The 144,179-nt window shown below is 44.4% G+C and overlaps 1 protein-coding gene across 2 annotated transcripts; it reads right to left on the bottom strand.

Moving 5' to 3' along the window:
• Window positions 1-52,167: 52,167 nt before the first annotated feature.
• Window positions 52,168-100,018, bottom strand: Wdr11 (WD repeat domain 11). 2 transcript variants are annotated; one of them, XM_036194866.1, is made up of 29 exons: window positions 99,821-100,018; window positions 98,844-98,955; window positions 96,639-96,792; window positions 93,551-93,724; window positions 90,389-90,575; window positions 88,880-89,045; window positions 88,130-88,244; window positions 87,156-87,357; window positions 86,755-86,858; window positions 83,458-83,634; window positions 82,456-82,540; window positions 77,010-77,116; window positions 74,026-74,101; window positions 70,921-71,029; window positions 69,519-69,643; window positions 68,932-69,079; window positions 64,826-64,932; window positions 64,365-64,479; window positions 63,827-63,998; window positions 60,421-60,529; window positions 59,517-59,579; window positions 58,449-58,514; window positions 57,624-57,801; window positions 57,048-57,143; window positions 56,443-56,608; window positions 55,869-55,966; window positions 54,939-55,084; window positions 54,187-54,266; window positions 52,168-53,067 (listed from the first exon to the last, which is right to left on the bottom strand). In XM_036194866.1, the coding sequence occupies exons 1-29, from the start codon at window positions 99,904-99,906 to the stop codon at window positions 52,910-52,912; spliced, it is 3,681 nt and encodes a 1,226-aa protein (XP_036050759.1). In that variant the 5' UTR covers window positions 99,907-100,018; the 3' UTR covers window positions 52,168-52,909. The 2 variants fall into 2 exon arrangements, with proteins under 2 accessions (XP_036050759.1, XP_036050768.1); XM_036194875.1 differs by lacking the exons at window positions 52,168-53,067; window positions 54,187-54,266; window positions 54,939-55,084; window positions 55,869-55,966; window positions 56,443-56,608 and adding an exon at window positions 56,617-56,835.
• Between the last annotated feature and the right edge of the window lie 44,161 nt (window positions 100,019-144,179).

The raw sequence follows: 144,179 nt of genomic DNA, 5'->3' as shown, positions 1-144,179 counted from the left end.
AAGTGTGGCTTCCAGAAGAGGTGACCTTAGGTTATGGTGGCCAAGGAACCATGGTGCCAACTTCTCTTGTGTGTCCCTCACCCCCAGCAAGGTGATGGGACCCACCCCGAGCCACAGGAACTATGGTGCTCCTCCAGCTTCCCCGAATAAAGGCCACCCTTACGCTCCTATTCTGCATGCTTGGTCTGGGGTGCATTCACTTTGCTCATTATGGCCGGAATTGTGCCCCCTCCTCCTGAAATCTGTTTGTTGAAGCCCTCAGACCTCAGAAGGTGGCTGTATTTGCAGATAAAGTCTGAAAAGAGCTCATGAAGTTCCCAGTTCTTTAAGGTGGTCCTCAGTCCAATGTAATTCACATCCTTATAAAAAGAGAGAACCCAGACACACGGTGGGACAACAGAGTCACACACAGACACCCATGTGAAGCCACCCAAGAGAAGAGACCTCAAGAGACAAGACCACTCACACCTTGAACTCGGACTTCAGAACTCTGAGACAGCAAACCTCTGAAGTTCAAGCCACTTGATCCATGGTATAGTATTATAGAATCTTGTAAAACTGATATTTTACTCTATTTTTTCCCTAGTCTTTGAGACAGGACCTCACTAAGTAGCCAAGGTTGTCCTCAAACTCAAAATCCTCCAGCCTCAACCTCTTGGGTGCCAGGGTTATAGCTACATACCTCCATGCCTAGCTTACATTGTTCTAGTCTTTTTTAAAAATATTTTTTTATCATGTTTTGTTTGTTTTTTGTTTTGGAGACAGGGTCTCACTCCATAGCCTTGGTTGTCCTGGAATTTGATTGCTCCACAGGCAATTGCTACATGGACCAAGCAGGCCTCAAACTTGTGGCCCTCCAATGTCCAGCTTCCAAGTTCTGGGATTACAGGCATGTGCCCTCATCATTCTCTGCAACCTAATCTTATAAATAAATCCGCATGCTTCTACTGGAATGTTAACAAGAAAAATTAAAGGACAAATGCAAATCCTAAGTGCTGGAATGGCGCAGAGTTTCTGGAACTCTCTTGCCTTCCCAATGGGAAGAAAAACAGTTTGAAAGTTTGTCATGTGGTAATTTGTAGCTGATTGAGGCCTCACCAATTGCACTGAGACGTTTAAATGAAACACATTCACTCAAGGTTCTGCACAAATACAATTATAGCTTTATTCAAAAAGACTTCAAACTGAAAATAATCCATATCTCCTTCAACCAGCGAGAATCTGGGAACTAAAGTGGGAACAATAAATAGACATTACTCAGCAGTAAAGTGGAACCACTCCTGACCTACGCAGCAAGCTGGCTGGATCTCAGATGTGTGGCACTAAGTGAAAGAAATCAGTCTTAGCAGGCTGTCACCTACAACAGTCCACTTACTGGGCACCCTGGAAAAGGTGAAATCCAAGGACTAGATCAGTGTTTGCAGGGACAGGGCTGGCATCGAGCAGGAGCTTGAAGGAACAAAATAGGCAGAGCTGTACGGCTGCTCTGGGTTTTGAGGGCACCTCTGGTCATACAAATGAATACCTAAAACATCCCACAAAGAGTGGATTTAACTACATGGAAAAGAAGACCACAATTTCAAAAACAAACTGCAAGCCAGTCGTGACCTGATGAGCTGCTGAAAGTCCCTCCTAGCTCCTCCCAGCCCCTTCCTCTCTCTAACAGTCTGCCAGGCTGTCCTCTGCATTATCCCCTATCTCTGTGTGTGTATGCTCTTGTATGTGTGTGCCTGTGCATACATGTGCATGCCTATATATATAGGCCTATGTATATAGGCCCATGTGCAAACAGGTGGTTTTAGGCCACTTTAGACTTTGGCAGAAACTAAGCCACTAGCTCCACTCAAATGGCTGGTATGATATGAGGGGACATGTCACCAATCATCAGCTTCAGTCCAGCTACTCAGCCTGTCTGTGCCACAGAAGTTGCTGCTGGGCCCATCATGGTGGCAGAGCAGAGCTGACTTCATGCTGGCCCTTGGGATTCACTAGCTAGAATGGACAGTGATCAGGGAGGAGACAGTACAGGAGCCTTTCTTGTGATTTCTAAGGGAGGCAGTGGGCCTGCTGGGCTAAGCTGGGGCAAGATGGGAAAGTAGGAAATCATTTTCCTGGCTCTGGGTATATAGTTTGCCTTACTGGTATGTTCAGTCCCCCGGCTCTGAAGTGAAAGGGGCAGGAGAATGGTAGCCTGAAGGCAGAAGAGCTCCATAAAGAGGCTTTGAACTGGTGGCTCAGTTAATGAAAGGCTGCAAGCACACAGGGTACTTTCTGTCTTTGGGACTTGGTCCCTCTGCCATCAGTGACTCCCCAAATTGTCAAGAGTGTAGACTAAAAGGACATGTGAAACAGGACAAGCACTGAACTGTTCCCTTCCCCCTGAGGTTCTGGACATTGAAGCCAGACCTGCACATAAACCTGGTTTATGGAGTACTGGGGATTGAACCCAGGGCTTCGTGCATGCTAGGCGAACATTCTTCTTGCTCGTTGAGCTATATCCCCAGCTGGAGTGAGGTTTTAATCTGCTTTTTCATAACTAGCTGCTTCGCCTTCTGTAAGTTACTTAATGTCCCTAAACTCTGGTATCCTCGTTTCCAAAACAAGGCTTATTGTCAAGATTAAATGAAGCCTGGAGATGTACTCCGTGGCAGAGTTCTTGCCTGGCACTCATGAGACTTTGGATTCCATTCCCAGCACTGTAAAAACAGGAAGAGCGAAAAGATGAAATGAAATAACTATATGACATATTGAACACCATACCCAGCACATAGCAGGTCCCTAGAATGGTAATGCTCATCAAACCAGCCAACCAAATAAACAAATAAATATTGGTCTCTGTGAGTGCTGGATAACTCCTCACTGAAATTGGGGAAAGATGTCTGCTGTCAGCATCTGAACAAGAACCCCTGCAAAGTTTATTAGACTTGTGGGAATGAGTAGGCCTGACCCTTGTAGCCTTGGCAGCCAACAAGGATTTAAGTTTGAGCCATATGGTTTTATGGCAGCTCTTGAAAAACTACTCAAGCTGGGCACAACCTATAGTGTGGGTCCTCTTGTTTAGGGAACATAGTGAGGCCAAGGATTAGCATGAGTGGTGATGAGGTTTTGGATTTGGAGGAGAAAGGCCTTAGCAGCCTGGTGTCCCAACCAGCAAGAATTCCCAAGACTGAGCCGCCCCACTCATTTGCAGAGTCCCAGGTCTGTCTACTTTAGCACTCAGAAGAAAGGGAATGCTTTGTCTCGGTGCAGGTTTCCATATTACCATTAACAATATTGCTGTTAGCATTATTAGGAAAGTCATGAATACAGTTTCTAATAAATGCATCACTAATTAGAGTGAGGCAGAAAATAACAAGAGCAGAACAGGATCTAGCAATTCAAGTGGGGTGACCAACTGTCCCATTTTGAGACAAGGAGTTTTTTTTTTTTCAAGACAGGATTTCTCTGTGTAGCTTTGCGCCTTTCCTGGAACTCACTTGGTAGCCCAGGCTGGCCTCAAACTCACAGAGATCCACCTGGCTCTGCCTCCCGAGTGCTGGGATTAAAGGCGTGCACCACCACCGCCCGGCGACAAGGAGTGTTTTATATAAAGTAAAATGTCGTATTTGACCATTGACCAGTCTGGATTAAAGACAAGAAACCCTTTGCCTAGCATTTGTAATGTGTAAGGCCTTTGTTTTACACACGCATACACACAGAGGTGTGGGGCAGGAAGCCCAAATGTTTCCTATAGATTGTTTGGAATTTAATAAGACCATGTTTTAAGTAACACGAATGTCAACTCATGTTTGTAAGTTAGGGAAGTCACAGAATAGAATAGAATAGCTCTTTCAGGAGCTGTGAGTCAGGCTTCTTGAGGGGCAGGAATGACACAAACACACACACACACACACACACACACACACACACACTCACTGTCATTTGTTAGAACACTGATTTCGGCCTCTAGTGAGGGTGCTGAGAAGGGCCTATGGAAGAGTCTGGCAGACTGCATCAGAAACAAACCCTTGCATGGTGCCTCCTGCTTGGGTGGTGCCTGACACCCTAGGGCAGCCAGACTCACTCTGGTTGGTTTGGTTGTTGTGTGTGTTGTTTTTTGTCTTCTGTCATAAGAAAAGCTGAGCTAGAACAGGCAAGCAACTGAGCTCAAGGTAGAGGTTCCCTGGCCTGCCTTTTTGTAATGCAACAGCTCTCCCACCACCCTGTGCCCTGCAAGAGCAGGTGCACCACCAGGGCCACTCTGCAGAGATGGGGAATTAAGGGGGCAATAGGACCATAAAAGTAATATCCGAACTGTGAAGAGACAGTGGCTATCAAGAGAGAACATAGCTTTCTTTCCTACCTCCCAAGAGTGGACCATCCCATGAAGGGTGGTCAGATCTCTCAAGAGTCATTCAGCACCTGCACACTGAAAGCACTCTGAAGGTAAACACCTACTACCTACAGCTGCTTGGGTCTGTCCCGGGAGAGAAAGGGGGGGAATGGATACTCCTTGAGCCCAAGGCAGGAGCTCAAGTTCCTCCCAGATATCCTTTGCCTCCTGCCCCCTGGGATCCCAGATGGGTGCTAGCACCAGGAGGATCTTGTCTCAGCAGACTTTGCAGAAACTCCAAAGAGCCCCCAATAGGCTGCCTGGGTTTCCTCTACCCTGCTCCCAGGACCCTTATAAGACCCTAGCAACCTGATCTTATCTCCTGCTGTGGAATTTTCCCACAGGGAGCCAGAAAAGGTCAACCTTGTGTTCTGGGCACCCTGGGGCAGGCCCACTCCCTTCTGCTATTGGAGTGTCTTTGTGGCTCTCACACCTGCTCAGATCCTACTTTCTAAACATACCAAGTGATGGATGCCACCATGACTTGGCCTGCAAGATTACTGAAAATCAAGGTGTACTTGGAGGTTTGGCTAGGCTTCCAGTTGAGCAGCTGCTCCAAGCTGGAGATGGGTGTAGCTTTGGGTACCCCGTCACCTTGAACTGGTTGGTTAGTCTGAGAGACCACACCTTTGTGATTTGTGTGGACCATCCTCACGACTTTTGCCCAGGTGTGTTCTACCAGGACAGTTGTACGATTTCTAAAACCATTTGTTTTATTAATAACTTGAAAGGGGTATTGATAAAGATGCACAGAAAAAAAAAACCATATCTGTGTATTTTACATAGAAAGTGACCACAAACAAGAGTACAATGTGTATTCTACAACAATAGGAACAAGTAATCAACTCCACACAGTGACATGGGTGAATCACACGAGGTCAGCTGATGGGGGAGGGGAAGACTGGCACCTCCTAATTCTATTGAAATTGGCAATGCATTAATAAGGTAAAGCCTGTCTCTTCAGCTCAGAGTCCGGAGGGCCTTCTACGGAGGGGGAACAGAGCAGGACAGACAAAGGATATTGTTTTCTAAATTGAAAATGGCCTTTAGATCAGGTGCAGGCTTCCCAGGTTGCTCAGACTGTAATAAACTCATTTTAGTGTCCAGTTAACAGTAGCTATGGTGATAAGCTACAATAACACACACACACACACACACACACACACACGCAGAAACAAATATTATTGCACTATTCATTTCCACCCAGATCCCCTGGTTAAGACCTAAGCCTGTGGCCCCCGGACAGCAGAAGGTGCACAGGGCTTGAAGCTTGCTTGCCCAGCTCCCAGCTCCTCCTGGTCAGATGGCCTGGAGGACTGCAGAGGAGGTGGATTTCTCCACAGGTACTGCTGGCTGTCTTTGTCCAGACACCTGGGAAAATACATCAGGAGGCACCTTCTCCCTGGGCTGGACTGCCATTCTTGGGATAGCTGTGGGGCAGAGGAAGCACAGAGTGGAGCATCTCCCTGCTGGGGATAAGTCTGGTGACATGTCCTGTCACAGTGGCTGTGGCACAGGTGAGGACCTGGCTTTGGGGACTTTGCGAGGGGCTTCCCGTCATACCACTAGGTGCACACTAGGCTTTGGGCTATCTATCTACCCTTTGGGACTTCATGTCTAGTCTAGAAAGTGAACAGGTGCTGTTACCATCACAGGACAAAGAGAGCTAGGTAACACAGCTTGGTGTCACTTAGGTGAAGCCCACCCATCCCCTCAGGCTTGAGCAGAAAGCCTCCTGCCCAGGGCCTTAGTTGATCCCACTGGACCCTCAGGACATCCCCAGCACCAAAGGGCTGAGCAGGGAGCCCACTGCTGCCTTTTAAGTGCTTTAGCATTAAGCATTAATGATTAAATGGGGTTCTTCCATTAACCCCAAGTGCAGGCCTTTCTCTTCTGGCCAAGGAGGAGGCTCCTGCTTTGAAATGCCACATAAAAATGATAAATGCCCTTTTTCCTCCCTCCCAAGGTCACCAGGTCCCAGTATTCCTTTAAAGTTTGCAAGGGCAATACAGGCTCTGCCTTGTTTAAACCCAAAAGCACTAGGCCAGTCCAGGCAGGGCAGTCAGGCCAGGGTTGTACCCCTGGGAGTGCATGGCAGCTACAGGGACTGGGAGACAGCCAAGGGAACTCAGTCGCCACTGCAGCATGCGGGCTCAGAGCATTTGAACATCCAGTGGCATATACCTTCCCATGGAACGATTAAAGCCTAAAGCTGTAAAACTCCACTGTGAGAAGACCGAGGAAGAAAACACGGCTGAGGGGCAGTGGGGGGACACCGTCTGTCAGTTCTGGAGAGCTCTGCACATTGGATGGTCCCAGTACCCCAGCATCGTGTCTTTCCTGGGCTCCAGAAATGCATAGCCCCACCACCTACAGTTCCAGTTGCTGGGGAAGTTGAGGCAGAAGGATCAAAGTTCAAGGCCCACCTGAGCTACAGAGTGAGTTCAAGGCCTGGGCGCTTAGTGAGACCGATTGAGGGTAGAGGGGTGATGTTTATGTATCTTGGTGGTACACGAGGTGTCTAGCATGCTTGAGGTGTAGGTTCAGTCCCCAATGAAGGAAGGATGGGGAAGGAAAGAGAATGTGAAGGAAGAAAAAGAGAAAGGGAGAAAAGGAAAATGGTGTGTGTGTGGAGGGGGGCAGACAGACAGGTGAGTGCACACACATACACACACACATACACACACACACACACACACACACGTGCACACATGCACACACACACGGGGTGGGGAGTGGGGAAGATTAGTATGTAACTGCTAATTTAATTCTTACAGCATGCCATTTTGCAGATGAGAGGGTTCAAGCCCAGAGGAGCCTGATGACTTTTCAGAGGTCTGGGGATTTTGGAAGCCCAGGATGGAAGAGACACACACACAGGCATCCACACAACCCTTTCTAGTGTAGAGCCTTGGAAAAACCAGAGCCAGGACCCTGAAGGCCTGCACCAGCCTAACTGAGATGGACCAGTGGGAAGCCCTCCTTGGCCAGAGAACATCTGCTACCACGCCCTCCCACTCCAGTCTCCTCCCACTCCAGTTGTCTCCTCCAACTCCAGTCTCCTCCCACTCCACTCGTCTCCTCCCACTCCAGGCTCCTCCCACTCCAGTCGTCTCCTCCCACCCAGGCTCCTCCCACTCCAGTCATCTCCTCCCACTCCAGCTCCAGGAAGAAGGGCAGGGATGAAGGTCCGGCAACACCATTAGAGTCCACAACCCTTAAGTCCTCTATGGCACCAGGAAAGGGTTAACATAGGGTTCTGTCACTGCATAAATCCGTATTTATCTGCCGCAAAGTAAGCTATTTAGGTTTCTGATTTACAGTCCTCGGTTTTCATAAAAGTCAGTCATTCCCAGTAAAAGAATGTGGGTTAGATTTATAGGCTCTGCCTTAGTCTTTAAAGCCCAAAGCTGCTCTATGACTCACCCTCCATAATGTTTCTGCTCTGGTTCAGAGATATTCGTGTGCAAAGAGAAAGATTCAGATCTCCGCCCTGAAAAATAAGACTTTGGGGGGGAACTAATTATAATGGCGTCAATTGTACTACGCTTGTAAACTTGCCGTCAGCAGGCCCCCCTGGAGCCTGTTTTCCAAGGGTTTTATTCCACAATAAAATGTGCTCTGGTTTGTAGCTCGGCATATAAGACCTCCACTGGTATGAGCGAATGTTTTTTTCCTACCAAATTATTAGAAATAAACAGCCCAATAGTGAAAGGCAAAAAAAAAAAAAAAAAAAAATTATAAGCGAAGAAAATAAATCTTGGAATGTTTGCATTTAGTGATGTTAATAGAGTCTGTGACTTAGCTGCACAGCCCAGCTAGCTACATGGAGCCAGCCTGGTATTTTTATTTTAATTTCAGTTTGTGTTTTGCTAGTGTGAAATGGGGTCAAGGCAAGACAGCATGGAAAAAAAAGACTTTGATGTCCCTTTGAAAAAAGTTTGTCCTGTGACTTCATGGTATTTAGTGTCCTTCTCCCGGTCCTGTCCCCAGCCTCTAGCTTGATGAACTGCCTGTCAGAGCCATGACCATCACACATAATAAAATATAGCCATCATCAACAAACCTCTTTCCAACTTCCTCCCCTCCCCACAAGGACTACCTCAGACTTGGAGGCAGAAGGGTTCACAATGTACAGTGAAAATGCCGATCAAGATAACTGAACTAGATAAGGGACAACAGCCTTGTAAACTTTCTCCAGAGCAAAGCTGAAAAAGAGGGGCCCAAGAGCAAGAGGCGGAGTAGGGGCCGGGGTCATATGGATTGGGCTGCTGGCCAGTCCAAATAGGGGGTTAGGAGGGGAAGATTGCCAGGGGGCTGAGAAATAGAACAATGTAGCAGCCAGGTCAAGAAGAGTAGCACATAGTGCTGGTCCCAGAATAAATTTAAGTTTCCCTTCCCCTGTTCCAGAATGCTTTCATTCAGACTTTCTGTGGGTGAGGGGGGAAATGTAGGTGGACAGGGACGGAAGTGTTGGCTACAGACCGACAGTGAGTGGGTCAGGTGAATGTGACTTGGCCGAGACAGGTCGGGAGGTGGCAGAACACAGATCCAAGTCTGCCACATCTGGCCTGTGTGTGTTTCAGTGTGACTGGGACAGAAGAGCCCACTGGGCAACTTCCTCAATTTGTCTCACTCTTACCTTCACGGGCGGGCTTGTGGTAGGTCTCTCTCAGCGATGGACAAACCCTGTGTCCATATCAGTGGGACAAAGAACATGCACACAGTCTACTCCAGCACACCATCTAGAAAGTGTGAGAGCAAGAGAGAGACAGGTTTGAGGGAGGAGGTGGGATTTCCACAGTTCTGAAGACTCAGTAGGGGTTTGACGGGAAAGGAGTAAGGATTAGCTGAGCAAGAAAGAATGAATGAATATTTAGAAGCATGCTGTTGGCCTGTTCTGGAAGAGGAAAAAACAGGCCAGGCTGGGACGATGGTTGGGGACAGATAAGAGTGCAAAGTAACTGAGAATTCTAGACTTAATTTGCCAGTATCGGGACCTTCCTTGGCCCTCAGAACAGAATGGGGCCCCTTGCTGAGGGCCCCAGGCTTTGTCCCCTTCCTCTCTCATATGTGGCACTTCTTACCCTAGAGCACAATGTCATACAGTCTTCCCTATGGGACATGAGTCCCCGAGAGTCTCCTTCACTAATCTAACACACTAAGTCCAGAGTACAGTGGGTCTTCAAGGAAGAGTAGGTGGGGGGGGGGGGATGAATGGAGTTCTTAACATTTCTTTGGCAACAAGCCAAAGATCTACAATGGCAGAGGACAGAAGGTTTGGAGCCAGAGCTTGGCCTTTAGGTCTGAAGGCCAGGTGGGGAGGACAAAGAAGCCATGATCCATTGGCAATGGCCGGCATCGAGGGCTGGTTTTTGTTGGATGTGACTACTAAAGAATGAGGAGGAGGGTTCAAGGCTGGGGGGTGGAAGGGGCGAGTTGTGACAGTGCTCTGGATAGGGATGCCAGGGACCCAAATAGTTCAGGGACAACAGTGACAAGAGGCTCCCAGAGAAGGGGCAAGGGAACTTGACCTGAGTTTGCTGCGTGCACAGGCTGTGACTGCCCCGCCAGATCTGGAATAGAAATCTAGCCCAGAACTACACGCATTGAGCAGACAGTGCACACAGAAAGATAAGGTCAGAGCTGGGAGGTGGCCTGTTTGGGAAAGAGGGAACATCAGATCCTAAATCTAAACCCCTTTCCTGTAATCTCCATCTTCATTACCTATCTCAATAGAAATGTCTTTAGACTCACAATGCAGCAGTCAATGCTCCCCCGACCCTGTTCCTAAAGCATCATAAATCAGGGGAGCATTGGGGATGTCAAAGTTACCCTTTCCAAGTACATTGGGAAATAGCTCCATCAATAGAAACCTTGAGCTTTGTGTCCCTTTGTGATAAATGCCCTGGACAGTGAACAGCTCATCCTTCTGTGGCTCCACCAGTAAGCTCCTTTGCAGTAACACTCACTGTCCAGTGTGAAAGTGTAACATCAAGTGTTTTCTGTGTGCAGGTTTTCTTGCTTGCAAGGACCCATGGGAAATGGAGCAGAGGAGTCGACCCTCATAGCTTTAGAGAGAGCAGGGAAAAAGAAGATGACAGTCAGATGAGACTCAGAGAGGGCCTGGGAGAGAGAGAAGGGCAGAAGCCAGAAATCATGAAGCAGGAGAAGTTGGTCTCAACTTGAGCCTCAGAGGAGACCAAGTGTAGTCACCATGAAGTGGGGTCGAAGCCCTGCTTGGGGCACATCAGGCGATTTTCAGGCCTTTCACCTGGAGATCTAGCCAAGAAAAGCCTGGTATCCTTGAGGGGTTGGTGGAGAGGGAATGAAGGTCTTGGATAAGGTGCCCCGAATAACTTGGAAGGCAAGATGAAGCTCTGGCTACCAGATGCCTTCAAACCTTCTGCCTAGCTACCTCTCCAGAAAACAGTCTTTCCCTGGGGAGAATGCCTGAGTGGTTTAGGGAGCAGTGAGACCCATTTGGACGTGTGACATAAAAAAGTGTAAGGTAACACATGGCTCGGGGTCTTTGACATGGCAGTCACAGAATACTTATGCAAAAAGAACAGTGGGGGCTTCCTGGGACTGGGACTGGGGTTACCAGTGTTTAGTTTCTCTGGGGAAAAATGTCCTGGGTTCTTGGTTTGGCTTTTGAGAAGGAAGGCTCCATAACTGTTCTTCCTGATGGCACCTCACAGGCTCAAGCCACGAAGCAATATCCATCTGGGTGGTGGAAAGTGCAAGAATTCTTTAGAAAGTGGGTCATATACAGTACCAGAAGGAAGTTACCTCTATTCTTGAGCCTGAAGTTAATTTAGTGTGGCCAGATAAGCTGGGAGGTGGGGTTGGATGACAGTTGAATGCCAATGGAGAGCTAAGATGAGCTGGGATCCACAAGGACTAGTGGGAGCAGGGGCGGGGACCCCACCCCACACTGAGAGTATGAGTGACACGCTGAAGAAACATGCTCTTTGCGGTGTCCACCGTCGATCAGGAGAAGCTGAAGACCGCACCCTGCTCCAAGTGTACCTCACATCCTAGGCTGACAAGAGGCAACAGTGGAGCACAGGTCATATCCGTGAGCTGCTAGGGCGCCTGGACAGCTGCGAGCCCACAAAATAGTGGTCAAGCTACTCATGTATTCCAACCGCCCTACAGGTACCTCCTGCGCTGACTCTCAACCAGGACCATACAGGAAAGGAAATTCTGGGAATCACAATTGCGCCTATGATTTCTAGCTCAGTGGTATGTCGGGGATGGGGTGGGGGGGGTGACCTTTGTTAATGCCTCCTATGTGTCAGCAACTCTGGCTTCAGTCACTTGGATTGCCTTGTCAATTACACACAAGGACATTGAAGCTCATAGGGGTTAAATGCTTTCTTAAGCCATGTAAACACCAGAGAAAGACATACAGGCTACTGACTACAGGAGACGCTTGGTGTCAAGATTCATTAAAGACGTATAAATCAATCAAAACCACACACACACACACACAAAATAGCTCTTCACATCCACTCTGTGATTTAAAAACCAAAAAAAGAAAGAAAGAAAGAAAGAAAGAAAGAAAGAAAGAAAGAAAGAAAGCAAGAAAGAAAGAAGCAGTTATTGCTAAGGATGCAGGGAAGTTCTCATCTCTACACACTACTGGGGGCAACAGGAAGTGGTACTCTCCCTCCAGAAAACAACCTATTGGTTTCTTAAAATGCCATTGGTAGATTTATCACAGAACCTGGCAGCTCTGTGTACAGGCATATACCCAAGAGAAATAAAAGCAAGACTCCATACAAAACACCATGTGCAGATACTTAGAGTGGCCTTACTCATAATAGCCCCATAGTAGAAATAACCCAAATGTCCAATCAGCTAATGGGTTCATTAAAAAGAGGGTCCATCCATTCAGTGTAATGTGATTCAACAACTAGAATAAATGAAGCACTGATCTATACCAACACATAAGCATTGAAAACACTGTACCATGTGGAAGAAGCCAGGCACAGATGACCACGTACTGCATGATTCAGTTGACATGGGAATGTCTAGACTAGGCAAAGCCATAGGGACAGAAGGACCAGTGGTTGCTTAGAGCTGGGAGGCAGCATTATGAGTGTATCAGAGAGTATGGTGGTTAATATAGATTGTCACTAACAGGATCTAAACTCACCAAGAGACAAAGCTCTGGGCATCTCTATCAGTTTCTAGTGGGTAACAGAGGTGGGAAGACCTCAATATGGATAGCATGTTTCTTGGGCTAGGGCCCCAGACTACATAAAAGGGAGAAAGAGCTGAGCACCAGCCCTGTCTGTTTCCTAAGTGTGGATGCAATGCAACCAGCTGTCTTGTACTTCCTGGCCACCACAATGTGTGGTACCCTCAAGCTGAGCCAAAGCAAACCCCCACTCCCCTTAAGTTGCTCCTTGTTAGATATCTTCTCATAACAAGAAAGGAAGCTAATGCAGTGTTTCTTTGCCATGGTAAAAAGTTTACTACTCTGACTGTAGAGATCTTGCCCAGCTCTGTGAATGAACTAGAAACCTGGCACTTGTACACAGTACAAGAATGAATTTAACACTGGGTGTTGTCTTTCAAGAAAGCTGTGTTTAAAAGCATTGTAACCTAGAGACCAAAAAACACGATTCAGCAAGATTTTTTTTCAACTCCAAATTTATGCCATATGTCTCTGTCATATCAGACCCACAATGTCAAAAGGCAGGAGCCCCACCTGGGAGTGTGTAAAACATAGAGATCAGTAGAGGTAAGCGGGATTCAAGATTTAGGTGATTATCCAGCTCCCCAGATGTGCAGAAAAGAGGTAGTCTGAGGCACAGGTAAAAAAAAAAAAAAACAAAACATGGCTGCTTTGCCCAGCTCTTGGACATCTCAGAGTCCCAAACTGGACATCCATGAGACTAGAGGAAGTAGCTGCTTTGGAGGCCAAATGGTCTCTATAGGGCATTTTATACTCTTTTTCAAAGTATGTGTACAGCAATGGTTCTCAACCTACCTAATGCTGCAATCCTTTAACACAGTTCTCCATGTTGTGGTGACCCCCAACCATACAATTATTTCCATTGCTATTTCATTAACTAATTTTGCTATTGTTATGAATCGTAATATAAATATTTGTATTTTCCAATGGTTTTAGGTGACCCCTGTGAAAGGGTCATCTGACCCCCCCCCCAAAGGGGGTCAAGACCCACAGGTTGAGAACCGCTGGTATAGAGGCAAAGAAGGGAAGGACTTAAGAGTGAGGCGGTGGGAGTAGATTGCATTGGGGGGTGCTATGGTGGAAAGCGGGCTAGAGACCATCTGAGGGAGAGTACGGTGAGGAGAAGAATGCAAAAGCTCTGCGGAAACTTCTCAGAAGAGAGAAAACACTCCCACCGTCCACCTGCGCAGGGTTTCCGGGGTACCTTCCCTCATTGTCAAGTGTAATCCTTGAGAGAAAGAGTACACCAGTGACCCTGAGGTAACACGGGCTCTCTAGGGTTTCTTTAATCTCAACGAGCTTGGAATTCGCCCAGCACTGGAGGCTAAGTTTCAGCCTTCGTGCCGTTACATCTTTGTTCCCTTTACCTTCTCCTTGAAGTGGAAATGATTGATGCTTAAGTAACTTGGACTGTTGAGTAATATTTATTCAGACTGCAGGAGAACAAGATAGGGCTTAAAACTGAGGTGGAAGTTTTCCCTTTGAATGGCACAGGTTGAGCCTTTGAAAGTCAAGTGTATTCCCAGTTGCGCAGTATAATAAAGATGGAGGAGCCAGCAGGCGAAAGGTCTCCCGCAGATGATCAATGTACACTGGTTAAGTGGGGGCTCAAACAGTCTCATGAAGCCACCTGAGCTGAAGCCCCTGGCTATAAATATTGACCGAGTCCTGGATTGTTCTGAGAATATCTCATGGTTTTTGCTGAGCCTTTCAAGCCGGGAACTGGAGGGCTTGGTAAACAAGCTTCTAAAGCCCCAAGAAAAGGCTCTCAGATTCTAAATTCTCTCTAGATAACACCAGACCTCCTTCATCAGAGGAAAGTGAAAACTGTCCAGGACAATGAAGTCCCCTCAACACCAATGATGATGTGATTGTTTCCTCATACATGTGTGGGATTATCAGCTCAGGTTGCCTAGGTACTAGCAGCCTAGACCCAAACCACAAATTTAGCACCAGGACAGCATCATTACATTTCCTGGTCTGTGTTTTTGCAGAAGTACACGCAGGTGTTTGAGTGTTGGGGAGGTAGAGGACAACTTGGATGTCATCTGTCACCATCTACTCTTTATTTCCTTCTTTTTTCTCTCTCTCTTTTTGAGGCAAGGTTTCTCATTAGCCCAGAGTCCACTGGTTAAGCTGGACTGGCTGACCAGTGAGCCCCTGAGATCCACCTATATCTACCACCCCCACACTAGGATAGTCATGGTCATGCAACCACAACCAGCTGTTTAAGATGGATTCTGGGACCACACTCGTATCCTAATGCTTGCAAGGCAAGCGCTTCATGGAGCCATCTTGCCCAGCTGATCTTAAGCTCTCCAGGCTCATGCACGATGCCAGGGTGGAGTAGTTACCATTTTCTCCATTTTGCTAAGACACCCCAACAGTTGTTTTGGTGATCAGTGGAACTGAAGGCTGAAGATGGGGTGCAGGAGGGAAGTAGAGGAGTTAGGGTTTCCTGCTATCTTGGCTGCTGGGCTATCACCAAGCATTTGTCCTGTGGAGAGGCAGCCCTCTCCTTTGATGGAGTATGCAGTGTGGAAGGAAGATATGAGAATCTTCATGTGTGTCTCAACCATTCCTTCACCCATGCCTCTTTCCCTGACCTGAAGGGGAAGAAAAGACCACCTATACTGAAAGGACCACCCACCCTTTGCCATCCATTTTACTGGGCTCTGGCCATCTGTGGTCTGGCCCAGCACAAAAGAGAAGGGAGAAAGAAGGTGGGAAATTTTGTGCAGAGCTTCCAAATGAAGCCTTCAGCACTTGGTGCTCGAAATAGTGCTAAATGGAAGGACTTGGGGCCTACGAGCACAAGATACACTTTGCAGACAACTTCTGTCCTCTTGTACATGTGCAGTGGTTTCCCCCAATACATTCCTCTTTCTTGATCCTTGAAAAAAGTCCCAACCATTTCCCTGCAGCTAAGCAATAAGAATTTTTCTCTTTCCTTGGGCACAGGGCATCCACAGAAGGGACAAGACATTTATTAGAAGATCAAAGCAAGGTAAAGATGGCCATGTCCTTCCACAAATCATCAGTTCCTGGCTGCTCACCCCCCAACAACCCTCAGATAGGTTTTCTTTAATAGAGAGGTATGGTTCACTTGGTAGACAATCTACACTAATGTGTACATTTCGTAAGGTAGTCAGCTGTATATCGAAACAATTGTGCAACCATTTCTGCTATCTAACTTCAAACACTTCCATCACCCTCAGAGGAAGTTCAGGCCCATTAGCCTTTGCTCCACAGCCTCTCCACACTCTCTAGCCTCCCGGCATTTCAGCTCTCCACAAATCTGCTCCCTGTCTCTCTGGGCTGGCATATTTGAGGTATTCCATACAACTAGAATCATGCAGTATGAGCCATTTTTTACTGAATTCTTGCACTCATATTTTCAAGATTCCTTCGTGGTGTATCAATATATCACTTACATTATTTAATGGTAGAATAATAATTCATTCATTGGTTGATAGACATGTGCCTTTTCCACTTTTAGGGATGATTATAAATATTATTACTATTAAACCTGTGTACAGCTTTCTGAGATTTTTTTATTATAGAATTTTCACTCTTTTCCTTAAAAGTTCAGAGCATACAAGATATAAAAATGTACATCTCAAAGTTTAATATGCTCAAGAGCTGCAGAGATACAGCTCAGTCAGTAAAGTGGTTGCTATGAAGGCATGAGGACCCGAGTTTGATTCCCAGCACCCACATAAGAAGCAAAGTGAGTGGCATCCACTAGTAATCCTAGAGACGAGGAAGTGGCCAGGCAGATCCCTAGGGCTCACTGACCAACCTGCCTAGCTTAATCAGCAAGCTGCAAATCCCAGTGAAGGACCATGTCTTAAGAGACAAGCGAGGCCAGTGAGATGGCTCAGCAGATGAAGATGCTTTCTGCTAAGGCTGAGAACCTGAAGGCAATCCCCAGGATTCACACGGTGTAAGGAGAAAACCAGCTTCTGCAAGTTGTCCTCCAGGCTCCACATGTACACATGGCAGGCATGCACCTGCACACATACATACATACAACTACAAATAAGTAAATACAATAAAATAAAGAAGTCTTCCCCTTTGAAGAAATGATTATTTTCTTCAAGAGAGAGACAGAGACAGAGACAGAGACAGAGACAGACAGAGAGAGAAAGAGACAGAGAGAGACAGAGAGAGAGAGATTGGGGAGAAGGCTCAATGGCTAAGAGCATGTACTCTTCTTGTAGAGGTCTCAAATTTAGTTCCTAGCACCCACATCAGGAAGCTCACAATTGCCTGTAGTTTCAGCTCCAGGGGGATACAATGCCTCCTGCACCCACAGGTACCTGCATTCAAGGGCACATAACCACACACAGACACATAAATAAACATATTTCAAGTGAAATAATAATGTTAAAAAAGATCCCACATCTTGCAGGTGGCAGGGCCAGGGTCCTATCTGGAACCCTGTCTCCATTTGGGAGGAAGGAAACTGAATGTGCCCTGAAATGTCTGGCAATGATTTCTGTATTGGTCAGAACTTGCAAAGTTATGGTGCAGTAACAAAAATCTCCAGTTTTATTTATTTTTTATTTTTTACAAAAACAGTTTCAATTTTGTTTTCATTCAAAAGTGACTACATCCCTTTTGTCCTCTCCCTCTGTAGCACGAATCTTAAAAGTTCTTATTAATAAAATCAAATATGGAGCGTATTGGGGTGAATGCTGGAAGATCAGAGAAGCAGAACAAGCCACAGCCACCTCACCTTGCCAGTTCCTTAGCTGATCCTGTTTCCTCAGACTGAAAGCCTCGGAGTCCTTATCCAAATGGATCTCAGCTGAACTGCTTCTCGAAAGCCTGAAGCTTAGCCAGCCCAGTTCCTGGTCATCACACCTTATATACCTTTCTGCTTTCTGCCCTCACTTTCTGGAATTAAAAGCGTGAGTCACCATGCCTGGTTATTTCCAGTGTGGCTTTAAACTCACAGAGATCCAGTTGGATCTCTGCCTCTGGAATGCCAGGATTAAAGGCATGTGTGCCACCATTTTCTGGCCTCTATATCTAGTGGCTGTTCTGTTCTCTGACCCCAGATAAGTTTATTAGGGTACACAATATTTTGGGGGACACATTATCACCACATCCCTCTGAGACACGTGTTGAGAAGTTGCCTTGTGTTTTCCTCAGGGGGTGGGGAGGGGGGAGGAAATAAGAAGTGGAGCCCACATGTAACTACTTTCAGAACTGCTCAGACTTGGCTTCTGCTATATCCATTCTCATTCCATTGGCCTAAGAAAGTCACGTGACCAAGCACCAACAGGACAAAGAAAGATGGCTGTCACCCCGTCTCAGTGAATGGGGATGTGTGAAAGGAAATTGGTGCATGCATTAATGCATTCAGCCACAGCATCAAGAATCTACGAGCCTTGGGTTTCTGTGAGGCCTTTTCTGTTGCAAAATCCTCCAAACACTACAGACACCCTGCAACGCCCTGGTGAGGAGACATGAGCATGCCTGCGGCCTCATGGAGCTGAGAAGGAAAGACTAAGATTAACGGCCAAAGAACACTCATGATGATAACACTAAGACAAATTGCACAGGGAAGAAAAATCTGCTCCTCATTGGGAATGTGAGGGACAGGATCTATTCAGGGACACTGGAGAAGCCCGAGCATCACAGGCACCAATGTAGAGAGCAGAATGTGCCTGGCCTTCCTTCCTGGGCCCATTACAATGCCTGATTGTGATTCTATGTGAGCCGCTGGGTTCTCATGCCGCTGTCCAACATAAGTGTGTAAAATAACCACCCTTGGGTGGGCAGGAGTCAGTCATCTGGAGCTTCGTGGAGGGGGGGGGGGGAGAAGTCAATGAGTGCAAGAGATGGTGTCAGATACAGGATGATGGGGGCGGGGGTATACAGGGTTACAACACTGCTGCTCAGGACCTGCCAGCCTCCAGCTAGGCCACTGTGTTCTCATGTGTCAAATGGGTGCAGTGCTGCATAATAGCTCTCCTGACTCTTGTAATGGTGTAGTGGGTGAGAGAATGCCTTCCAAAGATCTCTACACAGAATTCTCACAAGCTGTGAATGTGACCTTCCATAGCAAGAGGGACTTAGCAGATGGGATTAAAGCTCTTATTCTGGAAAGATCTGCTGATGGGCACCATGTCATCATAGGAACTCCAGAAGAAGACATAAGACAGATGCAGAGGTCAGAGTGATAGAGGAAAGAACTGTGAGCCAAGGGAGTCAGCCAGTCTTTCAATACTGGAGACGAAAAGGGAATAGACACCCCCAGAACATAAATGTGCTAGCTCCCCTGCCCTCTCTCCCATCCTGAAGCAATGCAGACCTGGCTACAATTTGACGTCAACACTTGTGACCTCCAGAACCACCAGACAGTAAACTACTGCTATCTTGGAAGCATGATGCTTGCTGGGATTTGTATTACATCAGCAACAGAAACCTAATACACAGCTTGACATGCAGTCAGGTCAATGCAGAATGCTAGAGAAAGGCAAGTTGCTGCCAATGGAAATGAAGCATTGACCGGGCTCGGAGGCCAGTGGGGAAGGCAAGTGTGTCAGAGCACAGCCCATAAGGTCCATGGATGCAGCTCCCTATCCATCCCAGGCCCTCAAAGGTCAGTGAAATTCACAGCAGTTGATTGCTAAGAGTCACTGTTCTGGCCTGCAGTCTATGTAGTGGTCCTCAGCACAGTATACCACAACATTCTTCCCATCTCCTCCACCTCTAAGCCTTTGGCTGTGCCTGGCTGTTTTCAAGTCAGGGATCACATGAAGCTCACCCAGCAAACCTTTCACGTTTTCCTAGGAGTGGCTCCATCCCTAGAGAGTCAGCCTGGTCTGCGCTGTAGCCCAGGTTCTAGCATCTTCCAGCACCCTGCCAGAAGCATTCAAGTATCCCAGAAGCTTCCCAGGGCTGGGTCCACCAGCATGAGAGCCCCAAGGTCACACTGGTCTGTGGGAGAGGTCTCTCCTCACTGACGGCTCTGCTGGGGTCTCCTTTCTTCCAGCCTCTGCAGCCCAACTGGCATCTGCCCTGCCCACTAAGTCAGGTCCTCCCAGACAGGCAGACTCAGCCATCAATTTTAACTCAAAGGTTTTTTTCCCTTTTTATTATTTTCAAATGTTCATGAATGTGAGGAAAAGTTGTTCTTACATTGTGACATGCACAAAGCTAAGAGATGAAAGCTTTATTCTGTGTCCTCATTCTGGGGACACTATACCCACAGCAGCAGGCTGGGACTGTCCCTCCCCTACACATGCATGTGCTGGCACACCCACTATGGCAGCATTCAGTATTCTTTGCCTCTGTGGATACTGTTCTATCCAAATTCAAGGCCGGTGACTTTGCTCTGCCGAACTCTTTGTGCGACTGCTCCTTTCTGGGACTTAATGGAAAGAAAATCCAGATAATCTCAGGTTATGTAGGTATGGGCAGGTACAGGCATGTGACTCACCGGTATGGGCCACTTCCTCGGAGGAACCCACACAGCTTGCCACAGCATGAATTGCTCACCTGGACTCCGGACTGTCCCGTTTTTTTACCTGCTGCCATGTGCCTGAGAGCCTGCGAGGCTGGCTTTCTACCCGGAATGTTAAGAAGGCCCAAGCTGAGGGCTTGCTCAGAACCCAGGGTGGATTGGTTTGGTTCCTCTGGGATCCTCCCAGGCCTGAGCTTGAGAGCAGAAGCTCCCCCACACACACACACAGTGCTGCCTTGGCAGTCCAGGAAACCCCATGACATGATATCTTCCATGGCTCCTGCTTCAGTGGCCTGGCCACCAGGCCTGTGACCACATTTGTGATAAATGTCTTTGTGCTGCTTAGTGTCACCAGATCTTGAACTGTATCTTGAGTAACCAGGCCTGTGAGTTTCCAGCTGGCCTCAGACCTCGGGTCAAAGCCAGCTGGGGTCTTTATGAGAATAGCCTCTAGCATTGGGACGGGACAACTACAGAGGCTCTCTGGGCCAAAGGACACCCCGTGGCTGTGACTGGGAAGTGGGGATGACATGGCAGAAGCCATCACCAGAGAAGGCTTCCTTTGCTCTTCCAGCCATTTCCTGCTCTAAGCAGAAACCACAAACTCCACTTGCAGGCTTGCCCTGTGGCTCCCAGATTTAACAAGGCATTCTCCCCTTTTCTCGGGGTGGCCTTCACGGTCACAGTCCAGCTCTGAGCTTCTGCCCCCACCCCAGTCCCTTCCTCCTCTTCCAGGCAGGACCCAGGGAGCACTGTGTCATTACAGAGACTCAGCTGGGCAGTGAACCCCTATGCAGCCCTCCATCTTTAGCTAGAATCAGTAGTAGTGTTTCTTGTGGGGTTTGGGTCTGTGTTAAGTGCGTCGTGGGCCTTGGATACTTATTTTTGGCAAGCCCAGTCTTTGTTCTACCGAATGGATTAAAATGCATTTCAGGATCAACAAGTTGGCTTGGCAGGTAAAGGCACCTGCCGCCAAGGCAGACACGTGGAGTTCAATCCCCAGGACCCACATGGTTGGGGAAGGAGAGAACCGAGTCCCACCAACTGTCCTCTGACCTTCAACACACATGCTGTGGCACATTCATGCACACACACATGCACACACACTAAATATGTAATACAAATTCAAAGTACATTCCAGCTAATACTGGAACACTTTTTTTCCTCAGCTGACCTCAAACTTCCCATGTAGCCAAGGATGACCTTGAACTCCTGATCATCTTGCCTACACCTCCTTCAAATGCTGGGATCACAGGCATGCAGTACCACACCTGGCTTGGCACTTTCACAACATAGATGAAGTATGTGGCTTGACCTCTGGGGCAGAATACTGTAGGCAAAGACATAGAATTCAACATGAATTCCATGCAGTTAGGGGTTTTCACTACTTGTCTTTGAGAAAGATGCACATAGGGCCTGGAACCCCACCTCAGCTTCTGCTCACGCAGCTGGCTGTGGAGGAGTGGGTCCTCACAGGGAAGAAGCTCTTCTGTTGGCTCCTAGTACAGCCTTGGTTAAGTCAGTGGTGTAGCCGGCTTACTGCCTCTCTTTCCTGCTTTACAGGTAAGCAGGGAATGGGTTCACTTTGGGGTAGTCATTCTCTGACCATGCTTTAAGCCACCAGGAGGTCACAAGGTCTCAGAACTCAACTCAGGGATTTGTTCCTTTCTTAGAGAGGGACCCTAGGTGTGATTGTGCAATTTTGTCTCTAATATTGCATAAGTCCAAAGCCCTTTCTAGAGGTCTGTAGGAGCCCTTCTCTCTTTGAATAATCCTCCTGTCTACTGCTACTGGCTATGGATAAGACAGTCTAGTCCAGGTGCTTCCCATGCTGCTCCCTCCCCCATCCTGCTGAGCACCCCTGGAAATGCACCTGCAGCCCTCAGCCTTCTGATCTGGGCTGTCCAGCAGGTGCTGCAGCCTCTGGCCCCTAGCACTGCTCCACAGCATTCCTGGGCACCTCATCTCCTGGCTAGCCCAGACAGGCAGCTCCCTGAGCTGGCTCTGTGTTAGCAGAAGCAAGGCCAGCCAGCGAGCTCAAGCCTCTCCTCCCGGGCTGGGCTTATTTGCAGCCTCACGTGACAGTCAGGAAAACCATGCAGCGTGTTATCAAGTACAACTGGCTGCTTCTCTGGATTCTTTGGTAGTCGGGCCCCTGGTGCCCAGTGAGCATGAGGCAGAGGCATTGAGACAGGGCAAGAGGAGGATCTAATTAAGCTGTAAGCATCCCAGAGCCCCAGCTGGGTTGTAGTGGTGCTCTCTGATCCCAGCATTGCCTTAAGAACTGAGAGAAAGGAGGGGCAAGAGGAGGAGAGGATTGAGAACTTGATCATGGCGTCCCCAGTGAATTTCCACGGAACTTACATGTACACCATGTTGGAGAATCAGCCCCCCTTGAACTCTGCTTAATTCTGCCCTGTGATCCTAGGAGCTCCAGTGTCCCCCCCCATCCCAAAGGAAGCTGACTTTTCCCTTAGTGCCTCAAGGGATGCCAAATGTGATTGGGGAAATCGTCCTGCCTCTGTGCATGGACATGCATTCCTCCCTAGCCACACTCATTGATGTTGCAATGTAGCGGTCCTCCAGTCCCCTTTCTCGAGTGTCAAAACATTCCAAGTGTGGGCTTTGCCATCAAAGAGAGTGGAAAGGGCTATACTCTCATGTCCAACCTGGAACCTCAATGCTATGCCATGACGTGTGTGTGTGTGTGTGTGTGTGTGTGTGTGTGTGTGTGTGTGTGTGTTTGCAGGTGCATGACTATGCATAGGTGTGTGTACATATGAACACGTGTCTGTGGAGGCCAGAGGACAACCTCAACTGTAGTTCCTCATAAACCATGCTGCTTTGTGAGACAGGATCTCTCACTTTTTCCTGGAACTCACCAATTTGGCTAAGCTGGCTGGCCAGTGATCCCGAGGGATCCACTATCTGTGCCTTTCTAGGGCACCACCACGCTCAAGTGCTTTTCTAACATAGGAACTGGGCATTCAACATGTGAACCATCCCCCAGGCCCAGGACATGCACTCTTTAAGCCAATAGATCTTAACTTTCAGATCCAGCCTTCCAATGGAGACTCACAGAAAGGATCGATGCTGAAGCCAGTCACGAAGGCAGCTGTGGCCCAGTAGACCCCACATCCACAGCCTATACCTTCCATGCCAGGCAGTATAAATTTCAAAGAGTAGCATAGAAGGAAAAAGCCAAACAATCAAAGGCTTGTCAAGCCTCATACTGCAGAGGCTGAGACCAGGGAATAATGCTATTGGGAAAGAAGTGGAGCTTGAACTCCATTCCCATGAACACCTTCGGCCATTGTTCTTCAGTTTTGCTATGAATTATGAGAAAACACAGGTTGAGTATACAACACTGCACTGCTCCAGAGCAAAACTACAAGCTGCAAGTCTCCCGCTTATGAGCCGACATCTGCTAAATTCATCCCACACAACCTTGGGCCCTGCTGACCACAGACTAGGCTCTGGGCAAAGTACATGCTCTCCCCAAGACCACACTCCCCAGACAGCCACATCACCAAAGAGCAGCCATGAGTTTTTTGCTCGGGCGCTGAAGAAAACCAGATAATATTAGGCTCAACCCGGCTTAGACAGAGGCTTATTTCTTTGAAAAACAGAGAAGGAGACAAACAAAATTCCTGCTCGGATCTGTTAGCCGTGGCCTTGTGGCCAAATCCCAGGAATCCTGCCCTGGCTGGGAAGACCAAGACCTCAGCACTTCTGAGCAAGGGGGATTGGGGCCAGAGACTCCACCTCACATTCCTGGTCCCAGAATGGCAGCAAGATGTGTCAGAGGGAACTGGCCCTCCAGGGCATTCTGAGTCTATGGAAAGAAGCTAAAGATCTGGAGGGTTTTTTTTTTATTATTATTAAATAGGGTTTTAATAATTCAGTAGTTGGGCTGGGGATGTAGGGATATGAACTTGCAGAGTTTGATGCCAATGAAAGACCCCATCTCAAAGAAATGTGGATGGTGCCTAGGGAAAGACACAGAGATTGTCCTGTGACCTACACACACACATGTACACACACACAAGTTAGACTAGTACCTGGCATATAGTGAGCATCCTGAAAATACTCATAAAAATAACATTTCTCTAGTTATAAAAGGGGCTCTGACTGGAAACAAACTTTGAAAACACTAATGAATAAAGAGGATTCGGCTGAATTAATCTGCCATTGCAATTTGTAGACACGATACCTTATTAAAATATGTCCAGGATCTTCCTATCCATGAACCAAGTGTGTCTGTATCACCTATCCTAAATAAGATCTTTTTTATTCACAAGGAAGTGGAACTGTGTTCTAATTTGCATATAATCCTCACAACTCTTCCATATACTACAAATTATCTCTATATTGCTTATGATGACTAATGCAATATGAATGCTAGGGAGATATCACATTGTATTGTTTAGAGAATACCAAGAAAATGATAGGTGCATATGTTCAATACAGATGCAAGGGTTTTGTTTCAAAATTTTTATGTGCGCATGACATGTGTGAGCATGTTGGCATGTGTGCCACAGTGCATGTGTGGAGGACAGAGGGCAATCTCAGGGGTGTGTGTGTGTGTGTGTGTGTGTGTGTGTGTGTGTGTGTGCATGTCACACAGTATACATATGGAGGTCAGAGGACAACCTGTGGAAGCTGGTTCTCTCCTTCCACCATGTGGGTTCCAGGGATCAAATTCAGGTCACAACACTTGGCATCTAGCAGCTCTACCCACTGAGTCATCTCACCAGCCCAAGGACTTCTTGACTGTTCCCTGCTACATACGCCAGGCTCAAGAGCTTCCAGGGATCTCTGTCTCCACACCCTGTCTTACTATGGTTTTACAAATGCATGCTACTGTACCCAGCTTCACGTGGAGTCTAGGGATTCGATCACTCAGGTCCTCAGACTTGTGGGGAAATCCTCTACCTGCTGAGCCATCTCCCCAGCCCTCAGATACTTCTGATCTGGAGTAGTTGAATACACAGGTTCAGGGCCAGTGGGTGGACAATATTTTCATTTCACAAATTATTAAATATCCATCAATTCATTCCTCTCATGGTTACACTAGTGTTTCATTGTACTATAAGTAGCTCCTCAGTGTGTGTTCTTCTCTGTAATTATTAACTCACTTAGGAGCAATTCACCTACCTCCTCTCCAGAAAGGAGGGGCAGATGAGGTCTCTTCTGGTTGCCCAAATACCTATGTGGTCGATCCTCGCTGTTTGTAGAGTCCATGTTTGCAAATTCATTTACTCCCTATAATTAATTTGCAACCTTAACACCAAGACTTCTTCATGCTCAATAGCACTCAAGTGCAAAGCAATGAAAACTCTGGGCTACCAACACGTCCAGAGCCAGCACAGGCCGAGTGAGGCGACACCCGGCTGGTGACACACTTTCGCTGCCACTTTTGTACTGTCCGCAGGAATCCTTTCACATTCTAGCCAGAGGTATACTTCCCCTGACAAATCCACTGCTGAGAATGCCTGCCCCCCACCCCTTCCTGCACTGCTGAAGGCCTTTCTAATGTTCCCAGGTGCAACAAGGCTCTGATGTGACTTACAGAAAGCCATGTGTGTTCCATAAGCTTCGTCCAGGCACAGGTTATAGCTCTGCTGGCCTTGAGTTCAGCGTCAATGAAACACTATGTACTAAGTAAGGTGCCTTTCAACAGAGGTGTGCACAAGGCAAACCTGTGTATTCATCAGTACACAAACGTGCTGAGAGCAGAGGCGCCTGGGATCCCTGGGCCCCACACTTCTGCTAGGAGCACGGGGTCCAGCTAACAGCTCTCAGGGGTACTCTCTTCAACACAACTGCACCATCATGGGAGTTGTTTCCAGGGCCGAGACCATCTCTACAAGCCTTCTTTGCTCCCAAGTTCGGGTCAGTGAGATGGTCAGAGAATGAGCCCTTCACTTTCTCTCTTCTTAACTCACCCAAAGTCATACACCCCAACCAAGATTCTCCACCAGCCAGCTAGAGTTCAAAGCCCTGTAACAACTACTCATTACTGCCCAATCTCAATATAGGACTGGCTTTCTCTGGGGAGATTTCCTGGCTTCCTTCCTTTACGGCTTATACAAGTGATATGGTTTAATACTGGTTTTCTGAGTAGAGCCATGAGTGAATAACTACAAAATGCAGCAGACAAAAACCTTGCTTCTTGCCGGGTGGTGGTGGTGCACGCCTTTAATCCCAGCACTTGGGAGGCAGAGCCAGGTGGATCTCTGAGAGTTCAAGGTCAGCCTGGTCTACAGATCGAGATCCAGGACAGACACCAAAACTACACAGAGAAACCCTGTCTCGAAAAACCAAAAGAGAAAAGAAAAGAAAAAAAAAATCCTTGTTTCTTTAATTTTTCCTTGCTCTGAACTTATAGATGGGTACACTCATACACTGATGGTTACAGATTCCTCTCAGGATAAATGCCAAGTGACTGCTTAGCTCATAGACACTCTATGCATGATCATGATCTTGAAATCACCAATAGACCCCAAAATAAACAATAATTACAAATATCAAGTATCTATTGTGTCCAAAGGAAACACCCTTCATTGGCCACCGAGGGTCTATTTAGACTTAGGAGTCTATTTTCCCTAAAGCAGAAGAAAAGAGGAAATGCCTTCTTCCAGTGAGGCAATGTCACACAGCCAGGCCACACAAATGATGTCCTGCAAAGATGGGACACCAGCCTGCCTGTGAGAAAACACAGCCATCTCCAGCCCATGGCCAAGGACCTCCTTAACAATCAGGCTAGACAGGGCTAACTTCAGAAATGAACAACCCTCTGGACCTCAGCATACCAAAGGCTTATTCTATATCCATGGTAAGTTAGTCAGGGCTGCAGGGCAGGCTATGCTCTATAAACTACACAGTCACTTATGGATAGATGGAGGATAGCAGCAGCTCCTGCATCTTAGAACTGAATTCTCTGGAATGTATGGTTCCCAGGATTACCATGAAAGGGAAGGAGAGCATTTGGGTATCCCATCCCAATCTGAAGTTATGCTTCAACCTGTAAGATTGATTAGATTTATTACTTCCTCTCAGAGCTAATTGTCAGCCCTAGTCAAAATGGCTGCATCCATCTCCCAAGAGCCAGGAAATATAGGGATATCAAACATGATATTGGTAAACAAGAAACATCTCCTCAACCACATGTCAACATCTGTTGTAAAATATTGTTTTAAGATGTGTTACATTTGTTTATGCTGTGAAACATTTATTTAATAATGCAGAGATGTGTTGCATTCTTTTATGTTGCATTTGTTTAACTCTGTGAAGCTGTGTTACTGTGCCTGTTTAAAACACCTGATTGGTCTAATAAAGAGCTGAACATCCAATAGCAAGACAGGGGAAATGATAGGTGAGGCTGGAAGGCAGAGAGAATAAATAGAAGGAGAAAGAGAGAAAAAAAAAGGATGTAGGATTGAGAGAAGGAGGAGGACTCCAGGGGCCAGATACCCAGCTACACAGAAAGACACGGAGTAAGAAGTAAAGAAAGATATACAGAAATAGAGAAAGGTAAACGCCCAGAGGCAAAAGATAGATGAGGTAATTTAGGTTAAGAAAACTGGCTAGAAACAAGCCAAGCTAAGGCCGGGTATTCATAAGTAAGAATAAGACTCTGTGTGTATTTATTTGGGAGCTGGGTGGTGGGCCCCCCAAAGAGCCAAAGAGCAAGGAGGAAAAGGGTCAAAATAATACCAGCTATGAACATCAATATGTCTACAGTAGTGAGTCCTCCTGAAAAATACCCTCAGTCTTTGGTGTGGACACCTGATTTTTGAGGATTCAATTAGTAAGAAGACACAGATATATACACACTTCTGTGTGCATCTCTGTCCTAGTAACAAAATAGGTTAGGATCTTCAGAAATAGTTGATGGATTTTGGCAATTAGTCAAGGACACCTTGGAGTTAAGAGGGTGATCAGTGGTCAAAACTGAAATAAGCCCATTGGTCCACTTGTACTGGTTAGAGGTCATAAAGGGCTCTGGAGCTGCCCCTGTGGTCCCCACTTACCCCTTGATGCTCCATGACTTCCACCAACAGGACACGAACAAGCAGGTGCAAAGACTTAAGAAGTTTGAACAAGATAAGCACAAAAGCACATATTAACAGAAAGACACACTTTCATTTAGACACCAAGTCCTCTACTCCACTTGAAACACATTGGAATTTTGTTAAGCGGTTTTGAAGAGATGGGTTGACTTTTTTAATGGTGGGCTAAAAAGTCACATTCCTCAGCAGTGTGCCCACTTGTACATCGATCTTGCTCAGGCAAATAACCTCTCACCCATGCTCATTCAGGCAACCCTAATCAAGTTCAGTGGGTCACCCCAAAACAGAGGTCCAGGAGAGGATAATGGGGGAGGGGAGCTCGGATCAAAGAGCAGTACACATATGTATGACGTCATGAAAGAAGGACATTGCTGTCAGCATCAACTCCCACCAGCAATGGATAAGAATGGGTATTTTTGCAGAGATCTGATGGGTGAATTGAATGTTCATTTATACTTTCAGTATGAGTCCAATGTGTCTATGTGTGTGTCTTGAGACAGGGTCTTGCTGTGTACCCAGGATGCCCTTGACCTCTCCATCTTCCTGGCTCAGCCTCCCAATGGTGAGTACAAGCATGAATTCTACCACACCTGGCTTTGATTTATAATTTTAATTAACAAATTTAATAGGTTTTTACATATTCCTTCCAAGTTTATATTTTTGTTATCACTCAGGTTTTCCCCCATTACTCTGGTACCAGCTCTTTCCTTGTTTTGTAATAACCTTTCAAATAAAAATAAGATTACTTACAGTATTTCTAAATTAAAATAATTATTGGTGTGCAAGTGTGGAGGAGGAGAGCATCCCACTACGTGTGTGCATAGGTCAGAGCACAACTTTGTGGAGTTAGTTCTCCCTTCCAACCTCACATCTATTTCAGGGATCAAACTCAGGTTGGTGGCCTTGCATGGCAGATGTCTTTACCCACTGAGCCACCTGGCCAGCTCTCTTTTTTTTTTGGCATTTATCACAGATGTCTTCCTAGTATGACTGATGCCTCAAAGTGTCAGTATTTCTCTAGGCAAACCCCAAAATCTTTTGGTTTTAGACCCATTTCTAAGCATGTCTGTCTGGAAAGCCCTTGCCTCAGAGCTGAGGCTTACCTGATGTAAAATGCATGTGGAGTTTATTCTGATATATAGGGGAGCTGCGGATTATCTCTAATTTTTCCCACATGGCTGGTCCTCACATCGCTTATTGCCTAATCTCCCTTTCTCTATGGATCTTTCTCACGTACTAGCTTCTTATCTCCATCATCTCCGTGAGGACCTGTGTTGGAGACACTCGGTTCTACCAGCCCATCTGTTTGTGGTTTCTTTCAGTATCAAAACTTTATGATATCGCTTATTTCCCTTTTACCCCCTGTGATAGAATACTTTAAATGTACTCTGCAAATATTCTGGGCTGGATCGAGCTACCAGAATTTTCTTAAAAGGAACATTCCAGGCTACTGCAGGCATACTTGGCATAGAATTCTTGTTGACCCAAGACAGCCGACCCATCTTACCATGATAATAGGGTTACAGCGTGCCTTCCAAAAAACTAATCCTTTGATTTCTGTCTCTGTTCACCCTGGCCTGGTGCTTTAAGATGGAGGGGGCACCCAGAGCAGCATAAGGGAAGAAGCCCAACCTTGCAAGGCCCCCTTGGTCCAAAATTAATTTGCGCAGTCACTCTCCTTTTAGAAAGCAGACCCTTTGGTACTGGCCTGAAAGTGCCGATTCTCATGTAGTCTTCTTCACGGTGGCTAGGCACAGAAATGCCTATATATGAGGCTAGTCACTGCTCATTAAAGACCTGTCAGGCACCTAGGAACGGGTTCTAGTCACTGCTTTCCCAGTGAGTTGTCTTGAGTGTGCTGCTGGCATGCCTTCTGCAGAATGGACCGTCTGTCCTGGCGCCTTCCGGCTCTAAAGCAGGTTGCGGGCAGCTCCATCTGAATCTCGAGGCAAAACTCCTCCCAGCTGCCCTTCGTTTCCCTTCCAGGAGCCTTTGTCAGAGTGCTTTAACTGCACCAGGTCCAGACACCTCTGCGTTTGTGGAGCTTCCTTGCTTTGTGAAGAAGCCCTTTCAAGATGGGGATAAAAGAGTCCCCAAAGCATGAAGCAGATTAAAGGCAATGTCTGTACAAGGCAAGAAGAAAGTTGGGGATTTCTTTTCTCCCTTCCTCTCATTAGTTTAACTTCAACTAATTTAAACATTTGCTACACTTTCCCTGGAAAATGAAGGGTTTGATTTGGAACGCCGTCGCCGGGAGAAAATTCTGCTGAGTCTGTGAGGAGAAAACATGGCTGCTGAGGCTGACCTCACAGACGTAAGAGGAACTACAAACTTTGGGAGAGAGTGAGCAATTCTAGAGTGTTTCCAGTTGCCCTAAATCCAGCTTGTTTTGGTTCCTTGGACTCCATGGTGGCTCAGAAAGTTCCCTCACAGAAGCACAGAAAACATTCCTCCACACAATCTATGTTCCGACCTAGAACAAATGGGTGGGAACAACAAATTTCCTAGATCAACTCTGGAAAGTTCATGGTGACAGCAACTCTTGGTTCTTTCCTGTAGGAGAAAAAAGAAAAAGAAATCGACCAAATCAAGCCACAGAGAACAGCCCTCCCCCACCCCCATCCCCCCACCCCGCCCAAATTCTCCTCTTTTATTCGAATAATAACAATAACCTCTGAGGTCTTGGTGGTTGCATTGTGCTTGTCTGTGTCTCTGGTGCCTTTTGGGATAGCCCAGGAAAGACTACAGAATTTCCTTGGTCCTCATTAGAAATTCCAATTTTACAGCATCAATTGGCATTTTTCAAACACTAAGAGTCCAGCTTGAAGTCTACAACTAAAAACAGGCCCAGATGCTGTGCTTTCACTGGCATGCATTTAACACTTCGTAAGCAGTTCATTAAACTGATAACACTTTAAACAGTAACACCGGCTCTCTCAGAGCCCCTCAGCAGGCAATTGTCTCCAGACACCCAGGGAATTCTGCCTGGGTTGAGAACCTCAAGAATCTACCTTCATGGCGAGTGTCTTAATTATGGGCACCCTGGCCCCTGGCCATCTCACAGGGCCTGCCTGAGGCCTTCACACCCCAGTGAGCAGGGAGCCTAGCACAAGTAAGGCCAGAAAGCAGGTGCACCAGAGACATGATAAGAGATCCAGGCTTACATTCAGGCTGGGGACGGGAGGTAGGGTGTGTGTGTGTGTGTGTGTGTGTGTGTGTGTGTGTGTGTGTGTGTGTGTGTGTGTGTCAGGGGTGAGGGGTAGAGGGGGCGGTGAGACTGCCTCTGTCTCTGTGCTCTCTGCAAGCGGGAAGCGTGTCCGGGAGCAGTCTCAGCTTGAGAATCCAGGTTTTGCCTTACCAAGGGTCAGTTTGTCATTTTAACAGAATTAAGGGTGAAATGTTCAACCACCCTCCAAGGAATGACTCTCCCCTGCTCAGGTTTCATCTAAAACACGAAAGACTCGGGCACTGCATGGGCCCCTCCCCCTGCCATAATCCTCTGAGACCCGGGAAGGGGACGGACGCATTAGAACAGTAGGAGGAGGCTGGGGGTGGGGTCGGGGTAGCGGGTGGGGGCAAGTTGTTAAACTGCCCACTCCAGTCCCTGTACGGGAGAAGCTGTACCAGCGTTGACCTGCATTTGATCATTTGCACAGTGCCAAGCTGGGAACAGAAATGTGTGGGCGTTCATTCCACAACAATCCGACGAACAAGGGTGGGGTGGGGGGTGAACATTGTCCTCTCCAGGTGACGGGCTGGCATTGCGGAAATCAACACCACAGACGTCAGTAAGACATGGGTGAATTAGAACTTGAGTCTATCTGGTGGTCATCATCTGGCACACTGAGCTCCAATCTGAGGAAATGAGACATGTGTGGATGTTGAATTCGCGACTCAAAAGGGGAATCCTGGGGCTTCACCCCAAACGTTCTCTAACCTCCGCTCTGGAGATGATGGGTAACTGATGGGTAGCCGATGGATAATTGATGGATAACCGGCCAACTGCTGATTAACCGTAGTGGGGCTGCAGTGAGGCCCGAGGCCATGACCCCAGGGGCCACAGAGATGGAAACTGAACACTATCTCACTGGAGCTTGAAGTCCGAAGCCAGGTTCCCAGAGATGCAGCTCTCTTGGCTGGGGACTGCCAAGGCCTCGCCGAGCACACGGCGCCATCGCGTGGCCAGAATGGGCAGCGCAGTAGGGCCGCGCCTCCAGTCTTCCCAGGGGACCCGGTGAGCCTGGTATCACCAAGGCAGCGGGTAGAGAACGCCCCCAGTCTGTAGCAAGAGGAGCTGGAAGCCGGGGTGGCCACATCAGTCAAGGAAATGGGCCAATTAGGTCTTGCTTAGCAGACAGCTTCGATCAGGCCTGGGCTCGTGGGCTGGCTGGTGCTTCTCTACTGTGCACCCTGAACCCAACAGGTCGTAAAGCTGCTGAGAATCTGCTGCTTCTGCGAAGATTCGCGGTCCCCTGACCCTGAACTAGCCTCCATTCATTTATTCAGTCAACAAACTATTGAGCACCTACCATGCGTCAGGTCAGGAGGTTGTGCGCTGATGTCAGGAAAAAGAACAACTGATAACTTGCTGTTAGATGAGCCCCCTTGCCAATCTGGTAAGCCCCGAGGTTACTCAGAATGTTTGCAAAAACAGCATTTTAAGGACAGGAGGGATGCAAAGCACACCCACGATACTCAGTACAGTTTTCAAATGTTTCTAAATTGTGAAATTGTCATATATGTTCTTTTTTAGAATATGAGTTAACGAGATCTGAAGACGCGTCTGTTAACTCCAGTCATCTCAAAACAGTGATGAGTCCAGATGATGTTTTGAGATAAATGCTCAACTGTAATCTGACAGGAAAGTAGCTGTGATTTCGGCTGGAGGAATCAAACATCTCGGGCGCTGCTAATACTCCAGGGCACTCTGCCTAGATTTGTAATTGAATCAATGCTAAACTTCAGTTAGAGGTGAGGGGAAATAACGAGGTTGTGTTTTTCTGTTCAAGTTCACAGAGCCTCCTCCCTTTCTCTGTCTCTGCAACCCTCCTTGGTTAAGAAGCCTGGTGGAACCAGGCTTGGTGGTACAGGCTTGAAATTCCAACCCTTTGAGAGGCAGAGGCAGGAGGATTGAAAATTTGGGTAATCTAGTGACTCTGCCACAAAATCCAAGTACAAAGGGGCCACAGGTTGTATCTCAGTGACAGAATGGGGACCTAATGCAGGAGGCCCTAGAGTCAAGTCCCAGGACTGCAGAGGATAGGGGAGGAAAAGGAGAGAAAGAAGAGGTTTAAAAAAAAAAAAAGGAGGGGAGGAAGAGAGCAGTGGAGGAGGGGAGAGGAGGAGAGGGGGAGAGAGGAGGACGCTCTGATGCTGCCACTAGCTGGTAAATGAGCAGACAGGCACATGAGGTAGGGGTGGTGCCATGTGCTTGAGGGACGTCAAGTTAGACAGTGGCAATGGCACCAACAGGGAGGGCTTGTGTCACTGCCTTTGACTTTAAGAAGTCCCCTGCAGGGTACCACATGGCCAACCCAGGGCCCCATTCATCATAGGAGCCCTACAGTCTTTGTGCTAACCTAAGCCCTGAGTTAGAGGCCCTAAACTTACACAGTGATCAGTATCCCCCAACCAGGGAAGCTTGGGTCAGCCTCATTGACATCCCAACACCCTTAAAGGCACCATGTTGCCGCTCTACCACCCAGATTTTCCAGGGCTTCTGCTGGGGCAACTCAGTGAAGTCCAGAGCAATGTGCTTTGTACCTCACGGTTCTGCCTACCCACCAAGTCTAACCCTGCCGACAGGCCAGCACCTTGCTCCTCATGGGGACCAGGCTCCTTCCAGTATGCAGGGCCCCTTACCTTCCTGGTCTCTGATGAGCTTTCCTATCAGCTGTGACCCCTCTAAGTCAGAGGCTGGGGAAGGTCCCTCTTGCCTCCTCCCCAGAGGAGTTCCAGCCCAGACACAGTGCCACACCGCCATACCCCAGGCCACACTGAGGTGGTTGGTGAGAGCAGGGAGCACCAAGAGGCAGCCTTTGTAACTGGATAGAAACCGGTGTGACAAGCTTGCAGGATGATGTCAGGGCTGGCACCAGCAAAGAACAACTCTGTTGACAAGAAGATTAATTAGACAAACGCAGTGCCAGCCAGCCAGCCTCTGCCGCCATCTCCTCCTCAGAGGTCAGCTCCACTCAGGCCCCTGTTAAAGATTCTTTCTTCATCTTTTTAAAAGAAAACTTAATCTCCTAACAAGACAGCCCCAAAACAATTCATGGCGTGCCAGCAGAGCGAGTACATACAGGCATGCTCTGCAGAGGTTCCGGGAACCCACCGGGGCCTCCCTTCTACCTGTCCAGACAGATGCAGCTCCAGGAAGAATGCTCGCCTCCTCGTGGGGCCTTCCTCATCAGAGAGGGTGCTCCAGGTGGGTTATCTCTGGCCTTCTCTCTGCCTTTCCTAGGGGCTTCTCTTCTCACAGACAGGGGTGGGCAGCCCACCATGCCAGGTCTTGGAGTATGGAAGCTTCCCCCCAGTGACCCCCTTCCTCTCAAATATCCTCTTTTCTCCAAAAGGTGCCTGCCCTGTTGTCCCACGATAGGAAAAGGAACATCGACCACTGAGTGGCCTTTCTTACTAGTCGACAAGCTAGCACTTCCCGAGCAGTTGACATCCTAGCCGCCCTGAGGATGAACAGGAGATCTCAGCACCATGGGCCTTGGAGCGGCTCATATCCAGGAAGGAAGCACTGAGAGGAGATGACTAAAAGGCACGGTGGAGCTCATGCGTGTTTGTGGGAAAGGATCCAAGAAGGGTTTGTGGTAGAGGCAACTCGAAGGTGGCAGCCATTTTGGAAAAGATGGCCCCAAAGAAGGAAGTAAAAGTAGGGTGAGACCTGAGGGGACATTCTGGGAAGCTGCCTGGGAGAGCTGCCTCAGAGCCTCAGTGCCGGGGGCAGGAATGGGGCAGCGCCAAGGAAGGAAGTGCTTTGTAAATAACCTGTCCATTGCAAGAATGAAAGATCATTTCTAAATTGTGTTACTCACACACAGCATAACACTGGGAGTGACACATGGGGTGGGGGTTGCTGAAAAGGAGATGCCTGCCTCTACTGATTCTAAAGGGTGGCACTGGGCCCAGAAAATGCCATCTGAGCAGATTTTCTATCCATAAGCACCCCCGCCCCTTTCATAATGAGACCCCTCTCCTGCCCCATCTCCAAGCAGGCCACTGGGCCCCAAACTTCTGCTGTCTGACTGGAGAGAGGCCAGAGTCAGAGCAGCTGGGTAGCTGATGAGCAACCCTGCCCAACCTGTACCCCTTCTAGATATCTGCCAAGGCCCAGGGTGACAGCCCCCACACACTCTATGTGCCCTCGGTGAAGGAACAGAGACTCAGCCTGCAGGTCACCTGCAGCCCCACATTCCCATGCTCCACGCCTGTCACAGGTGTGAGTCCCAGCTGGACCACAGCACACATGAACTAGAGTCCCTTGGGGCCTGTAGGATCCTGCAAGGGTCACAGCTGTCAGTGCAGAGCCACCAGACCTTAAGGGCAGGTGGAGTCAGCAGAACCACTGAGAGTGGTAGGGACTGTGCCCTTTCCTGGGGCCTTGCCTGTCTGTGGGGCACTCCAGACCAAGACTGCCCTTATATCTGGAACTCGCATGGGGCACCTACATAACCTTAGGTCTGTGTGCCTCTTCCTGGCTCCCTTCACTATCCTGCAGGTGACAGCCTGGTGTACGTGTGACGGTGGTGGCAGACTCGAGGCTGTACATTGCTGTGATAAGGTTTATTCTGACTCACTGTCTGAGGGGACACAGTCCTTCCTGCTGGGGAAGGCCTGCGGCAGAGTTTGGAGGGTGCCACATTGCCACAGACAGAAAACAGACATACGCTGGTACTCAGCTTGCCTTCTCTTTGTGACTCTGAGACATCAGCCCATGCAATCCCACCATCCACTTTCAAAATGCATCTTCTCATCTCAGCTAAACCCCAGACCTATCCTCACAGACATACCCAAGGACTGGGTCTCCCAAGTGATTTCAAATCCAGTTAGCAGCAAAGATTAACCATCACAGGGGTGCACAAAACTTGGGCAGCGGGGCCTGATAGGCACACACAGGAGGACTCCATCCTTGTATCTCAAGGGACTGTAATGCATAGATTCCAGAGCCACTGAGAACAGCTGTGGGGGAGGAGGGGGCTGCAAATGGCACCAGGGAAGCTGAATATTTGGTCATGTGACTCCAGAACTAGGAGGTGTGGAGACCATGACTCCAGGAGAAGTACAGAGGCTTCATGATCACCAACTTCTGTAGTACAAATACTAATTGGTCTTAATAAAAACCCAGAGCCAGGTATTGGGGTAAATGCTGGAAGATCAGAGAGACAGAAGAACAAGCCATAGCCACCTCTCACCTCACCAACTCCTCAGCCTGAAAGGGGTTAAATTCCTCTCTCCTCCGGCCTTATATTCCTTTCTCTGCCCAGCCGTATCACTTCCTGTCTCAACCTCCCTAGTTCTGGGATTAAAGGCATGTGCCTCCCAAGGACTGGGAGCAGAGGCATGAAATCCCAGGTGCTGGGATTCAAGGTGTGTGCCACCACTGCCTGGCCTCTATGGCTAGCTGGTGACTGGCTTTGCCCTCTGATCTCAGGCAAGCTTTATTTGTTAGATTATACATGAAATATCAACACAGGCAGCAGGGTGTGAAGACCAGATGAGCTGTGGAGCGCTGCTGCCTGGGAATCATCTACTGTTTAGTTGTGTAAAGGGCTCTTCTTCTAGCTGCCTATGGAGAGGAATCTGAATTCCTGAGACCCACATGGGGGGCTCACTATTGTTCTCCATATACCCTGCAGTTCTCACATGCCCCCAGATTCCCACAGAGGGACTCTCATCCCCAGGCACTGGACCACTTCACTCTGACAAGAAGTGAACTTGGAAAGGGGTAGCATGAGGAATTCTGTGCCCTGTCCTGAGCCTGCCACCTGCACGTGACCACAGGCCACATTTTCCCTCTCCAGGCCTTCATTTCCATATAGGACGAGAGGCTCTGCAGTTGATTTAAAACTGACTCCAAGAAGCAAGACCCTGTGGAAGGCTACCCTAGTCACAAAAGAAAGCAAGTGGAGATTAGGGAATGTCTTGCTGCTTTGGCTAATGGTTCTGGAGTGCTGAGCTGCTGGGAAGTGAGGTGCTGATTAAACTCCATGTCCTGATCTCTGCTGCCCTCTGCTGCCCATGGCTGGCTAGGACACACGCTCCACTCATCTCAGACACAGCTGAAATGGAGAGCCTGCTGCTCACAGTGGGCAGGGGCTTCCTTCACTGCTCAGAAGCAGCCCTACTGCGGCCTCCTCCTAGCTAGGAGTTAGTTACTTTTGTACCGACAGCAACATTGCACTTGGGGACTTGCTATGTGCCTCGCTGGAACTCAAATCCAGGGGAAGATGGAATCTCACTTTAAATGAATTGGCTTAGTCAAACAAGCCGTGACAGTAACACATGGAGATGTTTTCTGGGTGCTCTGACACACAAGAGGGCATGAACAGAGAGTGGATTGTAGACAGCGTGAGGACTCCCCAGTGTTCACCCTTTCCAGTTGAACTGCAGTCCTGGGAGGCACTTCCAGAGACTGGGGAGTGGAGTCCTTCACAACTAGAGTTAAATCGATTTATTGCAGGACAATTTTATTGATAGACTTTATATAGGCTTTAAGAGATGGCTCAGTCAATAACAAGTGTTTTCTGTGCGAACATGAAGACTGAGTTCCATGTTCAGATCACACAGAAGATGGAGGAGGGGGTAGTAGGGTGGGTGGAGGAGTAGCTCTTGATGTAATAATTGTTACAGTAGTAACAATTGTTGTAGTAATTGTTACAGTAGTAACAATTGTTGTAGTAATTGTTACAGTAGTAACAATTGTTGTGGTAATTGTTACAGTAGTAACAATTGTTGTGGTAATTGTTACAGTAGTAACAATTGTTGTGGTAATTGTTACAGTAGTAACAATTGTTGAGGTAATTGTTACAGTAGTAACAATTGTTGTAGTAATTGTTACAGTAGTAACAATTGTTGTAGTAATTGTTACAGTAGTAACAATTGTAGTAGCAGTGGAAGTAGCTGGGGAGGTAGATGTCATCGTAGTAGTGGCAGCTGGTGGTTGTAGTAGTGGCTGTTATAGGAGGAGTAGTAGTTAGTTATAGTAGTAGTAGTTATAGGAGTAGTAGTTAGTTATAGTAGTTATAGTAGTATTAGTAGTTATAGTAGTAGTCATGTTAGTAGTTATAGTAGTAGTAGTAGTAGTAGTTATAGTAGTTGTAGTTACAGTAGTAGTTATAGTAGTATTAGTAGTTATAGTAGTAGTAGTGTTAGTAGTTATAGTAGTATTAGTAGTCATGTAGTTATAGTAGTTATAGTAGTTATAGTAGTAGTTATAGTAGTTGTAGTTACAGTAGTAGTAGTAGTTATAGTAGTAGTAGTAGTTATAGTAGTATTAGTAGTTATAGTAGTAGTAGTGTTAGTAGTTATAGTAGTATTAGTAGTTGTAGTTATAGTAGTATTAGTAGTTATAGTAGTAGTCATGTTAGTAGTTATAGTAGTAGTAGTAGTAGTAGTTGTAGTCAGGGGCAGGAACAGCACACCTCAAGGCTGAGCCCCAGTCAAAGAGACAAGACAGCCTTGGAGGTTGGAGGCAGGAGCGGAGCAACTGAGAGACACTTAGCTGTCTGCTCGAGAAGTGGAAGACACTTCTGGTGCCTGGATTGGCCAGGTGATCGGTAGAGCCTCTAACTGGACAGCAAAAGGGCCACACAAGGTATGGCAGGAAGGGCAGGGACCGCACACTGGTATCTATGTCTTTTCTCATCCCTCTGGGCTGCTCCATGCCCGTAAGTGTACTCTGTGATGGAGAAGATCCCTGGGAGGGGCTTTTCTTAGGAATAATATGGCTACTTTAAGAAGATAGTAGCAATACTCTTGAACTTTCTTTTGATATTTTTGTCACTGTGAAAAAGAAATTCCTGACATAAATAGGCTATGAAAGACTTTATTCTGGCTCCCAGGTTCTGAGATTTCAGTCCAAGGTTAGCTGGATCCGTTGCTTACTTATGGCAGGAGGTGGAGGCAGCCTATGAGGGTCTGGGAGGGTATGGCAGGGCTGCTCACCTCATGCTGCTCAGGAAGCAGAGCAAGGATGGTGCTCCAGTGCTTCCACTCTTTCCTTTTTAGTTCTTCTGGTCCTCTGCCTGCACACTGATGCTGCCTGCATTCAGGGCTCACCTTCCACCTCAGTTAATCCTCTAGACACACCAAAAGACACATCCAGAAATGTATTTTACTAATCCCCAAGTGTCTCAACCCAGTCAAACTGACATGAAGATTAGCGCCCCCAGAGATTTTCTGTGCATTTGTGGAATCCCAAGGACCAGGATGGCATCTCCTTGTGACTTGGACACTCAGGGCAAGAGGAAGGAAGACAAGGTTCCTATGTGGGTAGTGCCTAACCCAAGAGGAGTGAAGAGATGGTATGTGAACAGAGTGTGGGCCAGAGCCAGCTGTGGCCCTGACAGGGAGTGATGGGCCTGGGCTACAGCTACCTACTGGACGAGATGCGTAACGGGTTGACATCAACAGCAAGGACCAATGACTTTTATTTGTTTTCGAGACAGGGTTTCTCTGTGTAGCTTTGGCGCCTTTCCTGGATCTCACTCTGTAGACCAGGCTGGCCTCGAACTCACAGAGATCTGCCTGCCTCTACCGCCCGGTCGACTCTTTTTTTTTTTTTTTTTTTTTTTAATGAGACAGTATCCCACCCAATGGCCCAGGTTGGCCTGGAACTCATTCTATAGCCTAGGATGACTTCAAATTCACAATAATCCTCCAGCCTCAGCCTTCCTCATGCAGGAATTATAGCTATAAGCACCATACTGGGCTTCAAAGAACCCTTTCTACACACTACAGTAGTAAGCACCCAGAGTCAGGTGCTAGCTCCATGTTCTATTATAAACCCGGCCCCAGGGCTCAACGCTGGAGTTAACAGTGCCTTCTGTAAGCTCTGGTGACCCAGTGAAGGAAAGAGTTAGGGAGAGAGCCTGCCCTCGGGTTGAAGAGGCCAGGGCCAGGGCTCCTTGAATCAGATGGGGCTAATATTTTCTAGAGGAGCAAGAGACCCCTTTAAGCACTCACAGAGACGTGGACACCAAGAACAACCAGCAAACAGTGCTTTACTAGTTCTGTGATGGCTAGCATTGACTGGCAGCTAGACAGGATCTAGAGTCACTGGGAGAAAAAGTTCTGGACACGTCTGTGAGGAAGTTTCATACAGGGCTAATTCAGATGGAAAGACGAACACTGTGAGCAGCACCATTCCATGGGGGGGGGGTTCTGAACCGAATAAAAAAGAATCAGCTGAGCACCAGCAATCCCCTCTGCTTCCCCAATGCAGATGTGAAGTGACTGGTTGCCTCAAGCTCCTGCTACTAAACTGCACCCCCACGATGATGGACAGTACCCTCAAAATGCCTGCCAGAACAAACCTTTCTTCCCTTAAGTTGCTTTGGTTGGGCATCCCATAACAAAAACGGAGACAATCCGCTTGTGGAATTTTGCTTCCCATTCTCTGAGAAGACACAGAGGTACAGTTCAAGCCTAGTCAGCAAGGGACAGGAGGAGGACTCAATGACAGACAGCTGTCCTATCTCTTGTCCCCGAGATGGGTTCCAAGTGTGAGCCCGGACGTCTGCAGACCTCTTGCAAGGAAGGTGATCTTCTCTCAGCCACTGTGGCCTTCAACTACTGAGGCAGCCACCAGGCATACACCAGCCCTTGATCATTATCATGCTGATGGGAATAAAGGGAAGTAACTAGAAAACAAACAAAAACTTCATCATGGCTGCCCATGAAGACAATTTGGGGGAACTATATAAACCCCAGAAGTCTAAGCTGTAAATCTCATGACTTTAGCTGAGCAAATAAAACCTGGTACAGTTCAGGTGGCCGGGAGTAGAGACCCACTGTGGTCAGAATGCACAGCGACAGCAAACTGCTAAGTGTTAGCATGCTTTGCTTCTCTGAGTATAGCAGTATAGGGATGCAAGATGAAGCCTGGTGTCTATGCTTCCTGACTTTTATGATCACAGGAGGCACAAATTGTCCACGCGAGGCTGATCTTGGCTCAGAGATGTATTTTGTTTGGCTTGCAGGAGATTCTTTTTAGTCAAGCCAGTATTTAAAAATCTGATAGAGCGCATCGTCCTTTGAACTTCCAGCCCCCTTTGAGAGATCAAAAGAGCTGACACCAGGGGTCTCCAATTTTTCTGTGCTGTCAGCTGGAGCAGCGTGGCTGTTACTGGCCTTCCTTCCACAGCCAAGGAATTATCCCTCACATAGGAAGGGAAGAGGTGCTACACCTTTGCCATGTCCTGCACACTAGGGCTGCTCCCCTCTGCAAGCCCTTGATTTTCTCATTGACTCCGGAGCCTTCAAATTATAGTTGTCCATAAAAGGAAGAGTTTGGATCCATTGGAACCTTATGTGCACCTTACTCAGGCAACAGAAATCAAGTTCACGGTTCTGTGTGATACCAGAGGTATGAACCCTAGGCTTCAAAGAGACTGATTCCAAGACACAGAAGTCATGGATGTCACAGTCAGGGAATAGTGGGGTATTTGCATACAACTCCTCCACTTCCTCACATAGATTTTCTTTTTCTTTCTTTCCCTCAGTCTATCCTTCTTTCTTTCCTTTGTGTGTGTGTGTGTGTGTGTGTGTGTGTGTGTGTGTGTGTGTTCAGAGGTATAGGTACATGTGCACATACATGTGCATGCATGTGGAGGCCAGAGGTGGATGTTAGGTATCTTCTTCAAACAATCCTCACAATGTTTTTCTTTTGGACAGTATTCTCACTGAACTTGGAGCTTACCCATTCAGCTGGACTGGCTGGCCAGCACGGTAGAGACCTTCCTGTCTCCACCTCCCCAGTGCTGGGATTATAGGTGTGCACGGCTGCTCCTGCTTTTTTTTAAGTGTCGACTCTAGTGCCCTCAACTCAGGTCCTCATACTTGTCCCACAGATACTTTACACTGAGCCATTTCTGGATCCCACCCCTGTAGACTTTTCAGTCACCTCTACAGTCCTTACAATACCCACACACTGTGAATGTTGTGCAAACATCCACAGCCTACATCCTGCAGAGAATAGGACCCTGGACAAGAAAGTCTACCCATGTTAAATGCAGGCTCAACTGTCATGTGCCTGACTAACCAGGACATGCCAAGTAACAGCACGCCGTTGTTGTCAAGTACTTCCCATCTGTGATCGGTATCACCAGACTCAAAATCAGCAGATTGGAGAGCTGATGATGAACTCCTTCTACCCCAGGAGCTGGCCAAGCCACACCAGCCACCCTGCTAAAAATACAGAGATGCTGTGTGCTTTCCTTTTCACAGTCATGCTACCCATTAAACGGATGTAGAAAAAAAAGAAAAAAAAAAAAAACAACTGTTGACCTCAACATCATTGTCTGTCTCCAAGTGCCCCGTTCACTAGAGAAGTGTGAAAACCTCTGGTGTGTGTGTAGAAGCCTTGCTATTTCTGCTGAGCTTGTGGGAGGATGTTCATTTGGCAGGTCCCAGGAGCACGGCACAGCTGTGGGCCGGCAGCTGAGCTCACGGCTGCTGTTACCTTGGCTCCCCTAACAGGAAGTGGTCAGGTGGGTTTTGTTGGGTTTTAAAGCGAAGCTTTCAAAAAGGGACAGAGAGCCAGCAGAGCTCAAAAGCTGCTTTGGGAATATTTGTGTGCATCAGCTACTTTCTGTTGTGGTAAAACACCATGGCTGAGGAGACAATGTATGTGCCAGAGGGAGAGGAGTCCACCGCGGCAGGGGCGCCCAGCAGGTATGGCGGTAGGAGCAGGAAACTGCAAGTTCATATCTTCCAGCACAAGCAGGGAAGGGACTGCAAGTGGCACAAGTCTTTCCAATCTCAAAGCCAGGGGATGGGCTCAGGCACTGACTGACACGGGTGAGTTATCGGCAGCATGGCAGAAGTCCTGACGGGGGCCGAGAAGGAACAAATGCAAAAACAATGCATAAACTAAAAGAGGGTTGAATGGGAGCAGGATTCTCCAAGGGCCTTTGTGCTCTCTGGATAATGGCCAAAGCACTAATTTACCCGAGAGTCAAGTCAAGGACAAATGGCTTCAACTTACAGATAACAGGTACATAAGGAGGCAAGGATACTACAGGCAACACAGTAAGCAGGGATTGGGATAATAAAAATGCCAATCAAAAGGGACTGGAAAGGAGGGTGAAATGGAAAGCAGAGAGCAAGTGAGATTCACACTGAACCACATATGGCACCAAAGCTTATAAAAGGCCTCAAGAGGAAAACAGAGGGACCTAGCTAGCTGCTAAGTAGAAGACACATAACTCCATGAAAAAAAGGAAGGGGAAGCATAAATGATATAAGCACAGGGGAAATACTTTCCTCATGCTAACTAAGCAGAGCAGGAGCAACAGGTGTGGAAGTCAGTGGTGGCTAGGCCCAGGAGTCTTGTCTCGGGATCAGCCTCAGGCTGATCTAGTTCAGTATGGTCTGGGCATGTACTACACTCTAGCTCATGGAGTAAAGATCGGGTGCCTAGGAAATGCTAGAGATGCTGCAGGGCTTGGAGCCCATTGACTGGTCCATTACTGCTGTGGGAAGATCCTCCTGTACACTTTGAATGTGTGTCACTCTCATTGGTCGACAATAAAGTTGTTTTAGCCTATGGCAAGACAGGATAAGGTTGGGCTGAAGAATCAAACTAGAAGAGACAGGGACGGAGTCAGGACAGATACTCAGGCCGCCCAAGAAGCAGGATGCTGAAGGACAGGTAAGTCACAGGCCACATGGCAATACACAGATTAATAGAAATAGGTTAATTTAATATATGAGCTAATTAATATAAGCCTGAGCTATTGGCCAAACACTTAGAATTAATATAAATTTCTGTGTGGTAATTTAGAAAGTGGCTACCAGGTATTTGGGAGTTGCTGGCCAGACAGAAATGTCTGTTAACATATGACTGTGGTGTTGGGTCAGCAGTGTGCTCCTGGTCTAGAAACAGGGAGGGGTTGGGGTGTGAGGAGTTTGGGGCATGGGTGACAGTTTTCACAACACATAGAGGGAATGGTGTACCAGGCAGCAAGAGCAACATATGACTACTGCATACTCAGAAGCACAGGTGTTTCTGGCTGACCCCATCATGGGGGTGAGGGGATGGGAAATGGAGGGGGGATGTGACAGCAGCATCCAAGAGAGGAGTGGCCTGGACCTGGATTATAGAAGCCATTTATGCCCCTAAAAAGTGAACTTGTGAGGCGGGGAGATGGCTGACTGTTTAAGAGTACTTGCTGTTCCCCCAGAGGACCTAGGTTCGAGTCCCAGCACATACATAGCAGTTCATAACCTTCTACATAGTGAGTTTGAGGCCAACCTAGGATACATGAGACCCCGCCACAAAAACAAAACAAAAAGCACTGAGCTTGCTGTTGGGGTTGATGTTGGCTGAGGAACTGCATTATTCCACAGAGTATAAGGCCGATAGAAGGAGCAGGTGATTTCCCTAATGCTTAGGAGAAAAGGAAGAGACATCTTTACTGAGGAAATTCAGACAATCACAGACAGAAGGCAGCAGAATGGAGGTGGGGGCAAAAACCAAAAACCTGTTCAATGGACCAAGAGTCCCAGAATATCTAATGTCATGTGTTTTCTTGGGGAGGGGGGCTGAATTATTTGCATGATAAAGGCACTAAGAGGATCTGCTGGAAAGAAACTTACTGAATTTTACTTTGGCATTTCCTAAATTTATTTGGCCAGGATATTTTTTAAATGTTTGCTAATACCTCACAGGATGTCGTGATCCCAAGGAACACAGACTGGGATATCCACATTGGCAAAAGACATTCTTGGATCCAGAAGTTTGGAAAGCTTAAGGCCAGAGACTGGGTTTTTCCAGCCACTGGTATGGCTCCAGAGGTTTTGACAAACTGGACCCTGGGGTATGAGTCTGGAACAGTTGCTTTTCTTGGGCAGCAGGAGGCACCAGGACAAACGCCGCAGAGAGCAAGCAGTGTGGCTGTTGAAAATGGCAGTGGGAAAGGAAGGTGGAGCATGGAACCGGAAACCTGGCTCACCCAAAGGCCCACCAGGAAGCCATTTTTTAAAAAGGTGTAGGTTGGAGTTTGGATACAGAGAAAATTTCACACCAGGCAGCCAGAAGACCAAGGAAGGAAGGGAGAGAAGGAGGGAAGGAGGGAGGGAGGGAGGGAGGGAGGAAGGGAGGGAGGGAGGAAGGAAGGAAGGGGCTGGGGCTCCAGCACAGTGGTAAACCGTTTGTACTCCATGTAAGAAGCCCTGAGTTCAAACCCCAGCACCTCAGAAACAACAAAGATGGCCACTCAGTGGTTTCCTCCTTTCTTTCTGCTCCCTCTCCTGTCTATCACACAAACACAGATTGCCAAAGAGAGAGCCCAGAGGAAGAAAAAGCAGGGTGGGTATGTCTACAGAGCGTCTGAAGCAAGCAATGTCTAAGATTCTCTCCAAGCTTTGGTACAAGCCGATGCCATCACCATAGGTTCACCATGGAGTGAAAACCATGCATAGGACCGCCATGTTTGTACGGAGCACATGGGCAGGCCATCCACCACAGGCGCTCACTCAGCTTGGCTCCTTTCCTGCAGCCTCTCTGGTGAGAGTCAGCTCACTCCTCTTGACATCTCTAGGATGCTGAGCTCTGAATTTCTGCTCTCCAAGCCAGCTATCTCAATGCCAGAAGTGCTTCCTCCTGGACAGTCCCAGAGGCACATGCCTATAATCTCAGCCCTTAGGGTGCTGAAGCAGATGGATTGTCCTGAGTAGGGAGCCAGCCAGGGACAGGTAGCAAAACAACCTCAAAAGAGGGTCACACTGAGCTAGAAAGATGGAGTTAAGAGCATGCACTGCTATTGCAGAGGACCAGAGTTCAATTCACAGCACCTGCATCAGGTGACTCTGTAGTGGGTAGTTATTCCAGCTTTGACCTGGAAGGTCCAACCCCCATTGAGGCTTCGGTAATGGTCACGCCCACAAGGCGGGGCTGAGAGAGGACCCGAGTTCCGGATGCTGGGGCTCTCTTGGTTCCAGGACCCTGGAAGCTGGAGGCAGACTGAGCAGAGTTCTCCAGAGAACACCGCCAGACTGTGCCATACCTTTGCCAGACCCTACAACCTAACTATCCCTTCATTTGTAAGTTACCCCACAAAATAAACCTCCCTTTTAACTACGTGGAGTGGCCTTAATAATTTAACCAATATGACTCAAAACCACCTGTGACTCCAGCTGGCCCAAGGGCTCCAACATCCTCTTCTGGACACATGCTCGCTCGCGCTCGCTCTCTCTCTCTCTCTCTCTCTCTCTCTCTCTCTCTCTCTCTCTCTCTCTCACACACACACACACACACACACACACACACACACACACACACACACATTTTATTTTAATAATGTACTTGGTACATCAATTCAGTGGCAGAGCCCTTATATCATATGCACAAGGCTCTAGGCTCTATCCTGGCACCTTCCCCCAACAAAAAAAAAATGGGTCCTTACTGGAGAAATCCCACTGACCACACAAGGGCAAGCAGAGGCCTCCTCTCCCCGCAGCCAGGAGAGGACAGAAGTGTTAGAACTGTCACTCTTCTAGCAGGGACAAGAGCATCTGAAGGCTCTGAGGAATTCCAGGTACCCACCATGGGTCAATGGAGGTAAACTGCTTTTCAAGAGTGTGAGCACAAAGGACCACAACCTTGGTGGCTTCAAAGCACTGAACTTAACCTCACCATTCTGCAGGTCTGAAGCAGGAGTGAACAGAACCCGGCTACCTACAGAGGCTTCTGGGGAGGGAGCTTCCTTGTTTCTCCCTAGATTCTTAGGGCATCCTTGGTGCTGCTTAGCTCCTGACAGCACACCATGAGTCTTGGTCTGCCACAGCAAGACCTCTTCTTACTCATCTCCATGTTCCCTCCTTATAAAGACACCATCCAGTGGGATATAGTCCACATAGATCATAGGCCCCATCTCCTTCCCATCTTTGCTGATTACACTCTGGCTTGTGAGGCTAAGGTTGTCTACAGATCATATACCTACCATGATTCCCAAGCAGACCTACCCATGGGAGTTGACCCTGGACCTGAGAATCTCTGTGACCAGGATTTGAATGACTGGTAGCCATTGTGGCCCCACCCAAGAGGAAAAAGGCCCATGCTACCCCCTTGCCATCCTTCACTGACTTCGTAACTGAAAACAGAGCAGTAGCAGAGAAAGAACTAAGGTTCCAAAACCCTTGACCAAGGAACAGAGCTGACCCCGAGGAACAATACTGTGGTTTTTAAACCAACAGGTACTGTTTTCAGCTCTCTCTAAACATCTGGTACTCATCTAAAAGAAAAATAAGGACGAAGACAGAGTGAGGGCATGCAGTGGTTTCTGTACAGAAGAACACCCAAACCACAGTGGTCTTGGTTGTTCTGCTACACAAATAGGTCTTGGAATGTCCAAACTGCCACGCAAAGGTTTGAGGAATGCTTTGCAAGCCCTTCTTTGCTGCCAACAGCACATGTCTGACCAGCAATCCTCCATCCTGGTCCAGCTAGCTTCAGACTGCCTCCTCTTGCCTCTTCCTCAACTGACTCTCCAAAGAATGACTCTGATCCAGGTCCCCAAAACCTCCCCTGCTTTAGGATTGGAGAGAGTGGAGATGGCTGGGGTGGGTGTTGAATGTACCAGGTCTTGCATTCCCTTTTGTCCCTTACCAGTAGGGTGCCCAACCACTCCTGTTTGCCAGAGAATATTTGAGTTTTAGGATTGGAAGCCTGGTGTCTCAAGAAACTCAACATGAGGATTTGAGGACAGTGTGTCACTTGGCTCTCTTTACCACTCTACAGTGCTGTGTGAGTCAGGTGACTCAGTCAGAGGCTGAGTTAGGGGCCAGGCAGGATGTGTTCCCCTATGCTCACCCTCCTTTTGCCTGCCCTTATATCCTGCCACGCCCTTGGACCTCATCTAGTCTCTACCTGATTCGAGAGGGGACCCTGGAACTTGGGCACATTCCTAACAGGGGACAGGCGCAGTGCCATCTGAGGAACTGGGCCTGCAGATCGGGACTGGACAGGGTAAATGCTACTCCGACACCTGCATCAGTCTCAAACAAAAGGTACTGAGGATGTTCTGTGGGATTTCCTGGGCAGATTCCGGACTGGATAGACTTTTGGGAAAAATAAAATTTAGTTGATGTTTGGTTTTGAATATGAAGTGAGCCTCATCGGCTTGTGTGTTGGGAGACTTGGTCTCTAGCTATGGCACAGGTAGCAGGAAGGTTGTGGAACCTTTAGGAGGTAGAGTCTCATTGGAGGAAGTGGGTCACTGGGGGAAGCCCTGGAAGTTTAGAACCAGGTCCTGTTTCCTCTATGCTGGGCTTCCTATGACTGCAGTTGACTTCCTGCCTCATGCCTTTGTGGCCCCAAATGGTGAGCTTGAACAAACTCCTTCCCAGAAGTTGTTTTTATCACAGAACCGACACAAGAACATATGCAGTGCTTGTTTATGGAGTTCAGGAAAGCAAGCTGTAGTTGGTTATTATTTTTGCTCTGTGCTCTTGGAGGGCCCGACACTCAGCTCCAAATAAATACATGGAGACCTATGAATGTCCGGCCTTAGCTTGGCTTATCTCTAGCCAGCTTTTCTTAACTTATCCTGTCTACCTTTTGCCTCTGGGCTTTTACTTTTCTCTCTTTCTGTGTACCTTTTCTTTCCTTCTTATTCCATGTCTGGCTGTGTGGCTATGTGGCTGACCCCGGCATCCTCCTATCCTCCTTTTCTCGATCCTCCATCTTCTCTCTTCTGGTTTATTCTCTCTCCAGCCTAGCTTGGACATTCAGCAGACAATGGTTGAATGCCTATGCTCTGCATTGTTCTACCTCTGTCCTTCAAAACTGTATATAAGCTGGCTGTGAAATAAACTCAGGGCTGTCCAGCATTGACCGGCAGACTTCTCGACTCTGTTCTGTCTTCTTCACTGTCTCTACAATCCACCTGGGTACCCAGCTGACTATCAGCAGGCCTGACACAGTCCACAGTGACCATGAAACACAGAGGTTCCACAGACACTCTACAATGTGTACTGGCTTTTCCTTCACAAAGCACATGCCAGACAGGTCAAGCTTCTCACCACTATTTCAACAAACCTAGATGGGAATGTCCCTAGGATACTATCCAAGCTGCCCAATGTGATAAGGTACATGGTCCCTAGTCCCCTGGCAAAGATCAGCAACTCCAGACAAGCCAAGGACTGACATTCAATTACACTAGGTTGAGGAACATCCCTAAGGGCACTGGGAAGGAGAAATCAACAGGACTCAAATTCTGTTGAGCGCTAAGTTCCTTTTCTGTGTGTGTGGAGGGGTAGTTAGATACACTTCTTCTAGTAACATACACTAAGTAGCATGTGCTGCTGGCTAATCTTATGCCAACTGGACACACAAACTAGAGCTATCTGGAAGGAGGGAATCTTAATTGAGAAAATGCCCCTATAAGCTCTGGCTGTAAGACACTTTCTTTTCTTTTCTTTTCTTTTCTTTTCTTTCTTTCTTTCTTTCTTTCTTTCTTTCTTTCTTTTTTTTTTTTTTTAGCTGAGGATCGAACCCAGGGCCTTGCAGTAGACCACTGAGCTAAATCCCCAACCCGACATTTTCTTAATTAGTTATTGATGTGTGTGTGTGTGTGTGTGTGTGTGTGTGTGTGTGTGTGTATAAGCCCAGGCCATTGTGGGTGGTGCCACCTCTGGGCTGGTAGTCCTGGGTTCTATAAGAAAGCAGGCTGAGCAAGCCATGGGAAGCAAACCAGTAAACAGCACCCCTCCACGGCCTCTGCATCAGCTCCTGCCTCCAGGTTCTTGCCTTCTTTTGAGTTCCTGTCCTGACTTCCTTCAGTGATGAACACTGATGTGGAAGTGTAAGCCAAATAGACCCTTTCCTCCCCAACTTGCTTTTTGATCAAGGTGTTTCAGCATAGCAACAGAAATCCTAACTAAGAGCACTAATGACACAGTAAGATAACTAAAATGAAGTCACAGAACTGTACCTCTGCCACAGCTGTGTGGACTTGGACTTTCTGAGCTTAGCAAGGTTTTCAAAAACCAAATGCCCAGTCCATAGCTATACCAATCAAATGTGTTAAGAGTCAAGTTGTGAAGTGGTGGCTCATCAAGTTCCTTGCAGTTAGCAGATGACAGGCAGGGCGCACTGCTGATAAAGTTGTCCCAGCCTAGCTCACAGGTAACTAGCCATTTCCAGAAAGAAGCAAGAGGACCAGCTTTGCCTTAGTGTTTGGTGAAGCACAGAGGCTGTCGGGGTTGTGAGGAGGACTCTGGTGGGTCGGACATCATGAAGCATCATGTTTACTTTCTAAATACTGGAAGCCAGATGCCCTCTGCTTTTCAATCTTGGGTAAATTAGAGACAGATGAAAAGGGCAGTAATTGTCCACTAAGGTTAATGAACAGCCCTTAAACATTAACCCACCACTTCTTGAGAACATGGTGAGACCTCTTCCCTCCACAAGTGCCTGTGTGGTGCAGGTTTCCCCCGTGACCTCATCCTGCTGATGTTACTGCAGACTTGTGAGTTCTCATGCTTGCTAGTTAGCTTGCTAGTTCAGCTCTGTGGGACTGTGTGGGGCTCCGTCATCAAGCGCTTGAGGACTCCACAGCCTAGGATCTCTCCACAATCTCCACACACATGCTTCTGCCCCTTACTAAACTATTTTCTAGAACAGGCATGCACACCGTTGGCTTCAAACACAGCTAAGGTGTGTCTCCTGGCCTTAACTACTTTGGTTTAAAAGTGATTGGAGTAAGGCAGGGTCTTGAAGCAGAACGTGTCTGGAACAAAACAGACAATACTTTGGAATGCTTCCAAATGCTTTTAAAACACTCCTGAAATTGATCTCCTTGTTATCATCGTCCGATGCCTTTTACCTCAGAACTGTCACAAATGACAGAAAAGTCAGTCTGGGCATGCATAGACTTCGCCTGGAGCCTCTCTCATAGAACCTGGGACTGTAAAGGGCCAGATGGGATGAGCTTTCTGCCACTCTTCTGAGCACAGGGTAGGGAAGCATGTACTACAGTCACTGTGAGGGAAACAGGGACTCATGCCAACCTGTCACCAGTGAGACTTCCCAAGGCAGGAGTGTGGCCCCTGAATGGGTCATAACACTGCTCTGTCAAGGGTAGGACAGTAACATTTTAGGCCTTTCAAGCCTCCTGCCTTCAGTCACAAGTCCCCCATCAGTCTTCCAACCACAACAACTGAAGCCAGCAAACACAGGGTCTAACTACACACCAGCACGAGCCACAGTCACCAGTGGGGACGGGTGTGGGGCTGTGACAGCATCTCACTACAGACACCGCCCCCAGCACCTCTGCCCCCACCTCTCTCCAGACTCATCTCACTACAGACACCGCCCCAGCACCTCCCCCACCTCTCCAGACTCATCTCACCACTACAGACACTGCCCCCCAGCACCTCTGCCCCCATAGTCCCTCCCCAGACTCCATCGCGGCCAGCCGGTGACTTTATTTCTTCAAATGCTGTAGCTGCAGGAAGAAGGCTGGCATGTCCAGGTACACGTGAAGAGTGATAACTAAGGTGTGTCTTTTCACCTGGCAGCCATTGTTCAAACCCAGTCTTTTGCCGAAGTGCCACATGGAGTCTGGAACAAGCCATCTTCCTCAAGTGCTCCTGATGTCTCTAACTTCAAGAATGGAAGACATGGGGTCTGGAAACTACCCCAAGTTGCTGGGAACCAGTGACTCTAACTTTGACCTCAGGTTGTATTTCTCAGTGTCCCTGAAAAAATAAAGTAGGGGTGAAGGTGTTGTTCATTTGACTATTTGGGGCCAAAAGACCCCATCTCAAAAAGAAAAAAAAACTCAAAAAACCCAAGTCTTGGTTGGGGTTTTCCTTTATTTATCATTTTACTAGTCATAGATGTTTAAATTCTGAGTAGTAATTTATAGTAATTACATTTAGTGGAAGAAAACAAAGGCAGAAAACGTACAAAAGATGCTTCAGAAATGAAGTTACTGGAATGTATCCTAGGAGTTAAAATTCAGATCATCCAAGACCACCGGCACTAAACATAAAGCTTAGATATGTTCCATGAAGACTATGAGCCCCAGGTACAAACTTCAGCAAAGCCTAAAGCAAGGAATCCACTGTGGTGGGCTGTCTTCAAATGCTCTGCCCTGCTGTGTCCTAAACGACTGCCTATCAACACAGGCACACACAGCATGCATCTGAGAACCCACCAGTTGCACAATCTCTTGCTATAGATTTCTTAAACATCTTTAACAAATGAGAAAGGAAAGCAATCCAGTCTCTTGAGTTTTTAAGTTACAAATACTGAAAAGTACACAGGGCTCTTAAAAGCACTTTCCAAAAGTATAAACACTAGACACTTTCCCACCGTGTGTCCCCACGGTTCTGAGCTCACATGGGACACAGAACTGGCTCCTAGTCTAAATGTGTCTATGCTGCTGAGACCTGCAGCCTTAAGGTGGTGTCACAACCAACACGGGCCAGGTCTTCACATCAGTCTGGACTGACCCTGACTGTGACCATGAGCACAGTCAGGTCAGATCCCCTCACATCTTGCTCCCAACATCAGCTTTCCTGCACAGAACATGTCACCCTTCTGTTAGATCTTCCTTGGGGGATCCAAGCTCATTCAGTAAATCTCTGCCAGCCGCTCCAGCTTTTGAAGCAAAATGCACCGCTCCCTGTTTAAAGCCGAGGCTCTTCAGGCTTCGGGCATAGTCTGCATAGATGGCAGTGATGAGCTTCTGTGAACCTCAGTTAAGGAAGTGAAGGGCAGAAGGGCGGGCTCCTCAGATTCCAAAGCAGAAGGGCAGCTCTGCCCAGGTGCTCTAGGGGACCTGGTGGCCATGAGGAGTAATATGTCATGAGTGTAGACACCTCTTTATGTGGGGGAAGCGTCTCAATCTAACCATGCTGTACTTTGCTTCAGCTGAGTCCTCTTTCTTTCAGTGTCCTCGGATGATCCCCCTGCTCGTAGTCCACTGAGGACTGGAGAATGGCGGAGGACATGAGAGAACCTGCACACACCCCACTCCATGTGGAAGCTTCTCAGAGACTGGCAGTCAGAGCAGAACACTTGTTTAGGGAAGAGGCTCGAGACAGCTGGGCACTGGGTTTTTAGATAGCCCTGTTCTGCTGTGTTCTGAAAAACTTGATACCAGACCAAGTTCACCAGTGACTAGGTCCAGGCTTTGCCTAACCTTAGGCTTTAGTAACTTCTTCAAAAATTTTGATTTAGTTTAGCTTGAAAAAAATGAGTATGTACAGAGCTAAATAACCAACATATAGAAATGAGGTCAAATGTAGAGACTCAGGAAAAAGAATAATGAAAAAGGTAGAGTTATGTAAGCATGAGGTATATTCATAAGCCCCGTCTCTTCAAAAAGAGAAAGTGAGCACTCCAAGTGATGGTTAGTAGAAATACAGTGTCCCTGGGTGTGGGCAGCTCACAGCAGCCTGCCTCTGGCACATCTCAAGTTCTCTGTCCTATTCCGTAGCAGAGGCTCACTTGAGTACAGTGGGAGATTTTCAATTATTAATCTACATTTTCTAGGTAAACATATAACATACTCCACAGACTGTGTTGTTTCTAATACTATTTTAAAGTAGCAGGACCACATGCTTTCCTAATCCTTACTTCCTGTCTTTTAGGTTCAAACACAGATTAGAATACAGGCCCTACACTGTGCAGTCCTGCTCGCCTCTCCCCTACCCAGCAGGCAGTGCAGCAAAAAATCTCATTCCTCCTCGCCCTCTCTCTTCTCTTCTGGGTCTGGTGACTCACATGGATCTTTCTCCAGACTGCTCGAAATCTTACGCATGTTACCTTTTCCCCTCTTAGCACAAATGTCCTTGCAAAGGATATCTGTGTCCTCACTGATCTCAAATGCACCGTACTTGAGACAGGCTTCCACAAACAAGGCAGCTCTATCGAAGTACCTCATGCTGGTCAACGGAACAAAAATAAGTTAGTTCTCAGGATCGGTCGGGGTGGGCGGAGCCAACCAAACAGCCTTCTGCCTGAAGATTTGTAAACGTTTCCCATGGAAATGGAATGTTCTGCACGTCGTGCCAACCCCTCTCTAAGGCCTGGTTAGAAAGAGGAGCACACTTCTCCAAGCCCAAGCTTCACCATGGACGCTGTAGAGCACTGTGCCAAGCACTTTTAACCACAGTTGTCTGGGACCACAAGCTTTTCTCAGTTATGCACCCGCTGCTCGATCTGTCAAATCTGTCTAAATTTACTGTCTCTAGTTTTCAGTAAGTCAATCTCCTACCAAAATGAGAGGTTTCTGGGGGAAACCCCACCTTGCCATACTCTACCACCTCCTGCAGCTCGTGGGGTTTCTTCTCAGCTGCTCTCTCAAGCCTGACTCCTCCCCCACTGTCTAAAGGCTTCTGTATTCTTAAGCTGTGCCTTCCAGGTTTGGAAAACATCTTGTCGGAAAATATCCCAGGTTCTAGAACCAATGCCTAATGAGCAGAGGTGCCCCATCTCCCTTAGTTCTTCTTCATGACCATAACTGGTCCTCTCTCCTTCACCTCGCTCCGAGGACTACCTCCACCACTGGAGGTGGCTCTCCCAGCCCAGCCTGAGTGAGGGCTCACACATCGTACCTGTGAAGTGTCTCTGCTACAGTGACAAAGCACCCCAGAGAGAGGAGAACCAGGAGGGCCTTGGACTTCTGATTGACTTGTGGAGAACAAAGGTGGTCAACCCACCGCTTCAGAACATCTGCACATTCCTCAGAATTTAACCGAACCTGAGAAAAAGGTCCATGTTAAAACAGAAACCTCCTACCGCTGTGTTGGGAGGCCTTGCTGGTCAGAGGTTGCAGTCTATCACGGCCTGGCAGCTTTTTCCAAAGCTTGGCAATGTGGGGACTCCCTCCCCAGGGAAACTTCCTGCTCTCTACCTGCCCTTATCTGGAGAATGTCCCTGGGCCCGGAGGAGTGACCTTATCTGAAAGCTGTCTCTAAGCCTGGATGCCTGACTTACCTTTAGCATGACTGTTGGCACAGTGCCCTGCTAGAAGCCTTCCCCCTGCTGCACATGTGGTAACTAAGACTTGTACTAGGAGCTAGCTCTGTTATAGGACCCTGCTGCCACTAACCCAGCCTTACGATAAGGAGCCTGCCACTTAAAGCAAATTAGGGTTTGTCCCCAGGCTCCTCAATCCTATACATTTCCTATACTCTGGGATACAGCTGAGCTGATTCACCGAAGTCATCTTCCGGGAAAGAAGCAGAACCACAAAGCTACAGAGAAGTGAAGTGTGCGTCTGTGAAAGCTACCCAGAAGCTGCTGCTTATCACCAACTGCAGGGCTCAGCACTGGGGCCGGGCTGCATGAGACCCAGCAGACAGGAGGTAGCTGTTCCACCTGACTGATGCCACTACAATCTCTTCTCAATAACAACAGCAGCCAATCCCGTCAGAGGCAGAACAGCAAGTAACCGTATGTACGGCAGCTTCTCAGGGAAAGAGCAGAGGCTCAAAACTGAGCCGTTCACCTAACTGCTCAGGATACCCACTGGAAATGCCTACCTTTGCAAGCCATGCTGCCCGATTCCACTCGCCATATGTCTGCAGGTAGCGGCAGGCATCCGCAGCCTTGTCTATCAGGCAGAGTAACTGAACGCCCTCTGGAAGACAGAAGAACAGTCCCAGCCCCATCTGACCCTGCAGCGCTCTCTTTAACAAATCATTAAAAAGTAAGGCCGTATTTGACTTTAGTCTTGTACATTTTATACTGGGTGAACATTCTTAATTATTTCGGATACGGAGTTTTCAACCTGGACCTAATGGGAAGTTGTCGAACTGAATTTTAAAATAAACTGTTAGTACAGAGCTCTATCTACAATGTTACTCTCAAGGAACCAGGGTAGTGAGCATGAACACGTTCTAGAGCATGAGTTGGAGTGGAGCACCTAGCCCAGGACTGTGGGACCTTTGCTCACTGTCACTGCGATCATTCACACGCCTCATTTTATGCTTAAAAAAAGCTCTGCTTGTGTGCCTGTGGTCATCCTCCACACAGCACTGGTTTTCTGTTGCATACACAGAGCTGTGTCTGCACCAGCCCGACCCAGCCCTGACAGGTGCCGGGAAAGTGCCTTACCTGCCAGCTTGCCATTGGCGATCATATTGGTTGCCACCAGCTTGATGGTGCTCTGAGAAGGGCCTGAGGAGGTGACAGTGGTGACCAAGCAAGCCTTCAGCGAGTCACAGTAATAGTGCTGGTTCTCTGCACTTGTCTCCAGCAGCAGCTGCACAGCTCTGTCTGTCTAGGGAGATTAATACCTCCTCTAGTTACAGGACCGTTCAAAGGCGACTCTCACTTTCAGACATACTCCCGATATCTTACCCACATATACAAAACCAGTGAAAGTCCTGCACTTTAGCTCCAAGGCAGGCATAAACCCGGCCTGGGGCAGAGCTGCTGGGAGGAATGTCCACTTCAGCTGTGCACCACTACGTGCAGCAGACCAGACCAAACAGCTGCTCTGTCTGTCTCGGAAGCTAAAGCTTCAGCAGGCTAGCCACACGACTGTGCTGCCTCACAGTGTTTGGTGGTGGTACTGTTAAAGAAGCCTGTGTGTGCAAAGAAGGACATGCATTCAAGTGGCTATATTCATACAGACGCATAAGTGAGAGTATGGTGCATAACGATGCTCTGAAACGCCAACCACGTAGCAACTCCAGGAAGCATCAAAATTGACATACCTGACCCAAGAGGAGGAGCTGGTCGGTGCACTTCCTTGTGTGATCGTAAGTTGACCGCTTTACTTCCTGTAGATTAACTCTTTCTAGTTGAAATTTCTGAATAAGGAAAGAAGAAGGAGGAGGAGAAAGATGGGAGGAGGAAGAAGAAAGGGAGGAAGGGAAGGACAGAGGGAGAGAAGGAAGGAGGAAGAAAAAGAGGAAGGGAGGGAGGAAGGAAGGAAGGAAGGAAGGAAGGAAGGAAGGAAGGAAGGAAGAGGGAGGGAGGAAGGAAGGAAGAAAATTTAGTTTGGACTATTACACTTTTTAAGTCAAGTAAAAATACTGAGATTTATTAAAAATTGAAGTGAGCAAATTAAAATAAACCTTCCAAGTTAAAAAATTTAAGATGAAAATCAATTTTTCGTGTGTGCATTAAAAACTCAGTGTTTATAAGCTTTCAGAAAATCAGGCTTTCCATAAAACATTACATGTGGATTTTAAATGGCTCGAAGGTTTCCCAAGTTGAAGACACTGAGGGAAACTTCAGAATGAAGATGCTGTCTGCAAATAAGGCTCTGCTCAAGAGAGCAGCAGCACCTGGAAGTAGGGGTTTTCACAGAGCACGTCGTAGCAGATATCCAGTGGGTCGTTCAGCCTGTCCCGTGGAGCACCGTCCTTAGTTACCACTGTGTCCTCAGACTTGGCTTGGGACAAGCTGTGCAGGTAGTGGGCCGCCACTGTCCAGAAGTGCAGCTCTGACTCATCACCATAGAGCCTGGGAAGGAGGAAAGCGAGGCCTCATTAATTCACACTCCACGACCCGACCAGGCTGCCTCAAGTGCCAGGAACATCAGAGTCCCGCAGAGAAAGTGCAAAGCAGCGGGTCCTCTAGCCTAGTTCCTGAGTTACCAATAGCACAAGGCCTGACTACACAGAGTTCTTCACATCCAACAGCCCTACAGGCCTGGTATTCCAGTATCATTGCATTTGAGTATCAACTTCACAGTAAGAGCTTCTGGATAAAGTGTCAAAATATTCTGCCACTTGTTCTCTGGAACACGGAGGGAAATGTGTTCATTGTAAGTGATTCTGCCAAACACTAGGAAAGTACAGGTGATTGCTTTTAATGGCAACTCATCAGCGTGTTTATGAATATATTTAAATGCATAGTTTGTAGCTGACATTGTTAAAGCTGCCTATAGGTGAAAGGCTTTGCAGCACAGCCAGCCCAGACCTCATGTAAGATGTCACCGGATTTCCGGTTTATTTTTTCGTTTCCTAAATGGATTTTAAGTCAAATCTAAAGGAGGGGCTTAGATTTTTAAAACATGTCAGAGTTCGGTTGTAAGTTTTACAAAGCCTCAATAAAAGAAGCAAGTTAACTTGAAACGATCTCTTAGGCAACATGTCAGAGAGCATTACCTGGAAACGAGCAGGCACCTCTGCAAGAGAGTGAATTCGGGATCAAGCAGGAGTTTCTTGATGTCACTGCAGACAGGAACCCAGGGAGAGGCAGGACAAACATTTCCAACCAAACAAAAAGCAAAGAGATGAATCAACAGATGTTCAGGATTTATAAGAGCAGCCCTTTGTCTTGGCTCCCGACTCACACAGGGGAAGGATGCTGTCAACCAGCCTGAGTACTAGGGGCCAGGACTCGATTTGTAGTCTTGCAATAGTTTACCGGACTGCAAGAACAAGGATGCCACTGCTGACATTATTCTTGAAGTCTACAGTTTCCCGATAAAACACAAACGTTAATCTTAGGAAACTGAAGACAAGCGAGGACTGGTTTTGAAATTGCCATTAACCATGTACTTGTTATAGATTATTATTATATAGGGCAGGCTCTAGATTGCAAAAACATGCTTCATGTGGACCCCAATTTTTCTCCGTCCTTTGCAAAGTAATTCTCGATATTTATTTTTAAATGCTCATGGCTCTAAGAAACATTGGTTTCTTCCAGAACTGTGCACTCACAGCACCTGGTAGAGGCTGTTTCAGAGTCACCTGCCTGTGTTCTCTGACACAGCTCCATGAGGCCTTCATGATGGAGCCTCACCACATAGAACTAACTCCTGGTCCTGATCGAGCACAGCAGTTTGAGAGCTGGGAGCTGGGTGGAGATGGATACTCTGTCCCAGTAATTACTAAGTTAGTCCTTCTAGCAAAGAAAACTACAAAGAGGAACAAACCTACGTCCACAAACTGTCTCTCAGTGGGGCAATTAACACTCAGGAAAACAGCTGTTTGGGTTGTAAAAAGTCAAATTAAGCCGGGCGGTGGTGGCGCAAGCCTTTAATCCCAGCACTTGGGAGACAGAGCCAGGTGGATCTCTGTGAGTTCAAGGCCAGCCTGGGCTACAGAGTGAGCTCCAGGAAAGGCACAAAGCTACACAGAGAAACCCTGTCTCGAAAAACAAAACAAAACAAAACAAAAGTCAAATTAAGTCACTTTCCTGAGTTCTTTTATGAGATACAGAGTGCTTACTTGGATAACGCATTCAACTGTTCTTGAAGGAGAGTCTTTATTTCTTCATTTTCTGGATAATCACTGTGCAGAAAAAAGTTTGAATCATTCACTGTCTCTTCATTTACTGTCATGTATTTCTTTACTGAAAAAAAGTTGTGTTAATATAGAAATAAACCTTTTATAACCTCTGGTTAAAAACTTGGCTACAGGTCAAAGTTGTGACAAAGTGCCTGGAACTCACCGGCCATTCTCATGGCCAGCTCTGTCTCACAGAACAGAAACAAGGAAATGAATAGAGAAAATGGCAGACGTCCGAGTGAGGAGAAACTGGTTAGCTGGCTCTAAGAACTATCAGGGTTAGATCCTTTTAACAAAGAACCTCCATGGAATGATGGCTAAGGTGCTTCGTTCCTCTGCCCTACAGAATGACCATTCCTTTCTCTAAATAGACACTTATTGCCTTAAAAACAACAACAAAACCCTCATCTCACACCAACCTGGGCCATCCACATATGCTAAGTTCAGTCAATTGTAGTAAATAATAGCTAGGTTGTTTTTCTGAAGACTTTTTGCAGTGAGGTAGACACTGATTTGTAAAGAATGAGGCCTGACCCCAAACCTAGCATCTCTTGGTCCTCTTCACAGTTATCTTTGTCCTCTGTCATGGCGCACCCCTGTGTGATGATCACCCAGTCCTAAGAGCACCCTATGCACCTGCAGCTCTCCTCACTGACCCCTTCTTCTGCAAAGGCCCCATAGTGGCGGAAACAGGGAGACGAGGAATCCCTTTACCGTCTGCCTTTTCTTGGATTGCTGTTAAGGCTTCCTTCCAAGCTCTGGACTGTAAGCCACAGCTCATTTTCATGGGTGTCCCACAACCCCACGTAAACTGTGCACAGAAAACAAAACTGAAGTAACTTACATGTGAGAAATGTCCAACGAATATCGCCCATTCCAAGGCTGGTGTAGTAAGAAGGCTTTCAAGGCAAGGGAGGCCCTTGGAACAAGGAGGTATGGGCACCACACAGGCTCTAGACAGCAAAGGAGTGCTTCTCAATAAAATGAACTTTTATACCTCAACAAAGCCTCAGCTATAGACCACTTAGAGGGCAGTCAGAAGAGACCAACGCCTACACCTGGTACAATTGGAACTCTATTCCAGAGCAGAGACTTTCTCCACTCAAGTTTGATGAGTACATTCTCTTTCTCCTTTTTAATGTTTAAATGTCTAGAATGGTACAAAGCTCCGTACTACTGAATAAAAGACTCAATGTAATGACTCAACACACACCCATAAAGCTTATTTTAAAAAATACTAAAAACATTTACATTTACCTGCATTGTTTATACCACCAGATCTGTTTTTCTGAGACTACTAAACTAAGGTGGTCCACCCATCCATCAGGAGTTTGCTGCTGAAGGGACTGGGTGACCTCTGGTCTCTGGCATTCCCATGAGTCCTTTATGAAGTCTTTTTTGCACACAGGGATAACTTCCTAAAGCCCCCAGCATGCAGCAGTTGCTTATTAGGACACTACAAAACAAATAAGAGCTGGCTGTTTTCAACATTCCAGTGGAAAGAAACAGGACCAAAGGCTCTGTTACCTAGCAACTACACATAGCATCTCCCTCCTCTGGGCTCCTCACCTTTGACCCACTGCCCGGGGCCCACAGGCTCCTCCAGCTCCTGTGGAGCCTTTCTTCCCTAGTCTCTTGAACAGACACAATTAGTTAAAATGGCCCAAATACATGACAGCCTGACCATCTAATATATCACATGCACAGCTACTGAGCACCTGAAAGATGACTAGCATGATGGAAGAAGATGGGAATTTAATAAGTCCCATTATTTGACTCAGTCATTATGTACCTTCTAAGTAGATCTGTAGTGACTCAAATACATAGCTACTGCTTACATAAAATGTTATAAAATCTAAACAGGGCACAAACATTTCTGCTGAAAATTTGTCCTCGGAGTTATAGCTATTCCAATTTAGTTGGCCATATAGATAAAATAACAATAAGATCTTGAAGATTTGGTGCTTAAAAAAGGTAAAAATGTCATTAGTAATTATTAATAATAATTATACCTGAAATGATAATTTTTATATATTAAATTTAAATAAAATCTTTATTTTTATATATTAAAGTTAAATAAAATCTTTATTAAAATCAATCATCTATTTTTAGTTCTTAAGGTGTTATTTCTAGAAAATTTAAAGCAACTCATATGACTCATTATGCTTCTATGAAGCAATGCCGCTTTAGCAAACATCCCATATGTCAAAAATTAAATTGGTGATAAATACTGTGCACAGCCTTTCTAACTTGAGAGTCAGAAAAGGTGAGAAATGTTTCTACTACTATGTTTTCACACCTGAGAGTTACTGTTGATTCTATAAAAGTACCTAAAATACTATCCATATTCAAAGGTTGCTAGTTACTCCCCAAATAGCTTGATAATTATGTTCTTTTTAAAAACCTAGAGTCTGGGAGCTAGGTATACAATACTGCATGTGCTTAGCAAGCCTGAGGCTCTGGAGTCAATCCTTAGCACCAGAGGACAAACAGAAAGACAAGCGTGCCCGAGCCCAGTAAAGGCTCCTTCTTTTGTACCTTCCCTGGGAAGCTGGTGCCCAGCAGTGACGGTTCCCCGTCACTACGTTAAGATTCCACTTTCTGGTGGAGGCTATACCACTAGAGACTGAACAGGAGTAATAGTTTTCTTTTTAATATTAGTAAAACTTTAAGTATGATGGTGTGAAGCCTGGTTCCCAGAGAGATGTTTAAGTGCAGTGTACAAGGTTCCTGTGGTGGACTCCAGTTCTGTAGTCAGCTCAGTCTCAAACACATTAAAGTGACGGCGAAACCTCTTAGATTCAAATTTTAAATCAAAAGTAGAAAAGTTTCTAGATACTTGGATTTTATTTACCTACTTCTTAGCTTAGAACTAGCACGTTTTTTGATTGCTGTGTTTTTTTAAACATCACCCTTGGTATTCCCTAAATTTCCCTGGTAATTCGGGTGTTTGCTTCTGCTTGTCTCCCTGGCTCAGGGGTCCTGACACTCTGCAGAGCTGAAAAATGACTCAAGACCAAGTGGGGGCGACAAGTGACTTCTACTGTACCTGGTGGCAGTCACCTCTGCAAAGGAAGAAGAGCTATGCCCCAGCATAGTGGGCAGGGGGCAGAGAGAGACAAGAAGCAGTGCAGAGCACACCTAGGTTACAAGCACCCCAACTAACACAGAGAGCGTTGTGGCAGTGACTCTGGCATGGTCGTGAAATGAGGACACATCTACAAAGCCTCAGTCTCTCAAGTGCCAAATCATAAATGACTCTACAAAGCACAGGCAATTCGAGTTGAGTCAGTAAACAAATAAACACGGCTCTAAGACACTTTCTACAAAGCAGACAGCCAGGAATGTGCATGGAGGATGTGCCAAGAGGATCCTTGGGGCTGGGAGTTCCTGGCCTACCCCAGATAGGATCAGAACCATTGCTGCTCTCTGAAAGTTTATTCTAAAGATGATCCCACTCCGAAAGGCAAACACTGCCTTTTAAACAGCTGGATGGGCATGCTTGAAACCTTCTTATTTTTTCTTTAGGAAAAATAAGTCATGCATGCAGTTTTTGTTTTGTTTGTTTTTTTACTATGTTTTTAATTTTTGTAAAAGAACAACCTCAAAAAAAAAAAAAAAAACACACAAAAAAGGAACAAGATAGTATGATCACCTAATTTAGCTTTGGTTGATCACATAAGTCACAGACAGGACTGAAACATCATAATACACAGAACCACTCACCGGAATGGATCTGTACTGATACACAATGCAGGACACATAACGCTTTGCTGTGGATGATTGATTGATAAATAAAACACTGATTGGCCAGTAGCCAGGCAGGAAGCATAGGCGAGACTAGCAGAGAGGAGAATTGAGAGAACAGGAAGGCGGAGAGGAGGAGACACCAGCCTGCTGTCCAGGGAGCATCATGTAAAGGCAGCAGGTAAAGCCATGGAACATGTGGCAACATACAGATGAACAGAAATGGGCTGAGTATAAGAGTAAGAGCTAGACAATGGTAGGCCTGAGCTAATGGCCGAACAGTTTAAGTAATACAAGCATCTGTATGTTTATTTTATAAGTGGGCTATGGGACTGCCAGGGCTTGGCGGGACCTGGAGAGAAAAACTCTAGCTACAAAGCTTATTATTGAAAAGCCACTAGAGTCATGTTTTCCCAAGAGTTCCAAGAGGCGAAGCAGCAGTTGCCCTCTGTCTAGCTGGCCACAGTCTGTGGCGGCAAGCACCCTCTCAGGAGCCGCCTTACCTGTTAACTCCTGCTCATCCATTCTGAAACACGTAGACTTCATTGACATCTCCAGGACTCTGATGCACCCATCATCAGATGCCAAGATCACCTTATCTGACGTGCACCAGTCCACATCCAAAATCCGAAAGGTCACATTTCTTCCACTTCTTAAACTGCTTACCATCTGAACCTGTACAAATGATTGACAGAAAGTAAAGTTCTTTACTATTCTGGATTAAATGGTCAGAGACTGTGTGGCAGAGGCCCAAATATGTCTGCAAATGAAAAGCCTCTGGCAGCCCACCTCCCACATGCAGTCTGCACTCCACAGGTCTCCATCACAGTGATGGCACTAAAAAGTCAATCCATCAATCTGTCATGCTGTCTCACTTACAACAGAAATACCGTGAGAGCAAACTTCTCTGACAAATAATTTCTTATAAGAAGCTGGACATGCTCATTGAAGAATCTGTTTTCAGAAACAGTGGAAAACAGAACCAGTTTCCATGCTGACAGCTTCCTCTGCTTCACCGTCAGGCTGCAGGGATGGGCCTACCTCTTTCGTGTCCCACACTTCAGCGCCATCATTATACATTGCTATTAGCTTCTGGTTTCCTTTGCCAGGGGCAAAACGAATCTTCCTCACCCAACTTCGGTGTGTGGGTATTCCTCTGAGGACAAAGAAATAAAAACACCAACATGATATGAAATGCAACACTGTCAGTGTGTCCACTACTTCTGACCAGGTGTGAGGATGGGAGAACCGTTTCACATTTTTGGGAGCCATACTGGACAGGTAGCTCTGCCCACTAATACCTGCTGGAGTGAGGTCCCAGGGCTTCTGCGGGGCTGCCTTCAGATTGGGGTCTACTATGCTGATTGGAGTCTGGCTCATGACCAATCTTCCTCCAAAGTTTAGGCAGTGTGGGACTCAAAGCTCCGATTTACAGTCAGGCTTACTGGTCCTATTTACAACTCTAAGTTTCCATTTGAAAAAAGACTTTTCTTGGTTCCTACCTGGATACTCTGCCCTTCAAATCCCAGAAGTTTAAATTTCCATCCATATCTCCAAGCACTAAGGTATCCCCTTTCCAAGCGATGCAGGTAATGCTGCCCATGCTACCCTAGAAGCAAGAGCAACAAAAACCACCCATGAACTTCTCGACTGAGTCACCATTAGAACAGAAATATTTCCCTGTAATGATCACAACAAAATAATAAATACATGCCGGGCGTTGGTGGCGCACACCTTTAATCCCAGCACTCGGGAGGCAGAGGCAGGAGGATCTCTGTGAGTTCGAGGCCAGCCTGGGCTACCGAGTGAGTTCCAGGAAAAAGGTGCAAAGCTACACAGAGAAACCCTGTCTCGAAAGACCAAAAAAAAAAAAAAAAAAAGAATAAATACATACATACATTATTTATAAAGCATTTACTTTAGTATGAATGCCATCAAATCCTAAAACTTTGAACACTGAAAGAGCCACTGCATATCAACTTCAACTGTGCAGAACAGGACATTATAATTTCATGGACATTGAAATTGTCCATTCAAATGGACATTGGATGTGGTTATCTATAGAGAAGGTGTGTCTTTTAGGAAGAAATACTTTAGGAAAAAAAAACTCAGGAAGAAAAAAAATCAACTGCAGTAGAGAGCCAACTCTAATTATCTCATTACAAAAGGTTATCTAAGTCTACTCCAAGGGAAGCTCAGTCACCTCTGTGTATGTGGGGTTTGTCCACTAGAAAAGAAGCACTTCGCTGACACACTACTGTGGGAGGGGAGGGAGCAGCAGACGCAGCAGAGACCCGGCGTGGATCAGAGGCCCCACGCGCTAGTGCTCTGGCATCAGACTGCGCTGAGCCAGGCCCCAGCTTCACCTCTACACTCGGTATGGGGTTGGGCGTGTTTATTTAACCTTTCTGTGCCTTGGGCCCACTGCTTGTGGAGTCGGGGCTGGTAGAAATTCTGTAAAGCTAAAGCCCTGAAGGCAATTTCTGCCACACCGTAAATACACAGTTAGAGACAGTATTAAAGAATGTCACTCTCGCTTCCCATTTACAGAACAATGAAAGTATTCAGAGAGGTCTCTGTGGTTAGGTCAGGAACGTGCCAGTGCTTGACAAAATGACCAACTGCCTCCTTAGAAATTATATAAATCCTGATGAAATCCCAGAAATAAAGAAAAATAGAATTAAAACTCATTATTACAATGAGCTTAAGAACAAAAACAACTTACATTAAGTACATGAGATTCTGTGTAACATGAAGCAATGTTCTCAGAATTATTTCCATTTCTCAGAAATCCGAATGGAATGTGAGTTTGCCTTTAAGTTTACTTTGTCTTAAATACATTCACTTAATTCATTTAAATATATTTTAAATCTTACTTTCCTTTTCACATTTAAAAATGAGAATATTACAGGTTAAATTAGCCCACAAATCAGTGTTGCTGTGTAAATTCAACTGTGCAGACATGTGGAGAGGGCCTGCTGTGCATTCCCTGTGACTCTAAATACCCTCTGCAGAGCTCACTGTGCCTTGCTGCTGTGCTGCCCACATGCTAGGCAAATGGACAAACAGCAGACATTCACTGTATCAGTCTTTCCATTTTCAAGATAAAGGAAGCCACTGAGGAGTACACATACGTACAATTAAAAATATGCCAAGTTTTCTCTCTCCTTCTACCATTTTCTATACTTCATAGTTTGGGGGCCAAAATCCAGAATGAAAATTTCAACTCAAAATCAATGTTTAGAACTTTACATTTGAAAGAATAATAAGGAAAATACTGGATCGAAATCAACAAAATCCTTTCCCTACATACTACATTACAGTCACTGGAAAAAATTCAGCTTCAGAAAAAGTAATAAACCAAAACCAGTTCTCACATATATAGGTACCAATCCCTTCCCTAAACATAATATTCCTTGAAATGCATACCAATTTCACAGTCATCCCTCCAAAGACTCACATTCATTTGAAGTAAAAGAATTCAGCAGAAAAAAGAGAGTTGTTATACCCAGACTTCAAGACCCCATGAAACAGAGGTGACACCTTCTAAGCAGTGTGGCATGACTACCTTGAAAAAGGCATTTAAAGGACCAGAGTTGGCCAGTGCATAGATAGATGGTAGTCTCCAAGACCGACAACCAGAGTCTGAGACTGGGGATCTATAAGGCAGACAGAAAAAACTGACTGCTACAAGTTGTCCTGTGACCACCACACGTACACTATAAATAATAACGTAATACACTGAAAAACAAATACTCATGTCCAGAGTCCAAAGCGTTTTCTCTGGTTTAGTCGGAAGGACTGCTATTTTGAGGTTTTGGCCCTTTACACTATAATCTCAGTGTGAAGCAACTGCAAAGTGAAGAAACCAAACTATTAGTAGGTAACTCTGGAAGAGACCAGATGACATTGTTCCAGGGCTTCTAAAGGAGGAGCTATATGGAGGATGGGGGGGGGGGCACTGTAGGGTCTCCCAACGTTTAGCAGCATTAGCTATAACTACTTTTCTTTGTACACATTTAAAACAACTTTCCTATTATAATCACCCAACATCAACTTTCTACATTCATATTACTACATCCATCCTTTCAAAAATCTTAAAAATGGGAGACAATATCAGATGTACTTAAAAATAGATATTACTAAGTCTTAGATATGCCGTATTATTCTATGTAATGGTCAAATGTATGCTATAATATGAAAAGATTCTGATGTTAACTTTGATTTTAGAATAATGCTTTTAGGGGAATGCCTTCAATTCTTTGCTTGCTAATAGGGGAGACTTGGCAGCTAGCCTCTGAAGGACTCCATCCTAAGAGCCTCAGTAGTTACTTCCTACAGTAAGGAGGTCTGATCCAAGGACCAACAGCAGATTACAAAAGTGACAGGTGTAACTTCTGTAAGTAGTTACCTGGGTTTCTTGACTCACTAACTCAAGGAGAAGCCAGCTGCCCAGATGGGAGGTGACATAAGAAGTTCCAGAGAGGCCCCTTGAAGAGGCACTTGGCTCTCTCCACCAGCAGCTTTAACTTTAAAAAAGCCATGTGACGGCACCATCTTGAAGTGGATACCCATGACAGCAGGTTTTTATGCCAACTTTACATAGGCAGGGTCATCTGGGAAGAGGGAGCCTCAACTGAGCAGATTGGCCTCTGGAGCATTTTCTTGATTGATGATTGATGTGGTATGGCCCAACTCACCGTGGGCAGTGCCATCCCTGGGCAGGTGGTCGTATAAGAAAGCAGGTAGAGCAAATCATGGCAAGCAAGCCAATAAACAGCATTCCTCCATGGCCTCTGCTTCAGTTCCTGCCTTGATTTTCCTCAGTGACAGAGTGTGACCTAAGGGCTGTAGGATGAAATATGCCCTTTCTTCCCACAGCTGTAGCCACGGTGTTCATCACAGCAACAGAGACCCTAACTGATACCATCCTTTTGCCCCATTTAACTTGAAATGACTGCAGCTAGTCAAGATCCTTCCTGAGCCACTTCAAATATGGGAGTCAGCTTTCTCCTAGGACATCTATTCTTAGATGAAAATTTTAATTAAATACACATTGTGTGAAATCTCCCCTCCTGCCCCTAATCATAATCTGTACTGGTTAACAGTTTATTAATTTATCTTTTAAAAGCAATCTGTAATATGTACCTGATGCCAACTTTTTCCTATAATTAATTCCACAAGGCCAAAAAAGATACCTATAAATAAGTAAATATTAATGCCAATTTCATGAAAATCCATGGAACAGAAAGAGGATGGCTGCTGATGTTAGGCAGAGCTGTGTTCCAAACATGCTGTCATGACCCAGCCATGGACCTTGGAAAGTCCCTTCCTGTCATCAGCTTCATAAGCAAACAAAGACAGCTCCTGTGGACCACCATCATGATAAGAAGGAAGAGCACATGTGATCTAGGACCATGTGACTATGTTACTTTGTAATCTCTGATTGACCAAGTTTAATCAGAGATGACTTCTCAAAAAGTAACATTTATTTTATTAGGCTTTTCTCAAGATGTTTTCCTTTCCTTTACTATGTCTTCACTGGGTATGGGTAAACAAGATCCCTGATCACATCCCCCACAGAGATGTATTTGAGGATGACACTTACGTCTGGTGGAATCCGGGCACTGTCCTTCACAGAGTTCCCTTCCACAGTGAGATGGTAAACTTGGCCATCATTGTCAGTAAACACAAAATGCTCCCGAGCAGAGATGTTCTGACTGAGTTCAGACTTACTTTCTGCCTCCTGTAACAAGCTTCAAGATAGAGAAAAGGATCATTTTTTTCCCCTAGAGTGACACTCACTAAGATCCATAGTATAGTTGTATTTACAGGAGGACCAAGACCATTTAAGAAACCTCTGAAGTTTACTATAACAACCTAGGGTTCCTAGTACATTTTCTGGGATGGTGAGTCTATCTCCAGCCATATCAGTGTTCGTTTGCAGTTTCAACATTCGAGGGAAGGTGCTGGCCTGAGCACTAATGGCTGCTGATGGGTTAGCAGCACTGTGTGTTACGACAACACTGAGCATAAGGACAACAAAACTCCCCTGCAGTCATGTGGGTCTGTGTTGAACAAATGCTCACAAGTGAGTCTAACTCGCTACCACAGATGCCCTGCATGGTGTCTGCCAGGTTCTCTGCCAGGGTGTGGGCAGTAAAAGGTACACCAACAGGAAACAGAACATAGTACCTGATCACAGATGACTCCACAGCACCCAGCTCTGCATCTGAGACAACAGTCTGGCGGGCCATAGCCTCCCGGGTGGCAAGCTGTTTCTTTCTCAGGCTCTTCAGGTTGTGAGATGGCGACCACTCCTGTATAGGACAGACGACAGAGGTGCCAGGCTCCCCTCTATCAACACCTGCTTAAAGCAGCTGAGCGGGGCTAGTTTCTATCAGCACACACTAGTTTTCAAGTAAGGACACCGTTTAATAGCAAACTTCTAGAAGTAGGTTTTCATGCTTTCTTTTTTACAAGATGAAATGACTTCCACTACAGTCCTGTGCATTTCCCACCCATCCAGGATTAGAGAAGTGTGGTCTCCCATCAGGCCCGCTCAGGTATAGGTGCTCACACAGTTGCTCATTTACATGCTTATTCTTACACCTCTACCTATTCTAATGAGCTTAATCCAATACCATTCGATGTAAAAGTTCCTTTCTAAAGTTTATTTTATAGGTGTGTGTTTTGCTTGTATATATGTCTGTGTACCACATGTGTACAGACAGCTGTGAACCACGCCATGGGTGCTGGAAATTGAATCCCAGTCTTCTGAAAAAGCAGTGAGCCCTCTTAAGCACAGAGCTATGTGTCCAGCCCTGTTATAGAAAGGTTCTTAACACATGAGTATTCCTAAGACAGTTTTCCTTCCTTCCGCTTCTAGCTCAGGCTGTATGAAATGTACTCCTCCCACTCTGCTGCTCCAGTGCTGGGATTTCAGGGTGTGCTCCCATGACCAATTCTCACCTGCATGAAAATCTAACTTACATAAACAGTGCTGTGTTAGTTAATACCATCCTGTTTCTTACTCTTTTTTATTGTCCTCCCATTAAAGTGGAATAGTTTTTGTCTGGAGGGACACAGGGTACTAGTGAGAGATCTGACAGTGGAGAAAAGGAAGAGTTGGGGGGCTGCTTAACATACAGTGTATACTTGCATGACAACTTTTTAAAAAGCTGACACTGTTTCCTTAACACCGGCAACTAAACAGTCTGACTATTCTCTTTGATTTGCATATGGCTATACCGTGTACTTAGACCCCAAACCCCGATGGGCTTGTTTCCAAACTCTTTTGGATGTTGGTCTGTTTCCTCTTCTTATGTCAACAGGACACTGGTTTTATTTCTACAGTTCCTAAAAAGTACTAATACCAGATATCATGGCCAACTTTATATCTTCTTATTTCAAGAGTGACAGCCATTTAAGGCCAATCTTCTTTCATAACGGTATTTATTATGTTCCTCAAGATATCCAAATGTTAACACATTTTAACAAAAAAAATACTTGGCAGGAATGATGTTAAATCAAGCTATAAAAGCAGCTACCACACAGGTCTATACTCAGGCAAATCAGCTGTCAGGCTGTGACTTACCAATGCAGTTATAGCAGGAAAGCTTTTAGACATTTCTCTAAGAAGGGTGCAAGTTCTAATATCCCATAATTCCAGGGGCTTATCTTTGAAAATGACTGCCAAATACTGCCTAAAATAAATAACAACAAAAACATCATGAATTAGTTAATAAGCCAAGAAGAAAAAAAAACCCCTCAGATGGCATGTCCCATGCATAGGCAATTAAACTAACATTCAGGCCCCACAAGTCATGTTCAAAGTTACATTAAATATGAATCACCGAGAAACTAAGCTTGTGAGGGCAAACAGAACTCTGAGGAGTCGGGAGGCATAGACAGAGTCCCAGTGGGCAGAGGGAAGATGAGCACCGACTGGTCCACACAAGAGGAAATATAACTGAGATCCAGACTTGGATGCAGTTTTAGTGAAAATCATCAGAAATGCAATACAGTACAGCAAACTGCCAACTCCACTGAAATAGTAAAATGACTTCGGGGAGGAGAAATTACCAAGTGAGGGGCATTTTCAAAGAGTCTGCAGAGGAGATGAAGACAGGAGAGCTAAGTCATGAAATGTAAACAGGATGCTAGAGGATTTCAAACATCCTAAGTAGACAAGTACAAGGGTAAGTTCTTCCTAGCACACACTGTCTAGAAGAAAACCACTCAAGAGCACGAAGATGTGTCAGCATGTACACAGAAGGATGAACAAATATAAATACCAATCAAAACAAAACTGCACTGGCCGTGCCAGTATCAGACTATCCAGACTTATTTCCAAATGTAGAAATACTCAAGAGAAGATCCTTCCTAGTGATAAAAAATAAAAATCCTAACAAAACTGATCTTAAATGTGTCCTGATTACAGAGCGCAGAATACCCACAAGAACTTGAGTTCTTGGAGAGAAAAGTAAGTGAATGCATAACAACTAATGTAGGGACTCAGCACTGACCTCTCAGTCATTCACAGAAGAACTGCAACAGAGAACTAGCATGAGCACAGCAGCCTTGAGTACCGTGTAGGACAGAACTCACAGAATACTGGAACAACAGCAGCTTTCCAAGGCACAGGGACATTCATTAAGACAGGCAGATACTGAGTATGTGACAAATCACATTAAATCTAAGGAGTCTGAAATAACATCAAATGAGCTCTCTGACTAAAACAGAACTAGAAGAAACAGAAAGATGTATCTGGGGGAAAACCCCCAAATTTATAAATATGCCATGGGAATGTCAAGGTAGTATGACGTGAAACAGAATGAAAATTCACCTTATCAAAAGTACAGGCCACCAGGGCTTAAGACCCTGGCACACGGCAATCGTGTGCTCCCGCTCCTTGTACTCAACATTTACTCACAGCCTGACTCAGTGAACAACAACAACAACAACAACAACAACCAAAACAAAAGGCCTAGAGATGAGAAAGAAAGATCAGAAATGTCTTTATGAGCAACCAAGACTGTCTACACAGAGACTTCTAAGAAATCAACAAAACTATTACTAGAACTAATAACTCAGCTTAGCATGCTCACAAGGTTCAAGGTAACCATCAAAAACTTAACTGTATTTCTATGTATAATAAACAATTGGAAATCGGGACAAAAACATCCATTTGTAACAGCATCATGAAAGATACAAAACATTAAACAATACATACAGACTTACACATTGAATCACGTACACCATTGCATACAATTACCGTTTTGGGACAAAGAGCTAAACAGGTAGTGGTACATGCCACATTCATGAATTTTAAAATTTGTTAAGATGTCCATTCTTCCCCAATCTGATACCCAAAGGTGCTTTGGGTAAACCTGACAAGCTAGTTCTAAAATTCACACAGAAATCCCAAAATGCATTGCTATCCTTTTTGTTTTCTAAAATGATATGACTTTGGGATGATTTTTTTTTTTTTTTTTTTTCCCCAAGACAGGGTTTCTCTGTAGCTTTGTTGCCTGTCCTGGACTAGCTCTGTAGATCAGGTTGGCCTCAAACTCACAGAGATCCACCTGTCTCTGCCTCCCGAGTGCTGGGATTACAGGCGTGTGCCACCACCGCCTGGCAACTTTGGGGTGAATTTTACATGTCATGAGATTAATAAAGCCAGTTGTCTCAGAGTTTCTATTGCTGCAACAAAACACCATGACCAAACAGCAAGTTGGGGAGGAAAGGGTTTGTTTAGCTTAAACTTCCACGTTGCTGTTCATCATTGGAGGAAGTCAGGACAGGAACTCAAATAGGGCAGGAACCTGGAGGCAGGAGCTGATGCACAGGCCATGGATGAGTGCTGCTTACTGGCTTACTCCCTATGGTTTGCTCAGCTTGCTTTCTTTTAGGACTTAGGATCACCAGCTCAGGGATGGCACCACCCACAATGGACTGAGCCCTTCCCCATCAATCACTAATTTAAAAAATGCCTTTCAGCTGGATCTTATGGAGACGTTTTCTCAACTGAGGTTCATCCCTCTTTTCAGATGACTCTAGGGTCAAGGTGACATAAGACAGCCAGTTTTATGAATTGACAAAATGTGTTTTTCCTGATAAAGATTGTTGTCCTGTAAGTCTTGTGCCCTTTTGAGCATGGGATTATTGTGAAAGACCTCATTTTCTCTATGTACAATTTAGGTTCATTATTTCCACAGTCTTTTGAATTTTTGAACCAAGGAAAAATATGCATAAAGTAGGATTGCTAAAAACAAAGAAAGGGAGGTGGGGAGGAAAGCAGAAGAAACAGAGCATCTTAATGCTGTCTCCACGTCTGTGGTCAAATATGCTTTTGATTTGGCCACACATAACTATTTGCTTTTACTGACAAATTCTAGGAATATTAACATATGCCTACTTTCAAATTTTTATTTGTTTATTTATTTGTTTGTTTATTTATTATGCATACAGTATTCTGCCTACATGCCAGAAGAGGGCACCAGATCTCATTATAGATGGTGGTGAGCCACCATATGGTTCCTGGGAATTGAACTCAGGATCTCTGGAAGAATAGCCAGTGCTCTTAACCTCTGAGCCATCTCTCCAGCATCGCCCCCCCCCCCCAACTTTCTTAAAAGTTAAAAACCAATTGTGAAACAGTACTGAGATAAAACTGCAGATGGTGTAGGTGGACACTTACTTCAAATGAGATACTTTGATCATTTCAATGGGTGATTCATCATTGCCTCGATCACCACGAAAAGCAGTGCTCCTCCCTTTAATTGAAAAACGAAAAGGTGAACAGCACACACCATGTGAAAAGAAGCCCGACCACCTGATGTAGATGGCCACGCAGCCGTGCCCTCTGCCTCCTGTTCATTCACTCCTTTGCTTCAAAGCCAGTTCTACTAGCTACATTTAAAAACATTCTTAAAATGTGAAAAGAAAAAATACATATTACATTCAAATATTTATTTTATCAAAAGACATTTGAATGTTATATAGTGTCTTAAATTCTCTAATTCAATTTCAGAAACTCTCCCACTGTCTAAAACTTCAGGGCACCTGTGGACTAGCAGCATCACTGTGCACTTAAAGGTACAGAAGACACACCGTGTTTTCAAATGCCCAAAAAACCTCTTGAAATGAGTATTTAAGATTTCTTATCCTATGTGCAAAGTATTAAATGAAGTATCTGAGCGCATTTCTACCAAATGTCTCTCTAAGGGAAATTTGGGAGTTATAACTATATGCTGTATTAGTTAAGTGCCAAAAAAGGACAATAAATAAAAACATAAATTCTACCTTTCATCTGAATGAATATGTTCTACTATTTTCTTCTGAGTTTTATTTACATTGAATTAAAGAACCTAAGAGGTGAAAACAACTGAACACACCTCCATGCCCCACTCCCACAGGCAGCAAGTGCAAGCCACGCTCCCAGATGGTCTTTCAAGACCCTGCGGGTCTACTAACCTCTTGAGCAGCATTTCTCAACCTGTGGGTCACAACCCCCAAATAGGTCGAACGACTCTTTTAAAGGGGCCACCTAAGACCATTGGAAAACACAGATATTTACATCATGATTCATAACAGTAGCAAAATTACAGTTATGAATTAACAACAAAAATAATTTTATGGTTGGAGGTCACCACAACATAAGGAACTATATTAAAGGGTCCTAGCTTTAGGAGGGTTGAGAACCACTGCTCAAGAGCATCCAGCTACAAAATCCTACAACCTGAGTGCTCACACTTCCCTCTTCAGGAAATCAGTACAGATAAGAGAAATCTGCAACAACAGATTCTCAATTAGCCAACAGTTCTGCTGAAGAAAACAAAGGGGGGCTTTAAAACGGGGGTGACAAGTAACAGTTTAATTCAAGCTCTGGGCTACGACATTGCCTGAGACAAAGTCAGAGCGAGTATGCCAGCAAAGCAGAAACCCAGGACTTTCAGTGCTCAGGCAGGTCACTTCCTGATGCTACAGCAACACTGGCATATGGGCGCGGCTGATCCTTTAAGTTAACACCAACTGTATACAGAAAAACAACCAAACACCTGTTATACCTACACATCATTATTATTTAAAAATCTATATATCAATTTTACTGTTGTTTCCTTATTTGTTTCTCTTTTGTTTTTTGAGACAGGGTCTCACCATGTAGCTCTGGCTAGCCTGGAACTCAGTGAGATCCGGACACCATGCCCAGCTACTGTATTATTTTGAAGAAACTCACTTATTTGAAATCATTGTCTTTAAAACTCATGTGCTGCTGGGCGGTGGTGGCACACGCCTTTAATCCCAGCACTTAGGGGGCAGAGCCAGGCGGATCTCTGTGAATTTGAGGCCAGCCTGGGCTACAGAGTGAGATCCAGGAAAGGCGCGAAGCTACAGAGAGAAATCCTGTCTCAAAAAAACAAAACAAAACAAAACAAAACAAAACAAAACAAAACAAAACAAAAAAACCCAACCATCGGGCGGTGGTGGCACACGCCTTTAATCCCAGCACTTAGGGGGCAGAGCCAGGCGGATCTCTGTGAGTTCAAGGCCAGCCTGGTCTACAAAGCGAGTTCGAGGACAGCCTCCAAAGCTACAGAGGAACCCTGTGGGGGGGGGGGGACAAAACAAAACAAGAAAACAACAAAACCCTCGTGTGCTATTAGAGTTTCAAGTTCTTCACTCCTTAAACTCACTGGGTCACACGTTGTAAATAATCCTGAATAAGTTATCACTGGAATGCTTGCTTGCTTGCTTTCTTAATCACAGTTAGTTACTTACTGAGGGTGTGGGTTTGTGAGTGTGCACAGGCAGATGTCAGGAAAACATCTGCGGGTCAGTTCTCTTCCTCTACTGCATAGGTCACCTGCTGAGTCATCTCCCAGATTAAGAAACACTTTTTAAAATTATGAGAGAGGGCTCACATGTCCTAGGCTGGCCCTGAACTCATGTAGCTGAGGATAATGTGCCTTCTTCCTCCTGACTGCTGGGGTCACTCCTGGTTATGAGGTTGGAGCTAGAACTTAGGATTCCCACCTGCTAGGCAAGCACTGTATGAATGGGGCGACATCCCTAGCCCTGCAATGCTTTCTATTGCAAGGACTTCCTATTTCCAGTTTCCCTAATCCAATCAGCCTGTAGCTGTCAATGTTCCCAATTTGAGCATTTAAAAATCATCACTAACCTATAAAAAACTTGAAGGCTTCCTATAGTGGTCCAAACTCTAAGCAGAGGACCTACAGAGATGGCTTAGAAACTCATCTTTTAGAGGGCTAGTGAGAGGGCTCAGGGGCTCAGTAGGTAAAGTCACTTGCCATTGAGGTCAATCCCAGAAGCCAACATGGTTCAAAACAACTGATTCTCACAGCTGCCCTCTGACCTCTACTTGAACGCTGTCACACATATAGTACTGTATGCAAAAGAAGGCTGGATCCCACCTTTTGCTGTGCATCTTTGAGTTCAGGCTAACAGTCTGCTGCTTACCTGTGCCACATTAATATGATGTACAGAGAAACAATACTATGGCTTTTCGAGGGCAATTACTTCAGAACCAGAGACTGAACACAGGAACAGGACGTAAGTACACACATCAAGCTGAGAGAAAATGCTCTGAACATGTTTTATGCAGTGTCTTCCATCAGCATGGTACACCACCCCAATCTTTCAGTAAGCTGACACACATACCTGTTGGGAGATCAACCAGCTGAAGTTCATTTCTCACTAACCCCATGTTATTTGGGGTCGACGCAGCGAAAGAAAGGAAACTGGTCAAGCTTGTCCATTCAATACCCCTAGGAAGCAAACAAATTTTAGTCTTGTACCTTTCCTTCATTTGAAATGTTTATTTGAAAAATAAGGTTTTCCTAAGATCTCATTTTATTAATAATGTAATTAAAATGTTATTCTTATCCTCGTAGGCTATGTTACTACATACTCTAACATATGTAAAATTTGTTCAAATTAAAATTTTATCTCCAAGTGTAATGACCAGATAGTTATCAAAGTCCTTATCATCATTAAAATGGATCCTAACATCAGCTGAGGAGAAGGACTTCAGAGCCGTTCTCAGATCCTAAGTATTTAAAACAGCAGCACAGAGCACTCAGAGAAGTCCTTAAAGTGATGACTAGGAACATTATCAAAACCCCCAGCTGTAAACAAGAGCAAAACTTGATGGAGCAAAGACTGTCTTCAGCTTTGAGATGGAGAAGGAAGGAGACAGAAGCTGCAAGTGTTCCACCACGCAGAGAAAGCATGGGCTCAGCGAGGGCCATCCCGCCAGGACAGTAGGGGGCTGACAGGCAATGGTGGCACACCGTCCGTCTTCCATGTAGAAAGGCTGGCTAGACCAAAGTCTAAAACTGGGTCTCATTTAGTTGTTCGTCCATAGGACGGCCAATTGCAATATGAACGCGATGCCTAGGACTGGTCTCTACACAATGGCAGACTTGAGCATCCGGGAGAGGCTTCAGGATCTAAACTCTTAAGCCTCCAAACTTTATTACTGATCCTTTACAAAAAATGTTTATTGACCTCTGATCTACAGCAACCTGAATGCAATCACTACATTTGAGTGACAGGGTTTTTGTTTTTTTTTTCTGTTTTTTTCCCCAAGCAGTACAATTATTCCTATTTTGATGTAAGCTCCCATTTTCATCTTTTAAGACCATCAGATATTTGCCTCATCCAAGCTTACCGCTCTATCTTCAGAACCTTACCTGCTCTCATTTATTTTCTTTTTGAGATAGTCTTGCTCTGTACCTCAAACTGACCTCAAGTATACTATGTACCCATGGTGATACTCCTGCCTCAGCTTCCCAGCTGTGAGATTACTGAAGTACGATACCCCAGTCATCTCTGTATCTGCTATGTTAACTGTAAGCACTTTCCTCACTGGTTCCTGTGTACCCATGTACTTGTCTTTTGGTAGAAGGACAGCCTGATCCACAGAGAGCTAAAAACAACAGTGGAAGCAGGAGCAATAGCTGTGATAGCTACACAACCATTTCAAAATAAAGCAGTACTGACACACTCCGACTAATGGCTGCTTGAAATGAGTACAATTTGGAATCTGCACTCCGGGCACAACCTCGCTCCTTCCTTCTTCAGGCACTGGAACAGACTGACTCTAGTACTTACTTGCTCACTTGGATCTCTGCATCTGTCTCACTAGTTACACAGAAACACTATAGAGTACACACAGAAGGACTGGCCACTACACACTCATGGTTGACACAGTTATTCAGGAACTAACTAAAGCTGTGTTTTCTTCATCAGGCCTGTTTTAAATAAACATGCCCACAGTGATTATCCTGTAACTGGGCTAATCTCTAGAAAAGTCCTTGAGTCTCTTCTCTTTTCTTCCCCCTAGCAGGGAAGTCTTCCATTTTTCTAGAGTGAAAGGAAGGAATCACTGCATTTGATCTACTGTGTAAGCCTGGTAGTGTTCAAGTGGATGTTCGCCTACAGATTCCCTAAGAGCATTTTCTAAGTCCTGCTGCTGGCAATATCAACTCACTAGTTCGTTATTACACTTGGTTTCAGTAGCTCTGGGCACTGGCAACCTGCCCTCCCAGTTCTCCTACATTGCTTTTAAAATGAATCCATTAAGTATCCAATACATGCCAAATATGTGAGGCACTGTGAATGAGGCAGACATACCTGCTGCCCATCCGGAGCTTATAGACTAGAAGAAAAGGAACAGTATCCAAGGATTTTGTAATACCTACTACAAAAAAAAATGATGCAGAGCTCAACAGGAGCTGTGTGAGCCACACACTCTCACCTCAGGGACCAGGCAAGTCTCCCAAGAGGACTGTGAAACCGTCATTTGATCTATGCCCCACCAACCAAGGCAACAGTGTAAGAGGCAATAAGTTAGTCGTGTGTGTTGCTGGGGATTGAACCCAGGGCCTCACATGTGCTAGGTAAGCACTCTCCCACTGACCTATACTCCCAGCACCCTGTACTGTCTTTGAAGGGAGGCACCATGCATCTCCCTAGCACACCTGTGAAGCAGTGTGACACAGATTCACGGATGTGTTTCCCCTGGTCATGAGTGGTCCCAGCCCAGGAGCTGCAGTGGAACCTGAAGGGGCTGCTCATTTGTACTCTGGCAGTGTGACCATGTTGCCTTTGAACAGAATACAACAGCTGCTTACGCCTTCTTAAGTAACATAAAATCCAGCTGGATTTCCAAGTGGATTAGATAAGGAAGGGGTTATCTGTCAGAAGAAAAGAATAAAAACTTCTGTCTGACACAGCTAAGCTCCACACCGACGTTGGGATTAGAACATGGCTGTCCAGGCTTAACTCTATATTGTGTAGCTGACGGGCTAAGAACAGCAGCTCATTCCTGATCCAGGAGTTCTCTAATCTTTTTTGGTAGGATCCCTAGCCCCTGAACAACTGTAATCTTAGGATTGATCGTCAGACTGTCGTGGGTTCACAAGCTGAGCATGCTGGGCATCTATATAAGGGCTAAAACACACAGAAGCTCCCCCACAAAGGTTGAGAGCACACAGTTCCAAAGACCCTAATCCTAAAATTTGCCTGGAAATCGCTAGGTAAACAAGGGAGACCATTCCCTTTCCACAATAAGTCAATGTAATCACTACAGGTTAATCTGTTCTATATAAACCACTGTTCCTAAGTTCTTCAGAACCAGACTATGTTTTAAACTCAGCCCCCCGGACAAAGACACAAATTAATGCTCTAACAAGAGTCGGCCATTCCACTTTGTAACTTCTGTATCTACTACTGGGTTAGAAGCACCAAAGTCTCCAATTATAGTTTTACAGAAAATGTTCAATAGCTTGTAAAACATGGAAATATCATGTTCCCTACTCCAACCTTGCACCCTCCCACAACTATCTGCCATTATTCAGTCCCTGGCCACGTGTCTACATAAGAATCAAGTATACGTAAAACAACTATCTAAAAGTTAGCCTTAATTTACATGTGAAAAATCAAGACTACATTGGGTTTATTGCTAACTGGTTCAGATTTTTTTTCTGGCACATCTGTGCAATTTTCATAATGGCTTTAATTGTAATACTACATTGAATTAATTGAAGCAGAAAGACAGTAGGATTTTAGCATCCTTTTGAGTAACATCTCTGAATATAAAGTGAATTACCTTCAAAATGTTAACAAAGAGAGAAATTCATGTGAAAAGCAGGGCATCTGCATATGATCATTCCCCGCACTCCTCTGTGTGGGCAGCATACCCCTAGAGTGTTCACTGTCCAGACAACAGTTTCAAGATGACTCAGCCGTAAGTAACACCACAGTATGTGCGAGTGCGTGGCAATATGCACACCCTGATCCAGGTCAGAACTTAACTCTGCAATAAACTAGTTACTGAGGTTCAGAATTCAGAAATTAATGCCAACATGCTCGATCTTCTGGAAGCTCGGGTCAACTTCTCAGCCTGATTCTTGGCTCAGTCAACATCTCCTTTTATTGCCATCAATGAGTCTCAATCCATGGAGACCCAGCACACACACAGACTGTCCACAGATACATTACAGAGCACAGGCTCTATACCTGAAAGGCCGGGACCGAATCCCACCGCACCCCACCTCCGCTTCCCCGGGCCTTGCACTGCTGTTTCTTTGTCTGTCAGCTGGAAAGGTGACAGCACCTGCTCTTTAGGGTTGGGGGGGGTTAGCACTGCAGAGTTCCGACTGGTTGGGGTCAGCCGTAAAAGGAAGGAAAGGTAAGGATAACAGGGAACGTAGACAGGAAAGGAAGAGAAAGAGAAGACATGAAGAGCAGTGGCAGTGGAGACCACTGGAAGAAGTGTCAGAATGGCCAGCCGCAGACCCTGAGGCCAAAGAGCTATGGTGCTGCTGTACCCCAAGTTCAGTGTTGAAGATATTACTAATCTATGAAAATGCATTTGCAGAGACACTGGAGGGACACAGTGTACAATAGTAAAAGCAATCCCCTGGGCTGCACCAGAAGCAGTGCTCTTGAAAGAGATTTCTATTATAACCACAAGTTGTGATACTCAAAAGGTTAACCTCACTCCATCTGGAAAACAGATTTACACTTGAAATATTTTCATTAGATTTACTAAAGCTTTCAATGTACACACAAGACTAAATTGCAAAATGTACAAAATACAGAACCTTTCTTATATTTTCATTAAAAGATCATTAATGCACTGGGCATTTTACATGTGCACGTATTTTCATAGTATAGCACTCATGGGAAAAAAACCAGTTCTGTATTCAGCAAAATAAAGCCGTGGGGTAGTCTACAGCAGCACCCTAAGTCGGCTGCAGGCACATGTCTACAGCACACCCTAAGGCGGCTGCAGGCGCATGTCTACAGCACACCCTAAGGCGGCTGCAGGCGCATGTCTACAGCAGCACCCTAAGGCGGCTGCAGGCGCATGTCTACAGCAGCACCCTAAGGCGGCTGCAGGCGCATGTCTACAGCAGCACCCTAAGGCGGCTGCAGGCGCATGTCTACAGCAGCACCCTAAGGGGCTGCAGGCATGTCTACAGCAGCACCCTGTGTCAAGCAGCGCAGGGCATGTCTACAGCAGCACCCTAGGCGGCTGCAGGCGCATGTCTACAGCAGCACCCTAAGGCGGCTGCAGGCGCATGTCTACAGCAGCACCCTAAGGCGGCTGCAGGCGCATGTCTACAGCAGCACCCTAAGGCGGCTGCAGGGCGGCTCTCAGGCGGCTCTCTGCTCCCAATGCAGTCTTCTCTCAGAAGCCTCTGCACACACTGCACTCATACACAAACAGCACCTCAAAATCAAAAAATGCTTCTCAGTTTCTATCTCTCCTTGGTGATAGGCAAACTAACAACTAAAAATGACTTAATTCAAACTTGCCATGAGCAGGCTTGACAGATCTTAATCAAACTGAGAAATAAACTACATAAACCTGGCAACATAGTGCTTTCCAGTGAGAAAAGAATCTGGAATTAGGAGAAATAATCCACAAGCACAATGTCCTGAACAAATGACCTATTAGCTAGATACTCATTTGTCATCCAAACTGCTGCACATGCCAGAGCAGAACGGTCAATGCAGAAAAGCCCGTGAGACTCACTGAAGAGCGTTTTCCTGACGTGTGTCTGTAACCTCGATGACGCAAAGCCATACTCACTTGACTTCGCACGAGTGGACACTCAACTCCTTGTGCAGCAGGCCGCTCGTGAGGTGGTACACCAGGACAGAACCGCTGCCTGTACCTACCGAACGACAGAAGAGACAGGTTCCAACCAAAGTCCTTTGTTAAATCTACCTTCTACGAAAGGATCCAAATTACACACTTAAAAGACAAAGTGAAGGGGGAACAGAGGTGGGCATGTAAAAGAAAAAAAAAAAATCAAGGCGAACAGGAAGGAAAATCTGTTTCCTTCCTTATCAAAATGGGGTCTAAGCTCATATATTCTGAAATCTTACCCAACTTCAGGGACATATTTCTTTTGAAAGGTTTTGAAATATAAATCAATATGTATGATAATTAAAACTTTTCTACACATGAAAGTTGATGTTTTTGAGACTCGACGTTTACTATAAAAGCAGCTAACCTGAGCTCATTAACCAGAGTGTTCTAATATGGTTTGTCTCCTTGTAAACAGATCACAACAAGACAATATATTATGACGGTTAAATGTGATTTCTGAAGTGAAAGAAACTTTCACTCAGGCCTTGGGTAAGCTGCTTACCCAACATCAAACCTACATTCCTACCTCTTTAAGCTGGGAAAAGCAGAAAATCTAATCGTTAGAGATTAGATGAGAAAATGTATAAAGCCTGGTGCACAGCTGTCGGTCACTGGTGTTAACGTGGTTAATCAGCATTTCTGCTACCACTGCCTTGAACAACAGCTTATAGCCATTGCTATTCCTAAAGCACTTTGGTCTGTCCCAGATAGTCCCTGATACTTCAGAAATGTGCACATGAGCTCAATGCAATTAAAATTAAGACAGGAAATGGAACAGAAAGAAATAAGAAAAATATTTCAAGGGAATTATTTGTACAATTTTCCCTAACCCATTTCTTCTTTTAAAACATCCCCAAAGAGAATAAAGGCCTTTCTAGAAATTCGAAACCTAAGTATCTTATAAAATGAGTTTAAGACAAGAACTGGCCAAATACTCACCAACAGCAAGGAGTGGCTGATACATCTTTATGTTTTTCGTGGTCAGTGGTGGGCACATCCGGATGGCAAACTGGGGAGAAGGGAGTCCTGAGAGCAGTCCTGTCAGCAGGAATTTGAGGTGCACTTCCTGCAGAATGGAGCCTTTGGGGTGCTCTTCCCCAGCAATTGCACTTTGCCCTGATATTTAATGGAAAGCATAATTAGTTATAAATATGCTGACCTTAAAAGTCTACATATGCTCACCAGGTCTAGAAACAAAGGTATGAGGTATCTCTCTAGGGCAGCAGTTCTCAAACTGTGGGTCACAACCCCTTTTGGGGGTTGAAAGACCCTTTCACAGGGGTCACCTAAGACCGTTGAAACACAGATAATTACATTATGATTTTAATAGCAGCAAAACTGCACTTATGAAGTAGCAACAAAAATAATTTTATAGTCTGGAGTCACCACAACACGAGGGACTGTATTAAAGGGTCGCAGCATTAGGAAGATTGAGAACCACGGCTCTATGGGCTATAACTAGCAAGTTCCCTAGAGCTGCCCATGGGTCTTAAGTCACACTACTAACAACTTAAGGATTTACTTTAATAGATTCAAAAACAGATTACTCCAGGGTCTTGCTACCCAGAACTCAGACACCTGTGTCTTCTGAGAAATACTGCTTCAGACAGAGCTCCTGGAAACGGGCACTGAGAAGAGGCCACAAGAGTGGGAAACCTGGCTTAGAACACTGTCTCTGGAATGAGATGCTGCAATACATCCCCACATTACTATCTTTCTTTCCTGCAGGGATACTTTTCAGATAGCAAGACTTTATAAGACATATTAAAGTAGTAAGCACAAAAAATATTCAACTCGTGATTTCTAATAAGAAGCTGTAATGTATCATCATAGCTACAAAAATGTAAAGTTTATCATGAAATACCTTATATTTAAGTATGTAAAATAAATAAACACGTTAATAAAAAGTATATGCAATATACAAAGTACCATTGTAGACAGATAGTTATCTTTTTTTTTGAGACTGTAGCCTGGGATGACCTTGAACTGATCCTTTTGCTCCCACCTCTGGGACATTATAAGCTTGACAGTTCTGTATTAAGTTGCATTATTTGCATATGCATTGTGTGTACAAATTAAACAATGACTCCAATTAAAAATTATCCTAAGAAAATATAAGTACAATAAAATCAAGACTGCTAAAAATGCAAACTTCCTTCCTGCAAACTACTACTGAACACTGGACTTAACAAAAGTACACAATAAGGAATAGACATGTACATTATGAGATTAAATTACTAAGAGTGGGTGAGTATAATCCTCTGAAGCTATAAACTTACTTTAGTAATGCCATTCTGAAGTCTACAGAAGTCATAGAAAAAAATCATTAATTTAATCCTGTTAAAACAATCCCTTGGGATTGGCCATACAATTGATACCAACCACTGGGATATTGGGAAAAAGGAGATTTGACAGGTATACCATGAACACAGACTCCTGGGAACTGTCACATGTTTCACGGCTTTTCCCTAAGAGGCAGTTCACACAATAGGGCAGCTTAGGCCTCAATGAGCAGCAGCTTTTACTCAGTCAACATAAGCCACTCTCCATATCTCACAGAATTGCTTTCCATTATGGCCAAGCACAGTGAATTTCAAATTATAAGTTTAATGAAAAGTTTTAATTAAAATGCTTGCAAGTGACAAAGATTCATTTATTTAACACTTATATTGCATTGTCGAGAACTGCTTGACAGTCTCTGTCTTCTGTTTGAAACACTGCCATTTGCATCATCACTTAGACACCTAAACAACCTAAAAATTCACCTGAGTATGGGCTCCATGTTGCTGACTAGCTTTGTTCATTTGCACTCACAATTCTTTTTACTTTAATATTTTATGCTAAAAACAGACAAATTCAATTAACTCAGAAAATTGTTAATGATCAAATAATTCTGCAAAACTTGTCAGTGTGTCCAAACTTCCTCATAAGGATTTGTCTGGAAGAACAGACAGAACTAAAAGGTAGTGTAATTTAACTAAGGACTCTACAACTGGATGAATCAGGACACAATGAAGGTCTTCAAGGTCAGGGTCCATGGAACACATGGAACCATGGAACACACAGGACTGGAGCTCTCTTCTAAGTGTCTTCTCTGGAACCAGGTAGATAAGGTTTACATGAAGTGTTTTCCATCTACTGCTGTGTGGTTAAGGGTATGTTTGTAAACCTCTTTGGGACTCATTCTTTATATAAATGGAGGCATGTTAACTATGCTGCAGGCTGAAAGATGCACTGTGCATTTGGCACAGCACTAAATGTAGTACTAAGCACACAGAAAGTACCAGTTGATTACTATGAGCAACAAGATAATGTTCTTTGTAGCATGTTACTGACATTTAAACAAAACAACTCACTAGATAATATCCATTCTCCTTATATTATGTAAAAATTCAATGCAGAAAATCCTTTATAAACCATGTTGATAATTTAAAAAGAATTAGATTGTTAACATTGTGTGGCATATTATAAAGTCTTACAATTCCAAGTTTTATAACATTTGACACTGTTAAGTCCCCATTATTTCTTTCATATCCTAGCCACAAGATCCTGCAATGACTGGTTATTTTATTTATAAGTATCTGCTAAAAGAAAGAATCTCCAAAGGAGAAAAAAGCCCTCCTCCAAAAAGTTTTCTTTTTTCTGATATTGCTCAGCTAATTTATTCCTTCAGTGAATCTTCATTGCACATCTACAAAGCACAGTCCTGGGGACACTGAACTGAATCACTGAACTATTCTACAGAATCAAGACCTACTAGAAGAAAGAGAAATAAACACACAGTGAACAGCACTGCAGGTCATTATTAGGGACTATAAAGAAAAAGCACCTAAATGAGCTAGATCAAGAAACAACACTTGGCTTGAATTTTGAACTACAAGTAGCAGAAAAAGAAGAGAGAGGCAAGCAATTAATAACGAGCTGTGGGGTCAGGGAGCACACAGGCCCTGAGGAGGGAGGGACTGCAAAGCAGGGGCTCTCCACCCAGATTCTAGGCATCTGTGAGCCTCTCTTTCATTTAGATCAGATGCAAATTTCTAATTCCAACAACTGCAGAGCCTAACCAAGTCACTTCAGATATCTTCATGCTTAAATACTTTAGATTCTACTGGTTTACCTAGGAAAAAAAAATCTCCTCATTTTAGTTTTCCTGAATGTTAACTTTGACTTTATAATAACTGCCAAGTCTTCAAAAGAATATCTTATGTGCAAGTTAGAGGAATAAAACAAGCTTACCAATCATATTATCGAGGGAAAGGTCTGGGAGTTTATTCTGTAGCACTCCTACAGGAATCCCACAGAAAGACACTGGTGAGTATAAAGGTGACATACCGGAAGTACTGCAAAGACACAGTGAGAGACGGTTACACATTATTGAGAGCCAGCATGACACATCAGGTACTCAAACAGTAATCCCAGGCCACGGCATTTTTCCTTCACAGTAGCAGTTATTAATCTTGGCAATCATTAATCTAGGTGAAGCAACTGTCAGAACATAATCCCCTAGTGCATATGTCCTTTAAAATGGCTTTATATAAAAAAAACCAAAAACCTCTTTTTATATGATTCTATTAATTTAAAAGCAGAAACAGAAAATAGCAATCAAAGCCCAAGCCAGCGCCTCTGCATTCACTCACCTGTTCCGGGAATTTTGACTGCACACCACAGATTTCAGTTCCCAAATCATGACCCTGCCGTCACTCACAATGAGAGCAGCCGCGTTCTCATTAACGGGACAGCACACCATACTGAAGGGGCGGACAGTCTTCGTCACTCTGATTGCATCACACTGGCTTCTCAAGTCATAGGTAAGTTCCTGAACAGGGTCGGGGTCTGGGTCTTAAGGGAAAATTGTCTCTTTCAGATGCCAGTGAGGAAGCACAGCAAAAACTACCACTTGTGTCAGTGTAAATAACCTCAATTAAAAGGACAGTGTTCTGTCACTTGTGCACACTGCCCAAACTGCACCATGTTTCACTATTCTGATTTCTTCAGATTATAAAGTAATTCACATGAGAACTACCCAAGTGCAAGCCTAAAATAACAACCATGACCACAACACATCGTGTTTAAAAATTTTAAGGAATGCTTTGAGAAGCATCAGTGAATAATACACTGTAGACTACACTTTGGAGTGAGTAGTCTATACAGTCTGGAAACACCCATGCTTCATAAAATTTCTTCCATCTATGTAGAGCACATATTTCACAAAAACATTACCTATATTCCCCAAAAGATCTGATGACTGGACCGGATGCCCTGGAGACTAACTAACCTTCATCATTTCATAATGAAAACTATCTTAGAGCAAAAGTCAGAGGGTGCCAGGCTAAAGGGGACACAGCAGAGGACATATTCACAGAAGGTCACATCTATTTGGTCCTTGTATATATCAAGAAGGAAAGACAAAGTGCTGTCTCTCTGCTGCATGAAGGAGGCACTGTTGTAACATCAAGAGATCAGCTGGGCATTTGCACTACTCTGTCACACATGTAATTACATCTTAACACTTTCTCAAGATAAGGATGTCATCAACACTATTCCATGTGATGTTGTATGAGACCATTTTGAAGAAAAATACCACTAGCATCACTGTGAGGTGTGCAGTCACCTGGTTCATCATTTGAAGTAGTAAAGATGCTGTTGTAAGATCTCCGGACTCGTAAGGTTATGCAGCCATTTTCATGTAGGCAAAACAGGCCATCTCGCTGAGAGCAGGGTATTACCTTCAAAAGAGATGGGTTGGTTTTTAAAACCCAACAGAGAGGGATCAGGAAACTGAACTCATATTTAAAGAATATGAACAAAATAGGACACACACACACACACACACACACACACACACACACACACACAAATATACTCTCCAAGATTTAATGAAATAAACATTTTAAAAATTCATTTGCAAACCTAAAATTAACTTGTCCTCAACATCTATATAATTTATAAATATATATTTGTGAGTGTGTGTGTGTGTGTGTGTGTGTGTGTGTGTGTATGTGTGTGTGTATTTTCGATACAGTCTTGCTAGGTAACCTTGGCTGGCCTGGAACTCACTATGGAGCCCAGACTAGCCTTGAATTCAGGATGACCCTCTGTTCTCAGCCTCCTGAGACATGAGATTACAAGCACACACCACCATGCTTGGCTCTTATCTAGTTTAATAAATATTCCAGCACAAATTAGAGAAATTTTTAGGTAAGTCCAGCCAATTAGAAGTGCAGGAAATAAGGAGGACTGAGTAAAACCACTGCTATCTCAATAGAAGAGAGAAGGGGGCAGACAGCTTTTGCAAGGTCAAGGGCTTGGCTAACTAACATTCACAGTGATTGTGGGGCGTGCAATCGATACATGTAGATACCTGTAAAAAGGGAACTCCGGTCCTTTCTATTGCAATCACGCCCACCGTTTGATTCACTTCAAGGTCAAGGATTAAAATCTCCCGAGGGTAGAGCAGCAGCATGTGGTTCCTTTTGGAAGGCAGATAGGCCAACTGCAGGCAGTCATTGAGAGCTACAAATTCAGCACTGAGGAAAGCATAAAAGATGAACCACCATCAACGTCAGCATCAGGACTCCATAACATAAAAACTGTCAAGAATGAACAACCATTTCCTGGAATGACCAAAATGGATTAGCAACTGAAACTCAGATGTCGGCTAATTGCCAGAATTGAAATTATGTCAAAAACACTGTACGGGCTGGGGAGACCCCAGGGTTTTTAAATCTTTGCAGCACATCAAGTACACAGTAGAGAATTCCGGTTATGGTGAGATGGTGGCACTTAAAAAGTAAGGCACTTAAAAAGCAATCTTAAGCCATCTCAGCATAGGATGTGAGATAAACTAACCAGTAAATTTAATCAGACTAATGGCTTAATATGCAAAAACAGTATTTATCCAAAATCAAAATATATTTATAGCATAATCTTTCAGCAGATATAATTCAATTAATTATTTGTGATCTAAGCAGAATAATCTTAGCATATTAAAGATAATTTTGAAACAAATACCAAGAAAACTTCCAAAGCTATAAAAAAATATATATAAAATTGGCCTTTAATCCCAGCACTCAGGAAGCAGAGGTAGTCAGATCTCTGTGATTCAAGGCCAACCTGGACTACAGAGTGAGTTCCAGGAAAGGCTCCAAAGCTAAACGGAGAAACTGTCTCAAAAAAAAAAAAAAAATGTAGTTCTAGCAAAAAATAATAATCTATTTATAATGCATATAAATCCTTATAATAATTTTACTCAGGTGCAATTTCTTACACAGTCCCAGCTCACACTTTCTGAATGCACACTACATGTCTGACACAACCCTAAGTGCTGGACAGATACACTGTCTGTCCACCTCTATAACAAGCCTCTGAGTACTCTAAAGCCCTGATGCATAGACTGGGAGCATGAGATTTGAACAAGGTTAAAGATGCGCTCAGTCAGGGCTTCCTCAGCCCAGCTCTCAGCCATGCTGCAGGGAAATGCCTTCCCTTGCATACAAACGTCCACCTCTTCTTAACTGGGGAGAGAGCCCAGCACGTAAGTGAGGAAGTGTATCAATGTGAAAACCCAGCTTCCCCCACTCTTCACGTGCTCAGTGACCACAACTTTAAAATTATCTTATAGTTTCACAAGTAAAACCAGGAAGTGATACATTTTAATCTGTAAAATCAGCGAGGAAGTCTGAAAAGAGGACACTGAATACCAAGTCTCTCCAGGGGAGAGGACAAAGAGAATGCCTTCTCCTCTACTAAATTCAAGATTAGGAGAGGAGGAAAGGCGAGGTGAAAGAGAAAGTTTATCTTGAGGTAGCTCCAAAGTCAACGCTCTCAGAAGGGATAAGGCAGGCTCTGGTCAGTCTTTCCCTTGACTCACCTAGGTTTCTCCTGAGTGATCAAAATCTTCACTTTATGGAGAGCCTTCTTGGCTCCCGTGGCTGTGGCCAGCTTGTTATGAGCTGGGCTGGAGTGTGGGCTGGAGATGTACACTTTCTTCCCAGGGCCTGAGGGAGGCTTGGATGGGGAGAAGTCCGAGATAAAAACAATGCCCTCGCTGGTGAGTACTACATGGGGAGAAGCAGAACTCTGATTAAGGGTTAATCCAGGTTAGCGCACAGCTTTATTCTAACCCATGAAAGCAAGGTAACAATACTTACTGTATGAGCTGGCAACGCTATATTCTGAACACGTGGACTGCTATCCCACAGAAACAGGCGGCCCACTACAATACACCAGAAACTGCCAAGCTGAGCTTCTCAATTACGTTTTATATTAAAAAGATATTACAAGATTATTGGCAGAGAGAACAAATATTGGTTCTTTCAGAAAAAAAATCTATGCATAGACTATCATTGCCATTATATCCTATAATTTCAAAATCCAAGCATTTCTTAGAATATACAAGCCACAGGAAGACTACCACATGTAAGAAACCTTGTATTACCTTTGGCCAGGCTCAAATATTTGATGACACTAAATTTTTATGACTATTCTAATAATTATCTTTTTCCTTCTCAAATATCAGCCTGAACCCTAGGATAAAAGTGTTCTTTGTATCTGTATGTCTATATGTAATACACACACACACACACACACACACACACACACACACACACGCAAAGACTTAGAAAAATCCTCTACCTCATACTCTGGCTAATACTGGGGAGGCAGAGACACACACCTTGCTAGGTCCTGACATCAGGAAAGCTGCTGTAGGCACAGGGATCCAGGCAATGCTATGAAATGCTATGACAAGTATGGCACATTAAGTGCAATTTAAATCCAAAACGGCAGTGGGCACTTGAAAAGCAGAGGAAGGCCGGATGCAAGTGACAGACATCTGAATCCAGCAGTCAAGAGACCAAGGCACAGGGACCATGGGCTTGAGGCTATCTGGAGACCTTTTCTCAAAATACTAACACACACACACACACACACACACACACACACACCACACACACACACACACACACACACACACACACACACACACACGTGCACTCACACAGTGCCTCTACAAGCCAAATCAGAGACAGCGTTAACACAAGAAACTCAGCCTAATCCTTGTCACCTTTCAGGTTCCAGAATCCATCCTCCTAGGTCTCACTGGCTTCCACACTACTGTCCCCCACTGATTATAACGAACCAGCCCCTGACTGTGTTCCTACAGCACTGAATGTCAGCAAACCAGTGAGCGAGTGTGTGTGTGCAAGAACATACATAGACAGGCCTGAACAGTGTCCTGACGTTATTTTTATAGCCAAGTTTTCCTCTTAACTTCTCTTTCTCTTTTAACATAGACACACTCACACACACTGCCTCTCTCAATACATTCCGACAGATAAAAATCAGAATTTCCAATCACTGAAATCCAGGGGAAATACTGTAGATCACAGTCAATTCCATTGCTTCCTTCAAGCCTCTGATCATTACTAAAATAAACCTTGTTCTGGCCATTGACCTCATGTCACTTGACAGCCCTTAGTCCCCATTCCTCCCCCATCTCCTTCATCTGATTTTATCTTTATATCATCTATCACCTTTTAAAAACTTATTTTTATTTTGCGCGCGCGTGTGTGTGTGTGTGTGTGTGTGTGTGTGTGTGTGCGTGCGCGCGCGCGCGTGCACACATATGCCACATACATGCAGTTATTAAATTCTATGAAACTGGATTTACAGAGGTTGTGATCCATCCAACATGGGTGCCAGGAACCAAGCTAGAGTCCTCTGCAGAATGGAACATCCCGTCAACTGCCAAGTCACTCCTCCAGCCCCCACACGACATCTCTTAGTATACTGGAACTTATGAACTCACTCCTTTAACAGTTTACAGCCTTTCTCTTACAGTAATACTAGGGCAAAGATTGAATAAAGACTATTTTTTAAATAATAAAACTACACAAATATCTAAAACAAGTCTTATTTTTAGATAATTTGATCCATAAAACACAAAATGTTGGCAAAAAAAAAAAAAAAAAAAAAACCAAAACAACCTCTTCTACAAGAAAAATTCTCTTGAGCTTGTCTTTTACACAAAATAGCATTAATTGGAATCATGTTTTTAAAAGCAAGAACTCTCTCTGGCTACAGAGAAAATGAAATTCCTGATTCAAGTTCTTTAAACCAAGTCTACTTAAGTCTGATCTAGTATCACAGTAACTCTCTGTCCCAAGATAACCCAATACTGAAGCATGAATTCAACATGTGTATTGAAGGGACACTAGCTCACTTGAGCATGTGGCTCTGGCAGGCCTTGCCCTCCCCTCTGCCTTGCTAAAAAACATTAGTTTACATTCCTGAAGCTAGCCAACAAGGTCTATTTCCTTATTCGGTCACTTCTTCCTCCCGAGGATGACTACCAATGCCCAGCAATCAGAAGTCCCCCTTTGGCTCACCAAATTAACATGCCCAGTTAAAATTAAATACCTCAGCTTAACACGGGTTTCCCCCTTTACCTTTATAAACCGCCATTTACCTACAGGCCATGTCTGTCTCTCTCTATCCAAAGGCAGTCCTTTGTCCCTCTGGGACAAATACCCTTCCCCTCTTTCCCTTGTCCCCTTCTCCCTCATCCCCTGTCTCCTTTACCACCGCATCCTAGCCCATTCTAACACAGACCTCCCCTTCTCCTCCTCTTAAAAACGACACCTGCAAAATCACTTGCTGCTGTTTTCTGCCTGAGCCAGAAAGCGGCCACTTCAACTTTTCTTCCCCACTTACTAAAGGATCTCTCTGAGAAAACAGGTGTTTGGGGGTGGTCTGTGCCTAATCTGGGGCCCAGGAAGAAGCCCCTACTGTGCAGGAGTTGCCCTTCATGTGTGGCTTGCCTGCATAAATTTCTAACAATAAATGTACCTGCACACAGTGTGGTGTTACAATTCAGTATGTATATTAGGAACTGCTATATGAAGATGTGATTCTCCACAGTGTTCACTTTAAAGTTAGGGAGGACATATAACGAGTGACTTTTGTGAATATAACACCAACTTTATCTCTAGTACTTCCTGTAACTAATTTTCTACAAGTAATTATTACTTACAAGTTAAATGCGAGGGGTCAAAAGGGTCAAAAGAGAAAGAAAGGATGTTGTCTGCATAGCTCTTCTTCCACAGTTTGGTACCAGTGTCTGCATTCCAGAGCACAATGTAATTTGGTGGGTGGATGGCAAGCAGTAAGTCTCGGGAGGCGTCTTGATTCCACAGCCACTGCACATCTGTAACGTCCAGAAAGAGGAGGGTAAAGCCACAAAATGTCTGGCCACCTTGTCCTTGATAGTTTTCCAGTGTATAACCCTTAGACTCCAATACCCACCTCCCAAATGTAAGATATATGCACTGTCAGGCTAATTTTATATAAAAATGAATTGTTTGGATCACATCTCAATTAACCTGAGATATTACTTTTATTTATTTATTTATTTATTTTTTATTTATTTATTTTTTATTTATTTTTTTTTTGGTTTTTCGAGACAGGGTTTCTCTGTGTAGCTTTGTGCCTTTCCTGGATCTCGCTCTGTAGACCAGGCTGGCCTCAAACTCACAGAGATCCACCTGCCTCTGCCTCCCGAGTGCTGGGATTAAGGGCGTGCACCACCACTGCCCGGCAGATATTAGTTTTAAGAAAATGTGCAATAATCATTACTTGAGACTATATACTCAGTATCTGAGATTTTCGTAGGCACACACTTCACAAATGCTTCTGTGGAATTACTTAATAACAGTGAAGCTTTCTATGAGTCTCTAAAACAATAAATACCTTAGAACAAGAATGTTGCTTAGTACTAAGTACACAGTGAATACACAATAAATATTTTAAAAATCATTATTTAAAAATTACTACATACCCAAAAGACGCCCTATCCTAACACAAGAATACTTACTCAACTATGTTCACAGAGGATTTATTCATAATAGTCAGAAATCAGAAACAACCTAGATGTCCCTCAACCGAAGAATGGGTAAAGAAAATGTGGCATATTTATACAATTGAATATTATTCAGCTGTTAGAAAAAAAAATGGCATCATGAAATTTGCAGGCAAATAGATAAAACTAGAAAAAATCATTCTGAGAGAGGCAACCCAGACCCAGAAAGACAAACATGACACGTACTCATTCATAAGTAGATATTTGCTGTTAAGTAAAAGAAAATCACACCATAACCCACAGGCCAAGAGAAGTTACATAAAAAGAAGAGGTCTGGCGGGGATTGATGGATCTTCCTAGGAAGGGGAAACAGATTTTGTAGGTGGACTGGGGATGGGTGGGGATGGGAACAGGAGGAGGGATCAGGTGAGGGAGAGAGTACAGGGAGAGACAACTGGTGCAGGGGGGCATTGAAGGGTGATATAGGAACCTAGAGCAGTGGAAACTTCCTGGAACCTATAGGGGTGACCTTATAGAGAACTCCTCGTAACGGAAGATACAGAACCTGACTTGGCTGTCTTCTGTAATCAGGACAGGTTCCCACTGGAAGGACTGGGACATGAACCCAGGCACAGAAACCTATGTCCCACAACCCGTCCTGCCTGCAAGATGTGCCGGGGCAACAGTGGCTCAGAGCATGTGGGAGTGACCAACCAAAGACTGATCTAATCTGAGGCCCAAGCCGCGAGGGGAGCCCATGCCTGACATTGCATGGATGGCCAAATCTGGAAGCTGGGTGTCTCAGAGACCTAGGGTAGAACCAAACACAACTAACAAAATACAGTCAATGAAATGATTCAATGGTTTTCTGCTATACTCCCAGATTGGTGCCTAGCCCAATCCTTATCAGAGTCATCAGAGAGGCTTCCTTCAGCAGCTGATGGGAACAGACACAGAAACCCATAACCAAACACTAGGCAGAGCTCAGGGAACCCTGAAGAAGATGGGGGAGGAAGGATTGTAGGAGCCTGCGGAGTCAGGACACCAGAACACAGCCCACAGAATCAACTAAGCAGGAATCATAGGGGCTTTTGAGACTAAAGTGGCAGACAGGGAGCTAGTATGGGTCTGACCTAGGCCCTCTGCAGACAAGCTGCAGCTGTTTAGCACGGGGTTTTTGTGGGACCTAAAACTGGAAGTGGGGGTATCTCTGACACTTTTGCCTGCTCTTGGGACCCTTTTCCTCCTACTGGGTTGTCTCATCTAGTCTTGATATGAGTTTCTGTGTCTAGTCTTTATTGTAACTTGTTATGCCACATTTGGTTGATATCCTAGAGAGGGGAGATTGGGAGGAGGGGAGGCTGCAGACAGGATGTATTGTATGAGAGAAGAATAAAGAAAATGAAAGGAAAAAAAATTATGCAGGGCTGGGGAGATGGCTCAGTAGTTGAAGTGCTTGCCCTGCATGCTTACGAACCCGAGTTCAGATCACCAGTCCATGTAAACAGCTGGGCACAGCGGCACATACCCACAATAACAGCATGGCTATGGCTAGATGGGGGCAGAGACAGTATGATTCCTGGAAACTCACTGGCCAGCTAGCCTGGCTTGTGTGATCAAGTTCGGGGCCAACCCGAGACTCTATCTCCAACAAAAGGGAGAGGGTACCTGACACCTGAGACTGTCCTCTGTCCTCCACTGCAGACCTACACCTGCACATACATATGCACCCAGATCCAGCTACTTACATCCCCTCATATCCCTCACCTGTGTGTGTGCGTGTGTGTGTGTGTGTGCTTCAGCCAAGCAGGAAACATTCTCAAAGACTTGTCTAAAGAACACTGTAATAGCTTTAGAAAAATGACATTACAAGAAAAAACCAAGCAACTCTGTTATGAGCACGAGAATAGAAGTCCATTCATCTGTTGCTTTACTGTCAGTACTGACAGCTTTGCACTGCAGCCATTCAGACAAGTGTACGTGAGAGTTTGTACTTCGGGATCTCAAGAGTCTCATCAACACAGCTGAGGCCGACACTGAAACTACCATGTTTTACTACAGTATGAATCAGTTAAAATTTAAGGACCTAGTGCCCAAAAGTGTATTGATAGGGGAAAGAATGTTAAATTCCTATCAGCAAACAGGCTAAACACTCCCAAGAGTTAGCCTGGAAATAACCAAATCAAACAAACGGAGAGCGCTAAAGACAAGAGCTTTCTGAGCGTGAGCGCATTAACAAGCTCCACAGAGCTGGTCTCCTCACCTTGGATGGGCTTGGCATGCTCTTGGATCTCACACTGAGCGACGCCTGCCGCCACATCCCACACGATGATCTTGCCGCTGCTATCAGCAGAAGCCAAGCGCAGGCAGTACGGTGAGCCGATGTTGTGGTGGTAGTTCTCCCGGGCCCACTTCACCTAGTTTTAAGGAGAAGCTGAGTCAAGCACACTTGCACCAGATGACATCAGACATCCTTCTCACAGAACATTAACCATTCGGACAACAAAAACAGTTTGGTATGACTAAGTAGGAAGCTAGTATGAATTTTGAAATTAAGACATTTTTATATTTCTTTTTAAATGGTGTATTTAATTTTAAAAAAAAATCACAGTGCCTTTGATACGATGTATAGCCTAAATATTCTGTTAACATCAGGTATGAAAACAAAACAAAATTTCTCAAATGCCTTGGTAAAATTCTAAGCCATCTTGGAACTTAGTTTTCCTAAAATATAATTTTGGCAAAACATCTAAAATCATGAATAGCTAAGAAAAATGTTTTTCTATATTCTATTATCCTAATTAGAAAAAAGAAAAAAACTTAAAGATACAAAAACTTTTGGAGGCCTGCCTATAATCCTGGAGCTAGGGAGGAAGAGGCCGGGGACCTCTCTGGGGCAAGCTGGCTAGCTAGACTTTTCAAACTGATGACCTTTGGATTCATCAGACCAGCAAAAGCTGAGAGAATGAACCCAAATATTCACTTAAAGAATTTACTGTCTATTTTTTGTACAGACCTCCAAACCTCTATAGTGCTGGGATTAAAGGCATGTGCCACCATGCCTGGCTCTGTTCCCAGTGTGGCCTTGAACTTCACAGAGATCCAGATGAATCTCTGCCTCCCTAATGCTAAGATTAAAGGTGTGTGCTACCACTGCCTGGTCTCCGTGTTTAATATAGTGGCTGGCTTTGTCCTCTGATCTCCAGGCAAGTTTTATTTGTTAGAGTATGAATAAAATGTTACCACATTCTGCCTCTTTAAAAAAAATAATAATTTACAATAATTTCTTCAGGCAAAAGAAATAAAAGTTAAATCAAACCTTGAATCTACACATAAATGAAACTCCAGAAAAGTCAAAAGGGAAAAGCAAAGAGAAAGGGGTGACAATACTTCTATTCCTCAAAAACTGAACCCAAACCCTCTCTACAGTACCTAATACTTAATGATGAAAGACTGGGGAAAGACTGGGTGCCTTCCCCTAAGCTTAGAAAGGAGATCAAAGTACCACTTAGCATCCTGATTCACTGAAGTTAGAGGTCCTGGTCAATGCAACATGGAGAGAAAAAAATTAAGCAAGTACAGGCTATCAAATTAAACTGTTATCCTTAGCAGATGACAAGATTATATCTATGTATAAAAATACAGCCCAAAATTACTAGCTCTAAGAGGTGAGTTTAGCAAGATCATAGGACATAAATAAATATTCAAAAAAACAATTGATACTTTTTTCTCAACCTCATACCATATACAAAAAATAACTTAAAATGTATTGAGGACCTAAATAAAGGGCTAAAAACAAAATTGTAAATTGTCTTGATGTTGGAGAAAGTCATGGTTTCTTGACTATAGCACAAGTAAAAGAAAGAATAAATTATACGGAAATTAAAACACTTGTTCTTGAAAAGGCACCATCAAAAGAAGTGAAAAGCAGATCAAATAATGAGAGAAAATATCAGCAGTTCATGTGTCTGGTAAGGGACTCATACTTAAAATATATCCCCAAAGCTCACAATTTAATAATAAAAAGACAACACAGTCCAAAATGGGTAAAGAATCTGAGTAGATATTTTTACAAAGACACATAAATAGCCAACGAGTCTATGAAAAGGTGCTCATGATCACCCACTAGGAAAACACTAATCAAAACCACAGTGGGACTCACTCACACCCTCAACGATGGTTCATGTTCATATTCTCAGCACACAGCAGTCAGTGTTCAAAACTAATGGGTGAGTGGGTGATATAGTCATTGATAGAACTGGTATTTTTCACTCACCTCTTCAAAATGCCCTAGTGCTGGAACTTAACAATGCATTCTGGATTAAGTCATGTATACAGAAATGTTGGACAAACCCTAAATAATTGTACTTAAAGGCTGTTTGACATTTATACCTATGAGTTAATGAGAAGCTGATGATGTACTAAACTTGAGACAGACTGTATGGGATTGATGTGCAGTTTAACTTACCTTAACAATATCAGCTTTATGCTTTTCTAGAACTTGCAGAGTTTGGGCAGTATTGGAATCGATGACTACCACAAGCGAATGACATCCATAAGCAATTAAACCTTGCCAGCCCCTGGCAAAACAGCAGGGTTAAAATGTAAATATAAAACAGAGCAACTCAACTTTCCTCTTGCCTATCAGAAATGAATCTAGTTCATATGTACCATCATTAACAGTATTAAAGTCAAAAGATTTGTGATAGCATTCCATTTATATAAGGCCCTAGTGAAGCTTAAAATTAATGTATTGACTGATTTTCACTTAAATGAATGGTTCTAAAAGATATGTACCCAGAGTTTTGATGCGTAAGCCAATCTGTGCCGTCTTTGTATGCACATGCTTTGTCTTACTCAGCTTCCAATAATGTTTATTTTTATAACAACATAGAATCCACAATGTGCCTAGGATAAGTGACTAGTCTTAGCCCTTCCAACCAGATAAAAAAATTAATACAAAAAGTTTCTGCCTCCATAGCAACATTCCCAGCACCACAGGTATGACATTTTGCTTCTCAGAACTTCAGTGTGGAGAGGACCGTGCTTCACAGGAACCAATAAAGATAAAGGTGGAACAGGTGCACAGGACAGAGTCTGGGGCATTGTTGAATGGATGTAATTGAAAGAGAGGAGGATGAGGGGTTAAGAAAAAGTCAGGACCAGGAAGAGATAAGGCGACAAGGAGAGAAGCCCTCCCGGGTCCAGATTGGAAAAGAGGAAATAGGATCAACAAAGGACCAAGAAGCGGAGAAAAGAACACAGGAATGAAACCGTGTTTGCACCGAGAAACTGCCCACTCGGGACATTTGCGACTTAGATGACAACAGAAACGTTTCATCTATAAGAAACTCGGGGAGCTGTGGGGAGACCGGAAGCCCCGTGTTCTCCCCCGTCCCCTCGCGAACTGCGGCCGAGGCCGGCGGCCGGAAGCACTGCCCTCACCAGTCTACCGCCGCCTTGTTGTGCGCGTTGAGTGCCCCGGTGAGGGTGCGCGCCGACACCTTGAAGTTCACCGTGTAGGGTAACATCGCGGCGGACTGCGGCCCTCCCCACCGGCAGGCAGGAAGCGACACGCGCCGCTCTTCCGTTCCAAAGTCCGGGTAGCCACGTCTACGCTGCTGGCAGGTTCCGTGGGATCTAGGTTCCCCTCTTCCAAGAGTCCGACGTCTCTCTAGGATTTCGGTCTTCTAGGTTCCTCCCTCTCCAGAGTTCCGACACTCCAGTGAGTCCCACGCATTGTGCCTGTTGAAGCTAAGCATGGAAGAAGAGTTCTGCTACCAGTCGCACCTGTTTCTTTTGGGGAAACAGATTGCTGAAAATCGTGGAAACAAAACAATAAAAGTCCCGGTGTGCCTTTCCGCCTTTGATGTGTTGATTTAGAGCAACTACCATTGCCAGGCGCTGTTTGTTGTAGACATTAGGGGTGTGCTCCTGAGGACACAGTGTATTTGCTCTCATAAAGTGTATGGAGAATAACTGCATGGATCTGCACAGCTCTCGCTTCAAAGGGAGTAAGTTTTTTTTTTTCTGGAGACAAATATGCGTGACCATGTGCTGGGGAACACAAATACCTTCTTCCAAGGTGGTAACAATTTCGTGAAGTGTGTTAAAGTAACAAAACAAAAATTAAGGTATTTTTTTCAAATACATGGGTGGAAAAATCAGATATGTGGGTTAGCGCAAGGCAGGGAAATCTGTTACAGGCTTCAGATGCTACCTAGGACATATTGGTAATGTCATTGTGCCTACCTTATCATTCTTGGGAAACTACTTTCTCAGTTATCAATCTTAGTGGTAAAGCCAGTGAAACCTTTGGCTCTTAATTGTCCCCTTGCAATTGGTCACTGCTTCTGCTTCTACTTTTCCTTGCTGGTGTTCTTTTGTTCTTTTCTGCTAATACTTCCAGGGTCCCCAGAGAATCCTCTAACTGCAGATCTAAATTTCTCTCAATCTCTTACCAAAAAAACCCACAAATTTCTTGAACTTCTGGAATGTGAATTATTAATTGGCTCCCCAAATACATTCTCTTTCATAGGAACAGAACAACAATGTATATCTGGGCATAAAGCCAGTTCATTAAGTGAGCTTATCTTTCAGTTTCATTTATAACTAGAACAAACTATGACACAAAATTCATGCCATGCATATCTAAGCAAAAGTCCATCTAGTAAATGCTGAAAAGCTACTTTCTGTGCTGATGCTATGCCATTTCAGTGTTCATACTCACACCATTGTTGTCTTCCGATGTATGGGCATCATCAATGACACTGATACATTTTGTTGGTTTTTTTTTGTTTTTTTGAGATAGGGTTTCTCTGTGTAGCTTTGTACCTTTCCTGGAACTGGCTTTGGAGACCAAGCTGGCCTTGAACTCACAGAGATCCGCCTGCCTCTGCCTCTCAAATGCTGGGATTAAAGGCGTGTGCCACCACCGCCCCTGAGACTAATACCCCCTCTCACCCCCCCCCCCCCCCCCCCCAGTCAGGGTTTCTCTGTGTAGCTTTGCGCCTTTCCTGGAACTTGCTTTGGAGAGAGACTGATACATTTTATATGACTATGTTGCAGAGGAACAAACACTCCAGGAGACTGAGAACTCTTCTCAGAAAGGAACTAAACCCCCATCTCCTGTTTCCTTTCTTTCTAGTGTGTAGAACCCAACTGGTCCTCAATAATTAATGGATACCCATTAGGTGATAGATCGAACAGGCACAAGGTAACAATCAGGAACAGTACAGAAGTTCACAGAGGAGGTGGACGACAAGTACTCAGATCTCCCATCCTCATGGTAGAAAAAAAGCTCTTGGAGGAAAATATATTAATTAACTTCAGTTTCTGAGTCACTCTGAGGATATGGATGATGAACATTCACAGCAAGGACTAGCTGGAGTTTGGACTGCACTGTTTTACTGTGTATGCTCATGGGGTTTTATGGCCTTCCTTGAATCATTTTTCTTGGGCCTTTGTGGAAGACAGAATGTTGAACACACTGCACAATCTCTTTAATAGGGCAGAACTATGATCCCAGTCAATGACAATGACATGATATGATGAGCTCCTAAGCCTGGTGATGTAGAGCTGGGGGCAGCCAGGCACTGCTAAATCATCCATGTCCGTAGAGTAGGAATTTTTTTTCTCTTTTGTTTTATAGTTGGTTGAAAATATTATGTAGATTTCTAATATCTACTGTGGGTACATAGGAAGCACAAGGAAGTGGCAAAGAAGGGAATAATGTATACCTAAATAAATTATTTTAGTCAGAATTCAAAGATAACAGACAATATTTAAAAGGTTTGAACATGGGACCAGAGAGATGGTCCACTGGGTGAGGATGCTCACCATCAAACCCGACGATGTAAGTTCCATCCTGAAATAAACTCTTGGCCTGGATTTTGTCATATACAAGAGTCCTATGATAAAAGTCTTGTGATATGAGCATATTACATGATAAAGGATTATCGTCATAATTGTGAGTGCTCAGTAGTAAAGTATTAACCTCATCATCTTCATCTTCTATATCTTCATCTGTGTTCATACTTTTACATTTTATTTAATTTAGTGTGTGTGTGTTTTCATGACATGGTGCTAGTGTGGAGGACAGCGGACAAATTTCGGAAGTCAATTGTCTCTTTCAACCTTGTAGGTCCTGGGGATGGAACTTGGGTCATCAGGTTTGGTGGCAAGCCCCTCACCCAAGTAAGCTCCTTCTTCTGTAAGTTGCCTTGATCATGGTGTTTTATCACAGGAATAGAAAATGCACTGATCCAGCCTCCTTTTCTTCTTCTCTTATTGTGGCAGAGGAAAAGCATTAAATTACATCATGTATTTACAAAGCCTTAACATAACTCTTGGCTTCCTACAATACCTTATTTATTTACTGATAGACATAAAACAAGGCCTGTGTTTTCAGGGGCAGCATTGGTCCCTCTAAGGTATCCTTTAAGTTTGAAGAAAGACCTTTCTTTATGAAGGTGTGGGGTGCAAGAGAAAAATTGATAAGAATTTGAGTAAAAATGGAGTTGAATTTGCTTGTACACAAACACCACTCAGCCAGATTTAAAACGGGGGTTTCCAGGTCCTTACAGTGAACATAGGCAGTGTTTAGGAAATCACTGGGCCTACAAGGGACAATAATATTCTTTCTTTCCCTCTTCCTCTCCCTCTCTCATGTTCCTTTGTCCTCCTCCCCCTGGCTGACCCAAAACTCACTCTGTAGCTCCAGGTTGGCCTCTAACTTTTGTCAGTCTGCCCGCCACAGCCTCTTTCTAAATTAAAGTGCTGGGATTACAAGCAATAACCACTTTACCCATTTGATAATGGCCTTTTCTACAGGCCAGGCCGTCCTCACACAGGGAACTTGAACTGCCAGAGAGGCCCCACCTAATCCCTGCTGGAGCCCTGGGCAGGGGTAGTCAGTCACTCTGGCCGTTACATCCTGCTGACTCCAGCAGGAGATGCTGAGAGCTTTCTTATGCCGGCTACAAGGATAACTCTGAGAGGTGAGAGACAGTCAGTGATCACTAGTGTAAAATTCAGCCTGGTGTGGACTCTGTCTCCTCCTAGCCCTCACTAAGCTGCTATTCATGTCTGTAGAGAACTTTCTCCTGGTGCTTGACTCCTCCAACTCTAGGATCAAAATGCACCCAGTCATTTCTTGTACTCATTAGATGGGTCCCCTTCATCTGTTGGTATTTTAAATTGGTCGATCCCTAATTGTTTAAAGCAAAATTACTTGGATTCTAAGACAACTTGTCTTGTAAGGGGTGCAGATCACCGAGATCATTGTCTTCATGAAGGTATCAGCCTTGGAGGGCCCAGTGGCTTCCCCAAGTCACATATCCAGTTCAAACAGAGACAAGCCAACCAAAAGTTCTCACTCCAAAGCCAGAGCCCTCTCCAGGATAGAGAGCTGCTGCATATGGGGTTTAGCAGTGGGGTGCTATTATTTTTTTGTCAGGCTGGTGTGTGGATGGACCAGGAGGGCACATTGTGTAGCTGACATGGCCAGTGGTATATGGAGGACTTCACTGTCAACTCCAAACTTGTTTTCCTCATCTCTGTCCCCACATTCTTCCATATTTTTCTATAATAAACAATTACTTATTTTAAATTTAGAAAAAATTAACTATAAAAAAAAAGCTAGTTGTGGGCTGGAGAGCTATGAACCAGTGATTAAAAGTACTTACTGGCTGCTTTTCCCAGAGGACCTGGGTTCACTTCTCAGCACCCACATAGCAGCTCACAACTGATACTCACCAATCTATCTTTAGACTACATTCAATATTAACCTCTTTTCACATCTCTACACATCACAGTACCCAGAGTAAGACTGACTCATCAACAAAGTCTGTCTTTAGCCAGTTATTGGGAACAGACTGGAGGGAGAGGTTTCCTGGCCAGTGTGGGACCGGAGCTGAGACTTCGGCTGCCCAGACCTGTACAGACAACCCTTTGAAATATAAGGAATATATAACAGCTCAGGTGTGTGTGTGTGTGTGTGTGTGTGTGTGTGTGTGTGTGTTCCTGGGGATTGAACTCAGGGCACTCCATACATGTGAATCAAATGCTCTACTTGATCTAACACAAATCTCCAGGAATTTTTTGTTGTCTGTTTGGATAAGGGACTCGGTAGCACAGGCTGCTCTGGAATGCACTATTCTCCTACCTCTATGTTTCAAGTGATATCATTATAGCTACCACACTTAATCTTCAAAGGTGGTTTTAAAATGGAAAAATATGTCCATAATTTTCATTTGCCAAATTATTTATATAATAGTTACTTATATTTTCCAAGTTACTAGTCAGATAAAGACTTAATATACATAGTTTTATAATATTGTTTATCTTTTTCTACAAATAATCATAATCATATTTATCATAAGTCATCATTGAAATTATTTAATAATTTTTAAAGATTTATTTTATTTCTGTGTGTATGTGTGCATGCAGTGGCCTTAGGGGCCAGAAGACAGCATCAGATCCCCTGGAACTAGTTGTGAATTGCCATTTGGGTACTGAGAAGTGAACCCAGGTCCTCTGGAAGAGAGGCCAGTCTTCTTAACCACTGACTCATAGCTCTCCAGCCCACACCTACATTTTTTTTCAGTTAAATTTTTCTAAATTTTAAAATAAGTAAATGTTTATTATAGAAAACTATAGAAGTCTTAGAATGCATTAACATAGTTGTTTTTTAAAGTGTCTGTATGTCTTTAGAAATATACATACAGTACTTTTATGAAATCAAGGTGGAATTTAACATTTCTTACTCTTTCACTTTAGTAATTTGATGTAATCATTTTTACTCTTCCTTTATTATTCACCTCTATCTTCCGGATTACAGAGATAAAATGTTTTTCACGGGAAGACACAGGGCTTTTGCTGATGCAAGGCAGGAGTTTCCAGTCAAATGAATCAATGGAGTAATACCTGAATGTGCCACGAGCCAAGTTCCTCATGTTGGTCTCTGTAACTCAGAGGGTTTCGATAGAAATTAGAGAATGAAAACAGCAATTGATTTGCCACATTTGTAGAAGAATGTAGAAGTTATGAAAACTAATTCCCCATGGGAGTCAGGCTTACATCTCCCTTATGGTTTTTTAAAGTAGAACTACCAAGGTTCTTGCATCATGGTAGGAAAGGGCACCAAAAAAACTTGCTGATTTGAGTGAGAATACTATTTATTGAGAAGCAATGTGATAAATAGAAATTTTCACTTGTTATTGTATGTTTACATATACATTATACATAACACATATTTTATGAGCTATACATATATGTTATGTATTTTATGTGTGTGTGAGTAAAAAGTCACAAATATGAACCACAAATACAAAACATAGGAGTAAAAACATCACAAGTGTGAACCACAAATACAAAAACATACCTTCACATAAAGTGTCTTAGTTTCTCATATAACTTGTCATGCTGGTAAGATGTCAGTAATTTTTTGAAGTGTTCCTGTTTCAAGCCCTGCCATTCCTAGCTGCTGCTGTCTGGCAGCTCTGGAGCAGAGGATATGGGTCACTGTAGAGAGTCCCAGGAGAATAGGCCAAAGGAGCAGCCCTTATTGAAGACATTCATGTTGTCTGTGACTGAGGAATTCATTGTTGCTCTGCTCTGTAGAGCCCTTCTGAGCAGTCTTTATATGGTAACCTGTTCACATCAGAGGGTATTGGGATTGCAGAATTTGATTTGTGCTCATTAATCCACAGCAGAGGATGGTAAGTACCTTCAATGAACTTTGGTGTCTGTTAGTGGTGATAATTAGGCAGCATCAATTTTTAAGCTGTGAGGGGATTGCCTATCCCTGAGCAGTACCCATTCTTCTGTAGCAGAGTGCCAGGAGCAGTAGACGTTTCTTTTATCTCTGAAAATCAAAGGGACTCCCCAGGATCTGCTCGGGGTTGTCTCCTGAACATCTTCATTTCCATGTGATTCTACCCAACAGTAGACCTAACCCATTTTCCTTTGTCTATTCACTTCAGAGCAGTGGGTAGGACACTAGGTTACTAAGACTAGTCCAACATGGACATTCCTTTTACTACCACCAGAGTGGAAGTTCCAAGAACAGAGGTAATGTTGTGTGGGCTGCTGTAATACATCCAGAAGTCATTGAACATGACATTGGCAAAATCAGGATGAGCAGGAAAACCAAAGCCAAGTCCAGAAAAGAGAGCTCATCTCTGTAAGTGAAAACCTCTGCCCAATGAGAAGGCCAGGCAAATACCACAACAGGCTCCTAATAACTCAGTTAAGAACTAGGCTTTAGTTCCTGTCTCTTGAAACTGGACAGGCAGTTTCTGAGGAAGCCATGAACAAAGGACAATCAATCTTCAAGGCCCCTGACAGCAGGAATGAGGGAGATAGCTCGTACCACACCTGGGACACTGGGCCAGCCCTCACAGCCAGTAGCTCAAGGTAATAACCAAATAAGGACAGAACCTGGGATTTTTCCAGACTTGCCCCCAAATGGGAAAACTATAGCCCTAGCCAACCCCTGCTAGCTCTAACCAATCAGGAACATACTAATATGATTGCCAGTCGCATAAGCCAGTCATAGCTGAGATGACCTAACTGTCCCTGAAACTCCCCTTAGCCATGCTTAAAAAGAGCCTGCAAGCTTTCTCGGGGTCACCATTTGGCCTTTGTGTCAGATGTGTGACCCCAGCATGCTGGTACCTTTACTCTCAAGATAATAAATGCTCTTGCTGATTGCACACATAAATGGTGGTCTTTTGTGGGACTTCTCTAGGACCCTAACACCCACCATGATGGGAAGAGTCTAGTTAAGCTAGATTCTTATAAACCATTGGAACTTTGGGTTTAGTTGCTGTGTGACCAAATTGGATAACAAGGTATGAGACTGCCAAGGTCATCTTTAAGAAGGACAGTCTATATCATACAGCTCCTGTATACCTCTGCTTCACTGATAAGGTCTGGAATGGCTCAGAAAGGAGGTTTACTGAAATCATCTGTGAGGAATTTGACCTCCTCCTCAGCCCCAATCATAAAGAGCATTTATCACTGTTTGGTATCTCTTGATGAAAAGTCTCACAACTCCGGGTCTGAGTCTAGCCACACAGGTGCCTACATGCCTTTCTCCTGATTTTCCTCTGATATTATCTGAGGATTCATCAACAGTCGACCATTTTCTTCCACATGCTAGCAAGAAATGGCCTTCAACAGACTGTGGTAGTCTCAAGTGAAACCAGATTAGAACTTCTATTAACCATTCCTTGCTGTCTGCTAACTAACTAACTAACTCCTTACCTGTCTGCTAAATTTTTCTTAGTCTCTCAGAATTTATCTGAAGAAGAGTTCTCCTGGAAGACCTTCCTTGATGCCTGTTAGACTTGGGGTTTTCCTAAAAGATGCTGAGCTGGGGTTGAGAATTCCAACTATTTGTCAGAAATATTGAGAAAGGGAAGCAGGGTTAGACAGAAGTAGGGATTGAATCAGCCTGTAGACCTAGGACATTAGTTAATTTTTTTCATTGCTGTGGGGAAATACCAGGAAAAAGTAACTGAAGGAAGAGTTTGTTTGGGTTTACAGTTTGAGGGGACACAGTGTACCATGGTGGGGAAGGCTCGCTTAGGAATGCTCAAGACAGATGGCCACACTGCTTCCATAATCCAGGAGCAGAGAGAGATACCCTGGTGCTCAGCCCACTTTCTCCTTTTTATACTGTTTGAGACTCAAGCCTTTAGAATGGTAATCCTGACATTCAGGGAGGGTCTTCTCAGCTCAATTAAACCTCTCGAGAAACATCTTCACTGATAGACCCAGAGATTTGTCTCCTAGGTGGTGATCAAAGCTAGGGGTTGCTATGGGGATCCAGGTAATCATGAATCAAGCCAACTAGAAAGCCATGAAACATATATGCATTATTCACATATATGCCTGTGTACTCGTGTGTGTGTGTGTGTGTGTGTGTGTGTGTGTGTGTGTGTGTGTGTGTATTCGTGTGTGTGTGTGTGTGTGTGTGTGTGTGTGTGTGTGTGTGTGTATCTTGGAGGGGTAAAGATGATTTGGGGACAGCTTTTGTGAGCCAGTCATTAAGGATCAGCGCTTTACATCTGTCATCTGTCATCTCACTGAATTTCCATGTTCCATACTGAAGGGCAAATCACTGTGATAGAGTGATGGCAGAAAGCAGAAAGGTATATAAGGCTTGAGGACCAGAAACTAGAAGCATTTGGCTGGTTAAGCTTTTAGGCTTTGAACAGCACAGTTCAGCTGAGATCCATTTGGATGAGGACTGAGAGGCTTCCAGTCTGAGGAAACAGGATCAGCTGAGGAACTGGTGAGGTGAGGAAGCTGTTGCTTGTTCTGCTTCTCTGATCTTCCAGTGTTCACCCCAATACCTGGCCTCAGGTTTGATTTTATTAATAAGACCTTCTAAGATTCCTGCTCCATCCTAAAGCCTCAGGAGAAGCTGTGGACAGGAGTTGACTTGACTGACAGCACCTATAGAAGCTTCTGGTCAGGGGATCCACATTCCAATCCCACTCCACAGTCCCCACTCTGCGGAGAAACTGAGGCCCTCCAGTCATTCCGATTAAAGAGCCATTCTGCTTCTGGAGCCACCTGTCTGCTTTCTTTTATTCCCACATTGCCTCCATCAGTCTAACCCAATCTAACCCAGAGAGAAAAATAATGTCTGTCTTCTCTTCACAGAGTCACCAATGTCTCTTACGTCACCTGACAGCAAAGCTGACAGCTCTGATAAAATAGCCCATCTTCCAATTTCCCATCCCCTAAAGCAGCCACATTTTATAATCCTGATCGGGAACTCTTCATGCACAGAAAAGCCACCCAGAATATTTATGTGTGTTTGCTTTCTCTTACTATGATAAAGACTGTGACCAAAAGCAACTTGGGGAGGGAAGGGTTTATTTGGTTTATGTGTCCATTCATAGTCTATCACTAAAGGAAGCCAAGGCAGGAACTCAGTTAAGTGGGAAAGGAACCTGGAGGCAGGCACTGAAGCAGAGGCCATAGAGAAGTGTGCTTCCTGGCCTGCTCCTCATGGCTTGCTCAGCCTGCTTTCTTATACAACCCAGGGTCCTGCCCATGGGGGGCTGGCACCACCACAGTGGGCTAGTCCCTCCTACATCAATCATGGATCAAGAAAGTCCCCTACAGGCAATCTGGTGAAGGCAATTTCTTTATCAACATTTCCTCTACCCAGATGACTCTAGCTTGTGACAGGCTGACAGAAAGGTAAGCAACACAGTGCTTTTGAGGACAGGATTGTGCAGATGGATTTTTGCTCCGAGGGTGAAATCCAGTCTGTGCGTTTTCAGCTTTCCTCCAGTGTACAGAAGCGTTTTCAGAGTTTATCACAGCTCTCTGTCTGTAGATACAGGCAGTATGGCCATGTGACCTAAAGTGACATGGAGCACCCAGGACACAAGAAAAAGGGCTCCGGGATCCTAGGACAGTGAGTCCCTAGGGAAGGCACATGTGCAGATCCTTATATGGCTCTTATATGGATCATTGCTTCAGCATAGTTCTGGACTCTGTGTTTAGAACCACAAATGGCTGGAGCTTATGTTTAGGAGATAGTCAGTCTGGCTGGGATAATAGCTTTATCCTAGCAATGTTAAGAGAAAGTATTGCCACTTATTATTATTGCTTCAAATTCTTGTGGAAGAACTTGCAGAAGGCTTCAGAGTCACTTTATGCAGAAAAACAAGAGCTGGCTTGATAACAGGCATTCAAAAATTACTGACTTAGAACCCTTTAAAGGAAGGTTCATTCTGATGAGGAAGTAAGTAGCTGAAGTCTTAACCGAGGCTAATTGTGGAACTCTAGGAAGAGATGCTGCCGCCCATAGTGCTGTTTAACGCCGCACAGCACTTTCTATGTCCTGAGTGTTTTCTATAATAACTTATTTCAGCGTCAACAACCTGAAAAGACAAGTCCTACAGCTCTTCTCCCTTTACAGGTGAGGAAACTAAGACACAGGAGCTACTCAAGGTCACATGGCTAGTTGTGCAACCTCAGTCATCGTTTGGCCTCATGAATGTCCTTGTCTACTTTTGGTAAGAACGCTGCTGTGGGATGTCTTTCTGTATGCTGTGGATAGGTATTGCTCTGACTGCTTGATAAATAAAGCTGCCTTGGCCTATGGCAGGGCAGGATGGAGACAGGTGGGAAATCCAGGAGAGAGACATGAAAAAGAAGGGCAGAAGCGAAGGAGGCACCATCCTGCCATCCAGAAAGCAGCATGTAATTGCCTCAGCCAGCAGGGTTTCAATGGGGGCGACCCACCTGTGGGAGCGAATGAAAGAGACAGGGGACACGAGGGGCGACAGCAAGACAAGATTCTGATCAAGCTGCAGATTTTATTTTTCTCCACAGGCTTATATAGCATAGGAGGGGAGGGGGCATGAAGGAGGAAAGGGGAAGAGACGTGGAAGGTGTGCAAGACGTGGGAGACGTGCAAGTCGTGCAACTGCAAGATGTTGGCTAAGGTCACTGGTCAAGGGCCATTTGTTCTGTTGCTAGGCTACCTGACCATGGAATGCTCTTTACATTTGGTTGTCATGGCACTGACTGTGGAATGTTCTTATCTTTGGGAGCCTCCAGTTAGTAAACAGGTGTTACTGCTCTGGGGAAGGTCAGTGGTCTTATGACTTGTTCCTTGGCCTAGCTAGTACTTTTCCATGGTTCATGTTTGGTTCCTGACATCTTGGTCCTTGACATGTAATGGCACACAGGTAAAGCCACAGAACACGTGGAGACATATAGATTAAAAGAAATGGGCTGAGTTTAATTGTAAGAGCTAGCTAGCAAGAAAACTGAGCCATAGGCCATGGCCATGCCATTTCTAATTGATATAAGCCTCTGTGTGTTTACTTGGGTCTGAGCGGCTACAGGACCAGGTGGGACAATGGAAAACTTCCAGCTACAGACAGCCCCTTGCATCTCAGGGGAACTGCTTATCCCTTATCTCAGGTATCTGGTTGTCCCTATTTTCTTGAGGCTTCAAACCTCCTATCTCCTACTTACAGATTTCCATGAGTGGATGTGTGACTCAGACCCAGGTTATTCAGTCATGGTTTATACAGATTGTCAACAAGACAGGGTCTAGAATCACTTTGGGGACACTTCTCTGGGTGTACCTGTGAGGGATTTTCTATGTTGTGTAGACTGAAATGGGAAAACCCACCCTAAATGTGGGTGGCACTAATCCATAGGCTGGGTTCATACACTGAACTGTGAACTGAATGCTGACATTCATTGCTCTCTGTTTCCTGACTGTGGACATGGTATGATAAGCTGTTTTACATTCCTGTCACCAGAACTTCCAGCCATGATGCACCAATCCTGGCTACAATGGCTAGTCAGCATGGCCACAGAGAGTCAAGCTAAAGTTTCCCATAAAAGGTTTAAAAGGACTTCTTTTGGGCTTTTCTCAAAGCTGGATGTATGTAAGCCTGGTAAAAAAGGCAGCCTGAAGGTGGTCACCTCAGAGGAGAGGAGAGCTACAGACAGACACAGGTTTGGCCTGATGATATCGTTGAAGCCTTTACTCAGCCATTTCCAAACACTACCCTGGCTTGTTAAATTTAAAAAATAAATCCACTGAGTTTATTTTGTATATTTTTGCAAGCCTGTAAAATAATCCACACTAGTTAAGTTTTGAAGTTCTAACACCCTAAAAGAAACCCTGGACTCACTAGCATCCCTATTTCCTTTTTCACTAGCCCTCGACAAACACTTAGCTGCTTTGATCCCCACCTGAGTGGACGTGGTCTCACACAGTGGGTGACTTCAGTGGCTGGCTTCTTTTATTTAGCATATTTGTGAAGTTTATCTTGAACCTTAACCCCTTTTTTGTGTCCAAACTGCAGTGCACTGAATGGCAGCACCACATTATGCCTTTCTGTCTATCCTTTTATTTTGTAAAGGTCTACTTTATTTATCAGTGTATAAACAGGTACACATGCATGTGCATGTGCCATGGAGCTCATGGAGGTCAAAGGACAACTTTTAGGAATCTGCTCTCTTCTGCCACCGTGGGTCACAGCGATTGAACTCAGATCCTCAGATTTACATGGCAGGTAAGTCTAGCTGGTCCTTCATTTATTGATGAAGGTTTTGAAGGTTGACTTGTCAGATTCTTTTCCAAAACTGATTACACCCTGACACCTTCCACCCACTAGTGCATGAGAATTGCAGTTTTTCTTTCACTTTCTCAACTCTTCCCATCCTCTTTTTCATTATAATCCTATTGGGGATATGAAATAATATTACATTGTAATTGGTTTGCAAAATTTCTTCCCACTCTGTGACATCTTTTTACTTACTTGATAATGCCCCTTAGTCTTGTTGGAATTCAACTCAGCTGTTTTTGTTTAGTTTCTTATATGCTAAACCAACTTTGAATTTTCAGGATAAATTGAACTTAGTCATGGTACATAATTCTATTACTTGTTGCTGGATTCAATTTGCTAAATGTCTGTTGTTAAGGAGCTCACACCCACCAGGTGGTGGTGGCAGTGCATACCTATAATTCCAGCACTCTGGAGGTAGAGGTAGGCAGATCTCTCTGTGAATTCAGGGCCAGTCTGGTCTATAGAGTGAGTTCCAGGACAGCCAGGACTGTGTCACAGAGAAACCCTGTCTTCAAAAACCAAAAACCAAAAAAAGAGTTCACATTCAAATGCATGAACTATATTGGTTAGTAGTTTTCTCTTTTCTTTTGCTTTCTTTTTTTTTTTTCCTTTTTTTTTTTTTTTTTTTTTTTTTTAGGTTTTTCGACACAGGGTTTCTCTGTGTAGCTTTGCACCTTTCCTGGATCTCGCTCTGTAGACCAGGCTGGCCTCAAACTCACAGAGATCTGCCTACCTCTGCCTCCCGAGTGCTGGGATTAAAGGTGTGCACCACCACTGCCCAGCTAGTTTTCTCTTTTTATAATTTCAAGTTTTAATATGAGTGGAAATACTAGTTCCTGAAGGTGAATTGAGTACTGTTCCAACCTTTTTTGTTTTTGAAACATTTGGGAAAGCTTGCCTTTGATTATTTTTTTCTTTACATTTATTTATTTATTTATTTATTTATTTATTTATTTATTTATTTATAGTTTATTCTTTTTGTCTTGCACATCATGCTTCCTAATCCCACCCATCTTCCTCCCCCTTCAAAAAAATAAAGCAAGATAAAATTTAAGAGATAAAAGGGAAAAAAGAAGAAGAGGGAAATCTCATCATGGAGGCTGCAGTGTGACACAGTGAGTCATGTAGTAAACCCCTTTATCCATACATTTTTCCATGCAGGCATTCATCACAAAGAATTATTGCTCTGGTTCGAGGCTCCTGATCTCTGCTGCTCTATCAATGCTGGGCCCTCACTGGGACTCTTCCTGGACATCCTGCTCTGTGTTGTGGAGATCCTGCAGCCCTGAGGACTGACCTCCTCCTCCTCCCCCTGCACTCTAGTAGATCACAGATTGGGTGGATGGAGGGGTGGGCCAACACCTAACTCTGGTTCCAGGCCTGGGTAGTCACAGGGTTGCTCAGTCTGCCAGTTCTCTGCCTTTGCCACTGAGGTGAGTCCTCCTGCATGGCCCTGGCTAGTTCTCTGTCTTTCACACCCTCAGGGGCAGTTCTCCCACATGTCATCTTCAGGGATGGACTGCTCTACTGTGTTACCCAGGCAAGGTGTAGGGGATACTCTGCCGAGTGCTGCAGCTGATCAAGGCCAGGGGCAGTTCTCCTGCTCTTATGACTCTTATGAGCTCAGGGCCAGCTCTCCCACCCGCCTCAGGTGTTGATGAGCATGTTGGGGGAGGGGTTTAATTAATTTAATGTTTAGTAGAATCACCATTGTGGTTTTTGAACCTTGAGTTTTCCTTCTGGGCAGGTTTTGTATATAAGCAATCTGTGCTTGTCCTTGATCTATTTAGATTTTCTATTTCCTTTTGAGTCAGTGTTGCTTATTTGTGGTGTAGGAATTTGTCCATTTCATCCAGGCTATCTAATGTGTTGGCATGAGACTATTCATAGTATCCATTCCATCCCTTTTACTTCTATAAGTAATAATGTCTCTTTCCTTCCTAATATTAGTGATTGGAGCCTTTCCTCTTCCTCTTCCCCTCCTCTTCCCCTCCCTCCCTCCCTCCCTCCCTCCCTCCTTCTCTTCTTCCCTTTTATCTAGCTAAAGGTTTGCTAGTTGTACTAATCTGTTTAGCTAGTGACTTTTATGCCCAACTGTTATCCCCTGCCTTGGGCAGCTACAAAGTTAAGTACCTGCCCAGAACTGTTTTCAACCAAACACCCTGGGCAAAAAAAGAGCTTTTACACTAGGGAAATACTAAATCCAGGTTGCCCAAAGGGAGGTCTTTCAAATAGCCAGTACTCAGTTGGATAATGACAAGAACATAAATAAGAGAGCTACATCCCTGCTGTGGCCTGCATACCAGTGTACCCCCAAATTCACGTGTTAGGAACTTGATCCCTAATTCAGTGGTGTTAGGAGATGTTTAGGTCGTGAGAGCTGCAACTCACGAGTGGACCAATGTTGCTAGGAAAAGGGCTTGTGGAAGTGGCTCACTGTCTCCTGTCTGTAGTCAGTAGCTGTTCCAGCTTTGACCTTGAATCACTGCCCCCACCCAGTGGGACAGCAGATAACCCATACCTGCCTAGGACCTGCCCCTGGGGTGTGGCCGAGAGGAGACCCTTTAAGACTGGAGATGTGTACGTGTATCCTTGTGCCTTGTACCATGGAAGGACACCGTTATAAACCACTTACCACACACTGACATCTTCATCTTGTACTTCTCAGCTTACAGAAGAATGAAAAATGCATTCCTACTCTTTATAAATTGTCCAGACTCAGCCATTCTGTTACAGCAGCCTTAACTGACTAAGACAATGCCCACCCCGCTCTCTCGGGTGGTTGCCCATCTGGGACTGGAATACACTGTTGTTTTTCAAGAGTGCTGAGGGGTTAGATAATGGGGAAGTGATTAGGACAAGTCGAAGGCCATGAAGCCCACTGTCCTTAGAGAATTCAATGGTATTTCTTCAGTAAACATTCTACATTGCTGCAAGGCTTCATTTCATCCCCAGGAGGCTGAAGAGGTTTCAGTTTTGCTTCTCACTGCTGTTACCAAGAGCAGACAGAAGCCTGACTCTAACTACATGATTTTTTGTTTGTTTATTTTTTGTTTTGTTTTATTTTAGTTAATACCCCCTTTTGTATTATTTAAAAAATTCATGAAATTGAGTGAATCATGATTGATAGTTTGATATAATTTAATTGGCAACCTTTTAGTGACATAAAATGATGGCACATGTTAGCTTAAATGTTATTTGAGTTTACAAATTCACTTTTGCATCATTTATCTTGAGATACATTTTCTTCCTTTTTAAAATGAGTAAATGTCATGTATCTGTCCAGAGATAGAGACAGCCAGTGAAGGATCTGAACTGAGACACTGGGACTCTGAGTCAGACTAATGACCAGGGACGGACACTGTCCCTCCTTCCCCTTACACAAGGCAATATATCAGCACCAGGCTTGACCCAGGCTCTCTGGATTCCAGATCCTGCTCTTTCCCTCATCAACAGGATCTTCTACTAACATAAAAACTAGTTACCTGCAGAATTGAGATTATAGTAACAATTCTAATTCGGTAAAGATTAAGTAATATGGTCTTTCTAAAAAACATGGCACATTTAGCTAAGACTATTCTAATCGTTACACATGCATTACCAAGCAGCATTTCATTTCAGTAAGAAGATAATGATTTCAATTCCTTTGAATCCTTTTCAAATGATTCTCAGAGGAAGTCTCCATTTCACACAAGCTGCTCCTCTGAGTCTATCAATGTCCTTGATGGAGAGAGCAGGGATGGAACTTGTTTACTGAGACAGCAGAACACAGCTTGGGACCAGAGGCTGACCCTAAAGTGAACGAAGAGACTCAGTAGGTAGTTAGAGCAGATATCTCACCTCACAAAACACAACATCGTGAATGGAGATGTCCTTTACAATTACTCCATGGCAACAGGCATCACCTGGACGCATGCTTCCCCCCCCCCCCCCCCCCCCCCCCACTCTGATTCCCATGATCCAGAAGAGCAGAAGTAACCAAATGCTGCAGCAAGGGTCTGGCAATGTGTCATATCCCTCCAGCCTAAAGGTACCCTGACTTCATGAACTGGCCACCAGAGGCGATCCCAAAGGCTCCTGCTGGCTAGCTTGCTCTGCCTTCCATGCAGGTGACTCTAGCACTGTCATCTGTCGGTGTCGGCTCATCTGGAGGCTTTCACCCCGCAGACAGCTTTGCTGTTGCATTTAGAAACTCACCACTTGAACTTGGCAATTCAGGGCCCCTCTGCCATTGTTGTTACCAGCAGCCTGGGAGGTAGGCTATATGTCCCAGCCATTTTTTCCCTCAACTATAAATTGAAGTACAGGGAGACTGGGACTTCTGGGTAGCAAAGTGGATAGGCATGGCACCTGGCTTTCTTTGTGTGCCAATTACAATGATTCTTTCAGTCACAGTCATTTGACAGGTGGAAGGCTACTCCACCAAGATATACCTAGATTTCAAGAACATGAATGGTATGTTTAGTACAACTATTTCTAACTAGCATAATTTTGCAGCAAGATGACCAATAAGGATGCATTTGTAGCCCCCCTTTTGCTTCCACTCACATCCAAATGTAAATGAGTAGCAAATCTTATTGTAAAGATGTCCTTGGATACACTCGCCTTCAATTAGAAAGAGATTCATTCACAGATTTTAATTAGTAGTAGTAATTGCCTGTGACCCAGCTTCCAATCCAGTGTGACCCACTAGGGCATGGAACCCCATGTCTGGAAAGGGAGTTCCCCTTCACAGTGCTCTGTCTCTGGAGAAATAAAAAAACAAATATCAAGCAATTAAAAAAAAACACTATCTGCTCATATGTTTTGTTTTTTTAATTTCTTGTTGGAACTCAAATCAAATCTTCTAGTTAAGCCCATGAGCTTTGGGAAGATAACAGAAGCTAATTGTGTCTGTAGTGGTAGGCGGTCTGAAAGTCTAGCTACATGTGGACTACCGGTGGACAAGGGCATGAACATCAAAGAAGCCACAGGAAAACTGATGTCTTTAGAAAGGAATTGGCTTCCTCTTGATTTAGAGGTCATGACACCGATAAAGTAAACCTTTATGCTGTGAAGTTGAAATAGGGTGTTATCTATCACCTATCCCATCTCTCTAATTCTTCAATTAAAATGAGAATGAATGTGCCTTGGGTCCCTCTACCCTTCAGAGACACGGTGGCATCTGTGGGCATGGAGCAGCAACTTCTGACAAACAGAGAAGGATGGATGATCCCTTCTCCTCTGACAGCCTGTCATGGGGTTTTCTCCTCCAGTGAATCGCATTTTTCCTTGCAATGGTCCTAAATTCTCCGTCTCGCTGACAGAAACACATTCCCTTCTCTTTACACATGGCAGATCTGACTGACAGGGTAACAGGCTATACTCCAGTCTGATAGGGATCCTGGGATGGGAGTGGAAAAAGCCAGAACTTGCCTGGTATGTGCAGCTGAAGTTTTCTCCAGTCCTTCCTGGCCCACTGTCAGGACAAATCTTTCTCACCCGCCAGTCCCGCAGCTGCTTAGACCCAACTGAGTAAACACACAGAGACTTATATTGCTTACAAACTGTATGGCCACAGCAGGCGCCTTGTTATCTAGTTCTTATATATTAAATTAACCCATATCTATTAGTCTATAAGTAGCCACGTGGCTCGTGGCTTACCAGTATCTAAACATCTGCTTTTCATCTTGCTGGCTGGCAGCATCTCTTTGCCTCAGCCTTCCACTTCCCAGAATTCTTTTCTCTGCTTGTCCCACCTATACTTCCTGCCTGGCTACTGGCCAATCAGTGATATCCACAGCAGGTATGAGTTGCAAACCATAGAGTTGAAGAGGCTTTTGGAGTGAAAGGGGGCCTTGATTTGTAAGTTGGCCCTCAGGCAGCCTCTCTTGCACACCAATCTTGTTTTTTCATTCCACTTTCTCTCCCATCCCAACCTATCCTTTCCACACCATCCACAATCCATATGTGTACTTGTGGACTCCCCTAAATTCTGGACTTTAGTCAGGGCAGTTTGGGAAGAAGTGTCTCTTTCCACAGCATCTGCTTGTCAGGTGAAGTCAGAAAGCTGGGAGAGGACTCAGCATGCCCAGAGGTCCCTTCTGGTCTCTCTATCTTGTTCTCTGCTTGCTCTGATTCTGGAGAGAAGCATTATTTCTAATAATTCTCCCATAATCCCCAAACAACCAATATAGAGTGTCCAGAAATTGGCATTTAAAGTGTGCTTAAAACACAGGCTTTACAGTTTGGATGCACATCTCCATGAAGGACTGATGATGGCAAAAAATGTGGGGAGGAAGCTGAATTTGGAGCATGAGCCCCATCTTGGAAGAGGGGCCTCCTGGTAGGAGAAGGTCCCCATCTCCACCGTGGCCATCTATTGCTGCCATAGAGAACAGTTTTAGGAAGCTTTTGGCAACAAGTTCCAGAGGATCTCTCTGTTATTTGCCTGATCTTGATATAATTCCCTTTAAATTAATTACTAACCCAGCTAATAGATTAAATCAAAATAACCCCCCAAAAGTTATGGCTGTGCTAGGTAAAATAAAGTTAAAAAGTATGAAGAGAAATGATTTTAGAAAGAAAGTGAGTTTTAACTGATCATAGCGACTTCTATGATTAGATAAACAATTTGTGTCAGAAGGCCAGCCCTGTGCCACTGCTCACCTGAAAAAAGTTGGCTAAAGAAGCTTATTTTCCTACTCACAGTCAGGTGATGATTACCCAAACAGTAGTTCCATATAGAGCAGGAGACATGGGCAGTCCAAGTATTTTAGAAGAGGTTTCCTGTTCATTACCAGAAATGTATGTCCTTGTCCATATCAGCCCAGCCTTAAAGCACAGTTGCCTTTAAAACATCATTAGTCTTGGTCCATGGCAGTGAAGATTCCTGTTTCATGGATGGAGAAACAGAGGTGCCCAGCATCTTACAGAAGTGGGATTTGGAAACTAGAGGGAAGCAGAGCCATCTCTAACTCAGCTTCAGAGCTGCAGGCTCTGCAGCCCCATCTGTCCATTGGTATGTGCAAGGATGTCTCATCTGACATCTGCAGCTCTAAGATTCACCCCTCAGCCTGGGCCCCTGGGGTGTTCAGTCTGATCATACATTCCTTTTTGATGAGTGATTATCAGTGAACATTTGGCTTTGTGTTCTTTGCTTTAGAAACTACAACAGCATGCTTTTCTCTCTAATTAGCAACCGTCACCTGCTGTTAGGAGTCGACCCAGAGGATCTGACCGGCATTCTGTCTCCATGCCATGTTCTGTGAAGCGGAAATACCTTCTTCCCACTAAAAGTGTTCTAAGTGACACTGCCATCCTTTCCCTTCTTCATCACAGTATCTCTTCCATGCAGCAAATTGCAGAGAGAACTCTGAGGAGACTCAGGAGCCAAGATCTTCCTAGTGAGAAAAATCACTTGGGGCTTGGGGGCCCTTCATTCCAGTCTGGGCTTTTCTGTCTAATTATCTATCTTCTAGTACTTATCTATTAGCTATCTATTATCTATCAATCATCTATCTATTTGTCATACTGTCTTTTTTCTGTTGAGGTAAAAGTAACATTATAAAATTCACCTCTTAAATTATAGAATTACATGTATTTTATATTCTCAGAGTTAAGAATCATTGCTTCTGAATTCCAGAACATGTTCATGGCGGTGAAATCCTGACTACAGACATAAAAAAAAAAAATAAACCTAAAAGAACTACAAGACATGTGATGTATATTTTACCTGCTCAAATACATAACAAAAATAATCTTTGGCTGACTTGTGTATAATGCAGTCTATATTTATATGGATACAATACGTATGTTACCTTTAAAAGTTTGTATATTTTCAGAGCAAGGGAACCAAACACCAATGAAAACAGATAGCCCAGGTAAGCCAACATTTCAAAATGCCTCTGTTGCAGTCTCCTTAAAATTCTGCATCCAAAGCAGCTTCAAGGCTGCTGGCTGAGGTGTTACAGCCTCACAGAATACTCTAGACAAGACTTAACAATTATCCTGATTTTCTCATGGTTCCCTCAAAGATTACCAGTGCCCCCAGATAATAGAAAGCAGTCTAGAGAAAAAACAACATCCACATTCCCAAAATATTGGTTATAAATATTTATTATCATTAGGCAAAATTTATAAAGAATATCTATTTTAGGGTCCAGAGAGTTGGCTCGGTTGGTTACAAATTGTTATTGGTCATAGTTTTAAAAAAAAAAAGTTGAATAAAAGTGTTAAATTCAAAGATCTCTTTCTAAAGGAAAAAGGGGAGATATAGTATAAAAATGGTGAGATAAAAGGATAGGTTATTGAATCCACTTTAATCCAAAAAACAATCATTAATCTCAAAATATTTTGTGTTGTTATGGATTTTAGCTTGTTAATACAAATTTAAAGTTATTTCTGTTACGTTATATGTATGTTTCTATTCTTGTTTGGATTATTGTGCTTATGCAACTTATTTAATGTATAATTTAAAAATACAGATTAATTAGATATGTTTTCAAGGTCATAAACAGATATATTTAGATAGATAGATGGTCTTCAAACACTTCAAATACCTACAGAACATGGCATTTAATGTTTAATAACTTAAGGCTTTTCATGACAATAAGACAAGTCTGCTCCTGGCAACACCAATCTACTTCAAAGAAAATGATGGGCACTGAAGAAACTCCATGTGGAGTTTCATTTCTTTATGGCAAAAGCTAGCCATGTGGGCAAAAAAAAAATTGCCCTTGCCTCAACTGCTGATAGTCACTATGCAAACTAGACCAGCAGGACACAAGAAATGCAACTGATGATGAACTTTGCCAAGACAAGGTAGGGCAGTTCTTCAGAATTCCCTGCTTCACTGGAAAACCTGTCAAATATACTAGACCTGTACACCAGTTAGATGTTCCAGTGTTGCAGAGGAACTTTGGGTGACTGTACAGGCAGGCTGATGTCCCTGTCATTAGGTAATAGTTCATCCTTCTGGGGTCTTTGATTGAGTTGAAGACTAGATAGTTACAGTTTTCCTTAGTTATGATAGAAGGAAAACTAGGTACAAAACTTTAGAGTCACAAGATAAATAATAAAACATTTTCTCTAATTTTGTTAAATACAAATGGACTAGATATTGTAACTGTAATTCTTACTTGATAACTGTTTTTGTTGTATATAATCTTACTATGATAAAGTTAAAACCTTCTTTTTTTAATTAGACAAAGGGGGAGAGAATAATCCTTCTGTACATTATGTGAATATATGTCACTATGATTGGTTTAATTAACAAGCTGACTGGCCAATAACTGAACAGGATAAAGTTGGTTGGCAAAGCCAAACTGAGAATGATGGGAAAAGAAGGGCAGAGTCAGGGGAGACTCCAGCCAGCCACTGAGAAAGTAGGGTGTATAGAAAATGAGGTAACAATCCATGAGACATGTGGCAATGCACAGACAAGAAATATGGGTTAATTTAAATTAAGAGGTAGTAATAAGCCTGAGCTATCAGCTGAGCATTTATACTTTATATTAAGTCTCTGAGTCAGTTATTTGGGAAATGGCTGCCAGTTATTTGGGAGCAAGTGGTCAGAACAGAACAACTCTGCTTACACAGGAACTTTCAAAGGTTCCCCAAACCCATGGCTGGGAAGACATAGGCCCCAACAAGATATCAACAGATATTGCTAAACAAACATGATATGCCTGTCAAGTTGCCTTCTTAATATTTGTGCCACATGCAACTCACACACACTGAAAAGCCACAGTAAACTTTGTATAGGCATCACTGAAAGGTATCAAAAGAGATCTAAACTTCTGCTGGTCACAGACATTATGAAGACACCTTACTTAGATCATTTCAGAGCTAGCCTAACAATATAAAGTGCTAACTACTCTTCACAGAAGTTGACACGCTGGTCCCAAGGCCATGTGTAAGAGAGAAGGGTAGAAATATGTAAGGACAAACAGGAAATAAGTTTCCCAAAGGGAGAATGTTGGGATAGCAGATACAGTTTGCCTTCTTTTTATTTAAAGATTTATTTTTAGTTTGTGTGTGTGTGTGTGTGTGTGTGTGTGTGTGTGTGTGTGTGTGTGTAACATGTATACAGGTACCTGTGGAGGCTAGAAGAGCACATCAGATCTACTGGAGCTGGTGTTATAGGCAGTGGTGGACCACCCTACATGGGTGCTGGGAATTGAACCTGAGTCCAGTGCAAGAGCAGTGAATGCTCTTAACCACAGAGCCAACTCTCCATCTCCTAGTTTCCTTCTTCATACCGAAGCCCACAGCACACTTTGAAGAAAGCAGTACAGCTTCAGCGGAAGGCTTTCACCAAGGCCAATGAAATGAGTCAGGCAGCCCAAACCTCAGTCTGTGTGCAAGCTTGGTACTTAGCAGAGGCTGTTTTAAATTAGAAGGGAGATCCTAGCCCCAGCAAGTGACACCAGTACAGTAGTGACTCTTGACTTTCAAGGGAGGGAGCATTGTATCCCATCACTGCTGCCATCCTATAGGATAGTAATGCTAGCCTTCCATCATGCTAAAGCTAACTGGCATAGTACAAAAAACTAAAGTGTCAAGCAGAAGACTCAAACTTAGAAGACAATGGGATAGACAGATCTGTATAGATTTCTTTTAGTGATGGAAAAAGCATAGGTCACAGATAAAAGTGATAACGTTCTATAATCAAAGTTATTAACTCCTATGCAAAAGTGTGAAAACATAAAAGAGCTTTTGAGATCTGTGTAACTTACACAAGTAACAACAGGCAAAATTTATAAAGAATATTTATTTTAGGGTCCAGAGAGTTGGCTCAGTGGTTAAGAGCACTTGTTGCTCTTCCAGGGGACCTGAGTTCAGTTCCCAACACCTACATGGCAGATCATAACTGTCTCCAGTTCCAGGGGATCTGACACCCTCTTCTGACCTTCAAGGGCACCAGGACTGTACATGATACACAAACATACATGCAGGCAAAACATTCACATACGTAAAATCAAGTAAATAAAGCTCGATAGATTACCTGCCTGGTGTACACAAAACCCTAGGTTTGAGTCTTAGCACTGCATAGAATGGGTGCTGGGAGTGCACACCTCTAATTCCAGACTTCAGGAACTCAGAGGCAAGGTCAAGATCCTCAGCTGCATAGAGGCCAGCTTGAATGACATGACACCCTGACTCAGAAGAAAAATGAAAGGCAAATCCAATAGAAATATGAGGGAAATAAGACGAACGGCTGTTCTCTGAGGAGAAAACTTTCACAGCCAAGAGACCTGTAAAAATATTCTCAAACCACCACACACATGAGTTTGGGGTGATTGATAAAGTGCTAACAAGGACGCATGGGAATGAGGACTCAGCTGTTGCTGGGAGGTTCAAGGGGCCACTTACGTCAGAGAGCAGTGTGGCTCCTCTCAGTCCGTTCACTTTTTAGTGGAGACCTACACCCACCTGTGCAGGTGCACAAACATACATACAGGTAAAACATTCACATACGTAAAATATGGACGCTCTCTGCAGGAGACCGTGAAGGGAAGAAACCAGAGGGCAGCAAGGTGTAGCAATTTCAAGGCTTTCTTTCTCAGGATGTTTTGAGGAGGCCAAGTACTTACAGCAATATATTGTGTCCTCATTTAGGGGGAAGGGATTACTTTTTTGTTCCTCTTTTATATACTGTAAATACTCCATTATTCGTCAAGTAATTTTAAAGAGAAATGTGGATAGTTTTTGCCTTGGGTACCAACAATATGTCCTCCCCAAGGATATCCATGCCCTGATCCCCAAATCCTATATCAACCTTTAACTGCAAGAGGAATCTTGCAGATGAGATGAAGGTTTGTGAAATGAAAGTATCACCCAGGATTAATTGGGTGGGATCAAGAGAATCATGAGTTACAGAAGAGCAGCCATCCCTTGAGTATGTAAAATCTCCCCTGGAATCCAGAGTAGGCGCAGCATTGTGTGGCCTTGATTTTAGCCCATATAATCTCCTACCAGACGCTGACCTCCAGACATTAAAAGAGTGAAACTGTGCTGTTTTAAGCTACCAGACTCAGAGTATTTTCCATAGCAGCAACGCAAACCTAATACAAAACCTCATCCTAGCTCCCGTTTCTGAGATGAGAAGGTCTGGAGCTGCCAGGTGTCCTAGGATCTGTCTGAGCTGTGACTGTAAAATGCCACAGGCTGGGTCATTCATAACAACAAATTTGTCTTCAACAGTTCTGGAAGCTGAAAGCCCCAAGTCATGGTGCCAGCCTTCAGTGTCTAGTGGGAGTCTTCTTATCTTACCATGTAACAGACGGGGTGAACTTGTGTGGGCATCAGAAGGCGGAAGGACAGACATCTGTCTGTTACCACAGGGCTCTTTGAAAAGGGTACTAATCCCATTCCTGGGGGTGGAACCCCAGTGCCTTCCCTGTCTCTGAAAGGCACCACCCTTTGGCAAATGTGGATTCCGGAGGACACCATTTTTCTTACTATCTGCCTTGAGAGAAAAGGAAAGGAGAAAGCAGGAAAGGAAAAACAAACAAGGGCAGCTGGGGGTAGGGGTGGGGGAGAGTTCACATCCCGTGACCCAGCACTAATGCAGGGAAGGGATTTTGTAGAGAAGCAGGTGAAAAGACAGAGAGGGGTGGGTGGGGAATGACTTGGAAGGTCTGGACATTTGCTGCCTGTGGAGTTCAGCTGGTTTGGGGTTTGAGTGTACCATGGGAAAGGGATGATGCAAACATGAGCATGATGCTGCAGAGGGGTGCAGCTAGACAAATCATCTAATCAAAGTGAGTCTTGGGGGAATATCGCTTGCCTTACAAACTTTATTTGTCCTTCTGAGCTGGGAAGACAGTCCAGCCAGTGTAGTGCTCACTGTACAAACACGAGGACCTGAGCTCGCTCCCCATGACCCACGTTAAAAATGTCAAGTGTATGCTGGGAAACTCACTTCTGGAGAGGCAGACACAGGTTTCTGGAGCTTAGAGTCCTTTCAGCTTAGCTGAAGTGAGTTCCAGGCAAAAGTGAGACAGAGAACAACTGAGAAAGATACTCCAGCTTGGCCTCTGCCTTACACACACACAGACACACACACAGAGACACAGACACACACACACACATACACTGTACAAGCTAGCACATGTACTCACACAGGCACACACATGTGCACACATAGTTTGTCCTATCTGCATGCCTCTAGTAATTCAATACAGGCTTTGTTTTAGTAAAATATGTTCATGTCCTTTTCAACTATGACCAAGTTCATACAACAGAACCTGCAGAGAAGAACGCTCTCCCATAATTCTGATGTAACTATTTCTTTTCTTCTGGTTGGTTTCACATAAGTGAAAGATGGCTTCATATGCATTTCCTTTCTCCTATCTATTTCTGTTTGTTCTGATTTCACTTGGAACTTATCGAGCTGCTTTTTTCATCTCTTAGCTGTGCAGCATTGGTAATCGAGACAGCTCCAGATGCAGTGCCCTCATCCAATTCCCAGATTTTTATCAAGACCATCTAATTCATGTTATTGTGTTTGATTAGAAAAGAATGTCTAAGTCTTGGATGGAATTGACTCAGGCTTAAGTATTTTGGGTCTTGTTATTAAGCATTTAAACATTATTGGGCAATTTCCTATGGACATTTGAGGTGTCTATTTTCTCTTGCAATAAAAGATGTGCTGGTAAAAGCTTCTTCCAGATAGCACTTATATTTAAGAAGGGGCTAATGTGTTTACTAGATAACATTACCTTAATGTCCCAAATATTTTTCTCTTATTTCCATTGTAAAGAATGAGACTCAAATGACCTACCCAAAGCCATAATCTTGTTAATTGCAGATGTCACCACTGCTTGAGAATCCACTTGTTGTAAGGTTGAAAAGCAAGTTTATGCTAATGCTGAGACCATGTATTATCCCAGAATTTCCAGAGTCCCAGAAGCACACTCTTCTTGTGCAAGAATGTCTGTCCAAAATAAACAGAGCTAGGAACATTTCAATGATAATGATAACCTCAGCATTGCCTTTAAGTAATGAACTATTATAATTCATTTCCAAGTTTCAATATTACTGCATGCAGAACCAAGATCAAACTATTATTGTGAAGTATTTTCTGCATTGTGAAATCAACAATTACTTTCTTATTACTATTTGCCTTTTGTTGGTAGTGCTATAAATTGGAATTTCTCTGCCTTAGCACTACGTATACATAAAATCATTGTAGAGTTATTTATCTTATTGTATGTGCATGAGTGTTTTGACTGTATGTATGCCTGTGCACCATGTGTGCACTTGGTGAATTAGAGTTCAGAAGAGGGTATTGTGTTCCCTGGAACTGGAGTTACCAATTGTCATGAACCACCATGGGGGTCCTGAGCATGAACCTGGGTCCCCTACAAGAACAACATGTGCTCTTAACCACTGAACCATCTCTTCAGCCCCAGCACTGGTATTTTGAACCCAATCATTATCTTGTGAGGAGTGATGTGATAGTTAATCTGGATTATCGACTTGATATTTAGGATAACCATGAAAAACACCCTTGGGCCAATCTGGCAGGAATTTTCTAGATTAGGTTAATTGATGCTGGAAGACCCACTCTCAATATGAGGAGCACCATCCCATAGACTGGGGTCCTGGACTGCATAGAAAGGAAAGGAAGCTAAACACCAGCATTCATCTCTCTCTCTGCTTCTTGATTGCAGCATCTGACCAGCCCTCCTCAGCATGCCTTCCCCACCTGCCACCATGTCTTTCCCAGCTTGACAGGATGATTTCCTCAACCTGTAAACCAGGATAAACATTTTCTCCCTTAAAACACCTTTTGTAAGGTTTATAATGGCAACGGGGACAGTAACAAATAAAAACAGTCTTGAGCACTGCATGGTGCTTAGGAACAACCCTGGTGTTGATGACAGAGGCAGTGGAGGTATTTGTTATCCTGAATGACTGAATCCTCTAAACAAGCATTATTTATTACTTAGGAACACATTTACCTATTGATCATCCCACCATCAATCAAAATGAATTGAGAAAGCATCCAGTAGAAAAAGGGACCAACTCTGTCTAACAGAACTCCTGGGACCAGGTAATTAAAGATGTTTTCAGCTGGCTGTTTTACCAAAATCAATACAAACTGTGGTTTCATCCTCAGAGCCACAAAGCACATTTTCTTCTAACAATGCTCTCTCTGCCTTGGGATTGAGAAAGTGAATCAGGGTCAGTAACCTTTTCTGCATAATAAATGTGTTTGGCACACATCAATCTGATTATTTGGCAAATGTGATGACCATTCCACTAATTTTTCTTTGTATAATTGGAAAGAAAGCTTAGAGTAGAGGAAAAGGAGAACAACATTAATGAGAACACGAGGACACATGGACTCTTAAAGAAGCCTGCCTCCCTGAAGCAGGTATCTATAACCTCTGCATTCATATACAAGAGTCAGAAGGAGGACTGTTTAAGGTATATGCTCTGGTGCCCACTATCCAGTTCACACCCCAGTTCTACCCAACGTCCACCCAGAGCTCTGTGAGTTTTCCTGACTGCCTCAGTTTCTTCATCTGTCCGAGTTGCTGCAAGCATTAGGTAAGCTGCTACAGGTAACGCCCTCAGAGGAGCATCTGCACACAATCTCTATTAAGGGCTAATTGTGATTAGGAAGTTCATGAGACTTTACACTTAGACCTGTCTGCTGATGTGGGCAGGTAAGAGGAGTGTGTGAGGTCTCTCTGGCTTGGGTTTGGGGCTGAGTCCCACCGCAGAGGACAGTATGATGTCTGTACCTTAGTTTTGCAGCATAAGTCGATGGTAAAGACTAGGTCAGAAAAGGCACAAGGCTTTTATAAAAGATGAGTTAATTAAAAAAAATGTCCATTTCCTCTCACTGGGATATTCTAGTCTTAGCTGATGATGTGATCCATCTGAATCCCTTATGTCTGAGAGCTACAGTTATCTTCCCACCTGTCCATTCAACCCACTTTGGTTGACCTCCAGGAAGCTGGCCTTGACTAGGTCCTCGAAAACTTAAATCTCTACTTTGAAGTGATCAACTATATGCAAATATGGATACACTGGAACCATGGACTCTCTCCTGGGTTGCAATAATTACTGACTCTTGTAAAACAACACTTTTCATGTTTTGATCTTGGAGATCTTTTGAGCCACTGTGTAGGTGCTGGGAACTGAACTCTGATCCTCTGCAAGTGCTCTGAACCCCTGAACCTGTGTAGGTGCTGGGAATGGAACTCTGGTCCTCTGCAAGCGTTCTCAACCCCTGGACCATCTCTCTACTCTCACTCCTCTGCCCCCCCTTTTTACATCATCCACCCAGTCAGATCTGTGCTTCCATCAACAGTCGCTCTTCAGTTATTGGTGGGAGCTCATGAGCCTCTCTGGACCCAGAGTCTTTTAACATTTAGTAGAACAGTACGTGAATTTTATTTAATCTTGCTTTCCAGACTTCTACCCCTACTTTCAAAAGAGAAGGTCGCAGAGGCCATAACATCATAATAGCTGCAAGCATTTACTGATTTATTGAGGAGAACTTAGGAAATGATTGCTTGCGTGGCATTGCCACAGAGTGAGCTATCTGAGGGAAAGATCACCAGAAACATAGGGTTTTGCTTTCTTTCAGTGAATAGTGGTTCTACCCTTACTGGGGGAGCCAGGGATGCTCTTGGGATACTCAGTGGTTCTGCTCAGACCTTGAAGCATCTGCAATAGGGTTTGGTGCATAGTGAGTGTACCCAGAATGCATTGGCCAAATAACGAAGAACCTGGAATGCTAGATACCTACTGACTCAACAAGCACCTCCCCAGCACACTGCAAAAAAAAAAATAAAAAAAATAAAAATCTAATTCTAGTGTGGGTGTCTTTGGGCTCTGTTGATCAATTATCTACCCTCTACCCTCTCTGGCACCCATCTTCCCAGAAAACAACGAGGCAGTATGAGATAGGAGTCAAATTACATTTTAATTTTCTTTTAGTAGAGTGCATTAAAAAAAAAAAAACACCACCAACAACAGTATAATGGTGGCAATTGGCAAAAGTAGAGGCTGAAACCAATTAGTGGGATGACATGAAGTAAGACGGAAAGAAATGGAGATTTAATTGAAGAAAGCTGTAATATAAAATCAAGCTGTCAGGCTTTAACATTGTAATTAATTCTAGGGGGAGAGAGGCTCATCAAATCCTGCCTGCAGCTTCCCCTGGAGAGTGTTTGCACAATTGCCCACCTCATGCGAGCTTCCCCTGTTCCTGGAACTCTCTGGATGCTTCTCATCTGTGACAAGTTGTTCCCCAGATGGTGGCTTTGGGACTCTATGGTCGAGGAGCAGTAGCTCTTCCCTTGAGAAACTTTCTTAAGCTTTCTGTTTGAACACTGGCACACACATTAACTCTGCCTCATGAAGTGTGACAGTAAACACCAGCAGCAGCAGGCTAGTGTTCTAGGTCTAGCTGGAGTCAGAAATAATAGCCCCATCGGGATGATGAGAAGAAAAACTGCCCGACAGGGAACTGATGATAGCCAGTATGTAGGCAAGAGCCGAGGCTAGCCCACCTGCTTATGAGATCTTTCCCTCCATAGAATCTACCTGAACAGTGAAGGAGGCAAAGAGAGAGGAGAGAAGGAGGAGGAGGAGGAGGAGGAGGAGGAGGAGGAGGAGGAGGAGGAGGAGGAGGAGAAGACAAAGACAGGAGAAGACAAAGACAGGAGAAGAGAGAGGGAGGGAGGGAGGGAGACAGAGACAGAGACAGAGACAGAGAGAGAGAGAGATTCATCAAAATCAAAAAACTATCTTCACAGGACCTCAAATCTCAACCCAGACTTGCTAGAGACTGAAATCCTGTCACTAAAACCTCAGGCAGACTGAGAAGGCACCTATGTATTCCATGGTAAATTGTTTGATTTTTACCAGCAAGAGAGATAGAGGCAAATTGGAGGATTAGGTAGAAGTCTTTGATCAGGCCCTTTGCTTGCCTAACTCATGACAGACTTCAATACATACAGAGTTGCATGAGGTAATGTCATAATAAAAATATAATTCTGTAGGCTTTGTTCTCCTTGCATAGACAGATAAAGAAGAAACTCAATTGTGGGCCCCTTTCTTATGATTACTATCTGCAAAAATCTCATCATGGTGAAGAATTTCAGGCCATCAATTCCTAATGACAAGAGTAAAATAAATAGTATTTTAAGGGCACAATGGAGCTGGAGTATGTACAAAGAACAATGTCTCTGAACAATAAATGGGTCGCATGGCTGTGTGCAATTCCAATTGGAGGCAAGGCAGGCAAATCAGTTTTCTTTTTGGAAAGTTTATCCTCATCTCTCATGCATCCCAATCCTAGTCCAGGTATTTAGCAGCTGGAGACATATGCACCAGGACTTCATGAAGGACACTGATATTGGCTGCTCCAGAGGTGGTCAAAGACTCAGTGTTATTATTTGTAATACTGCCCTGCGTTGCATCTGGTCCTCTGGGGTTCTAGTGTGTCTTCGGATTCTCCATTTCAGGTCTGGGTTAGTTTCTGACTCATGACCTTGTAGGCTTCAGATGCTAAAACAATTGTATGGTGGTTTAAATGAGAATGGCCCCCATAGGCTCATTTCTTTAAATACCTGGTCCCCAATTAGTAAAATTGTTTGGAAAGGGTTAGGAGGTGTGATCTTGTTGAAGGAGGTGTGTCCCTGGGAGTGGCGTTGAGGTTTTAAAAGCCCATGCCAGGCCTTGTCTCACTGTGTCTCTGCTTGCAACTTGCGGATCAGATGTAAGCTCTCAGCTACTGCTCCAGCACGTGACTGTCTGTCTGCTGCTTCCCAGCATGGCATCCATGGATTAACCCTCTGAAACTGTAAGCAAGCCCTCAGTTAAATTCTCTTTATATATTTTATAAGTTGACTTGGTCATGGTGTTCTGTCACAGCAACAGTAACCCTAATTAAGATAAATGGCTTCATTCCAATTGTTTAACCAAGTCCTTCTTCTGGAGAAGGTCCAGGTCCTGTGATAGATCCCATATTCTATATGATTCATATTGGTCCAGTTTCTCAAATCACCTTTTAAGCAAGAAACAACTATAGACATGGCTCAGCAGGTAAGTGTGCTTGCTCCTCATGAAGAGGACCAGAATTCTGTTCCCAGCACCACCTGTGCCAGGAAGCTCACAGCTGCCTACACCTCCAGCTCCAGGGAGTCCAAAGCCCTCTTCTGGCCACTGTGGTCATTGGCACACATGGGTGTACACACACACACACACACACACACACACACACACACACAAACACACACACACCTCTTTAAATCAAATCACGTCTTGCTGAGAGATTATTAGTGTTGTCTTATTCAAAGAGCTATTCGCTGTCCTTGCCAAATTTTCTATTATTTACATATTTTTTATTTCTTCAGGAAATTTCTGTACTTAATTTTTCCCATCTTTATATTTTCAGTTTCATTCATTCATTAATTCATTCACTTATACCTTCCTTTCTGTTACTTTTGAAGGTCATATATGCTCTGCACTGTAACATGTTCTGATGGACTGACCTTTCAGTCACCATAAAGTCTATGTCTCTACTAATTATTCTTGCCTTGGCATTTATTTATTTATTTTGATTTATTAAGAGAACCTCACCATACCTTTATTGTGCTCACACTATGTATGATCTATCTTTCCCCATTCCTTTTTATATCTAGCCTGTCTGTGTGTGGTGATATTTTATTTGTGCTTTAACAAATAAATCTTGCCTGGAGATCAGAGTGTGGAGCTAGTCACTAGTTAACCTTAGAGGCCAGGCAGTGATGGTACACACCTTTAATCCTAGCACTTGGGAGGAGGAAACAGGAAGTGATATGGGTGGGTGGAGAGAAGAAGTGATAAGGCAGGGTGGAGACAGGAGCTCAGCCCTTTCAGTCTGAGGATTCCTAGAGGTAAGAAGACTCTCTAGTGGCTGACTGCTGTGCTTCTCTGATCTTTCAGCTTTCACCCTGATTATCTGATTCCGGGTTTTTATTATTAAGACCAGATTTGTGCTACATCTGGGTCTTTTTAAAACCTTCATATGTGTGCACATCTGCATGCACATTCACATATGTGAATCATGGTGTATCAGTCTTTTCTCCCACCTTGTTCCGTGGAGGCTCACTTCTTCACTGCTGTCTGTGTCAAGATAGCTGTCCCACGACCTTCCAGGGATCCTTCTGTCTTCACCTCTCATCCCACAACTGGAGTGACTTGTCTGGATTTATGTAGATCCTGGGAATTCAAACTCAGGTCTTTCGGCCTGCACCATAAGTCCTTTTATCCACTAAGCCATCTTCCCAGCCCTTGAGGCACATCTTTTTATACTACCCTCCTCTCTCTCTCTCTCTCTCTCTCTCTCTCTCTCTCTCTCTCTCTCTTTAAACCAAATCATTAAAAGAAAACCCATAAAGATTACTAGGTGCTTTGTGACAGAAAAAAAAAAAAAAGAGTTTCTGAATGGAATCATGTCTGGGTAACCATAAGCCAAATATTAGTTTTCATGGCTTTAGGCAGATGATTGATTGATTAAAAACATTATTTCCTCATAATGTGTCAGTTTTTTAGCTCACAAAGATCCTCTAGCAGCTGGTCTTTAAATGAGAGAAATTTGAGAGACATCAGAGCAGTTGGGGATGCTGGTGTTTCATCTCACACTAATAACATCATTTGAATGAAATGAGATTATAAGTGTTTACTGCAAATGGTGAATGCACACCATCATCCTCCAGCATCTCTGAGGACCTGCCCCTGTTGCTTGATGCCTCTAACCAAGGCATTTATTGTATGAATTGAGGTAAAAGAGAAGAGAAAGGAGAACAAAGCAATTACTCCCCATCAGCAAAAGGTGTCTTGAAGTTAAACAGTCTTCACAGTTAAATGGCCTCACATACTCACTCTTTCCCTGTCCATCACAGACTTGTATATTCCTGTCTTTCAACTTGCTAAACTGTTCAAACTTTTTAGAGTCAGAAAAATGTGAAAATCAAATGACAGTATTGTGTTGGTGTTGATGATGATGATAGTGATGATGATGATGATGACCACCATGATGATGGTGATAATCTACATTTACTTTCATTTGTGTTTCTACTTTGAGTACTATTTTGGGGTCAAGTGAGGTTAAAGGGACATATGACAACTAGACGTACTGCAATTCTAGACTGGACCACAAGGAGGGGAGTAATTTAACAGGTGGTTGTAGGGACAACGGAAGAACTCGGAAGATAGAGTATGGCCAAATTCCAACACTGAGTTGCAGTTACAGTTCCTGATCTTTAGCACCTTGTCGTTAAGTCAGAGAACATCTGTTTTTAGGACACAAGCTCATCAGTATTTAGCATAAATAGACATCGTGTCTATAATTTATTCTCAATATTTTGAGAAAAGTTCTTTCTTACCTTTCCTCTACTCAGAGATAGTTGGGTTCATGTGCTACTATGAAATTTCAATTTGGAATTATACCAAAGCAAAATGTCACCCCAAGCCCCATAATAATTTAACCTCCTCACTTAATCCCAATATCTGTTAGACACTGAGTGCTTGCTTGATTTGAATTGACTTATTTGAATTGAGACTTGGCTGAGTAATGTCTCTAACTTATGTCTCTTCCCTGGTGACACGGACACAAATCCTATCAGGAAGCTGTCAGAAAGAATGATGAAATCCTGTGTGTAAATAACTTCTTTCGGCACTGGACACATGTCATCCCGTCGCAGGCTGGAACCCTGCCGTCTGAATGGATTGCAGGTCTAACAGTTCCTGCTTTGCTCTTGCATGCTCATTGCATTCTATTGCCCACTGCAAAGGAACCTTGCTGTAATGGTGATCAGTGATGTGGTGGTATGAGCTCCTGGAAGAGAGACTTGTATCTTCTCAAATAAAGGTCAGAAAGTATGGGAATCAGCCAGTCCACCAAATGAAGAGCAGATAAGTTATGGTCTGTCCACCATAGAATATTTTCTAGCTGTGACAAGGAGTGAAGTACTGACAGATGACAGAACATGTGTGACTCTTAGAAACATCCTGTGAAGAAGTCAGACACAAAAGGACATGCATTTTTTTAAATTTAGCTATGAAGGGGTTAAACGCTCCCACGCTCACAACTGAGTTTAGGTTTCAGTCCTCTGAAAAGGAGACAACAGGTATCTCTCCCAAGAAGGGCCTTTTATCCACAGTACCCTTGCATTCAGGGATGAGAGAAAACAAGCACAAAGCCTAAGTCAGGTCAGCCTCACCAGGTCTCAAGAACAAGTCCAGAAGTTAAGTGCTTGTTAAAATCAATAAGAATATTAATAGCCAGCAGTGAGTGCAGAGTAAATAAACCCAAGTGTGATGAGTTGGGGTTGAATTTTCTTTCTTTAATTATAAATATTTACAAGACGCATAATTCATTTCTTTGGGAAGGAAGAAGGAAGAGAGAAGAGAAATAACAGAAATGAAAAGTGAAGCAAATCCCTGGGAGTGGCGTGCCTTGCAGCCTGAAGAATGATTCTCAGACACTCCACGATGTCAGGAGTGGGGGTGCACAATGAGTGATGCCTCATCTTGTCTCTGCTTTCTAGAGCATCTTCATCTCACCAGCTCCAGTGGGATGCAACTATTAGTCCTGCGGGTGCATAATGTTAAATGCAGGTCCATCTTCCAAGGAATGGACACGGGTGTGAAGCATAGATGTGGTACCCAGGATCAAACATGATCACTGATGGATGCCACCACTCCCCAGAAGAGGGGTCTTGAATGTAGGAACTGAGCTACTTCTAAGCCCTCGCTCAAAGTCTGGGATAACCAAAGAAGCCCATGAAACTTTATTGAATGAATAATATGTGAATGAATGAATGAATGAATGAATGAGTGAACAAATAAATGAATGAACTGTTCAAATTTCTGTTTTTGTTTGCAAAACATTCTACTTTTGACTTTAGGCATCAGTTTATCGTGTGTGTGTGTGTGTGTGTGTGTGTGTGTGTGTGTGTGTAGTGTGTGTGTGTATGTGTATGTGTGTGTGTGTGTGTAGTGTGTGTATGTATGTGTATGTGTGTGTGTATGTGTGTGCGTAGTGTGTGTATGTATGTGTATGTGTGTGTGTGTGTGTGTAGTGTGTGTATGTATGTGTGTGTGTGTGTGTGTAGTGTGTGTGTGTGTGTGTGTGTGTGTGTGTGTGTGTGTGTGTGTGCCCATGCCAGAGAAAGACATTGTTTCTTGTTTCTCTTGCTCTCTCCTTTAGTCTCTTGAGATAGGGCTTCTAACTGAACCTGTAGCTCACAGTAGATTTTGTTTTTGTTTTTATTTTTATTTTGTTTGTTTGTTTGAACCTAGGTTGGTGGCTAGCAAGCCTAAGTGATCCTCCTGTCTTGACCCTATATCAGCACTGAGGTTACGAGCATGGCACCATACTAGGTCTATTACATGCATCCTGGGGATCTAACTTCAGGTCCTCATGTTTGCACAGAAAGTGCTCTTCCCTACTGAGTTATCATCCCAGCCCTCATTATTCCTTGTTGCTGCTGTTGTTGTTGTTCCTTTGAATAATTTTGTGGCAATCCAAGGAACCCCATCACACACTGAATTCCAACACAGACTGAAATCCTGGGCAGCAATACAAAGATGCCCTTTAAAAAGAAACAGCCCTAAGCCAACAAAACTCTATCTGCCATGATACAGAGGGAATCCATGTGGACAGGTACTGGTATTTAGATGGTGTCTTAGTTACTTTTCTATTGCCATGACAAAACACCATGGTCAAAGCAACTTATAGAAGGAAGAGTTTATTGGGGGCTTAGAGTTTCAGAGGGTGAGTCTATGACCATCATGGCAGGGTTGGCATGCAGGATGGCAGCATGCAGGCATGGTACTGAAGCAGTAGCTGAGAGTTTATATACTTATCCTATAAGTAGGAGGCAGAGAGAGATAACTGGGAAGGAATGGTGAGGACTTTTGAAACCTCCAAAGCCCACCCACCCCCAGTGGCACCCCTCCTCCAACAAGGCCATACCTCCTAATCCTTCCCAAATAGTTCCACCAACTGGGGACCAAACATTGAAACATGTGGGCCTATGAAGCCATTTTCATTCAAACTACTACAGAGGTCTACAATGTAATATTTCAAAAACTGTTTATTCTCAAGTTTCTGACTATACTATGACTATTCTAATTAGGTTTCTATTGCTGTGATAAACACCCATGATCCAAAAACTTCCATGTCATCCTTCATCATTAAGGGTAGTCAGGATAGGAACTCAAGGCAGGAACTGAAGCAGAGAGCATGGAAAATGATGCTTACTTATGATTTCTTAGCCTGCTTTCTTATATAAGTCAGGAGCACCTGCCTATGGGTGGCACTACCCACAATGGGCTGGGCCTTCCCATGTCAATCATCAGCCAAGAAAATAACCCTCAGTCTTGCTGACAGGCCATTCTGATAGAGGCATTTTCTCCCTCTACCCAGATAATTCTAACTTATTTCAAGTTGATTAAAAAAATATCAACCAGCACACTGCCTGTGGAGATACCACCAGCCATAGAAATTGCCTCTCATGGTTGATAGAATTTGTTCTCTAGAGCATAAAACACCACCAGCTTCCAACTGAGTTTTGAGCTCCTGCCCTGATGTACAACCTACCAGTCGGTACATGGGGGCATTTCTAAGGCAAAGCACGCTGAGTTGGATTAACATAATAAGCCTATGGTATTATCAGCTGGAGGATTGGCTGGGCATGAAGGCAGCCTTGAGGGCCAGAGTCCAGGGACAGGTCAGCATCAGCCTTTTTTAACAGTGTGACTCAGATGGAGGGAGATGGTTTCTCCAGCCCTTGTTTGTTAATGACACCTAGTGAATAGTGAGAGTCCACACAGTTAAGTCTATACATAAGCAAGACCTCCACCTGAGCTTTACCTGATGCCATAGAACACTGGCTATGTGCAGAAATCTTTGCAGACTCCGTACATGGATTGACGTGCCAGCTCATTAAGTCCTCAGGACCCATAGACTTGGCCTGTCATCACTGTCACAATATAAGGAAGACACTGAAGCCTGATATGCTGGGAATCATAGATAGTGTGAGGAGAACCCTGGCAAGGTCATGGTGCTTCTTGTCACTGCACTGGCTCTGTTGACTTTGTAGCTGTGGTGTTGGGCCTCATACTGACACTTCTTGGATATTCATCACGTCTGTTAAATGGGGCATTGTTGAGTAAAAACACCTACTTCATTAGGCTGTGATGAAGATGAAAATTAATAGCATCTAGTGGTGCTTGGCCTATGGTATCTGTGATAAATGGCATCATTATAATTAGACTTAAGGTTGGAAATTAGAGATGTTTGAGTCCAATTTGTATGAAATTTAATTTCCTTTGTATAAAGCAGGTTTGATTAATTAAAAATAGAAATATGCTTATAGTAACTTTCCTTTAAAAATAATTTTATGAGGTGGACATCACAGGGCTATTTTCTGTGACACGTGATTACCGGGACAGCTTTGGGTCCCAATAACCATTAATCCGGTGTATCAATATGTGAATTTCACAGATATGTAAGGTTAATATCAAACTTGGTATTAATTCATGGTGGTGTAGGAGACTGCTGTTACACATGGAAAAAAAAAGATAATCAAATGAACTGTCTTGCCCATGAGAGGAAATTCCACTAACTTGATCACCTTGTACTCAGGCCAGCTAAGAGTCTATAGCATTTCTTGCACACATCCGTAGCTGTGGAAACACATTTATATATGTTCATATGTGTGTGGTGTGTGTGTGTGTGTGTGTGTGTGTGTGTGTGTGTAGGTGCCCATGCATGTATGTCTACATGTCTCTTCCCCAGTGTTAGGATTACAAGTATATATTACTATGGCTTGCTTTTAAAAAAAATTGTGGGTTCTAGGGATCGAACTCAGATCCCTATGCTTACATGAAAACCACTTTCCCTACAAGCTATCTCCCAACCATCCTGCTCACAGTTTTGTATAAGCTATTCATTCCATATCACAGAGCAGGATCCTGAATCTCCCTGAGTATCTATCTCCTGTTTGAAGCCCCAAGGAGGTCAGTGGTAGGACTGGGGTCTCAGCTCCACCCACTGGTCATAATCTGTACAGTCAACCACAGTTTAGGACATTTTAATCTTTAAAAGACTGCAAAATCTTAACATTTAAGCCATTTCTTGGCTAAAAGTCCTGGAAAACTGAAACCCATGCTCTTCCTCTGGAAATGCAAATACAAATAATCCCTTACCATTTAGAATCACAGTAAGAATGTTAATCATTGGATGAAGTTGGGAGGGTAGGGAGGTGGAGGTGGGAGAATTAGGGGTGAATATGATTTAATTACATTGTGTAAAACTCCCGAAGAATTAATGAAGATATTTAAAAAAATGTTCATCATGAGATGGAAAGGGAGAAGGAAAAGGAGATGAGGGATGAATTTGCTCAAAATACCTAACTAATATACTTGGAAGAAATTGTCTTTATGAAACCCATCACTATGCACAATGACTACACCAATAAAAAATTAACTAAAAATCCATCATATCTTACCACACAGAAACCAGGCACATTCTCCTACTGTGAATATTCATTTGCTATCAGTTTGAATATGCTTGCTCATATTTCCTGAAATTTGCTGAATTATTGATGTTAAATTATGAACTGTAATCCATCAATTGTTAAAACTCCAGTATATGTCATTAAAAAATAGGTACATGTTCTAATATAGCCACACTGCTATGCTCACACTCACACTATGAATGGATGCCTTCTAATTGCACATCTATACTCCAGATCCATCCAGGAAATGTCCTCTTGAAATATTGCCCCACAGAGGAAAGTAGCTGTGCATGTATGAAAAGTGACACTCTACCACTGAGCTAAATCCCCAACCCCCTAGGTGCCATTTTTTAATGCTCAAATTTCCTCTTTACAGAAAGACATCTGTCAGACTGGATGTGACCTACCCTACCAGCCTTCTTTGAACTCAAACCCTTCAGACTCTGTATGTCTTTGTTATATTTCTCCTCATGGAGATGATGCCCAGCAGAAACAACTGAACAGTGGAAAGGTTGATTTGGGTTCATGGCTTCAGAGAGATTCAGCTCACCATGGTAGGACAGACACAGCATTCTGAGCAACTCAGTCACTGCCTGGAGGACCTTGGGGTGATGGCTAGTCCATACTGCAGGGAAACAGAGCCTATGGGCAGAGCCAGCAAATAGAACAACTTTTCCCAAAGGCGACCTCTGGTGATCTACATTAGCCAGGCAGGTTCCAACTGCTAGAGGTTCCACAGCTTTAGCAGAGTAAGCTGGGGACCAAGTTTTCCAAGCATGAGCCTGAGGGCACATTTCAGATTCAAAGCATAGTACCAGCCACCCAGATACTCTTACACTTGAAGATACTGAGGCATGAAGGCTGTAATGTATGAAATAGAGGGGTACAAGGCACCCATACCAGCCGAGCTGAGCATTCCAGTTGAGTGCTACAGAACAGAGGGAGACTCATGACTTCATCGTCTGCACAGCGAGGAAACACAGTGTCAGTGAATCAAGTGTAGGCAACACTGGCTTCCTGGGGCGAATCTGTTTGAAGCTCCTCAGAAGCGTCAACAAGTCTAAAGGCCCAGGAAGATCAATTGAAGTAGATGCCCAGCACTGACCTCTGGGACACACACACACACACACACACACACACACACACACACAAGCACGCATGCATGCACGCATACTGGAGGTGGGGAGGATGTTTAATAATAGTTCATGAGCCAGCAAAATGGGTCAGTGGGTAAAGGAGCCTGCCATGGATCCCTGGGACCCACACAGTGGAGGAGAGAATTAATTCCTTTAATTCATTCTCTCTCACCACCCTTGAGACATGGCGTGCACATGGCACATGTGTACACACACTAGAATGTCAAACTTGATTAAAGGTTGGTTTTGGAAAATCTCTCATGTTCTTTGACTAGTTTGGAAAGCCAACTCCAATAAAGGCTCAAACAGAACATAGTGGATCTTTGGGTATCTCATCTTACTTATGAAAAGTCTTCACCATTGGTTTTTGTTTATTGATTGAAATGAATCTCTTGCCAAATTTCCGCTCTATTCTGTGTTGTGCAGATACTCTTAAGCACAAAGAATTGGAGAAGCTGCCATTTGTGAAGGGTCTGCAAGCCATTACAGGCTTTTCAGGAACCTGTGACAGACAGCACTCATAAACATAGCATCCTGCGCAGAAAACTGGGTTTGAAGAATTTTCCACTCTCAACTTTTCCATGGGTATAGTCTTTCAAGGAATCATCTGAGGCTGGGTTGGAATTTGGGTCCTTTGTAGATGGATCAGCTCTAGATTCTGGGCCTTTATTCTGGGTCTCCTGGTGAGACAAAGCCATCTTCCTATCTTCCTTCCACAGCACATGGTAAAACAGAAGTATATTCCTTTTCTCCTGCATGGATGTAAAGGCTGGATCACAGGAGTGTGGAGAGGAAGGGGCACCCTGGATAGGAAGGTTCCTTTGCATGACAGCTCTGCAGTTTCTTATAGCTCAGCACTTCATGAAGCCCATGCCAGTGTCTCAGGGGACCCTGTGGAGTACCAACCATCAGGATAAAGCAAATTGCTACTTACTTCTGCCTGTGAGGCTCCCTGTGGCTTCTTCTATTACTCTGCAGCCATTGAGAATAGTAATCACCAGCAGATGCCCATAGCCTCTCTCTTTGCTATTGTCTCTCAGAATATACACATTTGGATAACTCAACCTCCTTCCATAGAGGTCACTGCTGGGATTGGAGGGACTGCCACTCACTGATCAGATCATAACTCCGGAGGGACAAGGGGCAGCACTTTGCCATGGGAACTCTGGTAGAGCATCCTGGACAATATCTCAGTATCAGCACCCTACCAATGCTGGCCACGCTTTCTTTTATTGCTCTTAACCCTCAGGAGAGCTCCTTAAGGGATCTAATGTCAGGGCCCTCATGGATCTCGGCAGAGCTCATAGGGACAGTCCTAAGGGGCAGAGGAAAAGGCCAACCTTTTCACCATGTTTGGCAACCTGTTCGTATGTATGGATACCTCCCAAGGACAAAGAGCAGCAGCAAGAACACTCTGAGCAAGGCTGGGAAGCTGGGAGAGACACCCTGTCAGGGGGTGGTTTTCAGTTGCAAGGAACAGAGTCCCAAAGGGCAGACTCAAAGAAGTTTAAGCAACCAGGGCTATTTTTCTCAATGAATAAAAATTGGAAAGCAACAGATTTTTACAGTTGATTTAGCAACTTGATCTGGATAGTGTCTTGATAGTGAATTGAGATCTCTGCTATTTTCTGAGTGTTTCAAAGTCCAAAAGTAAGTGTGTGTGGGACGGTACCTCATTTGCTATCCCTCAAAGAGGAAAATCCTCCCAAGAAGACCCCAGTGTCTCTCCATCACCAGCTATAGAATGCCCGCTAGTATGTGAACAATGGCTGCAAAGTAGGTCTCTGGTCTCACAGCCTCTATGTGTCACAGATCTAGTTTCCACCACTGGAGTAGAGGAGAGGGTGCCACTGAACAAGTGATGTGCCATATCAGGGATGAACACAATCTCATACACAAGTGCCCAATGCTATCTGAATCCTCTCTCAACATCCTTCAAAAGAGTTTTGTAAGTGCACACATTTTATTCTCATAATTGCAATATTAGACAGCATGCCCCTCCCAACAAGTGCAGATGAAGCACTCAAAACCGGGTTATCTATGCCTACAAGAATGAGCTCTGTGTTCCGAGGAAGAAACAAGATAACAATATAAATAGCTGGTGGTAGACTAGAAGTGCTTTTATCTCTTGGTGGAGTTGGACCATCAGGATCTCAGATCTATTAATTATTTGTGTCAGCAAATTATTAATCATAGCATGAAGAGACTTAAGCCCTCTTCCTCAATCTTTTCATCAGTAGGTTAAAAAAAGGCCAAGATGAAGATTACTACTATCCTGGCTGCCAAGGAAGTTATTAAAGGAAATATACACACACGTGTAAGACGTTTTCAAGATTTTACAAACTATGAGGTTCAGGGGATGGCTCAGTGGTTAAAAGCATGTACTGCTCTTGCAAAGGAACTGAGTTTGGTTTCCTGCACCCACACTGGCTCACAACTGCCTCTAAGTCCAGCTCCAAAAGGATCCAAAGACTCTGGCCACCACAGGCACCTGCACACACACACACACACACACACACACACACACACACACACACACACACCACACAAATGTGTGCACAAGTGCAAGTAGTAAAAAGCAAATCTTTTTAAAGATTTTATGAAGTGGACCACAGAATGAAAGACAACTGAAGTCTTCCGGGGAAGGACAAAGGAGCCTGCCTCATGTACATTTCACAAATGAAGGGAATCCCAAGGAATGACTATGCAGGACCAGAGCCAGCAAGTTGCTGTGTCTGACCCCAGATATTGTATTTCTGTCAATGTATTCCTCAACAAGAATCCAATATTCTAAAGATTAATATCCATTTTGTCTATCTTTTCCTTTCTACTATATAGGAGATGTTCTATTTTATGTAAATTATATTTTTAAATTAGACCAAACAACATCTATCATCCTAAACTTATTCTGTTTCTTTTACATGTGCCATTGGATATTTAAGGATATTAAAAATACAAAGGCACTGCATTTGTCGATTTTCTGTTCTGTGGTAAAATATTGTGACCAAAGGCAACTTAAGGAAGCAAGGATTTATTTTGGTGTAAGGTTCTGGAGGGTAGAGTTTATAGTGACAAGGAAGGCCCAGCAACAGGCAGGGGCAGGCTTTGCTGCAGCAGGGAATTGGCTGATTGTGTTTTCTTTCTCTCTTTCTTTCCTTCTTTCCTTCTTTCTTTCTTTCCTTCCTTCCTTCCTTCCTTCCTTCCTTCCTTCCTTCCTTCCTTCTTTCTTTCTTTCTTTCTTTCTTTCTTTCTTTCTTTCTTTCTTTCTTTCTTTCTTTCTTCCTCCCTGCCTCACTTCCTTCCTTTCCTTCCTTCCTTTCCTCCCTTCCATCCTCCCTTTGGCATGCTTTCTTTCTTTCTTTCTATTTATTTATTTATTTCCCTCCCTTCTCTCCTCTCAGTCCTTCCCCTCCCCCACCCCTACCCCTCTGTTCCTGTTCCCCCCATCCACTCCTCCTCCATTGCTCTTTAGGAAAGGGCAGGTCTCACGTGAGTATCAACCTAACACGGCATATGAAGCTGCAGGAAGACTAAGCACCTCCCCATGTGCTAAGGCTGGGCAAGATGACCTGGTATGAGGAGTAGGGTTCCAAAAGCCAGTGAAAGAGTAGGAGACAGCCCCTGCTCCCACTGTTAGGAGTCCCACAAGAGGAGCAAGCTATAGAAATGTAACATATATTCAGAGTGTCTAGGTCAATCCCATGCAGGATCCCTGGTTGATTCAGCCTCGGTAAGCCCCACACTCAATTCACTCATGAAGTCTTTCCTATTTCCTTTTACAGGGAGATCTTAGGGTCCCCCCCACCCAAACCCTCCTTGTTACCTAGTCTCTCTGGGTATATGGATTATAGCATAGTTATCTTTTATTTTAAAGCTAATATCCACTTATGAGTGAGTACATACCATGTGTGTATTTCTGGGTCTGGCTTACCTTATTCAGGATGTGTTTTTCTAGTTCCATCCATTTGCTACCAAATTTCCAGGTGTCCTTGTTTTTAACAGCTGTGTAATACTCTATTGT

The sequence above is a fragment of the Onychomys torridus genome, chromosome 1 (genome assembly GCF_903995425.1).
Source record: "Onychomys torridus chromosome 1, mOncTor1.1, whole genome shotgun sequence".
In the NCBI taxonomy this organism is placed as follows: domain Eukaryota; kingdom Metazoa; phylum Chordata; class Mammalia; order Rodentia; family Cricetidae; genus Onychomys; species Onychomys torridus.
This window is presented reverse-complemented; position numbering and strand designations above follow the sequence as displayed.

Bases quoted from the DNA above. Each gene is read 5' to 3' on its own strand.
- Wdr11 (XM_036194866.1), bottom strand. From the start codon at position 99,906: ATGTTACCCTACACGGTGAACTTCAAGGTGTCGGCGCGCACCCTCACC. The intron at 90,576-93,550 runs GTAAGTAATAAT...CTCCCCATGTAG, and splicing joins TGACCCCTCGCATTTAACTT to TACTCACCAGCGAGGGCATT. The intron at 83,635-86,754 runs GTAAGCTTGTTT...ATTAAATATCAG, and splicing joins TTCCCTCGATAATATGATTG to GGCAAAGTGCAATTGCTGGG.